General features: G+C 30.4%; 9 protein-coding genes across 12 annotated transcripts; 4 read left to right on the top strand and 5 right to left on the bottom strand.

Annotated features, from left to right (window-relative positions):
- Positions 1–17,549: 17,549 nt before the first annotated feature.
- Positions 17,550–19,300, top strand: LOC114401591. The gene is made up of 3 exons (XM_028364142.1): positions 17,550–18,613; positions 18,737–18,814; positions 18,939–19,300. Exons 1-3 carry the CDS (start codon positions 17,825–17,827, stop codon positions 18,942–18,944), a joined length of 873 nt encoding a protein of 290 aa, XP_028219943.1. The 5' UTR covers positions 17,550–17,824; the 3' UTR covers positions 18,945–19,300.
- Positions 19,301–24,150: 4,850 nt separating this feature from the next.
- On the bottom strand, positions 24,151–29,242 carry LOC114402579 (protein LIFEGUARD 4-like). 2 transcript variants are annotated; one of them, XM_028365205.1, is made up of 6 exons: positions 29,158–29,242; positions 28,321–28,350; positions 26,189–26,462; positions 25,931–26,044; positions 24,628–24,785; positions 24,151–24,503 (listed from the first exon to the last, which is right to left on the bottom strand). In XM_028365205.1, the coding sequence occupies exons 3-6, from the start codon at positions 26,439–26,441 to the stop codon at positions 24,300–24,302; spliced, it is 729 nt and encodes a 242-aa protein (XP_028221006.1). In that variant the 5' UTR covers positions 26,442–26,462; positions 28,321–28,350; positions 29,158–29,242; the 3' UTR covers positions 24,151–24,299. The 2 variants fall into 2 exon arrangements, with proteins under 2 accessions (XP_028221006.1, XP_028221005.1); XM_028365204.1 differs by lacking the exons at positions 28,321–28,350; positions 29,158–29,242 and having other exon boundaries at positions 26,189–26,788.
- LOC114402576 lies at positions 28,910–30,308 on the bottom strand. Its single transcript, XM_028365202.1, has one exon. It carries the CDS (start codon positions 29,721–29,723, stop codon positions 28,944–28,946), a length of 780 nt encoding a protein of 259 aa, XP_028221003.1. The 5' UTR covers positions 29,724–30,308; the 3' UTR covers positions 28,910–28,943.
- Positions 30,309–36,401: 6,093 nt separating this feature from the next.
- On the top strand, positions 36,402–45,923 carry LOC114403146 (glutamine--tRNA ligase). Its single transcript, XM_028365927.1, has 23 exons — positions 36,402–36,734; positions 36,862–36,912; positions 37,100–37,171; positions 37,273–37,372; positions 37,635–37,730; positions 38,019–38,080; positions 38,179–38,280; positions 38,367–38,459; positions 38,749–38,901; positions 39,012–39,067; positions 39,561–39,651; positions 39,745–39,831; positions 40,576–40,773; positions 40,864–40,962; positions 41,575–41,706; positions 41,804–41,940; positions 44,235–44,334; positions 44,413–44,508; positions 44,717–44,817; positions 44,896–45,001; positions 45,094–45,183; positions 45,276–45,405; positions 45,481–45,923. Exons 1-23 carry the CDS (start codon positions 36,597–36,599, stop codon positions 45,573–45,575), a joined length of 2,385 nt encoding a protein of 794 aa, XP_028221728.1. The 5' UTR covers positions 36,402–36,596; the 3' UTR covers positions 45,576–45,923.
- Positions 45,924–55,474: 9,551 nt separating this feature from the next.
- Positions 55,475–57,225, bottom strand: LOC114402848 (transcription factor MYB62-like). Its single transcript, XM_028365534.1, has 3 exons — positions 56,912–57,225; positions 56,687–56,816; positions 55,475–56,432 (listed from the first exon to the last, which is right to left on the bottom strand). Exons 1-3 carry the CDS (start codon positions 57,060–57,062, stop codon positions 55,790–55,792), a joined length of 924 nt encoding a protein of 307 aa, XP_028221335.1. The 5' UTR covers positions 57,063–57,225; the 3' UTR covers positions 55,475–55,789.
- Positions 57,226–64,999: 7,774 nt separating this feature from the next.
- On the top strand, positions 65,000–78,206 carry LOC114403909 (putative membrane-bound O-acyltransferase C24H6.01c). Of its 3 annotated transcripts, none has more exons than XM_028367133.1 (19): positions 65,000–65,702; positions 65,789–65,847; positions 65,946–66,127; positions 66,226–66,274; positions 66,779–66,882; positions 66,969–67,033; positions 67,436–67,506; positions 73,366–73,425; positions 73,595–73,708; positions 75,406–75,530; positions 75,628–75,679; positions 75,879–75,941; positions 76,027–76,136; positions 76,215–76,307; positions 76,409–76,490; positions 76,585–76,662; positions 77,483–77,558; positions 77,640–77,689; positions 77,792–78,206. In XM_028367133.1, the coding sequence occupies exons 1-19, from the start codon at positions 65,579–65,581 to the stop codon at positions 77,831–77,833; spliced, it is 1,599 nt and encodes a 532-aa protein (XP_028222934.1). In that variant the 5' UTR covers positions 65,000–65,578; the 3' UTR covers positions 77,834–78,206. The 3 variants fall into 3 exon arrangements, with proteins under 3 accessions (XP_028222934.1, XP_028222935.1, XP_028222936.1); XM_028367135.1 differs by having other exon boundaries at positions 65,624–65,702; positions 65,956–66,127; XM_028367134.1 differs by lacking the exon at positions 73,366–73,425.
- Positions 78,207–78,519: 313 nt separating this feature from the next.
- Positions 78,520–80,521, bottom strand: LOC114401182 (endonuclease 2). Its single transcript, XM_028363631.1, has 9 exons — positions 80,292–80,521; positions 80,007–80,181; positions 79,655–79,753; positions 79,512–79,567; positions 79,353–79,436; positions 79,177–79,269; positions 79,023–79,090; positions 78,802–78,875; positions 78,520–78,717 (listed from the first exon to the last, which is right to left on the bottom strand). The coding sequence occupies exons 1-9, from the start codon at positions 80,400–80,402 to the stop codon at positions 78,623–78,625; spliced, it is 855 nt and encodes a 284-aa protein (XP_028219432.1). The 5' UTR covers positions 80,403–80,521; the 3' UTR covers positions 78,520–78,622.
- Positions 80,522–85,186: 4,665 nt separating this feature from the next.
- Positions 85,187–86,183, top strand: LOC114402600. Its single transcript, XM_028365242.1, has one exon. It carries the CDS (start codon positions 85,302–85,304, stop codon positions 86,094–86,096), a length of 795 nt encoding a protein of 264 aa, XP_028221043.1. The 5' UTR covers positions 85,187–85,301; the 3' UTR covers positions 86,097–86,183.
- Positions 86,184–90,982: 4,799 nt separating this feature from the next.
- On the bottom strand, positions 90,983–92,035 carry LOC114402647 (VQ motif-containing protein 8, chloroplastic-like). Its single transcript, XM_028365299.1, has one exon. The coding sequence runs from the start codon at positions 91,902–91,904 to the stop codon at positions 91,329–91,331; it is 576 nt and encodes a 191-aa protein (XP_028221100.1). The 5' UTR covers positions 91,905–92,035; the 3' UTR covers positions 90,983–91,328.
- Positions 92,036–114,380: the final 22,345 nt, after the last annotated feature.

The following is a 114,380-nucleotide window of genomic DNA, read 5'->3' as shown; positions in this document are numbered from 1 at the left end:
CATTGGATTTTATTCAACTTTTATTGTTAATTATTGTAATTTCAATTGATGATTCTGTCCATTTTTAATGTTTATTTTATGTAGTTTGAGTAAGCACGTGAAAGAAAATTAATTTACCCATTTAACGTTTTTTAAATAAGAATATGGTCTACAAATTAATTGTTAAATATATTTAGAAATTTAAAAAATTTATATAAAATATAAAAAAAACCCTATAATGTTTAAATCATAAATATTTTATATACATAACTATTTAGAGAAAACTTTCAAATACTTTAAAATAGAAAAATAATTATAATTATACTATATACAATATCTTTTTTGTGGAAATATATATATATATATATATATATATAATACCTATTATTTATTACAATATACAAAATTGAGGACTTATTGGCATAATTTGATGATGTTTGGAAGGTGGATAATGATGCTCTTTTTTGGGTGGGGAACATCATTCTAAAATTATCAGATACTATTGTCTTTGTTTTATTGCCAAAGGTAGAACCCCACAAAATTTAAGGTAGATCAGATTGTGCAACGTTATTCTAGAGTTGATAATTCATAATTGATATAGGTGCCTGCTAATCGTATGTATGCTCATCTTTCTGGATTAATTATGGGTCACCCCAAAGCAGCTTTATAATTATGGCAGAGGAACAACAGATAATTGTCCAAGAATTGTTCACTACATGAACAAGAACAAAAGGTAAGCCAGGATTAAATTGGATAGTGCAAGTGTGCAACTTATATTGAACTTTCATTTCTTCGTCTTCTTTTTCTCACTATGGAATGTGAATAAACTGGATAGCTAGCTTCTCTCCTAGGGGGCTTGAGACAGGGAGATATCCTCTAACCCCACCTTTCTGTATTATGCATGGAAATGTTGACACTGTTTATTCAAGAAAAGGTTAGTGAAGGGTTATGGTGGCTTGCTAGTATCTCTAACGATGGTTCTATTCTATTTCTTACTTGTTTGTTAACGTGGATAATGTTCCTAGATGTAAATGTGCCAAGTTTGAATCAATTTGTTCAATTCATTATACAACTAATATAAGAAAATATTTAGGTTTAGCTATTGTTTCAGGTAGGATGAAAATGAATGGTTTAACTTTATTATTGAGAAGATGGACTTCTCTGCTTTCAGGTTGGAAGGGGAGAATACTTTAGCTACATTAGTTTTCTTCTATACTTTTTATTCAATGCAAAACTTATGTATTACAACTGGGACGTCATTGATACGTCTATTCGGAAGTTTACTTGGAGAAATAATGATAACACCCAATTTAGTTGGAACTTGGTCAATAATTGGGATATGTTGACTTAATCAAGAAAAAGAGGGGGCTTGACCAGTTGACCAGGACTTGTAATGTTTCCCTCCTGGCAAACATGTTTGGAATTTGTTGGTCTAAACAGGACAAATTATGGGTTCATATGTTATCTTAATTAAAGAATTCTCACATTTTCAACACAGCAGCCTCTCCCAATGCATCTTGATTCTTATGTTTGGAAATCTGTAGTTAAAGATAACAACATTTAAAGAACAGCTTCTGTATCCATGAGAGTAGAGATGATGTTGTTTCCTTTTGGTAGGACAAATGGGTTGACATGGGCCAACTTTGCACTTAGATATATACAGAACATTGACTTGAGGGTAAAGGGTGTTTTTCTTTGATGCCTCTTAGCATTTTGACAATTAATTCGCCTCAAATCAAAATGCTTGCGAATTTTTGTTGACGAGGGTGGAGATGAATGATGATGGATGAAGATACCATGGTTTGGGGTATTTCCTTTTTTTAAAAAAAAAATGGGTAGAATAGTTATACTGAGGTTAGAATCTTTAACATCATATAGATATGTGCATCCTCTAAAAGCGCGCAGGTATAATTTCCTTCATAACCTTGAGTTTACGTGTCAAAATATAAGGACTTTCTCGGGCTTTATTGGTACTGTTTTGCTTTGGTCTTATAGGCTGAGTTAAATTTCATGGGTTGTCAATGAGATGGAATACAGCAGTGATTCTCAGCTTGTTAAACAAGGAGTTGATTCATTCCACTATCTTGCTCCTTTGATTAGAATCAGGCAGCTACTTGCTTGCATAAGACTAGAATATTCTTCTTTGGAAAGTAACAATTGCACGGATTGGTTATCCAAGCACAGATCAGATGGCAGGTGTGGGATGCTTTCCCAACATCTGGTTTCTCTGTTTTCTTTATTCTTATGTAGCACCAAAAAAAAAAAAAGATATAGCGAATAAAGTAATCATATAAGAAAACTTAACACCAAACTTTAACTCAAAATAAGATCTAGATTTATAGATTTTCTCTTCATTTATATGATGCTTAATTTTTTCTTTTTCTTAACGTGAGACTTCACTTCAGACTTGTACTGCAACTAAATGAACTTAAGGTTCGCCACCATATGGATCATATTGATACTTGTTCTCTATGTCTCGAGGAATGTGAAAGTTTGGAGCATGCTCTTAGCGACTGCAAATGGACGAAGCAGGTTTGGATGGCGTTTAATATCCATAATAACTCCTTGTTCTTTCAAAAGGAAATTATTAATTGGCTTCATGTGAACATCTGTGGTAGTAAACATGCTTTTGATACTACATGGAGCATTGTCTTTGGTGTGATTCTTGATCGTGTTTGGTGGAGACGGAATGAATTCGTATTCCGAAATAAATGGACGAGTTCGGAAGGTGTTGTTGGGAGTGTTTTGGCTCTGACAGAAGATATTATTAGGAGTAAGGAATGCCATAAGATTTTATCTCATGATGATTATCATGATTACAGTGTTAATAGTGGAGGAAGGAAACCAATATGCTGATCTATTTGCTAAGATTTCAGATACCAAAGCTAAGTTCCAAGATTGTCGGATCCTGCATATTCTGAGGGAGCAAAACAAGATAGCAGATAATTGCTTTTATAGTACTATGGAGGATGATGATGATGATGTAGTTATCTCATTGTTGAGTATTAATTAATTGTAGCTTGGGTCTTTGGCAATTCAGCAATAAATAAATAAATAAATAAATATTGTGAGGAATTGCTCGCACAATGGTGAATGTGCATCCGCCGCCAGTGCAATAGAGCATAGCTAGCCAACACGAGTTATTACTAATAAGTAGTAGTCTTCTTTTAAAAACAAAAATAAAGAATAAAACAATCAAAATAAGTTGCACCAAAGATCGATCACATGACTCTGATTAGTCAATTTGTTTGTCTACACGCTGATAATAAAAGACATGCTTGTCTACTCAAGAAGGTTTCACAGATAAATTTATAAGTTCATCGTGAAAATGGAGCGAGAGTTGTATCTTTACCAAGTATATAAAATATCGCCCACTCCAAGTATGCAAGTCAGCAATAAATTTCACCACAATTAAGAGAGTTTAATTATCACAAATTATCAATGTAAAAATTATTTTTAAAGTAATAATTATAAAAATAATAAACTTACAACACATGATATGTAACTAAATGATAATATAAAATAAATTTATGTACCAGTGGTTAATATTGAAAGAAAAAAGGAAATAAAAAATAAAAAGAAGATAAAAATAAGATAAAAAGAAGTGTTTTTTTGGTCAAACTCCAGTTGCTTTTCCTGTTTATGTGATATAGCGTAAACAAAGTAATTGTGGACTTTCCCTTAACGAACGATTCTTCCTTTGTTGAGATAGAGTCGACAAATTAAGCTAAGGAACCACCATCTGATTTAATGTATGACGTGAATCCTATATATTTAATAGATGGCGTGATGCTAATTTATTATTTAATAAAAGTTTTCATAAATAAAAGATGCCAAAAAATATGTTTATTTTAAGAAATAATTTAATTAAAAAAGCAGTAGAGGTTTGATATTATTTTGCAACAAAAATACTAGTAAAATTACTTACTGAATTTTCTTATAGATTTATTTGCAGAATTACTTGTGGTTTTTTTCTAAGAAAGTTATTTGCATTTTTTTTTCATGGAAACGTTTTTTGAAACACTAATTTTCTACCAACAGTGTTGCTGCAAAAATTAATATACTCACTGTAGAAAAAATCTGCAACAAATTTTAAGTGGATTTCAAAATCCATAAGTAACTAATTGAAGATATTACTTGGAAATCAAAATACACACGCAATTAGAAAAAATCTAGTAATATTTTCATTTTTTATATCGTGATAATAGATTTTTTTGTCACTTATAATCTTAGGTTATATTAAATAAAACTAGTTGAAAAGTTATAAGTTTTCGATAAAATTAATTGTTGAAGTAATTAAAAAATATAAATGTAATAAAAAATAATATAATTATAATTTATTTAAAAAAGATAATTACGAAATTAGATCAATATATTGAGTATATAAATTTAAAAAATATAAAAAATTAGAAGATAGAAGCTAAAAGTTAATATTTTAAAAATATTACTTCAAGTAGTTTTTAAAAAAATGTTAAAAATTACTAAAAAGTTACTTAAAAAATTATTTATCAAATAATTAAACAAATTTTTCACCTAATAAAAAAAATTAAAAACTAATTCAAATAGCTTAACCTTAATGTAAGCAAAGTCAATAATAAGTATTAGTGAAGGAAGATTAAGAAAAACCTTAAAAAAGTTATTATTTAACATTCATAATGTAATGTTTGGAATTTACATTCTTTCACATCGATCCTTCATTATTCTCATTCATAGTTTGTAATTGCATCACGATATCCCCATACTCAATATGAGAGAGCTAATCCTAATCGCCTATGAATATTTTCGGTGGAAGGTGGATTGCATAGACACATTCCATTTGCACAAGTACATTAACTCTTTCCAGATATTGAGTGTCGCGCTTCAGGATTTACTCATATCTTCATGCACACAAAGAATACATGATCATAAGAACAACTTTGTATTCAAGATATGAAAGAAATTTGGTTGAGGGAAAAAATCACTACCGAATGTATAGGAGGAAATTGACTCTCTTTTTTTTAAGCTCAATATTAATAACATTAGTAAATATTTATTTGTTTCAATTTAAATATTAATAAATAAAAAATATCAAATTAATATAAAGATTAGTAAATAGTATATAGAATATGTACAATAAAATATACCAAAAAATTCGTCCGCCAGACTTTCTTGTAGAATCCATCTTGTCATACAACATGATCTTCAAAGAATATGTGTGTCAAAAAAATCATGAAACTATTTATAAGATATAAATAAATATTTTACAAATGAAGTTTTCACCGTTAAAGTCCATTCATTCATAATCTTTATTAAATATATATTTTAAAGTTCATCATTTATCATCTATATTAAATATATACTAATATTAAAGTCCATTCATTTATTATACACACTAGTTATTACAAACTTGACGATTCACTTATTATGTTATCAACTTTTTTATTGAAAGACTCACTAGTAAAATACATACTGAAAAACACGCTAACTGATAAAACTGCTCCTAGTCCATTTCGGATAAATTTCAACTTGACCATGTCAATAATCATTTGTCAACACACACTGTGTTAGCAAATTGCAATGATGTTAACAAAAGATATTTTCTTTTGCGCCTTCAATTTAATTTTGTGAATGTATTTTTTTATAAAAAAAATAATATGACAATATTTTAGATATTTAAGGAAATTATTTAATCAGTGATCAAAATGTAACTATAAATGACCAACATGAGAGTTTACTCTATTTTAAAATATATAATTGTACTAAGTGCAATTTCAACTAATTCTAATATTTCTAAGACTTTTCACACTGCATAATCATTTTTCTCAAAATTATATCTCATAATAAGATGACATAATTTTAACGAATGGGATATATTATATGTACGTAGTTGATTCACACTTTCGCACTTGCTTTGATCTCAAACTATGGGGTTAACTAATTAAATTAACCATTTAACCTTGAAAAAAAAAGGACTTAAGAGTTGAAAGTTCATGCTCGTGGAGTCGTGGGTGAACAAAAGTATAATCTAGCATGGATTTTTGTACAAGGAGAAATCGATCAAGTTTGATACATGCCTTGATCTTGATCTACAAACCATATAGACTAATTAATAATTAATAGTCTTGTTGTTTAACTATAGTAATTTATATTTTTTTACTTTGATTATATTATTTTAACCTTTTTTTTTCAAAATATATATTGACTTCAATTAGATTTTTTTTATATAACTTTTAATTTGTATTTAGTTTTGAGTTAAATTTGAAATTTGAACAGGATCTTGGACATCTTCTAGTTTAATTCCATCAATTTTAAACTCGATATGAGCTCATCAGTCAATCTTATAAAGTTGTAGGTGAAAGAGGTTTCAACTAAAGGGACATTTGAAATCGATTGAAGAATGAGTATAAAGGGACATCACCTCCTTTTTCCCTCTCAAGGTAACTAGGTAAGCAGATTGTAATGATATCCGGCAAATTTATCAAGTGGAAGTAATTTTTGTTCAGAATTACTTATTGAAGGTCGTTTTAAATTATTATTTATTTTTTAATAAGTCGTAATATGTGTTTTGATTTTTACATTGAAAGTTGTAACATTCCTTATTTCTATTTTTTATATTTTGTCTTGACCGATGTGTAACATTTTTTTTAACTTATGACTTCTAAGTGGTAGTATTTTTTTTTACCACTTTAAAGTGCTAGAGGTTTTTTTTACAACTTTAAAACAGTAAAGTTTTCTTTTTTACGTTAATTTTTTTTAAAAATTATAATTTTTTTAATTTAATTATTTAATATATATATATATATATATATATATATATGTTTTTTACTTTTTACTTTTATTTAATATTTTGTATATATATTTTTATGTTTTTAATATTTTTTAACATTGTTTTATTTAATATATTTTTTATATTTAATATTTTTATTAATGTTAAGGAATTTTATTTTTTTTAAATGGAAAAAATAATGTAAAATACTTAAATTTAAAAAGACTTAAATTTAAATAAAAATATTAATTCTTCTTGTTACTAATACTAAATTATAATTTATGAAATAATATTAATTTTATTTTATAAATTATTTTAATATTAGCAACATAAAATAATTTCATAATAAAAATAGTTGTTAAAATAAAAACAACATAATATATTAATATAAAATAAACTATACAAATGAAAGAGAAACATAAAAAGTAGAAATAATATTAGTTATCTACTTATTTGTATGTACACTTACTATGATTATATCATTCACTCCTTCACAATGAGCATGTATGAAATCAAGTTTTAATTTATACAATAAACTTAATATTATTTCATAAATTATAAGTTAATATTAGTGACAAAATATTTTAATATTTTTATTTAATTTAAAGTCTTTCTAAATTTTATTATTTTTCGTTATTTTTTTTCATTTACAAAACAAATAAAATTCTTTAACTTTAGTAAAAAATATATATATAATATTAAATATACAAAATATATTAAATAAAATAGTATTCAAAAAATATATTAAATATATCAAATAAAAAATATTCAAAATATATATAACATATTCAATAAAATCATATAAAAATATAAAATAAAACTTAAAAAGTAAAAAAAAACATTTATTTATTAAATTAAAAAAATTACAATTAAAAAAGTAATGTAAATAAAAAAAAAATTATGACTTTAAAGTTGTAAAAAAAAATTTACGATTTTAAAATCATAAAAATACCTTTATGACTTTAAAGTTGTAAATATATATACACTAGGACTCAAAAATGATAAATTAAAAAAAATAAAGTCATACAAATTTTATAATTTTAATTTTAAAAAATTATAATAAATATTATGACTTTTAATATTAATTAAAATCATAACATTGATTACGACTTATCATCTCATAATCGATGATAACTAAAAAATGACTACATGGTAATTTCAACAAAAAAAAAAAAATTACCCCAATCTGATAAATTGGCCATGATATCTCCCTTTCTTGGTAAAGTGGTCCCCGGTGGGCTGGCAATGCTCAGCAAATGAGACTATCCTTATGAATTTTACTATCTACTCCTTATTTTCATTTTCTTTTATGTTTGCTTTCCTTTCAAGAATCAAGCTAACCAAATAATTTGGTTAGATCTTCTCTAAATGAAAACCAAGTGGACATATAAATATAATATGGCTACAAAACAATGTGATAACAAGTTGTGGATTCCTTCGTTTGCTCCGATTCATATTATTATTTAGAAGGCAAAAGTTAGGCGACAATGATATTTAAACACAATCCCCAACCCCCCCTCAAAGAAAAAAGAAGAACAACTAACGTAATAAAACCGTTATCATATATATGCCATCAGTTTGCGGATGCAAGTCTCCATTCATTCTGTCTCCTTTGAAAGAGATTTTTCAAAATAGATCTTAAATATTTTTACATAATAATGCATGATATGATATATTGTCCTTATGCAATTTAATTACAAAAGGCTTTAGAATGTATGCATGAGAAACATGAATTTATATTCTATATTTTGGTATGATCTTATATAGAGGAAATCTTCAGTCTGTGATACTATCTTAATTTAAACCCGTAAAATATACATTCTCTCATTTTACTGCCTAGGTTTGTCCTACAATAATACTTACTAAATTGGTAATAAAACAATAATTTTATAATCAAGTAAAATAAAAAGAAAAATCCTTCGTTAGGATATCTTTTTTTTTTTGTGAAGATATTCTATTATTCTAGTAACTCAATTTTTAATTTTTGAGATTCTTAAATGGAATTCACTTTTACCGTTTATTCACGTCCACTTTTTATAATTTTAGTAACTTGTCTCTTCATTCTCATAACACTAAAATTTTTACTAAATAAGTCTAACAAATAACTTTACATTTTTAAATTTTATTACTATTTCATAAAAATATATATACGTGAGCCTGACAAAATTTGTAAGGACCAACACGTGTATAAACATTTTTTATTTGCTGAAAGCAAGATATTTCCAAAAACTTCGAGACTAATTTAAGGCGTAAAAATAATTAAAGCAAGCTTTATCTTTTTGAATAAAGTCATATTTTCTTTATGCATGGCAAAAAAATTAAACTTATGCTTAAAAAATTTAATTATTTATCAACTTTATTGGACCTTATTTGTTATGTAAACACTTGTTGTTTCATGATTGTTCTACCAAAAACATACTCCAATGACCATTTCTTAATAAGAATCAATGTTTAATAAGTTTTCACCATATGAACACCTTGTTTGAGATGCCATTAGACACAAATAAATAATTCGTCCCACATAGCTCATCTTTAATAATAAAAAAAGTCTAATGCCGATATTTATTGTTCAGTGAAGTGATATAATTAAGTTATTTATTTTAATGATTAATATATTTCGATAATTCAAAGAATTTATTGTAAATTAACCAAGTAAATAACCATCACTCCCGTCATGGGAAAAAAAAATAAAGTAAGCAGAGGTCTTTCCTTTAATTTTTCTTGAAGCTTACGGCGAAATTCATTGCGTCCCGAAGTCTTCAGCGAACAATTGAAAAATACAAAAACAAAACTGATTAAGCGGTGCCGCACAGAGATGAATGTGAAGAAGAGATATAAGGATTCTGACTCTGCATTCTCATCTGCTGGTAGAAAGTCTCAATGAACCTCTCTGCCTTCTCGTCAACTGAATCATACAAATCCTCTGCTTCTATGAACCCATCTTCAATTTCGAAGTTCCCACTTGGCAGAGCCTCTTCACTTCCCTCTACTTTGAAGAAAACACAAATCTCGGTGCCCTCTATTCTTAAACTGGTTTCGATGAATGAGGGGAGTGCTTGAAGCGGAGAACTGGTACTCCCCATAGTCATAATGCCTCAGCAGCTTCAACTCCTCCCGCTTCCTTAATTTCTTGAGGAATGGGAAGAGCTTCGGGATAATGGGTTTTCTCAATTTGTGGATGAGAAGAGAGACTTTGAGGAAAATGGGTGATCTTTTTCTGGGCATTTTTGGGAGGAGATTGAGAGGCATGGTACTGAAGAGGTGAAAGAGTGTTCGGTTGTGTTTTCTATTGAAGGAATGTGCAAAACTAGCCGTTGAACCTCTCATGCTCGTGGCTAACCACCCTTTCCCTCCAAAATACTACTAACTTTTTCGTTTGAGTTACTTTCACTTCACCTCTGCATATTTTTTCTATGACCTGCTGGGCTAAGGCGTATTTTGTGATTAAAATTCACGATACACTTGTGTTAATAATTATATATTAGTATTTTGGTGTGTGTGTACTACATAGGATAAATATTTGATTTTATATTATTAAAATTTATAATGAATTAATGTTTTAATCTATACATTTTATTATCATTAAAAATCATAATACGTAAATTATGTTTTTATTTACAATGAACAATTTAAATTGTGATATATAATTATTTTTAATTATTGATATATTGAAAGATAATATTTGATATATTTAAAAGAAGGTTGAATTTAATTTAGAGATCGAAATAAAAGGAAAAGTATTAAGCATACAGGTAAAGATTAGTTTGAAATGGATGAAAAGGAAAATTTTATTAGTTGCAATGGAACTTTGCGAAATGTACATTCAAATGAAAGAAAAGATAAAATATTGTTGAGAAATGAGAATAACGAATCAATAGATAACAAGAACAATGAGATTCTTACTCTTGAAGTTGAGTAATTCTAATCTATAACATAATAAGATGTTGTAATAGGATTTAACATTTGATGACAAACTAAATTTTTATCAGACATATGTGTGAAAATAAGTTATACTAATAGTATTAGCGATATTGATAGATCAATCCAAATTAAATAAAATATATTTTTATAAATTGGATCAAATTTTGAATTTGATTTGAAAACCAATATTTTATAAAATTTTATGTATGTATCAAATTATCACACAGCTATTTGAGTAAAGATATATAAAGGCAATTATCAAGTTATGTAAACAAAATTAATATTTGAAGAGTTATACAACCATTAGCTACACAATGATTTATAAATGTGACATTTAATAGATTTTTTTTTTAAAAATAAGACTAAGAAAAACAATATAATCCCGACCGTTTTAGATTTGATTGGTGGAATATATTTAAATTTCAAACTAAATAATCAAATTTACATTGAAAAAAGTAAGAGTGATTTGATGGAATGCTTTTTCTATTTAAGATCAATCTAATTTAAACCCACAAGTGAAATCAACATTAGCTTAAACCTATAAGTGAAATCAACATTAGTATTGTTATTTAATCATAAAAAATATTAATTTTTTAATTTAATAGTTATGCAATGGTAATATAAAAAAATTTATACAATCAATTCATTATAAATCATTGTTAATATAACTTTTAAGACACTTTATTGATCTCAAAATAAGTGTTGTTTTAAATTATTTTACACAAATCAATACATGTTAATAAATAGATAGAGAATACTCTTTCTATTCCAATTTCCAAAACAATGGTTTTTTAGCTCTCTCTTTTTTTTTTTTTTCAAAATAGTAGTCCTTTTAATTTTTTTCAAACTATTTTTCTCCAACAATATCCATCCGTAGACATAATTAAGAAGATAAAATAATACTTGCATTGAAAATAAACATTTGTCATAAAAATAAGTTGATGGATATATTGGTGATTAGTAGAATAATTCATGACAAAAATAATAGTTTAAAAAATTGAGGTATTTTAATCTAAATTTGTATCATTTAATTGTTTATTAAACGGTGTGCTACAATCCTTAAAAGACCAGTTTTAGGACAGAGAAAATAATAATTTTATAACATTAATCTTATTATTAATACTACATTAAAATGTTAAAGTGATACTTCTTAAAAATATTAGTAAAAAAAAGTAATTAATGTTATATTGAAATGCTAATATGATATTTAATTTTAGAATTTTTTATAAACAAAACACTTATTTTGAAAAGAATGAAATAATTATTATAAAAATTAATAAATTTATTATAAATAATAATTTGTCATCGAGTATTAGACTTATAGTGGATTAAAAAATTAAAGTTTGTTCGGAGTTTGACTATAGAGTCAAAAACCTTAACTAAGATGGTTAAAAAAATTATTGAGAGAGGTGGAGAAAAAAAAAAAGCGTAGTGGGAGGCTATTGGTCTCCATGGGTTACGTGTGACCGACACAATCGTGAATCGGTGAGTAAGGCTGAGAAGAGTGTTGTTTGTTTGCAAGACATATTCTTGATCTGAATCCTTCGTTATGTGGAGTTATTGAGTTATGACTTGTGTCATATGGCATCATCAATCATCATGCACGTGCTTTTAGTTTTTAAGGAAGGCCTAACTGTTAAATGGACTTAGCAGGAAAAGGTGAAAGGAATTTCAGTCCGTACATTAAAAAAAATGTTTAAAATGTAGGGAGGAGGAGGTTATCACGTACCACATGGGGTTTGGCAAGGGGTTGTTTTCTTTCCCTTCACACAATCCCTTTCATTTTGCCCCTTTAATTTGTTATTATTATTATATTGCATTCCGCATATCCTTTGACAGCTTCTTCAAGAAATCGCTCTCCTAACCTCTTGAAACTCGAATAAATGGCGCCTTTCGCTCAAAACATTAACCCGTTTTAATCTTATCTTATGCATATGAGTTTAATTATGTTTTTGGATTAAATAAGTTTTTAATCTCCATCAAATTTTTAATTTTGAGTTTTTGTCTTTTTAAAAAAAAATTCCATTTTAATCTCTTATTTGTTATCCTTGTGAGATTGAGTTTTTACCTTTTTTTATTGTTCATCTTTAGTGCCTCCCAAGCCCTAATAATGAGCAATAAAAAAATAGAGAAATTAAAACACAAAATCTAAAATTTAACCGGGACTAAAACCTTTTTTTTGTTACAATGATCACCTTATATTATTTCATTCAAAATACAAGAGAAAATATGATAAAAATATAGAAGACTAACATAAATTAGTGAGTGTAGAGATATAATTGTCTCAACTAAAAGCTTATTTAATCTTTATGCTTTTACTTTTTGAAATTTGGAATTTCCTAAGCGGAAAGAAAATTTATTTTAGTTCGTATAATTTCAATAAATCTAATTAACAAAGTATTGGTTATAAATTTTAGCCGCCAGAGGATATCTCAAATATTACTTCAAATAGTGCATAAAAAGATATAATTAATGAGATTTTTTTTTTTACTTTGATCAGAAAAATTACACATTATAAAATTCTAGTATTTGTTATGAATTATGTTTGCAACCCCTAAATTTAAAGTGAATTTTATTTTGTTCCTCTAAATTTAAAAAAGATTAATTTAGTCCCTCAAATTTAAAAATAATATATTTTTAGTCCATAAACACTAAATTTGAGAGATTAAAATAATTTTTTGAAAGCTATTTTTAGTCCATAATAAACAATTAATTGGAGAGACTAAAATTATATTTTAAAAAAAATTTGAGCTACTAAAACAATCTTTTTTAAATTTAAAAGACCAAAATTAAATTCATCTCAAAATTTCAAATTTTAAAGATTAAAAACATAATTAAACTTATAAACTCTTACCTATAAGCTAACAGTGAGGACTTCCAAGTTCCAACTTAAACAGGACCATTTACTTTCCAACTTTAACCGGACCAATTACTTGCGCACGACTTTGAGAGAGAGAGAAAAAATGCAAAACACATTACATTCAATATAAAAAAAAAAACAAGAAATATTGATAAGACCAATAAGGTTCCGCAACTTCAGCTCCATATAAATTCACAGGACTCAATTTTGTTTATTTAATTTCTCTTGTGTATTTTGTTTGATATCTAAAAGAAATCCATTAACTTAGTGGGTAATTTAACTAGTAGGGTTAACATAGTGATAAAAGATTGGATAATATGAGGTTATAGGTTTTTTTAATAGTAACCCTCCGATTTCTTAGAGAAAATAAATTTTGACTAATTTAAAATTTGGTTAAAAAGTAAATAAAATTTGATAAAAAATTATTTCAATCAAGAATTAAACTCAAATACTATTTGAATGATATAATCTTAACTTGAACCTATTAATTATTTGTATTTGATCACTTTATTTAAATTCATAAATTCTAATCTCACTGTAACAATTTTATTTGATATGTATTATTAAGAGAAATACTGATACAATATAGGTTTTAAAATAATAATAGTAAAAATAATGTGGCTCATCGATCATTTATAGTTTAAGTAACTACCAAATATAAAAGATATCATGTTTGTGATTTGTTAAGAGATAGATCACATTCAATAATTAACAATACAAGATAGATGATGAATTTTATTTGCTTAAAGATAAATCATGTTCCTTAATTAAAAATCATATTTTTTTTCTTTTACCATAAATAAATAAAAACATATTTCTTATTTGCTTTTTTTTTAATTGTCCCTATTGATGTTTTTATGATTATCATTTTCATGTTTGTAAAATGATCTTCGAATAAGATTTTAACGTTTGTGATGTTTCATAAAAGATTTCAAATGAAATTTTATTTGATTACTATTGTATTTTTAATCAATATTTTAATATCAATTTTTTCATAATTAAAGTGTGGGTATGATAATATGGGCATTGAGATACCTAATGGAGAGTAAGATAGGTATTAGAGTTACTACCCATGCAGGTGTGAATATCGGTTTCAAGATTTTTTAAAGTGTAAATTTAGATACAAATACTATGATATCTTATTAAATTCTATGTGAATCATTTAATATGTAATTATTCTAATTTAATGAGATGTTTCAGATTTGAGTTTTGAATATATAGTTGTATTAAATATTTAAAGATAATTTTGTTGTTTATAATGATTTTATTTAACTCAAACATAATTATTTTTTATAAAAAAAATACTTATAATTTTAACAAAAAAAATAAAAATAAAAGACCATACCTATTATTATTCCTATTTTTGGAATTTCGCCAAAGTAAATAATAGGAACTCATCTCACTTACATGTGGACGCCTAATTTGTGAGAGGCAGTATTACTCCAAGAATTGATTATTATACGAGCTAACAATCATTAAATTCATTGTTAAATATTATGACTATCGTTGTTGCGTACTTGCGATGGAAGTCTTACCATGTTGTTAGGAATTGTTATATTTTGAGGGTATTTTAGGAAATTTTAGTTCTACATTGTTTGGTTTGGAGTATTTTTTAAGTTTTTGACTAAATGGTATTTTTAGTCTCTTTATTATTTAAAATTCATGATTGGTCTCCTAATTTTTAATTTCACATATTTATTTTCTTAACTTTGTAAAACTCGCAATTTTATAAAATTGTAACACTTAACTAGTATAACCTAATACTAAGTCCCAATGTAAATGTGATCGAGGAGAGTTTAACCCATAACCTCTTCCTTTCTTTCATAACTTAAACTACTACGGCACTTAATGAGTTGTAATAAAAACTATATATATTATACAACAAAAACAAATATAATGTTATATCAAACACCGTGACAAACAATAGAAAGTAGGGTATAAAGTTAAAGTTCAATAAAAGTAAAAGAAGAGAAAATCAGTTACAATTTATTACTACAAAAATACTCATAATAAAAATAAAAAATAAAAAATAAAATAATGATCATATTAATTACTATGGCAATAAATGATTAAATATCATTCTCTTCGTTATATGAATTTAATTATAATATGCATTTAAATAATGTATATCATCATATAGTGTATTATTTTTTATTTCTATAATAGTTACCTTGAAATTATATTTATAGTGATTTTTAATTAGTTGACCATATAATTTTTTTACTAATAGTATATAAAAATTAAATCAAATTATTATCATAGGTAAAAAAATAGATTATTTTATGGTTACTTTTTCTCTACCTAAACCTTTATATAAATAAAAGTAAGAAGGTTTAGAATTATTTTATGGTATGTTTTTTTCTCTCCTATTATATTCAAAGTGATTTTTAATTAGTTAATAAAGTAAAAAAATTATACTAATAGTATATAAAAACTAAATAGAATTCTTATTAGAGAAGTAAAAAATATATATTATTTTATGGTTATTTTTTCTCTGCCTAAATTTTATATAATAAAAGTAGGAAGGTTTGAAATTGTTTTATGGTGTTTTTTTCGCTGAAAAAATATGTAAATATTTTCATCAATTATATGTTTATATTTGTTATATAAAAAATACAAATATGATATTCTTTCTCAAGATCTACAAACTTTTCCAGCAACTTTTATCAAGAAATCAATTCAAAAGCAAAAACTAGTGAAACAAATACATATACTAAAAACTAAAAAGAGCGAAGGAGTATTCTTCAAATAAAATAAAATAAAAAAGAGTGAAGAAGAAAAGGATACTGCACAAAAAATCTTTTAGACTGATTTGCTCACGAATTACTTGGGCTACATCCAGAGTCTCTGCCACGGTGAGATTTTAACACAATAATCTCACATGATATTATTTCTCAGGGTCTCAAGCCTCCACAAGATTTCGAACAACTAGTAAATAAAAATAAAGTCATGAGCAAAAACTAGCGAAACAAGAACATAAATTAATGGAAAGGAGAAAACATATTGCATAAATATTTCTTTTTGTAATGATTCCCCACAAAATCGCTTGATTACATTCTATCTCTAGTTCAACTATAGATCATGTATAAATAAAATTGATTAAATTAAATATTTAGTCCTTATACCTTATAAATTTTTTCATTTTAATCCACATTTAAAAAACTATATATTTTAATCCCTACTTAAAATAATATTTACAGATGTTCCTTACCGTTTTTCAAAATTATAAATTTGTTACTTTTTTTTTTGTTCACTCGACAGATATTCTATATTTATGATTTAATCAAGCAATTAAAAAATTGGTTAAATGTCAACCTATAATTCATTGTTATTTCAAATTTAATACAAATACCAACAAGGTCAAACTTAATTGGTAGATAGATTTATTTTATAAGCACAGTGCCAGAAATTCAAATCGACTTCGATAAATTTTACATATGAAAGAAATTTATTTGGTACCAATGGTTGAAAAATATCTTTGATGAAAAAAAAAACCAATACAAAATGCAAATACATAAAAAGCCTCCGAATACATTCAAGACATATTCTTCAAAAAAAAAATATATATAAACCAAATCCACCCATCACAGACGAACCAAACTACATTATAGCTATTTCACTCGAATCGATTGAAGATGTGGAACACTGAAAGGGTGACCCTTGTCACTCTTTGATGTATATTTAAATTAAACCCAGAGCTCTGGTAAATTGTTAATTAACCAACAACGATTATGTTCGTTCCTAATGGTATTAATCCTCATCCTTTAAAATCCTTGACCAGGAAGAACCCAAAATCAATGGTCCGGTTGACCTAGCACCACACGGCAATCAATTTTTTTAATCTTTAATATAACACAACGAAATAAAACCATTTAAAAACGAACGGTGTGGATCAAACAAGATAATTTCAAAATCGCGAAAATCAACGGCTGAGTGGCAGTTAGAAAAAATTTAAAAAAACAAAATAAAGAGGTATATAGCCCGGGGAAAAAGGGGAAAAAAGGAAAAAAAGAGGGAAGCAGGCACGTACGCACCATTGGCGCAAGTTAGCGTGGAGCCTTGAAGGCCAAGGCGAACCCGAACGTTAAAACCGCCTCGCCTCGCTTCCTTGTTTCTTTGTTCCTCATTTATAAATAATAATAATAAAAAAAAAGGAGCTTGCGTTTTTTCCCGGCGAGTATGCAACGAGGCGAAAGTCACGAAACCCAACCTAAAGCTTTGGTCTTTCTCCTTCCATCAATTTCTGAGCCAAGTTCTGCTGAATAATAATAATACAGTCGTTGCTGTTTTCTTTTTCTTTTTTTCTTTTTGGGGGTTAAATGGTGTTTACGTGTTCGGAGAAAGAAGAGAGCATGGCTATGGGACCCGAGAGATCGAAGCCTCTTCACAATTTCATGTTGCCTTGTTTGAAGTGGGGGGGTCAGCGCCACCTCCGCTGCACCAAACACCCCTCCGACTCCTCCTCCGCCGACGCCGCCGGAGATCGCCGATCTCCGGCGCCGCGCGAATTCGACTCGCCGCCCCCGCCGCTCACTAATGCTGACACCCGAACGCGCCTCACGCGGCCGCGGTTCCTCGTCGGCGACGAGGGGATCGACGCCGTCAGGGAAAAGCTCATGCTTGATCTCAAGACCGAGGCCGATAGGATGAAGGACGCGATTCTCGGCAAGGAGGTTGCAGAATACAATAATGATGTCGAGATGAACGACGCACCGCCGCCGCCGGTTACTGGAGTTAGGATGAAGGATGCGATTCTCGGCAAGGAGGTTGCAGAATATAATAATGGTGTCGAGATGAACGACGCGCCGCCGCTGCCGGTTACTGGAGTGAGGACGTGGAATCTGCGGACGCGGCGGGCTCCGGTGGCCGGAGACAAGGGAGTGAGGATTGACGAGAGGAGGGGTGGTGGCGGTGGGTCGTCGTTATCGCCGTTGAGGATGAAGTCGCCGAAATTGAGAGGGTCGCCGGAGAAGGAAGAGCGGCGGCCGGTGAAGTTTTCTCTGACGCTGGCGAAGAAGGAGATTGAGGAGGATTTTATGAGGATTGTGGGCCACCGGCCTCCCCGCCGGCCCAAGAAGAGGCCCAGAAATGTGCAGAAGCAATTGGATGTAAGCTGATTCATTATCTTATTATTATTTCCTTAAAGCCTTTCGATTTTGTTTATGTTGTTGTTTTGCCAGTGTCGGACAAAAACAAAACTCTTGAATTTGTTTTTTTTGTTGTCACTGCAGACCCTTTTCCCTGGCCAGTGGTTGTCGGAGGTTTGTGCCGATTCCTACAAGGTTCCGGATGATGCTGAGACTGGCAAGGTATGTGAATGTTACACTCTGCTTTTTTGTGAATTTTGTTCATTTGAGGTTTGAAAAAAGGATTAAGTTTTGGGTTTTGTTTTGGATTGCGTGTGAATTAACGGTTGGCTTTGGTTTTTGACAGAGGTAGCGTTGAGATTGGGGAGAGGCATTCTGTTGTTGGCTGCTTAGGATACATCCGAGGATTTGATGGATGGATGGACTTGGTGGGGTTTCCCAGGAGCAGTCGTGTGCCTTTGTTGATTTCAATGTCGCTTTTGAAATTTCAGAAGTATAGTTTCATTCTTTTGTTTATAGAATAATACTCTCAACAGTGATGATTGTTCCAAATCACATGCTTTAGTTTACTACTTTGCTTTTGTAGCCACTATGTATGTAGCTGCAAGGATGAAGTTATACTGTGGGAACTTTAAACTTTAATCTTAAATTCTAGATATGGAACTTATTCTGAGATGGTAGTTTAATGAAATCTCTTATTTGTGGTTAGTTTTGTGTACTCTCTGTTTGAATTTGGCTGTGCATTTGTGAGATCGGAATTGATTTTGAGATAGAATGTTTCTCCTTATTACCACTGCTTTCTCCTTTGTCCTGTTTATGTTTGGGAAATGGTGCTGGTTTGGCACAAATCATGGGATGGAATCACAGTTTTGTTGTCATGTATGTATGCAACTTCCTCTGTAGCAAGAGCTTTCTGGTGCAGAACTGTAACTATGAATGCAGTTCATCTGGTGCTATTCTTGTCTGCAGTACAAGGTTTATCAATGGCGGATGGCAGAAGGCCAAAATTCTGCCATATAAACACACCTTAGCGTCTAAAAATGCTATGGTGGAAGGGTCTAAAAACACAACTTAAAATGTTATGGCAGTGTTATAACGGTTATTTAACAAGATTGCTGCAGTTAGCCAGCAGCTACTGTTTATCCATTGCAGTCAAGGTGGTAACTGTTCTGAACTAGGGTTTGGCCCAACCGCAGCCTGCAGAATGCAGGCTGATCCAACGTCCAAATGGTGCTAAGGGAGCCTCTCGGCATATTTAACTCGTGATGAATATCTCTTCAAACTTTTCGGAAATCGCCCGCACATTCATAATTGCATTTATCGCCAAATGATTAACTACATAAGCCATAGATTCAACATTACAAGATACATATTTCGTTGATGCTTCACCTGTTGACTTGGTATTTTACTAAATTAAGCGTTAAAGTTCTTTCAGGTGAACCTCTTTGCTATTGCCAACATCGATGAGCTCTTAATATCTACCGATGATGATAACCTTCCTGTCTCACAATTAGAGCTTAGCACTGCAAAGAACAAGATCATTTCTTAGGGTTCAAGAAGAACACTTCCACTGCTCAAGTTCTCAATTTTCTTTTGTAACTATTAAGGTCTATTTGTTTTAAGGGCAAGTAGAATTGATTTCAATATAATTGGATGTAAGTTTTACATCACTTGGGATGTACTTTATTATTTTATCTTAGCTGGTGCCTCTTCTCTTAGCTGGGTTGAAAATTTTTTGCAAGTCAACCCTCCCTAATCGCTCTTGCATGATCCTACATATGTGTTGGAAATGACAATCTTGTCCATAAATGTGTTATCTACAAAAAGACGCGTTAGCAAGTACTTTCACTTATGAGTAAATGGAAGTGTACATGGCCCTAAAGCCTACATGGTGTGGCCCAGTGATCATTTTTCTGTTCAACATGAGTGATAACTCGACTTATAGATTTTTCAAATACTGCGGCAACTTACAGTGTGACTTGCCCTTATGCAGTAGGATCAAAGATTCAAAGAGGGATAGGTCAAGAGTGATCAATCTTTATGTGCATGTAAAAACCAAAAGTGATCCTTGATATTGTAAGAGTTTATTTCCACATATTTTGTGTTAAGGCTGAATCCGTTGAGTCTATGAAATGTAGAGTTTTTAAAATGAGTAATTTGATTCATTTCATCAAAATATGAGAATAATTTTTATTTTTTTTACATTGCTCCGTATGTTTTGTTTAAACTTTTCTAAACAAACTATATATGTTTACTAATAAGAGTTGCACTTTATTATATATATATATATATATATATATATATATATATATATTTCAAGAAACCTAAAAATGCATAAAGATGTGATAAGGTGCATTTGCAATACCATGTATCCAAAACAAACACGCTAGGAATCATCATTCTCTTATGATATTAACCACCGATGTTGTATAAAAATTAATGTCATGATTAGTTGAAATCAAATATAAGTCTTTAAAAACTTAAACTTTTAATGATATTTGTAAGATTTATAATATGTTGTTTAATATATGTTGAATTTTATGCATATGGATTCATAAATGTTGCAAATGTCATCTATCATTTTAAATATGAGAAAATAATTAAAATAATTATATACCGATAGTATAAAATAATTTTATATAAAATAGTAAAATTGATAATTTTTATAATAATTATCTTAAAAATAATATAAATAATGATTTATAATTGAATAATAATATAAAATTTTTTAGACAGTTAGTGTATATATGGTTATTTAACTTTTAAAATATACATAGCTCAAAAAACATTAACTATAATTTGGAAATATGTATTGTAACTCTGTAAGTCCCCTACTTCAACATTATGTCAGGCAAATTAAAGTTGCAATGGTCTCATAGCATCTTAAATATATGTAGTTCAAAAAAGGCAAAATGCAATTTTATGTATATAGACAAAATGTAAAAGCTTATATAAAGTAAATGAAATAAAAAGAGTTTAAGACAATGAATTAGTGACTATTTTAGTCTCCTATACTTCTCTTAATTTCATTCTCTTTCAACGAAATTAGTAAAGTAGTTGTTGACCCGAGCCTGATCGCACTAGCTCAGTCCAAAACTAGCTTAATCCAAACCTGGTTATGACATGAATTTAATTGGATAACTTTATTTTTTTTAAAAAAAAACTTATAAAACAAGAAAAGGAGTTGTATGAAACAAAAAAGGTGAAATTGTAAATAAGTATTGATTCAAATATATTATGGCGGCTTGCTTAACATTGGCCGTGGAGGGGGTGCTGACCTAATTAGGTTGTTTTTCACTTCTATTTGCTCTTTGCAGTATTGTTTTTGCTTTAAAATCCTTAGTTTTTGTTACAGTATTTATTATAAAATTTATTTATTTTTAGTTTTATCCTATTTCTAAATTTAAAATTATGATGAAAATATAAACAATTGATTTATAAATTATTAATTGTTGCTTCAAAAGATTTGATTGCAAGAAAGACTTAAATTTAGAAAATATGAGTGTGACTAAATTTTGGATTGACTATTAGTCCTTTAGTTGTTTCAAAGAACTAAAGTTTATGGAAATATCTTGAAATCTCACCGGAAAGATAAATGCCATAATTATGGTCATTATAAAAAAATAATGTGAATTTATAATTATGAAAAAATGTATTTGAAATATTTTATTAAAAGGCTCACTTTTATTGTTATGAAACTTTTTTTTAATTAAATCTCTTAGATAATCTCAATGATTAAAAATGAATATATGTAGAGAGAGATCAATATAAATTTTACTGACATATAAATTATAGATTTTTTCATGTTTACAACAGTTTTTTTTATAGAATTATATATACAGTGTAATACTTTTTAAATAATTAAGGAATGTTAATATAATAATCGTTAATGTAATATTTTTTTAAACAATTAAAAGATGTTAGTATAAGAGTAAAAATGGAAGACTAACAAAAAAAATTGACAAAAATTCAAAGAGTGTCAATATAATATACACTTAAAAAAAATAAAATTTTACTGTAGCAAAATAGAACAACAAAATATGGTAAAAAGTGAAACTTTAAAGCTTAAAAGATATAATCAACAACAAGGAAAGATATGGCTATGCGTGGTATCTATAAGAATGAAGATAAAAGGAAATTAATTTTTTTTTAAATCTAATTAAATAAAACTCAAAGAGAATCAAAACATAAATAAAGATTTACCCTACAGAAACAGAATATTGATAAAGAACAAAAGGGTGATAAATTGAAACTTTTAAAAAATAAAAAAAATACTGACTGCAGACATACATTAAAAATAAGACAAAGTGAACAAATTAAATATTGGATATTAGATAATTTAGTAAAAAAAACGCACTCAACGATAAAGAGACGAAAAAGAAAAAAAGATAAAAAAAACTTAAAGAAAGTAAAATATATAAATTCAAAAGTTAAAACACTTTAATAAAAAAAAGAGAAATTAAATCATAATTACCAATACCAAAACGGAAATACTTATCGAGAAAAAGATAAAGAAGATAAAATATTAAATGAAATAAAGAATAAAAAACAACGTACTAAATGAAATCAAGAGGATAAAGAGAATAAGAAAAAGAGGATCAAAACTTTTGTAACTTGACAGTTAACACCAATAATGAATATGGTTATTTTTAAAAGAAAGATTATCTTCCAAATTGTTGTGAAAAAGGCGGTGTTATAACTATAAGGAAATTGTCTATTTTTTTTTTCTTCATTTTATACCTATAGTAAATGGGAAACTTAATTCTTAAACTTACAAACTTCTTATTTAAATAGAATTGAAAATTATGAAAATATATTAAACAATTACATTACAATAATACAAATTTTATACAGTATAATCTTAACACCCGTGCGGACACACATTATTACATTAATATGCGAAAAATTTAAAAAGTAATTATGATTGAGTATATCTAAAAAAAAAATTATGGTCAAAGTAATTATGACATAGAATATTATCTATAAATTGTCATAACAGTCACCCACAAATAATGAGTGTAACTTCACTCCACTCCTATAAACATCAAAATCCTCAACATACATATGTTGAACACTCCTTTTTTATTGGTACCCTACTTAATTACTTATAAAATATCATATCCCATTAAAACTATTTCAACAAAAATTTATTCTACTAAAATTTAAAATAAAAGTAAAACGGAGTCACAGAATAGAAGTGATTTCAATAATTAAATTCAAACATTTGCACGCATAAAGACTGGTTTTATCTGCAATTTTAATAATGCAACTTGAGTAATAAAACAAACAAAACAACTCATCTCAACTTAGTTTTATAATACCATACTCAAATATAAATAACTTTCTGCAAATTAATTCTAACAAAACCAATTCTAGTAAAATCTAAGAACAAACAAAACTTATAATTAGCTTTTTTAATTTATTTATAAAACTTATAATTAGTTTTTTAAAAAGTGTTTTCAGCAAATATAAATATTTGTATAGAATAGTAGTTTCTGCAATCAACTTGGCTAATCGATACTTGTTAAATGACAAAAGTTAAACGTTTTATAACTGACAAGATAATTGTTAATGCATGCTGTATAATTAATAAAGACACAGCAGTAATAATAATTTTACGATTAGGCCTTTGTGCAGCCCCATATCATATAAAGATTGTGAAGATGGTATTCCTAGTTAAGACACAACCTAGCTAAAACCTTAAAACTTAAAAAAGGTCATTCAAAATTGTAAGCAGATAGATGAAGAGGTTGATGATATCGCCATAGATGGCAATAGCAGCCCAAATGTAATCATCGTAGGTGTATCTTTTGATTAGGTCATCAGTGTCATATACGATGAAACCACACATTACTATTGCACCAATGCAAGCAATCACCATACGCCCGATTGGTCCTAGAGGGTAAAACACCTGTCCCATGCATCATAATTAAACACTCACATTAATAATTAATTAGATTGATTAAATGAAAAGGGAAACTAACATACTACTATTATATTATATTAATGAAAGTTAGTGATGGAATGTTGTTTACTTGAATGAGTGCGAACAATAACATGACCATAAGGGAAGCAAAGAGGAATGGGCCTAGGAAACTGAAATCACTGCCTCTTTTAACGGCCCAAAATGTGTAGAACGTCAAGCTAGCAGTCACCACACCAGTCAGAAATGCAGCCTCTAGGACGATCGTTGCTGTTGTCCGTACACACAGTCAAACTCACACATGTTATAGTCAATCCAAACTCTAGCATGTCTAATAACATAATCTAATAAATTGATGTTCATAAATACGTAATTGTCATAATTTCATTGTACCATTCTTCAAAATATATAGTTGCATGGTGTAGCAACAAGGAGAAAGATAAATGAATTTTGTGTTTTCTCTTCTGTGCCTATGGATCGAGTTATTGGAGAATGTTCTTTTCCCTTTTCTTACATCATTTCCTTTTTATGCATGAGCATTATATATGTGATAGATATAATTTGAACTTTTAAAAATGAAAATGTAAATAATAGAGTTTAATTTTCATAATTACATTAAATTGTTAATTAATTATAAATTATTTTATATATAACAATTATTATAAAATTTAACAATTGTATCATACACATAACATTCTAGAATTGGATGATAATAGAAAAAATTATACGATTAATGTATTTTAATTAAATTCTATCTCGAAAAAATTAATTGAATTCTAAATAATAATGTTATTCTAACATCGTAATTAATTTGTATGTTTTTACATTTGAAAATTTTAATTTTTGAAATCTATTTCTTATTAAAAGTTGTGAATCATAAGAATATAGAAAATAAAGGTTATGACGAAGTAACATTGTGGAAATAAATAATTATCTTTCAGATAATAATATTCATTTATTTCGTCCCACCGCCAAAGCTATGACCAAATGTATTAAGAGTCTATTTCGATAAATTTCTTCTTAAGAAAAAAATATAATAAAACAGTATTTTTTATAAGTTAAAATTAGATTATATATAAGCTAAAAATCATATTTTGGAGAAGCTAACACAAGAGAATTTCTATAAATAAACATATGCGTAACTTATGAAGAAATTTTGTTTTTTTTTTTTAAATTATTCTTTTAGAAGTATTATAGAAAAGTTTATCAAAACATGTGATTATTATAAATACAATTACGTTTCCGAGAAAAAAAAGAACCCAAGTTATTTATGAAGATATAAAATAAATTGGATAGTTAAGACTTAAGCTAGAAGAAAAGAAAAAAAAATTACATATTTAATTTTTTCTCTTAACAAAAATTAATAATATTAATAATTAACATTTATTGATAAAAAAAGAAGAAGCTATGCATACCATCCACAAAAGAACAAGCAAATCCAACTGTAACAGACATGCAAAGGGTATAGAGACCAAGAAGAAGGAGATTCACCGGGTGTTTCTTGTAATATTTGCTCAACACAAACAAAACTGCACGTCCAAAACAATTAATTGTTATTTCCAACACCAGGTATATATATGATCAAAACTAATATATATATATTTATATTTATAGTTAGGGGGGAGAAAAAAAAAATGAAAGAAGCGTTAATTAATGGATGAGAGAGGGCTTACGTATGAAAGACAAAATGGCAGCTCCAATGAATACCCAGATGCGATATTGATTGTAGCGAGCAAAATTCCTTGCGGGTGTGAAGAAGATGAAGAGGGAAGAAAATGCAGCTGTGAAAAGCAGCTGAAGAGAAATAATGACATAAACTTTGCGTATGAATCCCCAACGGAGCTGAGGTGACTCTATCATATATGGATAGAGGGCGTCGCCACCTTCTGCATGGGGAAGCCCCGCCTCAATGTCACCTCTACCCATGGCGGCCCACGACCGAGGAACCTCACACAAATTAATTATCAAAATTAATCAATCAGAAGATGAACAAAATGGTTTTTTTTATGATATATGTTATTTCAGTTCAATGGCTAGCTTGGTTGTTTTTGTGGTTGCTGCTCTCTTTTGGTTTAAAACGCGAAGCCGGTATTGTAATGTATGCATATATAGAAATGGCTCGGTTTAATTATGTGTTGTTTAGTCGTGCATTTTTAGCTCATTACAGCCTTCTTTGTTGTCTTACCATATATACATATAGGAGTATATCAAGTGAGAGAAATGTTTTTATTTTGAGAAAATTAAATAATAGTCTTTAAATTAATTTAAGGGTTGCTATTTAATATTCTCATCTTTTATAATAAACCTTCTCTCACTTATGTGTCTCTTATATATATATATACATACTATTAAAGAATAAAGATAAAAAATTTACATGAGAAATGTAACGGCTGGCAAAATGGGCTATCGGGTCCAATAGTCTAACAGACTAAATCAGGCTTAATTAAAAAAAAGATTAAATATAATTTCTCATCCTTAAAAAAATATATATAATTTCATCAATCAGGAAATAAAAGAATTTTTATACAGCAATTTCAACTTTCAAATATACGAAGGGCCAATCTAAGAAGGATGAAGTAATAATCCCCATGGCCAATGACTCAATGGAAAAACATCAACTTAAATAACATTAATTAGTTGGGAGAGACTTCAGGCTTGAAATTTGAAAAAGGAAGAACAATTTGGCTCAATATGGGGCCTCTCTCTACATGGAGTCAGATTGTGTTGAGCAAACTATGTGCAATTGCGCATTGTGCATCGGGTTCCACAAAATTCACATCCAATTCTCACCTTAAAAGAGAAATTATTCTGTTGTGTTGTTTCAGATTATCACGTATTTCATTCATGTTTTTGGGATCTGACATGGTTTCAAACACACTATATATGAGTTTTAAGAAGTATTTTTGAACCTAATAAGTAATAACCTATAACCTACGGCTCAATGACGATCATTAATAATCGAAAACCTCCTTTGACGGAAGTGGATAATCCTCTGTTGCTCATTGTAACACATGACATTTTTTTTGTTCTCACAAGAATCTTTTATTAAAATTTTATTTGAGTATATTAGGTGACAATTACATTTGGCAGAAGAAACTAATCTCTCACAAGTGATAAATCAAGATTCAAATCTCTTGAAAGAATAAAAAATAAAAAAAACAAGATCAACCCGGTTGATATGGCAAGATAACTTTGCATGGCCAACATTTTTTTCCCTTCCTTTCCTTTGTTTTGATGTTTCCTTACATAAATCAGGCTTCAATTTAACACTATTTACCATCGAAGAATGATGTAGGTCCTGGTTGCACTTACAAAAAATAAATTGGTGCATTCTGCATAGACGATATTATTTGATTCTATTTATCTCTTTTGCTCGTGGCTTCTATCCTGTTTTTGTTTGAAGGTTATGGAGGTTTACAATTCTGTATAAAGGGACCTCCAGGGAAGTTATGTCATGGACCCCATTCCTTAGGGAATAAAAATAACATAAGTCATTTAAATAGTCTAATCTTCCATAAAGTCATTCATTGATGGCTTGTGTATTCAAAGAATGGGCCATGTTGAAAACAAAACACATAGAAATTTACATTAATACTCTGTGAAGTCACATTAATTGGTTAAGAGTTAAGACCGCGAATTCAAAGAATGGGTCATTTTAGGGTGGTTAACTGGCTATGACTAATGAACGAACGATTAGCTATGTAAACAAGGGCAAATAAATAGAGAAAAGAAAAGAACTAACAGTGTGTAGATTGGCAAGCTAAGAGATACAAGGGTATTTTAATCAATGATTTATTTTTCTTACCTATTTTTGTTTTTACTGAACTGCTTTGTCCTGCTGGCACAATAAAACAAAAAGAACAAAATTAGGGGGCCCATTGAACAGTTGGTTTAGAATATTTTTGAGCGTACAAAAAGAAAAATAGAACACTTAAAACAAGTCTTCAATCAGTGTTGAAGTGAACAAAAGCCAGTCACATGTAGTTATCAGCAGAAAATTTAAAAAGGATAGAAGGGGGAAAGAGCATGGGAGAGAGGTCACGAAAGAAGGATTCCTTGTTTATTTGTCTCCTTGCACCTAAACATAGTGATATGCATGAATTATTTTTGTCCATTTCCACTCTCTATTGTAGTTTTCACCCTCCAAAATTACAATTTACACCCCCAATACTAATTTTCTAAAATGCAGTATTTAATCATTTTTCCATTAATTTACTGTTAGGCTCACATGATACTACATGAACCAAGATCACTCACAGCTACATAACCCCATCAAGATCACGAGTGATAAATTATAGGTGAGTTTAATTTTTATACACGATAATATTTTTTTTTTTTACGCAGCTAACCAAACATATGACAATAACTTTTAAAATAATTATACTTGTTAAAAATAAACAAAAAGATAAAAAAAGACTATTAATTCCCCTATTTCTTATTTCTTTTACTCTTTCCATTACAGAACAGAGAACCAAATCCAAAAAATCTGGCAGTGGCCTTGGGAATATATGCTTGCGGTAGATTCAATACAGGACTAATCCTAACACCATTACCAGAAGATCCACCGTTTTTCTTTAAAAAAGGCTTTTGAGACGAACTATAAAAATAATATGTACTTGAACTCGAAGAGGAAGATGATGACCTTCTACTTGAAACAGAGGACTGTTTCTGCAGCCTCTGTTTGTGAGTTTCCCTCGGAAGCTCTGTTTGTTTCGGATTCGGCGCCGAACCAGTTGAGTTGCTTCGTGATAGGAACTGCAGTGAGCGAATCAAGCCATTCCCACGAGTAGTATCGAAATTCAAACTGCTGCTGCGCTTGAATTGCCAGAAATACTTGGAAGATGGCTTCTCTTCTTCGTTCTCTGCTTCATCAGAGGATGCAGACAAGAACTCCTTGAGCCTCTTCTTTTGAATCTTTTCCGTGGTTGCAAGTTGAGATTGAGAAGGTTTGTTGGAAACTCTCTTGATCTCCGTCGGGATAATTTTTCCATTGGAGAAGAGTTCATCGGCTGAAGAGAGTTGTTGAGCTAAGCCATTGGTGATGCAGAACACGAAGTCAGAGCTTGAGTCCAAGAGGCACAAGTCTGATCCACGGTGAGGATCTTCAACACGAACCGATGCATCCTCTGTGTTCTTCAGATCGTGTGAGAATGAGATTCGAGGGCTGATTCCCGTGCTGGATATCTCGGAGCACACTTCTACTGCCATGAGGTTTAGTTCGGAACAGGGGAACTCTGTTTATGGGGAACAGAGAGAGTGAAATGAGTTGTCTCGAAATGTTGGGGTAGCCGCGAAAAAGTTTCGAAATTTATGAAATGGGGTGAGGGGGTTGGTTGAAACGGTGATGGGTTTGGAGTCAAAGTGAGTGAAAGAGAGAGAGAGAGAGAGAGAGAGGTGTGGGAATTATGGGGTTGAGAAGTCAGAAATTGCAGCTTTAGCTTTTGGTCGTGTGTTTTGTTTGTGTAGGGTGTGTATGATATGAGCTAGGTGCGTTTTCCGAAACTGAAGGAACAATTATGCAAGGTGAGGGAGATTAAATTTAACATTGTGGCTGGATTGCGCTAGATCCTTTTCTTTACGATGTGTTTAGGGAAGGGTAAAGGGAAAGCAGAGGAAAGAGAGCGAAAGCAGGTGAAACTAATCACCGAAAGGGTATAAAAGGATAACTCTTTTTGAGGGTTTCCAAAGAAGCTTTAGGAATCAGCATCTGGAGGAGGGTGTCATGAGAGAGAGAGAGGATTTTACAAGAAGCACGAGATTTATTATGTGAATGATGAAAGGGATGAGTATTTTAGGGGAAAATATTACAGGCTAATAATATGCTACTATGATAAATGGTTATCGTAGTCACCGTTAACTATTGAGAATAAGTGAATAACTTGGTCACCGAGAGATGATTACTTGCAAAGTGGAATCTTTGCTTAGAAAAGAAAAAATCAATCACTTTAGAAGTTAAGAATAATGAAATGATGCATTGAAGTGGTGTAGCTCATAAAAATACAACCTCAATATATTAAAATGATATTTAAATTTCTATCCAGTTCTCCAAAAAGACTAAAAAGTTATAATGCTTTAAAAGTCGCAATTAATTTGTCAATAAGATCTATAATATATATTTACGATTGCGAGAGAATGAAAATAAATAAGTGAGAGTTATATAGAGTAGTAACAACATTTTTGTCCTTTATTTTAAATTGGATTGCTTAATTTCCTTTCTCTTATTTTTTGCTCTTAATTTCCTTTCTCTTATAAATTATATAAATGGAGAGTCCCTCATTTTTTTTTATAAGATAGAGTTGTTTGTGGAAACAATTCTCTTCACTCTCTCAGCCCGCTTCACCATTTGTTAACAGTATTGACTTTTCTAAATGAGTAATTTATTTTAGAGAATAAAATAAATAATTCCAGTCATTAAATTGAAAACTAATAATTAATTTTGTGCGTATATAAATAATAAATCATCAATATATCGTAATAGTAACTGTTGTTTTTCTCGTCAATTATTGAAATTTCATACTCTAAAAGAGTTAAATTGTTTCTAGAAGTATAATTTCTTGGCAATATTTGCTTGACAATAAGCAAAGAGGGATAAAAATGCTCTACTTGCAACTACATTACATAAGTTTCTCTCACTTCTAATTTATGTGTGTGTTTGAGTCTCATTTTTTGTTATGTAACAATGGTATAAATAACACTTTTTTAATTGCGTACAAAACATTTATTTTAACGTAACCATTTTTTGTTCCACATTAATAACTTTCATTATGCAATAACTGTTTATTTTTAAACAATTTTCTAAAGATGCTCTAAAACTGATTTAACGTCAACTAGAATAAGTTTTTCATGTGGTAAGTTTTGTTAGAAAGGGTTAAAGAAGTTATTAAATGTTTTTAATTTTAAAAAATATGATTACATGTTACTAAATTATTCTCTTCTTGTACAGCAATCCTTTTCCAATATTGAATAAACAGCCATCCTTCTCAAAAAAATTATTCTCTTCTAATGTACTTAACTTTTATCATTTCAACTAAATTTTTCTTATTTTCTAGCTTTATTTTTCCAATATGAAAAATGTAAATTTTAATTGCTAGTTAAAGTATTTGGGGATTATATTAAAAAAATTGCAGAAGAGGAAAATTGTTGTCTCCTTTTTGAAGAAGGCTTTTCCTTCCTCCGAACAAAAACTTGTACTGGTAAAACAATTTTGGGACAAGGGAACAATAATTCTTCCTTCACACACACGGATGAAAGAATTTCTCCAGCACGAACTTTTTTTATTTTCCACTTGTTTTCCAAATGAAAAAAATATAGCGATGAGAAAATCTATTGACTTTATAAGTACGAATCAATAATCACACCAATGTTAATATTCATCTTAACCGTCCTTTGCACAAGCTTCCTATGTTAATGTCCGATCTGATAAAGATAAACATTAAACTCGTTTTCTGATCTGAGCAATCATCGACAATTTCTCATCAAGGTACTAATCTTATGCAATTTTTGTTCTAATTTCCTGGATCGTATTTACTTTACTAATTTTTCCACTTTTTATAACACTTCCACCACCAATTCATGTCTCCATATTAATTGGTGCCCAAATGAACTTAACGGGTATTCAAATGCACACACCTAAGTTACAAGCATTAATGCTGTCCTGAGGGGTGGAACCATTAGGTGCTGAGTTAGCATTATGTGACACGCGATGTAGGGTCCCTTTTAGGACAACAGGCATATCAAAAAATGATCCTCGTTCATAGGAAATTATTGTTGCATGACTAGGCACTATCACAGGAGTACTAGTACCAAACCTTTAGTACTTCTTCAAGCAATGTAAACATCATGACCAATATATGGTGATAACAGAATGCTTCTTCAGGGAGAAGAAGATGAACCTTTTTCAAATTTTTCATGCACACAATTTGGCATGCATTGCCGGTGTGAACAACTATAGGATGTGGAAAGGGACTAGAGCAAAAAGACAATGATAGAGTTTATTAGAGGTGGTGTGAACGTTCTTCAAGGTTCACAAGCACACAAACCACTGAAATTAGGTTACTTTTTCATTTTTTAACATTTGTGGAGGAGGCCAACTGATTTTTGGCAGCACAGAAATGGACATCCTCCTTTTGCTTTTGCAAATCATTTTATCTAGTACTTAATTATTGAGTGCATGTTTGGATATTCGTTACAAATGGAAGTAAATAGCAAAATGAAATTTGTAAAAGCATCCTCACACTTCCTTTTGTGTTCAGTTTGCGGTGGACCGTTGAATTTGATTTCAGAAATTCGTGCACAATAAATTAGACCGGAAATCAAACATCCTTTGAGATATTACTATTTAAAATAGCCATTAGGTAAGGGATGTTAAAATGACAGGCAAGGAATAATGACAAATTATACATTCTTGATTTTCTACTTATGTGCTGTAGTTAGAGTGGTAAAATAATAAAATTGGACATGTGTAATAGGCTGCATTATTTTACTTATTTTGTATGGATGCTAAAATGGTCAATTGATTTTGAGTATCAACTACAAATGCGTATGTAAACTGTTTAGCATTTCTGCTGTTGACATATGCTGAGTAGCATATTCTGATTAGTATGGCAGCTACTAGGAAAATGTTCATTGCATAATATTCATGTGTTTATAATTCACAGGATAACCACATAACTCAGAGAACCACTAAATGCATTTATCAACTAATGTGCATTTGTTTCAGTTTAATTAGTAATATTAAATATTTGAAGAAAAAATATCACCACTATATATGACTCAAGTAGGATTGTTTGTCTCAAAGTAGAATTGTCTATTCGTGATGGTCGAAAAAATAGCTAATGAGAAAATAAAACTTAAAAAGAGAATCTATAGGGTGGGTGGTGAGATTTGGGAGCATCCCCATATGTCTGAGAGAGTATCAGAGTACTTTGACAGCGTTGGATCATTCTTCCTTCCCCTGTTGGCACGTGGGTAATGGCCATCCCGATCAGATCATGATTCCTGGTGGCTATTGGATTGGATGCATTTGGCATCTCCATGTCATGATTTTTTTATCGTTTTGATCAATCACACACTCTAAGCCATTAAAGTATTACAAGTCATTCTGGGTAAAAATAAATCAGTGACATAACTTACACTTGAATGTGTAGTTGACTGTTTGTAGCTCTGGTTGTGCACTCATCAAAGTACAAGAACCGCAGCTTTCTATTGCTAAATGCAAAATATATATATATATATATATATATATATATATATATATATATATATCTCGCATTCCATGTCCAAAAATCAATTCAATCCAAAGAGACACCAATAAACTGAATGAACTCTAAAAGTTAGTAGTTTTTTTTTAATTAAAGAATTTATCCATGAACGTGAATTTAAAAGTACTATTATTTAAAAAAACAAATTGATATAAATTAAGCATTTAGTCTATTTCAATGTCAAGTTAACGATGAACTGTCCAATCGAGCTTGGAATTTGAATGCTCCAAATCTTATTTGACTATAGTCAACAAGAAATTAAGTCGAATAATTGGAAAGATTACTAAACTACAATTAACATTGGTTCGGAAAAAAAAAAAAAACTTAAGGCTAGGAAATATAAAATTGGTTGCTGTTATAACTAAACCGACTAAGGATAAATGTTTTACTCTATCATATCATCCCCTCATTCTAGGAAGTTTTCACAATAGACGCACAGATTGGTACAGAACTTTATGTTAGAGACGACATTTCACATTTTGTTGTGACATTGGCTAGTTGATTTTGAAGTCTCTGCAGTTATGGTGAATAAGATATTGCAATGTGCCAACTGCCAACTAAAATGCAATGTGTATCATCAGGAAATTCAGGTGAAGCATGTTTTGGACCGAAATCATAGTCTGTTTGATTAGGATTCTTGTGACCTCAAAAGCAACATTTTTCTAGAAGAATAACAAAATCGTAGTTTTCTTTCCCGTCACTTGATTTATTATTATTATTATTATCAACAAATGTTATTAATTATTAGTTTTTTGTTAGCGAAAAAAATCGAATCCACCACTTTTCCATATGGCACATTTCTTGTCCATAGAACACGAGCTACCCCATGTTTCTAAAATTGCCTTTAAGAAAATGTTAAAATTAAAACACTTTTAGAAATTAAATTTCTTAATGTGTTAAAATTTTAACACTTTTGGAACTTATTTTTTGAAATATATTTGATATATAATTTAAAATTAATTTCTAAAATATTTAAATATTTTAAAAAATAAATTATGGAATTTAGTTTCAAGCAAAAGTATTTTTGAAAAAAAAACAAAAAAAACAGAAAATAGTGTATAAGTAAAAAAAATAAGTACAAAAAACAATTATTCATGCAAGTCTCACATTGGGCCGAAGGCCCGCTAAAGCCACTCGGCCTTGAAACTCACAATTTTCCTTATACCTAAAAGCCGAGAACTTAAGTTACCTAGCTCGCATCACTCATGACAAGAGGTTCTACAATATTCAACTATTAATAAAACTTATGTCATGTTAGATTTATCTAGTGGGTGTGGAGAGTTGTGACATACCTACAGTTGAGCATTTTAGAAGGGACACCATAGACATCACTACATAATTTTGTTTCTTTTCATATACCACTACTAACTTAACTATTTTTGTATGTATTCCACCTTTGCTTACTCATCCTACTAGCATTTTCATCTTCTTCACCTTCAAAATGAGATTGATTTTATGGACTTTTGAGTACATTGATTTGGCTAAATCATTGTCTATTATAAAAATAAATAACCATTCAAAATAATAATTATATTCTTAATTTTCCACATCTAACATTTTATTTCATTACCTATTAACAAGTACACCTTTATCATTTTTATTGAATAATCCAATCACAATTTATCTTTGATAATTTTTGCGTGATTCTTTTAAATATTTTCAATTTTATATGTCATTTCAAAGTTAAATTTCTATCTTAACTGTCTATATATGATTTTGTTTTTCCTTTTCTTGAATTGGTATGTACACTAAAAAGGTAAAATAAAATATAAAGAAAAAAGACGAAAGTTGTGAGTTGATCACCGATGGGGGCTTCACCAATCGCTATATTTCTAGTTGCAGGTTGGGAGGGTCCAAGGGGCATGATTTAGTTTATCAAATTTGACCTTCATACTTGGAAGCTTTCAATCTGGACAAGGTTGTAATTTGTGAAGCAATGACGAGTGAGTTTTTAATTTTTATAAAAATATTAAAATCAAAATCAATATCAAAATCAAATTACTTTATTTCTTTAAAAAATTATAAATCAAAATAATGTTTTCTGACCTGTTTTTTGTCAACATGTCAATAACTTGTAAAACATTAAATTAATTTTATTGCGGGCCCATTGCGTGAAGCCCAAGCTAATGCAGATAGAAAACACCAATTGAAGCCCAAGTTGAAAGCGGTAAACGTCAGGATTTTACTTGCTGCACCTCCAAATGTTTTGAAAATTCCAAAATTATCCTCCCTTTACTACAAAATGGTGTGCTTAATTTTCCTTGATGTCAAATCCGCACATTGCAAGCCTAGAATGCAACCTCAACGTCATGTCGTCATCTCAGTCGTCCTCTTGAAGATCGATCCCCGCCAGCACCTCAAGAAGCCCACTCTCGTCCCCACTGTCGTGCCTCCGGTGCTCCTAATCACACTTCTCTTTCGTGCTCCTCTCAATGTTCGTGTGTTGGAGGCTTGATGACTAGGGTTTTCTAGCTAAGGGAAGGGAGTGCTGACTAAAGGGTAAATTTGTCCTTTAGTTGTAAAACCTTAAATTAGATTTATTGCGGGCCCATTGCGTGAAGTCCAAGCTAAACGTCAACCACTAGGATATAGAGGACGCTCTTAAAGCCCATAGAATCTTGAAACCAAGAATCTTGACACCCTCGCTGAAACGCTAACGATAAGAATAACGCTCGCCGATTAGTTAATTTCTTACACACACTCTTACTCTTTTATCTATACCAATATACCATTTGCGTTGTCGCAGTCACAGGCTTAAGGCAAAACCCTAAATTCTCTCACACTTTCGTCGGAATACTATTTTGGCTTTTTCCGTGACAAGATGCCGGCGAAGGACGACGGCTCCGACAAGGAGAAGTGCCTCGATCTCTTTCTCAAGATCGGCTTAGACGAGCGCACGGCTAAAAACACGGTCGCCAACAACAAAGTCACTGCCAATCTCACTTCCGTCATCGACGAGGTATCCTAAGTATACGTTTCTCAATTCAACAATCCCTCAATCTTTCTATTTTCGGATTCTCTTGATGGAATGTTTACATTTCCTTCATTCCTTGATTGCATGTGCGATTCTTCCATTGGATTTTTAGGCCGGTGCTACTGATGGATGCAGCCGAACGGTCGGAAATTTTCTTTACACGGTAACATGTCTTTGCATGCACTTGAGTTTGTGTTACACTCGGAATTTTTAATGTTTTTTGTTTCATTTTGTATGCTGTAACGGTAACTGAAATACATTAAGTCTATATAATACTGAGGGTCCATTTTATTGTCGTTTAGTTCTTTCGTTGACGGTTGATATGGTTGTTGCCGTTGATTTATGGGCAGGTTGCGACGAAGTACCCTGCAAATGCCTTGCCGCATCGCCCAACATTACTACAGTACATTGTCTCGTTAAAGGTTGCCGTCTTATGTCATATGATTGGCATATAGTGATACTAAGATTTTAGATGAAGTTTTAGCATCCATTTTTTCCCCTCTTACTAAGATTATTCTCGCAGGTGAAAACAACTGCCCAGTTAGATGCAGCATTATCATTTCTTGCTACCACAGGCTCCGAGAATCTTGATTTGGACCGGTTTGAAGAAGCTTGTGGTGTTGGTATGTAGAAAGAACTCTAGTGATCTAGTCTAGTATAAAATTGGCCTTAGTCTGGTTGGTAGTTAATTCCTTATGACAGTACTTGTTTGTTTTCAAGTTCACTGGATAGATTCAGCTCCTTGTATCTGGTTGTAGTAGTAGTATTGCTTTATTTCACTTAAATTGGGTTTTAATTAATTTTTAGTTTTGGAGTTCTTTGCTGTCCTAACTAACTTTTAGGTGGGTGACAAGTGTATCTTAAATCTCCTGCATACTTGAGCAGGTGTTGAGGTTTCAGAAGAAGATATCAAACAAGCTGTTAGTGAAGTTGTTGAGGAGAACAAGGCTACAATTTTGGAGCTACGTTATCGAACAAATGGTAGGTGCAGTTTTGGCTGCTGATGGATATAATAATTCAATTCTCACCGATTTCATTTCTTTGAAATCAGAAATTTCAATGATATGATTTGACTTCCAAATTTACATACTGTACAATCATGTCTACAAATTTTGAATTGGAATGCACTAAGCACCCTTACAATTCTTTTTAGACAATTGCATTCTGTGGATGATTAGTTGATTCATTCCTTATGCAATAAATTCCCCTTCTATATTGAACTGCAAATCTATTAGTGTTTAAGAACATTGATATTTTTTATCTTGCTAGTGGGTGAGTTGCTGGGGCATGTGCGCAAGAGGCTGCCATGGGGTGATGCAAAAGTTGCCAAGGTGACTGCTATGGAATGAACCTAATTCAATGGGTAGTTGGTTTACTTATTTCAAGTTTTAATACTGTTTAGTTGCTTTGCCCTTTTTTCCTATGGCAGCAACTTGTTGATGCAAAACTATATGAACTACTTGGTGATCGGACAGCAGCAGATGATGAAAAGCCTTCTAGAAAGAAGAAGGAGAAACCTGCTAAAGTAGAGGTGAGTGTGTTTCCAGTTATCTTTTTTGCCTTTACTTTTTATGACATCACTCATATGTTCACAATTCTACTTACATGCTTACATAGGATAAGGCAGCTCCTGTTTCTACCCCTGAAAAGTCACCTGAAGAAGACGTTAATCCATTTTTAATATTCCCTAATCCAGAGGAAAATTTCAAGGTATTTACTTTCCTTGTTTTAAAATTAAATTGCATTTTCATTATATTTTGTTCATGTTGTAGACTCAATGCTTCACTCTGTTAGGATGTAAGGAGTGAGTAATTTCCATTATACTGCTTGCTGATGACGTATGAATGTTTCTTATTGAACCTTTCTGGTTGGGATATTGTTCTTGCAAGGCTTTCAACATTATGAAATTCCCCTGATGCCAATATTCCTCCTTAAGTATGGAATTTTTCTTCTCATTAAATTACATCTGCAACATGTCTTGATGATAAGTTGATTTCAGGTGCATACTGAAGTGCCTTTTAGTGATGGTAGTATTTTGAGATGTTGCAATACAAGAGATCTGCTTGACAAACACTTAAAAGCAACAGGTGGAAAAGTCTTGACCCGGTTTCCACCCGAACCTAATGGATATTTGCATATTGGCCATGCAAAAGTATGTATTATGTTTCACATTGTAATTGTTATGCTAGTTGCTTCTTTTTTTTTTTTTTCAGCAATCTTTTATTTTATTATATTTAAAATAAAAACTTAATTATTGTTCAGGCAATGTTTATTGATTTTGGGTTGGCGAAAGACAGGGATGGAGGTTGCTATCTGAGGTGTGTACTTTTTTCAATTTTTTTCCTTTATATATTGGGTTGGCGAAATCCTGTGTGATTTGATCCCCTCCTCTCTCTCTCTCTCTCTCTCTCTCTATATATATATATATATATATATTGCAATCTCCCTTTGATATTTTTTGTCTAGGATTTTCTGGTCATTTGTAACAGTTCAGTGCAATTCCGTATTGTATAAATGCGCATAGTTTTGCAATCTTTATCTTCTGTTCACTACATAGGACCTTGGAAGTCAGTAAAAAAGATTTTATTAATTGCTGAGAATGACTGAATAGTTGCATTATTTTGGAGTTTGTAACTTGTTAGGCTAGTGAATACTTCGCAATAATAACATGGTTATCAAAGATGTGTTCCTAGAAGTTTTTCACGTTTACTAAATTTCTGTTAAAATCCCTATAAGCATTCATTAGAACTTTGAAATTGGACATGCACTTTAACTTCCAAGTTCCAAGTTGATGGCTTGTGGCACTTCCAGGTATGATGATACAAATCCTGAAGCAGAAAAGAAAGAGTATATTGATCATATTGAAGAAATTGTCCAGTGGATGGGTTGGAAACCATTTAAGGTATGTTGGTTTGTTTTGTAGCACCTCTTGGCTCATGTGATTGTTCCAACTTAGCTATTTAGATGCTTAACAGTTTTGTGATAATATTTGCAGATTACTTACACAAGTGATTACTTCCAAGAATTGTACGAATTAGCAGTGGAGCTCATAAAAAAGGGTCATGCTTATGTTGATCATCAGGTTGGTATCTAAACATCTGAATAGCCTATTACTACAAATATTTTACACGTTCATTTGTGTAAAATGTTTCATTGGTTCTTTCTTTTGGGTGGATTTATAACATGTAAAAGCCTCTAATTAAATTGATTTATTTAAAGCACTCATTCTGAGCCCTTTGGTAGTTTAGTCTGAAAATCCCAGTTGCTTGGAATTATATTACCAACCCTTGTGTTATAAATTTGTGTCCTCATGCCTAAATGGGAGGACATCTCTTGTGGTATTCTCTTTCTTATTGTGATGCGTGCCTTCACCACTATCCAGCACTTTTTAATATAAATTTTAAAATTTTTTATTGTTCATGTTTTTCTTTTACATTAAAATCTTTTCTTTCCTTTAAATCTTAGCTTATTACATTCATTTTTTAATATTAAAATTCTCTTTTTCATCCCAAATATCAGTCACTTGTACTAACATATTAATTCTTTTAATTTTTTAGATAAACTTTTTTCTCCCTAAATCTAACTATTTATATTATTCACCTATTTATTTGAATTAAATATGTTTGTTGATCTCGTATTTTAAATTTTTACCATTAATTTTATACTCTTAAAAATTTACTTAAAAATATTGCATAGCATACTTACTAAGTCCAGAAGAAAACAATTAACGTGGAATGACTTATGGAGGATGAGGTAATTACATCATGCTATTGAATTTGTATTAGTTGCAACAAAAATTAACTATTTATAAATGATTTGGTTGTAGACACCTGATGAGATAAAGGAGTATAGGGAGAAGAAACTGAACAGTCCTTGGAGAGACAGACCAATTTCAGAGTCATTGAAACTCTTTGAGGATATGAAAAATGGCAGTATCGAAGAAGGAAAAGCCACTCTTAGAATGAAGCAGGACATGCAGAGTGATAACTACAATATGTATGACCTTATTGCATATAGAATTAAGGTAAGTACTCAACTGCATTTTTTTATTGCTCAAATTTCTTTGGGAGATAATAATTTATTTCTTATGACGTGAATGCTTTCTGCATCTTAGTTTACCCCACACCCTCATGCTGGAGACAAATGGTGTATCTATCCAAGTTATGATTATGCACACTGCATTGTGGATTCTCTAGAGAATATCACACATTCAGTAAGTTGTCTTTCACTCAATTTCCTCCAGGTGTTGATACAATTTTCTTGCTGGTAACCTAAGTTCTTTTTTATTACCCATTTGCTGTTTGAACCTTCAACAAGACTGTTAATCCTCGATGCTTAAGCTCTCCTAATTTTATCACTATATTAATAGTGGTGGTCCTTATGATAACGTCCCTTTTTGTAAAGATGATGATATTTGGATATTTTAAGATAATACCTAGGCAGCAAGATTCCTAATTTCTCCTTCAGCATTGGCATGCTTTAAATTTTCGGTGATATTTATAGTTACAGAGTTAGATTTTGGAAGATCATTTAGTTGGAGTTATTATGTTTTAAAATGTGTGTGGTTCTCCATATTAATTAGTAGTTCAATCTTTATGTACATCATGATTTTGATTTTTTAAATTATATCAGTCCTACAAGCGTGCAGTGCATAATGCTCTATTCACTAAGCATAATAATGGTCAATGCTTGATGGCTTCGTTCCTTACAAATAGCATTCAGATAACATTATAATTTACCTGTTGTGTTAATGTATGCTTTGACTGATGACTCTGTTTATTGGGATTATCTATATATATTGCTAATTCATGAATATCTCATGCAGCTGTGTACACTTGAATTTGAGACACGTCGTGCATCATACTATTGGTTGTTGCATGCGTTAGGCATTTACCAACCTTATGTGTGGGAGTATTCAAGGTTGAATGTCTCTAACACAGTTATGTCAAAGCGTAAGGTGAAGCAACAATTTTGCACAATGTAATAATTTGTTGAGTTCTATTATTATGCTTATGATTTGCCATTCCCTAACTACATATTATTCTTTGTTAAAGCTAAATCGTCTAGTTACAGAGAAGTGGGTTGATGGGTGGGATGATCCTCGTTTGATGACACTAGCTGGTTTGCGGCGTAGAGGCATGACCCCAACTGCAATCAATGCTTTTGTCCGAGGAATTGGAATAACTAGAAGGTATGATATCAATTTCCAACTACAGCTGTTTGTATAAATATACTATTTCTAAGTTATTGACGTGGAAAAGTACTTGAAACATCTCACTCTTTTGTTTATATTTTATACTGAAAATTGTTCTAAATTTCATTTTAGCTTTATCCTTTCCTAGTTATTACTGTCAGAAGTTGTATCTATTCGTGTTTGGTAATGCTATATTATATTTGATCATATCTATTGCAACTTAAGTCTATTTCATCCCCTGATTTTGCAAAGATATTTCTGAATGTGTTTTGACAGTTTTAACAAAACATTTGTGTGATCCATGTTGATTCCACCTAGTAGAAAAAACCGAACTGGTAATTGAACCAGTGAGAGCTCTGTTTCACGGTTTATTTTGGTTCAACTGTGGGTGAGCTTTGGTTCAACTGTGGGTGAGCTGTGATAGAACCGATAGTAATTAAATTTATGTTTTTCAATTCTATATAATATAGTATTTTAAGTAATGAAATAATACTCCCTCCAGTCCTTTGTCTAAGAAATAAATAATCAATTTATCAATATCAATGAAAGTAGTTAAGTTAGTTAATTTTAATTAATGTCATAAATTTAATTTTTATTCTAAAAATATCGAAAGAATTAAATGGTTTAAATTGTGGTTATATTTAGTGACACTACACGTAATTCCAAAGATAATTTTTCCCCCAATTAGTGATTTATATTGTTAATAGGCCAATAAAAGCATGAGTGTCTCATTAACAGACTTTACAGTAAATTAAGGGGTATAAAAGGAAATTAGCAAGTAATACATCTATAGGTCTGTTTCTTATAATGAGGAGCAAAAAAATGCATCCATTTGTTTCTTATTTAAAGGACAAGAGGGAGTATAAAATTATAAGAAATCAAGATATAAAAATTATAAATTAATATAAATGACTAAATTATATGTTTACAAGACAAATAATAATTGGAAAAATAATGTTTACCTATGTGTAATCCTTAAATGTATCTTTAATTTATCTTAAATATGTTTTAGATTAAATTAAAAAATAAGAAGATTAAAAAAAAGAAAATGGAAATTTTTGGATCTGTTTAACTGTTCTGTTCTGAGATTTTTCCTGTTATTTGAGTTAAACCAGTCACCAGGCCGGTTCCCAGTAGCACTGGTTGATCTGGATTTTCGTCAAGATATTGCATTCTAAATGCTGATATATTGGTTTTTGACAAATTTAAGACATGAGGGGAATATTGCATTGGGATGGTGGGATTCTTATTGCAAGATGCAGAAACAGAAAATAGGGAGAGAAATGGATAATTTAACAAGGCTTAAACTTGGTGAACAATAGGCCTATGTCTACAGGTGGAAATAATGAACATTTGAAGATTACTGAAAGTAGCTATTTACCCATGAAACCCTAATCTTGAGCCACTTTTACTACCTAACTATTGGTTTTACTGTGTGTATCTGTACTGCAGGTTATTTGTGTCAGGTCATGTGTCAGGAAGACAAAATTATAATACCATCTACTTTCTAAACTATATTAATGACAAATACGACCAGAAAAATGAACAAATCTTTGAAGAAATAGTTGGCTTGACAATGCCTCATTGAAATCAATTGATTCACTATCTACTTTATGTGTTCTTTGCATGAGCTTGTTCTATTATTCTTCTTTGGGGTTTTAATGTGTGCCTTACTATGAAGCACAAACACCTCTCTTGTTCGAAGTGTTGGACATGTTTCCGATACGACACTCCCCGACACTTGTTTGACACTTCTTATTAAGTGTTTAATTTAAAAATCATTTTTTATTGGCTTGAACACTTAAGTTAACACCTTTACACAACTCATACACTTGAAAAAATACAGAAGGTTGGTTTAAAAAGGTGAATATACCATCATTTTAGATATTTTGTTATATGTTACTCATATTTCATTTCATTAGAGTCTATGTTTGTGTGTGTATGCGGTGTCCCCGTGTCCTAGATTTTAGACATTGGCTGCGTTAAAGTGTCTGTGTTGTGTCTGGTGTCCGTGCTTCATAGAGGTGCCTAAGGAAAATACAGATTTGAAGCTTTAACCATTGACTGTAGCTTATGTCCTAGATTTTAGACATTGGCTGCGTCAAAGTGTCTGTGTTGTGTCTGGTGTCCGTGCTTCATAGAGGTGCCTAAGGAAAATACAGATTTGAAGCTTTAACCATTGACTGTAGCTTATGTCCAAGAACAAGAACATGCACACTGGTTTTGCATTAATACTGATATATCAGGGTGGAAGTGCATTATTATTTACAATTTTCTTCCTCTTGCTGTAGTGATGGCACTTTGATTTCTGTGGAACGCCTTGAATATCATGTTAGGGAAGAATTGAACAAAACAGCACCTCGTGCAATGGTTGTCCTACATCCACTCAAGGTATATTTGTTTGTGTTCTTTTCTGCAGTATACTGTTCTGACTTAATTAGCTAAGACTTGTTGATTTTGTCTTGTAAGGTTGTCATTACTAATCTTGAAGCCAACTCAGCAATTGAGGTTGATGCAAAGAAATGGCCTGATGCTCAAGCTGATGATGCTTCTGCTTTCTACAAGGTGAAATTGAACTTGTGAAAACTGATATCTTTAGGAAATCTTGTTGCAGAAACTAATTGTACCCAACTTTTATCCTATGATGATATTCAATATCTTGTTAAAGTAAAATGTATTGTTAAGCTTTATCATGGTATTACCACTTCATATGATGTTGGTAGGCTTATGTTTGTATGCTTCTGATTTTATGTTGTTATGCATTTGTTCTTAGATTCCATTTTCCAATGTTGTATATATTGAACATTCGGACTTCCGGATGCAAGATTCAAAAGATTATTATGGCCTTGCTCCTGGGAAATCTGTGATACTCAGGTTAGTAGAAGGTACAAATTGATATTGTGAATGAGAATTTATAGGTCCAGTATTCAAAATTTTCATTATTTTGTGCAGATATGCATTTCCTATAAAGTGCACTGAAGTTATTCTAGCTGATGATAATGAGACTATTCTTGAAATTCGAGCCGAGTATGATCCTTCAAAGAAGACCAAGCCTAAGGTTTGCCAACTTTGCCAATTCTGCTGGTTAAAAATAGTCTACAAGAGTTGGTAAGATTCGATTGGTGATCTTTGCAAAATTTTTGTTTTTAGGGGGTTCTCCATTGGGTTGCTCAACCTTCTCCTGGAGTTGATCCATTGAAGGTGGAAGTCAGATTGTTTGAGAGGCTATTCCTATCAGAGGTTGGCTATTCTTCATGTCCGGCTGGTCTTTTTACATGTATATTCTTGTTTGCTAATAATATTTCCCTGTTATGGTTAAATCACTGCAATAGAATCCCGCTGAACTTGACAACTGGCTTGGCGATTTGAACCCAAATTCCAAAGTGATAATTCCCGATGCATATGGTGTGTCTTCCATACAGAATGCAAAAGTTGGGGACAATTTCCAATTTGAAAGATTAGGTACTTTACGTTGACTACTTATTGTTTCTTCATCTTTCCTTGCTTAATATCTGATCCTTATATCTGCTATTCCAGGCTATTTTGTGGTTGACCGGGACTCGACATCAGAAAAACTTGTTTTTAATAGGACTGTCACCTTAAAGGGCAGCTATAGCAAAGGTGGAAAGTAGGGTCCCTGAATATTGATTAGAAGTAACAAGGTGGGACAGGCAGGTCTGCGGGTAATACTTGTTTAAATAGCTACTTATAATGCATAGTTTTTTCTTTGAGGGGGTGGGGGGTTATGTACAAACATATTTACTGGCCACTTAGCCATGTACATTTTCTTAAGGGATTACTCAATAGTTCCCCAATTATTTAATTATTTTGTTTGGTTGGTTTTGTAGTTTGAAGATTTTTTCTGTTTACTCCCAATGTAGTACCAAATTGCTGTTATTTTCCTACCATTTTGTGTAAAATTAGTTCTGAAGAATCTTTCCCTTTACATTTAAGTGAAAATCAAGTCTAATTTTTGTTCATGTGACAGGATAAATGTTATTTTGATTAACAGTGATGTGTATCCTAAGTTGAATTAATCTTATTATTAATATTACGTTCAAAAACTAAAAACTAAAGAAGCACTTATTTTGTGACTTTTTCTTACACGACATTTATTATGAGACACAGAGACTAGTTTTATTTGTGCCAATTCAATTTGGCACAAGGAGGCATGCAAGAATACTTTTAATTTTGTGTTTACTTGAGAAAAACTATTATGATGAAAAACATGTGTAAATGATACATCACTTTTGTGTTGAAGACCGGATGGAGATTGATACGGGTTAACCCGTGCACTACCCAATACCCATGAATGTTTGGTGGTTCTGGGTTTGTACTTTGTAGTGGTCTATATGGTTGTATAAAAATAGTATCATCTTAAAAAATGAGTAGGCAAGTGTTGAGAATGCGTTGGATCTAGTAAAATTTAGATTTCGGTCACGGTTAAATGTCAAAGGGATTTTTTGTACTAATCCTCCGGTTCTTTCGGGAGTTGGAGTTTGATTTGGAGGTAAGGAAAATTTGACTAAAAATTGTTTTCGTCAAGAATTAAATTTGGATATTAATTTAATAATTTAATTTTAATTTTAGTATATTAATCATTTGATTTAATCACTTGATCAAGAAAGGAATTTTCATTTATTTCTTTTGCATTGAACTTCTCATCCAATGTACTATTATAATATGTAAGAAAAATGCATTTTGTATGTGTGTTGGGTACTTTTACACCCCTTTGTTAATCATAAATTTGTGTATACCTTGATGTTTGCATTAAGAGATAAGTATGTGATATGATAGAAAAGAAGGATAATGAGAAATGAGAAATATTAATTAGGTGTAAAAAAGCAGCATATTCTTTTTCTATTAATAAAAAAAATCCATTTTGACTCCAGTGCAATGATGATTCCTTGATAATTATGTTATTAATGCAAAACATTCACCGGCTTTATTAAACATTGTAAAAAAAGTTGGTTGGTCATTTTTAGGAATATTTTCATTGAATCATATTTTTTTTTCGTTTATAATATTTGAATTCGATATTTTATTTAGAGTGTGTTTGGATAGAAGATTTTAACTGAGAAAAGTAATTTATCAGAGAATTTGAATTTCTGTAATTTAGAATTCATTGTTTGGGTGTTTTTTATGAAGAATTTAAAATTTTGGAATTTTAAAACAGAATTTTAAACAACTAAAAATTTGGAATTTCAATTTCCAAGGTGAGAAATTGAAATTCTCTTCTTACAGTCTTCTCCAAGAAACACCTTTGAGCTCCTAAAACATCGGTGTGAGCATAGAGGAACACGTATAACTAACATACCAATCATATTTTTTTTTTCATCCTCATAATTTTAACTTTTTTTTATCCAAACATAAAATTTTGAAAATGAAAGAATTTTAATTGAAGTATTTGAAATTCTTAGAATTTAAAATTTCTCAAAATTTTAAATTTTTCCATCCAAACACACTCTTAAGGAATTTGATACCGTTCCATCTGAATCAACGATAATCATTAATGCTACTATATACAAAATACTACTGAAACGAAAACTTAAAACATAGAAGTTCTTACAAAATTATGGAAAATCAATAAGCATAAATGCCATAATTCTTGGTAACAAAAGAAAGACGGCAATTATGTCTTAACTATTGTTTTCTTTTTTTATACCTATTTTATTTTTATGTGAAATTTCTTATTACTTTAAAATTGCTTTTCCTTTTAAAATTCATGTCTTATTTTTATTAATGTATATATAAAAAAGTTGAAATATATTGGAATAATATTAACCATACAATCGGGACAAGAGAAATGATAATATTGTTTAATTTTATTCTATTATTCCAATTTTCATTGCCACCAAAATCAATCAGAAAACCGAAAGTTATTATCCTACGCTATCCCTAGGGACATCTTGAATCGTATGCCATCACCTAGAGAATTTGTATATATATAGTTGATGTATTGCATTAAGTTTCTATTCAGAAATTCATAATATATAGCTACAGTACGATATGCATTAGTACTTCCCATGACCATGAGTTCTCATCATAAATGGTCACCAACTTAAAACCTTATCCAAATTAATTATACTTTAAATCTGCTTATTGCATATTCTTAATAAGCTACTACTAGTTAAGAGAATAACTCTTAAGCTAACTGCTATCTTTTAGTATTTCAGGTGTCTCAAAATATGTGAAATGTTACAAGTTTAGGATGATCCAAACCGTCTAATTATATTTTATGGTTGCGAGATTATATTCCGAGATCCAATATAGATTGACCACTAGAAGTTTGCAGTACTAGTATTTCTTATTTATAAAAGTATAAAATCTAAGCCACTTGCTTACACTTCCCATTCCAGAGATTACAATATTTAGCGTTTGGTAGAGTTTATGCTAAAATTATCATATGATTGCACTCAGATGTGATTTTGCAACTATATATTCTCTGTAGCTACCCTGTGATTGTTGAATCAGAATCCTTATCCCCAGTGAGCCTTGAGCATAAAGGTTGGGCTACATCAGCTCCCATACTAAAATCGGATGCAAGAATGTTATTAGCATTGCAATTTTCATTCACAAATAAAAAAGTTATTCTTATAGGAATATAAAGGATGGCTTAGTAGTGCCATTCCCTTCAATGGGGCTCATCACCGTATACCCGATATAGTGAAAATGTTCACTACTTGTCATACAATTCTCAATCTTTTACTTTTATTAAGCTCAACTATTGCTTGTTTTTAATGCAGCTTACAAAATCAGGAAGAGTTTTTGAAAAATAAAGACAATTATATCTACAAAAGTAATCAAATCGATGTGGGGTAAGTGGTTTTTGTCCTTTTGGGCTGCGATAACCAATCAAAGTAAACAAGATCAGTCTTCCTAAACAAAGGAAAGGAAAGTAAAAGGGTCTCAGTCTCATTCTCATTCTCGATCCCTATTATGGAGTTTGGTCTAGTCACGCTTACATTTGATAGCGAGAGGGTTGATTTGATTGAAAGTAAGGGAGAATGAGTATTATTTATCTATCTATATCCATCTACCAATCCAATCTCTGGCTTTCAGAGGTTCCAATTCCCATTCCCATGAATAATAATTTGCACAAAGAGAGCACATGCTTGGGTGCCACCTTTTCAATCTAAAGCCAAAAGAGTTTATTATCTGAACCAACTGGAATACGGCAGCTTATCCAGCTGACACATGTTATCGCATATGCTGCCATTCACTTCCTATAATTTACCAGTAATTTAAGACCACTAATTCGAAAATCAGAAACAAAATCTATATATAACATTTAATGTTACTAATGTAGTATAATCTTTTATTGCGACTTATAATAAAAATCATCGTTCTTAAGGTAAAAGAAAAGAAGGGTAGAGAATGATGCTGTAGACTTAATAAGTGGCTCCAAATTTTACCACGTTCGGGAAAGAATCATGCACAAGCAAGAACAGTTGTCAGCTTTATTTTAATACTGATCAATGATATGTATTTTTTTTTATGGAAGATAATTTTTTTGGAATTACATAATATATATTATAATAAACAACTAAACTAAATTACATATATTTTTTATTTATAAAAAACAGATAAAACTATCATAAATAATAAAGCTTTCATTATAGATATTTAATGCAGCTATATATATACTCAACTGTCAAACTTAAAAAATTATTGGTTAAACTTGAACAGCAATACAAGTTGATTTATTTGTGTATTCAGTGGTTTGTTGGCGGCGTTATTGTTGCATGAATAAAATGTGAGTCATTTATTTCTTTTGCCATTTGTTTTTGACCGTGCCCTTTGTTTTCGCACGAAGACTTTGAAAACTGCACAGTAAATGTAAAGCAACAGCTGTGGTTGAAAGATGTGAGGGATGTTTCTCTTCTTGATTCGTAGAACAGAAAAAATAAAATTGAACGTAGCAGACAAGAACTTTAAAAGCAGTCTTTATCTGTGGTTGAACGTAGAAACCGCTGTAGTCACGCCGCCCTCTCTCTCTGGCTCCTTTATAATCGATATCTTAGTTCAATTGCCAAAGTGTAGCTTCAATATTCATGTGTGTTGCTTTCAAATCATATCAATAATGCCCTAATTATTGTGTCACTGTCACACATCATGCGCATGCACTAAGTTTTTTTTTCTAAGACCTCAAACTCGATCAAAGAGATAGATTCATCGCTGTAATGTGACAATGACACAGCTTTAGTGCATTTAGTTTTCTTCAATTTCTTGTTTCAGTTGTTGTGAATTAATTGGTGGCACCCCAGCCGCTAATTTAGCAAAGGATAAGGATTTGGTTGAGATTACTGTTTCAAGGTCTTAGAATGAGACTCACTCTGCCTTTGGTCAGTCAAACTGAAAATTGAGCCTTAATTTAACATTTGTAAATATAAATAACACATGCACGTGCCTTTCACTACATACAGAGAAATCTCTCTCATTACTGACTGCGAACTAATTTTTCTTTTGGTGAATAAGCAACTAATTCTTTGACGAATTACTATTCAAATTTTTATTATTTTTCTTTTAATTGAGAGGTACTCTCTTTTTTTTAAAAAAAATAGTCTTATTAGATAAGGATACACTTAGTTCGTTAACTAGGTTATAAATGACCAACTTCTTCTACTAGACTTAAATCTTATTAGTTATTATTTTTTTGACAGGGAAATATATTAGTTATTATTAAAACTTTATTATGAGAAGCCTTCATGTATAATTTTTGATTGTTTAAAATAACATTCTCAGGTAAATACACATAAAAAACCAAACGAATCTTGTCTTTTTTTAAAAAAAAAATTAAAATTTATTTTTTAAAAAAGTTAAGAATTTTAAAAATAAAATAAAAATTATCGATGATTTTCATTTTTTAAGTTTATGACTTTTTATAATAATTATGAAAATTATTAAGAATATATTCTTTTGATACACTCTTTCTAATAGATCCTCTCTTACTAGTTAAAATTTATTAAAAACTATAAACTCAAAAGTTATTAAATAAAATGTAAGATTTACAAAATTTTGTGATTTTTAATAAACTTTGATAAATGAAAGATAATTTGTTTTAAAAAAAAATTCTAAAGTAAAGAGAAGAAGAAGACAACTTAATTTCTAAATATTAAGTTAAAATTAAGTTTTTATTTATTTATTTTAATGACTGGGTAGTCAAATTTTATTATTAGATATTTAATCATAATACAGGAACCACAATAAAATAAATATTTTTGCATTATGACTCTCTTTGCGAGTGTAATCAGTGTAAGATAGGGATGAGGGGACATGACATGAGCGTGTCATGGTCTCCAACTTTGTGATTTCCTTTACATATTTGTGTGTTTTATTCCTCTTAAATTTGATCTAAGTTTTAGTTTTTTATTTTAATTCTTGTAAGTTTTAATTTTTTTTAAAATGATATCTATCAATACTTTAATATTGTGACATGACATATTTAATTACATATTATGTTATTACTAAAAAAAAATACTATTTTAAAAATATTTTAATATTTTTTAAGGATTAAAATTAATATTTTCTTTGCAAGACAAAAGGCCTGATAAAATCATATTTATATAAATTAAAAATATATGTAAGTTTATATTATTTTTTTTATACATTTAGCTGATGCCTCTGAAAAAACTGAAGTTTTACATTTTCTCTTTATTCAAGTCACGGAATGTTTCTTTTTTTTTTTTCCTCTCTCGCTCTCCTAGTTTTAATAATTAGGAAGATTTTTTTCAGCTAGAATAGAATTGAATTTTTTTAATATGACTCGCAAGAATATTAACATATATATCTAAAGTACCACTCCATCAAGATTTATATAAATTAAGACAACAGTACGCAGCCTGAGGGAGTTTGAAGGAAATAAAGAAATGACCCTGCCAAAATGAATTCAAATTAAATGGATATTTGACAAAATGATTTATCTTTGAGTATTAAATGTTACATTTTCTTAAAATATTTAAAAGTGCGTCAAATTTATTATGTTATTTTTTTTATATATTTGGATTTCATAAACATTTTTCTTTAAATATTTTTATTTTAAAATTATATGTATGTTTTCTTAAATCTAAATTTTATCATAATAAATCACAAAATAAATAAAATTCAATAAAAAAATGTTAAATAAGTTGTACAATTAATAAAATAAAATATTCATAAAAGACACATGACACGTCTTCCTCAAGTTATATATTAAAAGACAACATCATATCTAAATGATTTTTTTTATTATCAAAATGTCATTAATGCTAGTGATTTTGGATTCGATCGTAAAATCATGGTGATAAAAAAATAACAGTAAATAATTTAATTTTTTAAGACAAAAATTTTGAATATAAGTTTTTATAAGTAATAAACAAGTGACAAGAAATTTATATTTTTCTTAAATAAGATTCATTTACTTCGACTTAAGTTATTTAAAAAATTAAAGTAATTTTCAAATATTAAAAGTCTTAAATAAAAATATGAATTAAAATTAAAAAGAAGGAAACAATAACTATACTACATAATATATAGGTTAATAGGTGTCCCACTTTCTCAAGAAGTAAAATTGGTAAAGACATGCAATAATTGCATGATAAATAGTTACATAAAAGTTTAGGGTTGAAATTCTGAATTGATGTAACATTCAATGAAACAGATATTTCTCGAAACAAAAAAATGGGTTTTTTTTTTTTACATAAACAATCCTTCAACATTATAGAAGGAAATTAAATGACCTTTTTAGAGTTTATTTCAGTTTTAGTTTTCGGTTAATATATTTTTATTTGTAATTATAAAATTTTCTAATTATTCTTTACTTTTTAAAGCTTACAAAGAAAATTATAAAATGACAAAATATTATTTTATTATTTTATTTTCAAATTATTGAAATAAAAAGGTAAATTGAAAACAAGATAATAATTTTATAATTTTATTCAAATTATATCAACTAAATCAAAAACAAAGCAAAGCAAACCCTTAACCCTCCCATCTTATCCAAAATGGGAAAATATTTTCAACCCGTGATGCTATCAAAGTATGCTACCAAATATTTTAAAGAGAAATGATTGTTAAAAAAAAAAAAACTCTTTACAACTTCCTCCCCTTCCCCCACTATCTATTTTTATTTTAAAAATAAATTCAGTCCCATTCGTTTCTAATTTCCAATAATAAATTGAAAGTTTAAGAAGGTAGCAAATTATACGAGGACTGATACACTAACAGTAACTTAAAATTTGTATTACCAAAGTCGTGTTTTTGAAAGGCACATTCCGATCACATACTTAGAATCCATGAAGCATTTTCTAATTTTATCTATCTAGCTTAAATCTTATAATAAACACCTCTCCCTATTTTTTCTCTAAGATATGGTTGTAACTAAAAGAAGAAATATTGCCACACACACACACACAAAAAGAAATATAGCTCCTAACAGGCTAACACAGGAATCACACTGTTTGCTACACGTGCTTAGGAAAATTTTTATTCGCCTGTAAAGTAGTTTTTGTGAAAGTCTTCTGTGCAAACTAATTAAAGATGAGCTAAGGTTGATTTTAACCAAGAAAAGCGGGTTCTTTCATTGAAGGTATTTTTGAATCTATAGAAATCACTTTTTTTCCAAAAGTTGAAATTCCTGATGACATTTGTTTAGCTCGTGCGAATGGCATACAGCCAAGAATATTTCTTAGTCAATTTCTTCATTGACAAGATTTGAGAAATGTGCCATCACTGCAAAATGTTCCCAAGGTCGAGAGTTCAAATGCAATATTTGGTAAAATTGCCTCTTCTATGCTTATGATTGCAGCAAGAAGACAAGGGAGCTGGCAGAGTGGTAGACTAGTCCAGTTTAGAGTTGTTACCGTAGGCACTTGTTTGTTATGCACCATTATCTACAATTCTTACTAATTTTTCAAGAAGAAAAATGATGAGCTTGTACAAATAACGCATAGGTATCTTGTTCAGAATAATAGTGTATGAGTATGATCAAATATATTATGTAATCAATTTTAATTCTAATAATAAAGAATTGTTTTTTTTTTATCATTTTTATACTATTTGATAAAATAATTAACCTGATAAATGTTCTTGATTAAAATTAAAGTTTTATTATTATAATATATATTATGAAAATGACAAACAAATCTCTTATAATTTTAATCTAAATTGTTCTTTGATCATAGAATTATTGTGAATAGGATATTGATAATCTGGATATATCAATATATATGTAATAGTCTTTATTGGATAAAGATTAATTGATCTCATTTATTAAATTGCATATATAGATGATCTACATGTAGATGTCATCATTGAATTGACTCAATTGAGAATTCCTAATAGTTAATATTACCTTGATATGTCAATAGAAAGTTTTGAAAAAGAAATATAATAGTTTCAATTGACCGGGTAATTAACAAGTTATTTATTATATTATATTTTAATTTCAAACACTTAATGTCTTAGGACACTAGTTAAATGAATATTGGATATATTAAATACTTGTAGAATTAATAATTAATTAAGAAGGAATTCATCAACTTTTAGTAATGAGTTTTAATTCTGTGATAATTAAGACCTTGGCTAGAACAATATTGAATGAAATAAAAAAGAGTCTCTTAAGTCATTCATCGATTAAATGTGTTAGTTTATTAGAGTATGACAATAATACTATACTCTAAGGTTAACCTTGAGCGGTAAATGATAAAAGAAAATATTACATTATTCTTCATTGGTTTTTGAAGGTAAAAAAATATTACTTCATGCTATTCGGCATTAAGGAGTGTTACTAGACGCCTACCTTGATTAATAAATTAATTATGATTATTTTAATATCGGTTTAATATTGAACCTATAGAGTCATACACAAATGAGTATTTCAATTTTTGCAAAAGAAAAATAATTTATTTGATAATTTAATTATATGAGATAATTTTTATTTTTATAAAGATAAACAAATATGAAATTATTTTAAATAAAATCTTTCCTTCTTTTTCTCTTTGAGAAAAGCCCACATTCATATCTCTTCAAAAGCATTTAACTACGAGTAAGGTGCAACAACCACACATTAGAAAAAGTTTAAACTTAGTTTTAAACGCGAAAAGTAGAAAAAAATTGTTCTATTAAAGAGTTGATAACAAATATTGATCTCGATGTTGATACACACATAAAGTCTTCACAACATTAAATAACTTTGTACTTCAATAACTCGTATCCAGTTGTGTTCATTTTTTTTTACGATAATATATTTTAAACCAAAAATAAATTCTTTTTATTTGGCTATGTGTGTCATAAACACTAATTTTTCTTATAGGGTACTCATAAGTTTTATGAATGAACCCCACTACTTATTACAAGTGGCTAGCTGCTCTTGGAGATATGAAGACAAGTAGCATTCTTTACAATCTTTAGAGATCGTTATTAATGTGATGCATATTTTGCAATTGTCACTCCATCACAAGATGTGACTTCACTATTCTTTACTTTTCATTTGGGGCTCAAACAGAAAAAATTTTCATTTACATGAAATAGATATAGATATCCAGGAACAAAAAGAGGATAAAATAAAACGCGTTATGTCCAAAATGCACTTATAGCAGCCAAGATACATTGTCTTAGTCAAATTACAACTTTTAATAAATCTGAAACAGGGGAACTTTAATATCATCTCCTGCATTTTCTATTTTAAATATTATATTTTAAGAGGTTCATATTATATGTCCTTACACTTGGTACTAATTTCTACCTTTGAGACTGTATACTCACACTAAGAATCAGTATAGCATAAGAATCTTCAAACTTTTTTTCTCTGATATAACATCCCACAATGTAAAGAACTTGAGATGCATGCCTTCACTTGTCAACACTGTCACATAGCATCCATGTTCCATAAAGTGGAATCCCCCATGCTGTCTAGCATCCATCCATTCCCTGCAGTCTGAAAATCAAACTGTGAGAAGTCATAAGTATCCATTGCTGAAAGGGGATCCATGTTTATGCCTTCCATGCCATAGTTATTGGTATCAAGATAGCAATTGTCCTGGATTGGATAGCTGCAAACATTGTTCTCAAACACATTGGGAGGACTTTTGGGGTGTTCAGAAATTTCTAGTGGCTGTGAAAATTGGAAGGAATCTGGGGATGGATTGATGGGGTTGGACATAGTACTAAAATGATTAGCATCATCCATAATAAATTTCCTTTGCGGGGGAGATGATGAAGAAGACATAGAAGGATTAATATTGAAGCTGCTTGACATTGAACTCATAGAAGCTTCTCCAGAATTCCCTAAATTCATCATGGTTGTCATGGAAGAGTGAGGGCTTGGAGAATTGCTCTGTTCCATCTTTTGGAGCAATCTTGGCATCCAAAAACACTTGACAGCATCAATGAATCTCTTGCTACCAGACTCAATGTTAAGCTGGCGTGCCTGTTTCTGTACCCTTGTTCTCCAATAGTTCTTGATCTCATTGTCTGTTCTTCCTGGCAGATGCTGAGCAATTTTTGACCACCTATCCCCAAATGGACAACAACAAAAATATGTTAATTAAAATTCATTGTTTTTTTTTTATTGGCAAATGTTAGTTATTAGTTTTTGTTATAATGTTAGTGGGAGAGATTCCAACCCACAAACTCTTCCTCCCTCTTTCTCCCTTTAACCACTAAATCAATCTTATATCTCCCAATTAAAACTCATTGTGGTTCAACAGGGCTAATTTCGAGTGCATAAATACTCATTTTGTGGACAGGATCGTTGGTTAATTACCTGTTACCCCACTTGGAATGGAGTTCGAGGATCAAGAGTTGCTCCTGTGGAGTGAGGTTCCCTCTCTTAATGTCTGGTTTCAAATAATTCAGCCATCTGAGTCTGCAACTTTTTCCAGTCCTCTTCAATCCTGAAATGTTGGAATAACATTAAAAAGGTATAAAACGGTGAGAAATGAGAATGAACTTATTCTTCTCTAACTTTAAGAGTACAAGGAATCTGTACCTGCACTTTTGGCTAACATATTCCAACGACCTTCACCATGACGAGCAATATAGTGTATAAGTAAGCTGTCTTCTTCAAGAGTCCAAGGACCTCTTCTCAGCTCACTCTCTTCTTCATTACAACTCAAATCTCTCTTTGCAATTGTGGACATGGTTGGTGTTTTTGTGGGGTTCTTCTTCAAGTTACAAAGAAAGTGTGATATGGATCAGAACAAAGATGAAGCTAACAGCAGTAGGAAGCAAATTAATTAGAAATGAGTTCGAGTGAGTGTTTCTACATGAACATTGGCCTATATATATATATATACTCCCCACGGAATTTTGTTAAATGGGTTTGGTAGAGTAAGACTAGGGAACAAGAGGCTATACGTTATAGCTCGTGGAATAACCAAAGTTGTGATGTATATATTATTATGCCCTTTTTCAAAATAGGTCCCACCTATATTATTCCTTAGTTATGCAAAACACCCTGACAAAGATACTTGCAAGTGTTAACAAAACACACCCTGACGTGTCCATTGCACCATTATCTCCCACTAAACAAACATCAAAGAATCTAAACCGTTGACAGAAGCGGGAATATATTAAGCCTATGCTATTAACTAAGGGAGTTAACTAACTCGGGAGGGGTGCAAATCAAGAATTTTCCTCTACCCTATGGAGAAGATTTTGGAGACTTGACTATGTAAATATTGATTGTGCAAAAATTAGTTGTGGAATAATTTGATTAATAAACATGGTTCAAATGCACTTTTTTGCTTTTAGAATCGATTCTAGCTTGCAGAACCCAAGAGAAATAAAACAGGCTAAAGATTCTTTCTTAAGTATCCATGTGCCCCATGTTAATGACTAAAGAAAATCTCCATATACTAATTACATTCCATATATTTTTTTTAACTTATAGAGAATCTAGTATCTTTCTGTCGTAATATATATCTGAACGTGAAACCAATGTTCTAGAAAGAAAGAAAAAAATATTTTCAAGGGAATTTTAACCTCATCTCCAATGGTATGCCTTTATTTCGGACTAGGGTAACACTTTATAAAGAAGTAGAAGCAGCAAAAATTCATGTCATATATATATATATATATATATATATATATATATATATATATATTTGGCTATCTGATTCACCACTAAATCTATACAAAGTTGCGTTACTACTCTACAGTTTACACAATGATTGTATTTTTCTTATTCTGTGGGAGTTCTCTCTCTCTCAAAATTTGTCCTTTACATCACTGTTCCAGTAAGTGGTCTTCATCACTTTTTTTTTCTTCTATAATCATAGTTGTGATCATACTTGTTTTTTTCCTGCAGAAAAAGACTCGTTAGAAAAGTAACTATACTTCTTTTCCATTAGCATAATGACTTGCCTATTACGTAATTAAGTTTGGGTCTCCTACCTATTGTCCTCCGGAGTTGAACAGCCAAAGAAATAATAAAGAGATTTATTTTTAAAAAATTTACGTTATGAATACATTAAAAATCGTCATGAATACATTAAAAATCATTATAATATATTAATAATATTCTTTAAGAGTTAATCAATTAAAAATTATTATTGGTATGACTTTTAAAAATTATAAAAATAAAAAAAATAATTCAAAATCATTATTGATATGACGGTTAATTAAGAGTTAATAAAAAAAATCAATAAATTTATTATAAATAATATTTTGTAATTAAAAAATAGTATGATAACATTTTTATAGTATTTTATTTTTAATAAAATAAATAATACATGCACTAATTATGTGAATGGTTGAACGATGTTATAAAAAAAATTTATATTATTATCTAGTCCCAGATTATAGTATGTGATAAGTGTTTCGGTGTGACATGATCACGGAGCCTTTAATTATGTGCTTCTCACGAGCTTTTTAGTTCATCTTTGAACAATCCCGAGCTCCAATGGTAGTGCTTTGCTATGTAGATTCCTAGTCGCCACAAAAGAGAAGTCATCTATAAGGATTCTAATGCTTAAGTTGGTAAGAGGTTAATATGAGATGATTTTAGAAAATTTGGCATACCCAGATATTGTGTAGTTTTGTATGCTTTTATAACTTTCGTCTTTATAATATGGGTTGAGATAGGATAATTACCTTAAAGATAAAGTCATTCTATTGAGGAGGCTAAGTAGGTACTCTGAACTGTTACATAGTTGATAAAAAAAATTATTATTGATGTCGTTGGAGATTGTTTTGGGTCTTTCCTAATCTATTGACATTTCCAGACATTAACTTGGGAGGATTAGGTGTTATATTGGATTTGGATTTCGCCACATTTAGAACCGTAAATTTTTTTCTTTTATAAGTTATTTTAAATAAAATCATTGATTTATAACAAGTTTTTTTATACTTACAATGTATAACTATCAACTATTAAGTGTGTGTTTATTTTTCAGTTACTTTCAACTCAACATGAATCCAAACTCCTACTTCGTTTTCCAATTTTTTTTCCTGGAAAATAGGAAAACAACATTCAACATGGTTCAAGTTGAAAATAACACACCCTAAACAGTTTTTATCAAGTTTTCTTAGAAAACTTGTTAATATTTATCGTTAATAGTTTGTTGACCAAATAATAAGTGTGGAAAAGCTCTGAACAAAAGAAAATTTTATTTGAACATTAAATAATTAATATTGTATAATAATTATTTTTATATATTCATAAAAAAAAAAAAAAAACAAAAGGTGCCAAAGAAAAGGACTTGAAATGAATGGATGGACCCGTGGTCTGTTTTCTAAGTAATTTTCCATATAAGTAACGTCTTTGACTGAGCAAAACTATAAGGGAAAAGAACAGAACAGTGTAGAGATACAATGTAAGAAGCATACAGACCGGTGGGGAAGAAGCACGTCAGCAACTAAATGTTGGTGAGTAGGGACAAAGCCAGCTGTTTCTCTCTTTTTTCTTCCCATAAAACCCGCAGAGGTCAAACCACTGACAGAAACAGAATCCGGCGTGGTCCTAATAACAACAATAAACACATGCACTGATGCACCAATTTCATTCAAATACACGTTTGCAAAAAAAAAAGAAGAAAAAAAAAACCTTAAGAATGTGTTTGGATGGAAAAATTTAAAATTTTAAGAATTTTAAATACTTTTATTGAAATTCTTTTATTTTCAAAATTTTGTGTTTGGATAAAAAAATTAAAATTATGAGATGAAAAAAATGAATGAAAAAAAAGAGAAAATATAGTTGATGTACCATATCGATATTTTAGGAGCTGTGTTTCTTGAAGGAGAAGACTGTGAGAAAAGAATTTCAATTTCTCACTAGAAGAAAATTGAAATTCCAGATTTTTAGTTGTTTAAAATTCTGTTTTAAAATTTCAAAATTTTAAATTCTTCATAAAAAAACATCCAAACAATGAATTTCAAATTACAGAAATTTAAATTTTTTGATAAATTACTTTCTTCAGTTAAATTTTTTTATCCAAACGCACTCTAAATAAAATAGTATATATGGTGAGGAATTTCTGGAGTAAAATTTTGAGTTCAAATTAATTAAATGAAAAATAATGTAAGAATTTTGCTTCCTTAAATGTATATAAGAGATAAGAGATGACATTTGAGTTCAAAATCATTTTATTTTAGGAAATAAAGAAGAGAAATTGGATTTTTTTTCTAAAAAAGGACAATTCAAAACACACAAGAATGGTGTTAGGTTTTTTCTCCGTTTACATTCAATCCACATATATAAATAGAGCTTAATTTATATGTACGGTTAGTGTATCACATACGCGATACGTCAGTTGTGATCCAACGAAGGTGAAAAAACTTTAGCTTGAACGACTAAAATCCTACAAGCATGTCAAAATTATGTAAGTTCTAAAATCCAATGATGTGGTGTGTTGCATAAAAACAGAGACATCATCATACTTATGCAAAAACTCACAAGCCTCCAACATATGTTGCATAAAAAAACAGTGGTGATATCCCGTAAATCACCTACTACATAATTAAATTCAGACCTAATAAAACAACAAGAGCATATTACACCAATATACCGTACAATCCTGGAGTATAATTCAGCATGATCAGTGATGATTGATGTTGTAGATGCTTCCCTATCAGCCTTTAGAATTTGCTCAGTGATAACAAATGTTCCATATACTCCACTTGTAAAAGGAAGAAGAGAAGTTATATACACCTGATGCATAAATAAAAACAGCGTAAATTTTAAAGCTGGTTTTGGATTTTGTTTTAATTTTTTTTGCCATGATATAGAAAATTATAGAATTCAAATAAAGACAACGATGATTTAGGAAAAAAAATAATTGGAGGTATATAATTACAATAGAGAGGTAGAAGTAACAATTGCCTTGACCGTATAACCTAAGGTTTAAAAAGAAAGCCTAATTTTTTAAGTGCTAACAATTAGTACCTTCAAATTTAAATTAAACTAGAATGCTATGCACATGTAGCACATATATATTGGAGAGAGAGAAAAATAATAACGAAAGAAAAAAAAAGCAGTGGGCTCGTGTTACATAAAATGTTGACACATCAATATAAAAATGGAGGTTGGGAAAATTTTATATAAGTATAGACTAAGTGTCATTTTGATATTAATTTGATTAATTAAAAAAATTAAAAAATTAATTTGATTAATTGAAAAATATTAAAAAAATTAATTTGACACTTTTATTTATATAATATAGTGATTGTATATAAAAAAATTATTCCGTTCGTTTGTAAGGGTTAGAATGTTAATGATAAATATTTGCGTGTATTTAAATTAACTGCAAAAACTAACAATTGCTATTCTGATGATATTTGGTAGCTATAAAAATTGTATTTAATTAACTGTAAAAGAATTTTACTCTAATGGTTTTTGAAGATGGCAACTATTTTTTTTTAACAAGATACACTTTATTTGAATTTATGATCAAATCTATTTTATTAAAAGAAGGAATGATGAATGTCATTGATATACACAACATCCATGCTAATTAAAATGTATGAAAAAAAGACTATGCACTTTTGATGTTATCATCCAATTAGAAACTACTGTTTTTTTTATAAAGTTATTGATAGTAACAAAATCATCTTAAAAATCATATTAACAATAAGTTATGATTAAATGATAATATAAAATTATTTTATACTATAAGTATTTCTATTCCTGTTAAACTTAAAAAATTTCTTTTAAATCAGGACATATTGTATCGATATTTACTAATTTGATAGAATGTATCAAAGTTCAAAAATTAAAATTCAAAATAATACTGATTAAATTTAAACAATAATATATATATATATATATATATATATATATATATATATATAAGGAATGAAAATATAAAGAAATGGAAGCATGAGGAATTGTACAAAAAATTAAAAAAGGAAATAAATTTTAAATTTTTTTTGTATTTTATCATAAATATCCAAATTTATAATATAAAAATAGATACTATAAAACTCAATTTTATTCAAAGCTTAAAGTCTTAAACCCAGTATCATTATATTTTAGAGTTGTTAGATATTCAAAAGAGCACAAGCTTTTGTTTTTTATGATGATAAAATGAAAAGCATGAGTATCGTTAGTTCAGAATAATATGAACAGTTAATGATTGAAGGAGAGATAATATGGTACTGGACATGAAAATGTCACTTCACACAAAGAATGGAGGAGGTGGTAAAAAGGCTTGAAAGTTCTTTCAAGGTGGAGATAGATAGATAGATGCTTTTTTATCTCTTGCCTTTTTCGTTCTAAAAGCCTAGGGATAATTAATGTGACATGTGATGGATTAACAAAATTTTGGTCATATGTTTCATTTTCCATTAATTAAGGCTAGCATGATATATGTACGACATATAATAATTAAAAGGCCTTACAAAAGAGCATGCGTGCTTGTTTGCGTGGTGGGCACAGCACAGCGTGTTGTATGACTTAATTAAGAACATAATTCTGATTGATTAAATAAGTTGGGACCGTAAGTGTTCATCACTTTTTCAAGTTTTTCTATTCCTAGCTTCTTTCCTTCTCTTTATCCATGTACCTTATACTTTGATCGGATAAGTAAAAGGTACATGTATCGGATAAGTACTTAATTATTATATAAATATTTTATGTATAAACTATTTTTATAATTGAAACTTGGAAAAGGAACTAAGATTAAATTTCTCTAAACCATAAACACTAATCCTTTTTATATAAGTTACCATAAGTCATTTTCATAAGTTATCTTGGAGTGAAAACAATTTATGAAAAATACATCATAAGCTATATTTTCATAAGTTTTTCCTACAAGTGCTTATGTCATAACATAAGTTTAAATAAGTTGTGAATAAAATTTTTCAAAACGAGACTTAAATATATTCAAGAAAAATAATTGAATATAATATGTTTTATATTAATAATTTTAACGTTGTTTTCCGAGTTTCTGATTAAAAATAGATTTTATATTGATATCTGTCACAGTAAAAGTTAGCATTTAAAATTAGTTAATTATTAATTTGCACAAAAAACGTGAAACTTTATTTTGAATAAGAGAATAATATTAAAAACACTTAAGGTTCATCCTTAAAAAACTTATTATCTAAAATTGAATTAGCATGATTAATAATTTAGTGTTTGTGCCTATCATATTATTGTACATTTCCATTAAGATATTAAAATAGTAAAATCATTAAAGAAAAAACAAATTAGGAGTTAGAAATGCATGCTAACTGGTATTCATTGATCTCCACCGTTTTTTTTAATATCACGGACATACCATGTAAAAAGAAAATAAATAAAATATTAAGTATTAACATATAGTTGAACATAGTAGATAGTATATGGTTAGCTTGCTGATGAAGGTAGAATGAAAAAAAAAGTTTCTAAATTCGAGTCTCTCTAATAATAAAAACTAATAAATTAATAAGTAACAACTAATATTTAATTATAAAAAATATAATTAAACATTTGGATTTAACATGTATGTGTGTGTTTTTATTTTTAAAAGATTTAATTAGGCCCTTGTTTTTTAAAATAGATTTAATTTTTTCCTTTTAGTTTTAGAAGTTTCAATTTCAATTAGGTCCTTTATTTTTTAAATAAGTTCAGTTTGTCCCATTTTAAATAAATTTTGGACTTTTTTTATGAGTATAAAATTAAAAGACAGAAAATAAGAAAACAAAAGCTAACAACAGCTATCTAAAATGCAAAACTCTTGAAGGATCAACATAGTTAGAGGCAACACTAAAGGAGGATATGAAATCAACAAAGTAAGATCAAATTGATAGGAGCCCATTTTGGAGAGGAAATCTGCACAAAAATTAGCTTCCCTAAATGAGTGTTGAAAGTGTAATTCCCACCGCAAGTTCTTGAAGACTTGAATTTTCTTTATAATTGAAGCATGCGGATGGAAAGAGGTGACGTTCTGATCAATAAGCTACAAAGACAACTTAGAGTTAGATTCACAAATCAGACCTCTAATACCTTTATCCTAATCTATCCTCAAACCGTGATAAAGAGCAAAAAGCTCAGTTGCCAATAATGTTGTATATCCGAAAGAGCCATACTATCTTATTTTCTATTCACCCAAGCAATCTTTAATGACGCCACCAAAATCAGACGGACCAAGATTGCCTCTTGAACTATCATCAGTGTTCAATTTATGCATTCCTTCAAAATTTAGACCCATTTTTTCTTTTAAAATGTTTGCAGCTAATAGAAGAAAAATAGAACCAGATTGAATCCATTTTAAAAAATAAGAGACGTAATTAAACCTTTTAAAATTAAAGATACCAAATTAAACTCATTTAAAAATAAGAAACATAATTAAACTTTTTAAACATAAGATGACCAAATTCAGCTTTACTAAATAAATTAAGGACCACGAAAGTAAACATTTGATATTCAAAAGTGGCTAATTTGATTGGGTCGATTTTTGACAAAATTGGGCTACACAGCCATTTTGTGTGTCAAGCATCATGGTGAAAAAAATGCCTCACCCACCGCACTCCCCCCTTGCCTTCTCTTAGGCTTTTGCTATTTACACATTAATGTTTACTAAATGCACTTTTCTTTTCCTTTTTTACATAAAATTATTTAAATAACCTTCTCTGTCTCTCATCTGTTTCACCACACTCCCCCTGTTTTACTGTGCTCTCTCCCGTGCAATTTCACCGCAGTCCCCCTTTCAATTCTCCTTCCTCTCCAATTTGTGCTTGAAATTGAGTGAAGGGTTCTCATTAATCTGTCTACGTGGTTGGTTTGTGGTTGTTGGGGTTGATTGAATGTCGCTGGATAATTTTGGTGCGTAGAAGAGAAAGTGAATGGAAATTTATGTCTTGTGCCACTATTTTTGAGATTTTAATTGGTTGGAGTGGATTGAAGCTCATCGTGAATGCTATGGTGGTGGGGTTTGTGCGACAACATGCAGTGAAGATATAGCGGAGGAGGCACATGCTCAAAGGGGTTTTGTTCGACCTAGATAGTGCGGGAGTGTATTAGAAAATATGGGAAGCGTAAATAGAAACTGCTCTTCCCTTTCTGATTCCAAATCCGTGGTTTCACTTTTCTTTTCTTCTCAGTAACAATAACAATGTTGTTCATTCCCGTCGTCGTCGAGATTTGAAGCATATATCATTGATCCATTCCTCGTCGAGCATCGATTCGCAGTCGTCCAATTCGCTGCAGTTCGTGGTGTTGAGGTGCTAATTGCAAATGGCTACATCTGTTAATGACAGTAAGCGTGGGCACTGGAAGCGAAAAGAGTTGTGGTTTCTTGTAATTTATGCAATCCTTTTCTATGTTATCATCATCAACCGTTCACTTCAACTCTCTCGTGGTATATATCTCTTTTTCACTCTCTAATTGTCTTTTCTCTTACCAATTGCTTAATTCCCGAGCATTGACTGCTTTTGATTTTCACAGATTATTACAAACACCTACGCGGTTTGCGCCCGGGTTGGCTCATAGCTCATTACCTCAATGTATGATAATTTTTTTCTGTTGCAAGTATTTCAGTAGTTGTTTGTCTTGTTGCAATGCTTGCTGATCAAATGCACATTCTTTTCTGTTTTGTGTAAAGGATGTTTCAGATGCTCAGTGGAGGAATTTTCGAGGAAATATACCTGTTCTTACTCTTGTCTTTGCAATTTTCACTCTGCTGGCCAATTTCACGAGGGCCTTCTTTAATTTAAGAGTGAAGGGAATGTCCATTGTCTGGCTTTTATTTTCTTCTGCCTACTTATCATATCTTCATGGAGCATGGTACGGGCGTGGTGCATTGTCTTTCTTTCACTATTATTATTCCTTACCTTCTTTTCTTTAGTCTAGTCTAACTTTGAGTTTGTTTGTTCCATTTGCAGCATTGTATTTATCCTGTCAATAGCTACTGGTAATTTTCTTCTTGTAAAGGTGCGTGTAATAGAACAACGAACAAGTCTTAGTTGGGAACCCGTAATATTGGTGTTTTTAATTATAGAAGGGCAGGTTGTTCTGGCCCTGAAAAGTTCCAACAAATTTCGTTTTTCATGGACAAGTATGGCCAAAAAGAAAGTGTTAAGTTTTTTAGGCCAAATAAATGCATTTATGGCTTGGAAAATATTTCTCTGTATTTTCAGTCAAAGAGTAAATCCCTCTTATAGAGAGGGGAAAATAATATGCTATAATAACAGATTACTACTTGAATGGTCATTGTAGGCTCACAACTCTTGTCCTGGATATTTATTGACAGAGATATTGACTGATAACAACTTTTGATGCTTGACCATTTTTTCATCAATGTTTAAGTCTCAATAAATATAATCCATTTGTTCCTAAACAGACAATGTTTTTGTCAATCATTATATTGTAGCATTTAATTACCTTATTTACAACTTTTCCTACAGTTATCATGTAAGACTAATCCTGTTTCAGCAGATCTTTGCACAGAAGGAGTACTTTCCTCTTGTAGTTTGGAGTTACAACATATTGTTTCTTCTCTGTAATCGGATTTATGAAGGATATTCATTCTCTATGTTTGGGTAAGAGGCATAAGATTTGTTTTACTATTATATTTTATGCTAGGAGTAATTCTATTTCCACTTAAGATTATGTATTTACATTGCAGGCAACAGTGGGCATTTTTGGACAATTACCGGGGCAGCTTTAGGTGGCACATATGTTTCAACTTTGGTATTTGTTTCATTATTTAATTGAGTTCCTATGCTATCTCTAATAAAAGTCAGAGTAGTCCATTTATATGTGATTCTTACATTGCTTTGCCTTATTCTTTTTTCCCTAATTAATGTTAGTTGTACTGTTCCTCAACCATCACCAGCATTAATATGAAATTACACTAATCATTCCTCACTTTGTTACTGTTGTCATGTTATGCTGATTTATTATTTAGAACACTTATGCGCCAGAATATTAAAATTTGGTGATATAAACATTTAAAATTCTATTTTTATTTTGTATTTTATGAATTATATATGAATGTCTTTGTATTCTCATTTTGTATACCGTTATGTAATGTGACAATAACAATAACTTAATCTATGTTTCTTTATATTTAAGCTTAGATTTTTGTGACAGTTGTTTTGCGCATGATAAGCTTTGGATTCGATTTTCACTGGAGTAATCAAGATTCTCACTTTGATAAGGAGGTATGTTTTTTGTTTCTGATAATGGTACTTGTTTGTTTTGAATATAAGATTCTACTCTACAGTTTCTCTCTCAGTTTAATATGGTTGCAAGGATGACTGTATGTTATAATGCTGTAGACAAATACTTTTGAATTTTTATTACTTAGGAGTTATTCTTGATTGTTGAGAATCTGAAAGATATTCTAAATGATATTGTAATAAATGTAGTTTGTAGGCATATAATCCCTGATTTACCGGAAACCAAATATCCTGTATTTATGTCTAATCAATGCTATAAGCCTATGTAAAAATGCATCGGCTGTGTACTTTAACACACAGTTTCAGTCTATTATCCCTTTGTATTTTCTCCTATTTTACATTGATGTTTCATCAAAGACATAAATCATTTTAGCGTCATGTAGAATGTAAATTATGTTTGATTACTTTTGGAAAATAGGTCATGATGTACCTAGAGTAGTAGCTTACATTTTATTTTTTGTCTTTTGTATACCTGTTGTACTTGTTCTATTCAGAGCTCTGTATTTTGTACTTACCTCTCTTTAGCTTACTGAGTAAGCTAAGTTTTCTAATATAATAGATCCTAAGTGTGGAGAACACACTTGTGGATTTCCATTCAATCATAAGTTACATTCAAGTTGGTATCAGAGTGGGAACGATCCCGCTCTGCCTGATTATCCCTACAAGTCACGCGCTCCGAAAGTCTGCCATGCACTGTCATGCACAACTTCCCCACAGCACCTCTCTTGGAGCATGAGATCCACGCACTGCCTTCTGCTGGTCAGAATCATGCTCCGACAGTCCAAAAAGGTTTGTCGGACCTATCTGGGCCCAGATCTGCTCTCGAATTTTCATTATCTCTCTTCAACGTTGGTGTTTCTTCAAGTTGGGAAATTTGAAGGTTCTGTTTGTGCAAATCTTTTGTCTCTGTCTCTTGTTGTGAGATGGCCTCCACAAATCCTTTTGGATCTTCCTTTTCCGTTGGTCCCACTGTCAGTTCTACTATGGGTTCCACTGTTTTGTTTTCTGGGACACCAGTCATAACCTAAAGCTGAATGGCAGAAAAAACTACTTGTCCTAGTCCTCTTCTGTGGAACTTTGGTTCCTTGGCCAAGGACATCATGAGCACTTAGAGAAGCAGGTTACTGAAATACCTGCAGAAAGACAAGAACAATGGAAACAAATTGATTTCCAGCTTTGTGCCTTGCTGTGGCAGTCAGTAGAGCCAAACATCTTAGTGACCTTAAGGTCTTTCAAAACATGTTACTCCTTTTGGAAGAAGGCCCAAAAGATTTATGCCAATGATATTCAGAGATTGTATGATGCAGTTGACAAATTGACCTCTCTTAAACAAATAGATCATGAAATGACCTTGTTTGTAGTTCAGTTTCAGTCTACAGTTGAAGAATTAAGAATGTTCCTAGATGCTGAGTCAGTGGAAGAGATGAAAAGAAAGCATGACAACTTGTATATGGTGTTGGCCTTACGGGCCATGAACCCAGATTTTGATCATATTTGTGATCAAGTTCTGACTAATCAAGAAGTTCCCTCAATGGAGAGTCTTCTTACACGCCTCCTTCGTGTTCCTAATTCGAGAAAGAATGAAAATTCACTTGAGCTTATTGAATCTTCAACAATGGTGTCCAGTCGAAGAAGAGGAGGTCGTGGAAATCGTGGATGTGGAGGACGCAGTGGTGGCAGAAATGGTCAGCTTTACTGCACACATTGTAAGATAAGGGGCCACACTCAAGACTCCTGCTATGATATAGTTGGGTGGCCTGAGAAAACAGCAAATGTCTCCACATCGAAAACACATGAGCCAAAGTTTTCTGAAGAGTATCAAAAGTACCTCCGACTGAAGTCCAATAGTCAGGCTCAATCATCCTCTGGCCCAAGTACTTCAACAGCTTGCATCTCTCATTCTGTGGATAGTCAAGATCCATGGGTAATTGATTCAGGTGCTTCCGATCATATATTTGGTAATAGTTCTCTATTCACCTCTCTGTCTCTTCCTAAAATTCTTCATCTAATCACACTAGTAAATGGCACCAAAGTCACTTCTAAAGGAGTTGACAAAGTCTCTATTTCTCTGTCCTTAAACTTGGATCCAGTCCTTTTTGTCCCTAACCGTCCTTTCAATTTAGTTTCTCTTAGTCAACTAACAAAAACATTAAATTGTTCTGTAACATTCGATGTTGATTCCTTTGTTATACAGGAATGTGGTACAAGTCGGTTGATTGACGTAGGACATGAATCCAGAGGTCTCTACTATTTTGAAACAAGTTCATCAGTGTCTTGTTTCTTTTCCACCATTCACTCTGATATTTGGGGTTCAAGCCGTGTCACATATTTTGGTTTTAGATATCTATGGATAGTCAAGATCCATGGGTAATTGATTCAGGTGCTTCCGATCATATATTTGGTAATAGTTCTCTATTCACCTCTCTGTCTCTTCCTAAAATTCCTCATCTAATCACACTAGCAAATGGCACCAAAGTTACTTCTAAAGGAGTTGGCAAAGTCTCTATTTCTCTGTCCTTAAACATGGATCCAGTCCTTTTTGTCCCTAACTGTCCTTTCAATTTAGTTTCTCTTAGTCAACTAACAAAAACATTAAATTGTTTTGTAACATTCGATGTTGATTCCTTTGTTATACAGGAATGTGGTACAAGTCGGTTGATTGGCGTAGGACATGAATCCAGAGGTCTCTACTATTTTGAAACAAGTTCATTAGTGTCTTGTTTTTTTTCCACCATTCACTCTGATATTTGCGGTCCTAGCCGTGTCACATATTTTGGTTTCAGATATTTTGTTACCTTTATTGATGAATACTCCAAATGTACTTGGGTTTATTCAATGAAAGATCGATCTGAACTTTTGCCTATATTTATGTCTTTCTTTAATGAAATCAAGACCGAATTTGGAAAAGTGATTAAGATTCTTAGGTGTGATAATGCCAAAATGTATTTCTCCTCTAATCTCTCTTCATTTTTTACCACTCAAGGCATTTGACATCAGTCCACATGCCCACACACACCACAATAAAATGGTATAGCAGAAAGAAAAAAATAGACATTTAGTTGAAACTGCACATACCTTATTGCTTGGTGCAAATGTTCCAGTTCATCATTGGGGTGATGCCATCCTTACTACATGTTTTTTAATTAATAGAATGCCATCTTCATCTCTTGAGAATAGAGTTCCTCATTCAATCCTTTTTCCAAAAGAACCCTTGTTTCATGTCTCCCCTCGTATTTGTAGTTGTACTTGTTTTGTTCATGATGTTTCACCAGGGCTGGAAAAGTTATCAGCAAAAGCCATTAAGTGTGTCTTTCTTGGTTACTTTTGTCTACAAAAAGGATACCGTTGCTATTCACCGCGCACTAAACAATACTATAAGTCGGCTGATGTCACCTTTGAAGAAACTCCCACTTTCTCTTCTTCAATGCAGGATTTCAATTCTGTCCAACAAGTCTTGCTTGTTCCATCTCTTACTCCATTAGTGTCACCAGTCCATGAAATCCCTAGCATGGACACAAGTCAAGCCACCTATCCAATCAGCCCAACTCGATCTCCTCAAAGTGTTGACCAGCATGAATCACAAAGAAAGTTGTCTAGTCCTATGTCACAAGGAGAGTCCTTTGCTTCATGTCTGTCACCTTCAACGACTCATACCACGGTTCCAATCTAGATCTACCAGAAATTTTCATCCTATTTATAATTTTTTGAGTTATCACTGGTTTTCTCCTTATTTTTCCTTTATTTCATCCATATCACCTCTCACCATTCCTAAAAATATTCATGAAGAACTTGATCACCCTGGGTGGTGACAAGCCATGGTTGTTGAGATGCAGGCTCTTGAAAGCAGTGGCACATGGGAGTTAGTTCCCTTACCTCTTGGGAAGCAGACAGTCGGTTGTAGATGGGTATATGCTATTAAGGTTAGGCCTAATGGTGAAGTTGATCGCCTTAAGGCTCGACTGGTGGCAAAAGGATACACTTAGATATATGGTTTTGATTATGGTGATACCTTTTCTCCTGTTGCCAAATTCACCACTGTCCATTTATTTCTTGCTGTGGCTGCCATTCGTCATTGGCCTCTCTATCAGTTGGACATCAAAATTGTTTTTCTACATTGTGACCTAGAATAAGAGATATACATGGAGCAACCTCCTGGATTTATTGCTTAGGGGGAATGTGGGTTAGTTTGTAAACTGCTCAGATCTCTTTATGGCCTCAAATAATCGCCAGGCATTTGGATTAAAACTTAGTGAAGCAGATCATTCATTCTTCTATGGTCACACCTCACCAAGTGTATTTATTTGATCGTCTATGTTGATGACATAATTATCAGAAAAAATGCTGCTGCTGCAATTTCTCAGCTGAAAAAACATCTATTCAGCCATTTTAAGACCATAGACCTTGGATGTCTAAAAGTCTAAAATACTTCCTTGGTATAGAGGTAGCTCAATCAAACAAAGGCATTGTTATTTCTCAAAGGAAGTACGCTTTGGATATTCTAAATGAAACTGGCATGAGTGGACATTGACAGTCCCATGAATTCAAATCAAAAGTTGATGGCTGAACAGGGTGAATCCCTCTCAGATCCTGAGAGGTAAGGAGACTAGTTGGGAAACTCATTTATCTCACAATCACCAGACCTGACATCTCTTATGCAGTTGGAGCAGTGAGTCAATTTATGCAGAATCCTTACACTAATCATTGGAATGCTGTCACTCAAATGCTTAGGTACATTAAAAAGGCTCCAAGACAAGGGTTGCTGTATGAAGATAAGGGAAACACCCATGTTACTGGGTATTGTGATGCTGATTGGGGAGGTTCTCCTATAGTCAGGCACTCTACTACTGGATATTGTGTGTTCATAGGAGGAAATCTGATTTCTTGGAAGAGCAAGAAAGAGAATGTTGTTGCTCGATCTAGTGCAGAAGCTGAGTAGAGCAATGGCCTCAACTACTTGTGAACTTATGTGGATCAAGCAACTTCTTCCAGAACTTAAGTTTTGTGAAGTTTAGCAGATGCAGCTCTATTGTGATGATTAGGCAGCGCTTCATATTGCCTCTAATCCAGTATTCCATGAAAGAACCAAGCACATAGAAGTTGCCTGCTACTTTGTTCGAGAGAAACTAATGGCTAAGGAAATTAGTACAGAAAAAAATTGGCTCTAATGATCAACTCGCAGGTATTTTGACTAAGTCATTAAGGGAGCCTAGGATTCAATTTTTGTGTTCCAAGCTTAGTGCTATGGTTTATATGCTCCAGCTTGAGGGGGAATGTTGGAAAATAGGTTATGATGTACCTAGAGTAGTAGCTTACATTTTATTGTGTCTTTTGTATTCCTGTTGTACCTGGTCTGTTCAGAGCTCTGTATTTTGTACTTATCTCTTCAGCTTACTGAGTAAGCTAAGTTTTCTAATATAATAGAACCTAAGTGTGGATAACACACTTGGGGATTTCCATTCAATCATCTCTAGTTACATTCAAGTATTACTATTTAAATAATTTTGTCTTGAATGCTCCACTTCACTAGTACAAAAGACCATACTAGTTTAATTAGGTTGTAGTTTTTTTATATTTCTACAGATTTGACAATAGTCTGGGAAAGCCTTGTTCAGTTAATTTCCTTTTAGGTAAAACCTATTATGTGTCTGTCTTCATGTTTCTTAATGGTCAATTTTGACATTTTCTGGGCTTTGCATTGCTTGAAACATTTTAGCTTGCAATATCAACGTCTAGTGCGTATTTTGTCATGGAGCTGTTGACTAATTATGTAGCTTTGTGATTTTGGGTATCAATATGATTAATGACTATTTTTCTCAATGTCTTATTCTTTGATTATTGCAGAAGCATTATCAACGTTGTCATATTTGTAAATCCGGAAAATCTTGCTATCAAGTTTTACAGGTTAGCATAGCTGCTAGTTAAACTCAAGCACAAGTTGAAATTTATCATAGTTGCCTAGTTATGTTTTATGCTGGGTTTTTTTTCCTAATGTTTGTTTTTAAGAAGTTATAATTTCTATTGGCCATGTGGACACATTTTTTCCACCTCATAATTTTAATTACATTACCAGGAGAGAAGTCTACACAATGACAAGTTTGGATATATCACATACCTTTGTTATTTGGTATATGCACCACTTTATATTGCTGGTCCAATACTGAACTTCAATGCCTTTGCCTCACAGGTTTGTGACTGCTAGTTATTTTGATTTTGACGGTTTAAGCTTCATTTTGAGTAGTTCTATTGAGGAAGTAAACCCTCATCTTGTTATTTTCAAAAATAGAAGTATATGTAAGATATGATTTGTTTGAAACGGAAAAGAAACCACCACATTTGTAATCATTGTTTAGAAATTTGATGTGATATCACCAAGTGGGGTGGATGAAATGGAGGAGTTCCTCAAGTATCTTTTGTAGCAAAAGGTCCCATTCAAGCATAAGAAAACTTTTACCGTACAACTACAATACCTCTGATGTTGTATGGAATGGAATTTTAGATAGTTAAAAGCCAGCCTGAGAATAAATTCAATACAGTGATGATTAGAAGTACTAGATTAGGGCCTTATTTGGATAAATTTTTCTATAAGCACTTATAGGAAAAGAAAATAAAAAGGAATAATGAAATAAGTCGTCCACGAAATAATATTTGAATACTTGAAAAGTTTGTGATAAAATAAGATATAGTTAGACTAGAAAAACCTGCGCTCAAAATAAAAAAAAAATATTCCTTTTTTATTTCGAGCCCGCTCTTGAGTTAACTTTGGATAAGCTACCTTTTAAAAACACTAGTCAAAGGCAACAGCTTCCAATCTCATAAGTTAAAATTAACTTTTTGGAGAAGCTAAATGATTTTAACTTATCCAAAAAAATGGTTTTAACTTATACATAAAATAATTTTAGCTTATGGGAGAAACTTATTTCATTTTTCTTTCATATTTTCTTCTCCTATAAGTCCTTATGGAGGAGCTTATCCAAACAGGTCCAAGATAGGATTAAAAATATATGCATTAGAGAGAATGTGTGGGTAGCACTTATTATAGAAAAAAAAATAGTAGTTTCTCATCTTAGGTGATTCAGGCACGTATCGAGAACAACTGTTGAAGACCTAATAAGGAGAGTTAATCAGTTGGAGGGTATCCCTGTCCCTAGAGGCTGGGGAGACGACTGATAGGGAGAGAAAATCATAATCAACAAAAAATTAAGTAGAAGGGTAATCTTATTATTAATTTCAAGTAGTAGCAGTAGGAAATAATAATCTCAGCTTATATGTTCCCAAGTGCAACGGCCATTACAAAGATTAACTTTGATTCAACAAAGGCTACAACCAATGCTTCCAGAATGATCCTCCCCTCAAGATACCCATGATCTATGACTAAAAATTGCCTCAAAGATTAACTTCTTGCTGATAGTGTCCCTTGCCAACTTATCAATCTTCTCATTCAACATGACTTTGGAACTTATATCATTAGCTTTGGGCCTCCTGTAAGACTGTTCAATAGCTCCAAGGCTCAGGTTCCCATCATCCTCCCCACTTCTACTACTTCCTTAAATGAGAAGAGCATCTTCCCAAATAGCTTCATTTTTTGACTGATTTTGCCATTGTTTCACTAAAGGTCCATTATGGATGATTCTTCTGCAGCTAAAGCTGCTGCTTGTGCAAAAAAAATAAAAAATTCTTCTAAAGCCATACTAGTTGAAAAATATTCTTTTCAACTTAGAAAGAATATGGAAAATAGGAAATTTCTGAGACACGAAATCTATCATTTCTTGTTTCCCTCTTAAGAATTCCTGAATGGTTCTTGTGTCAGTGATTTTTTCAAGTGTTTTTGAATGGTTGCTTGAGTTTCTTTTTGTTGATGATACTGGTTCTAAATTTTTGCAGATAGATGTTCCTCAAAACACTAATTCAGTTAGAAATGTGACACTCAATGGTTTCCGCTGGGTATTGAGTCTTCTCCTTATGGAATTAATGACACATCTATTCTACTATAATGCCTTTGCTAATAGGTGAGAACTTCAGTATTCAGGAAAGAACCACGTGTTATAGTTAATTTTTAATCCAATTTTATTGTTTGGTAGCTGAAATAATTTCTTAATCAATTAGTGATTTGTGGAAGCACTTATCTCCTATGGACGTGTTCATCATTGGATATGGCGTAAGAGAATACATATACATATACATATACATCAATTAAGTGGTTTTACTGAACCCATTGACGTCAACTAATCATGTAGCCAACCTCACCTTGTGGGATAAGGCTTAGTGGTTGTTGTTGTTTTTGTATCATGAAAACTAAATTTTCCCAATTATATCAGCATGCTGCCTTGTCATTCTTTTCTATTTATTTGTTTCAGGTGTTAAACTTCATGTGGCTAAAATTTTTACTGATCTGGCGCTTTTTCCGCTTCTGGTCACTGGTAGGTTACTTGCTCGTTAAGCATATAGCATAAATGTTCAAGTACATATTTGAAGAAAGTCAGTACTTTGAATCATATGTTGTAGATAAACGGAATTGAGACTCCAGAGAATATGCCAAAATGTATTAATAATTGTCACAACTTGGAAGGCTTTTGGAAAAACTGGCATGCTTCCTTCAACAAGTGGCTTGTGAGGTGCAATAAATTCTTTTTCCTGGATTTGTCTTTGTTTTCCCAGATAATAACTTAAAATTTGGATGGGTCAAAATTCAGGTATATATACATTCCTCTTGGGGGATCTAAGAAAAAGCTACTAAATGTGTGGGTTGTTTTCACATTTGTTGCAATCTGGCATGATTTAGAGTGGTATGTTTCCCTTTATTGTCCAAATTCAATCTATTCTACCTGTAAAAGTTGCAGAGTTTTTTATCAGATATTTTATGCTTGATTGTTCTTATGGACCTTAGGAAGCTTCTTTCATGGGCATGGTTGACGTGTTTATTCTTCATCCCTGAGTTGGTTTTAAAATCAGCAGCAAAAGCATTTCAGGTAATGCATATCCACAATTTCCCTTTTCTAAAGTTTTCATTGATCCTAAGTTGTTATGCTTGCTGTCTAACATGGAGGTAAATTTGATTATCAGGCTCAAAGTTCTTTTGGAGAATGCATATTTCGTGAACTCAGTGCTGTTGCTGGTGCAGTGACAATTACTTGTCTTATGGTTTGTCCTTGAATGCCCTCACAGAACATAAGAATATCACATTTTTACCTGATTAAGTAAAAGAATGTTTTAAGGGGCCAGTTCATTAAGCAACAAGTTATCCTGTTGAACCAATTGATCCAGTGCAAGGCCTTTTATACAACAAATTTGATGTTCAATTTTACACATCAATATAAGTGAACCAATTGCACTCAAGTTTACTTTTTTTACATCAGCCAAATTGAACCCAAGTCTGACAAAATCTATATCTGATTACAACTGCTACTCTTACAACAAATAAATATATATAGCCCAGTACATAGTTTAAAACTATAGCATATCTCACTGTACCAGGAGATTTTAGAGTTCTGGCTCTCTTTCCCAATCCTGACTCTAAGTCTAAATTAAAACCTCTCTGTTATTTCCCTCTCCTCTCCTATTGTTTGTATTCACTGTCCACTGTTCTAACTAACTGATAATACGTGTGAGTTCATATTGAAGTTAAGTTCAATGTGTACCACGCTTCCTTTTACTCTTCAACATTGGAAAGTGGGAAATGTCCGTTCAACGGGTTTCCAAACACAGCCAATTGTCAATAGAACTGTTATTGAATCTGTTCTAGTCGCTGATACTTGGGCCAAGTATCTAACAAAGTCATACAAAAAAGGATTCAAAGAGTGGTAAATGGTTTAGTTTACACGTTAACTTAAGTAAACCATTCTTTTTGGCCTTTTTTCTTTGCTGAGTGTTTATTATTTCTGTTTTGGTAGAAACTGTTGTATTTTTTCGTAAAACAAAAACAGTCCATATCTAATTTAAATACCATGACATTTCTTGACAGGTGGCTAATCTGGTTGGATTTGTGGTTGGACCAACTGGCATTAACTGGTTGCTTTCTTCTTTCCTTAACAATAATGGTATGCCAAGTATCCCTAGCCTTTTAACTTAATTGTAGTTTAAGTACAGTGAAAATTTCATTTGAAAATTCCATGACACAGGTTTGCCTGTCCTTGGTGGCATGCTTATGACATTTTACGTTGGAACAAAGGTTTGAAATGTTCAGCATTTATTTATATTTTCCATACTTAGAAATTTTTTTCTTTTCCTCCCATCCATTTTTGTTTATAATCTTCAACCTGGATATTTGCAGATTATGTTCCACATAGATGAGGCAAAGCAAAGGTCGCCCTGAACTGGGACAAATAATTTTTTACCATAATACTTGGTGCAAATATTCATACTCATGTTTAGTGCTAGGAGTTTCAAATCCAGTACAGAACAATGTTCTTGACTTGGAGGTGTCTGTGGGTGCCTTTTTTTTTTTTGACAGATTTCCTGATGGGTGATGCATTATTGTACATAAATTGGGAGCCATGCCTTCTAATTTTCTACACCATCTAATGTCACAGAATACACGGAAAAATGAAAAAGTAAATCTGTTGAACTTGACACCTTATAACACCGATTTTTTGGTTTATTGTTCTGATATGTTGTTTCAAGGTATGATCTTGAGATATATTCGGTTCTCGGGAGCTCCAATCTTTAGAAAAACCCTTTTACCCCTACATTGTTTTGGCCTTTTTATTTGAACATTTTGATGGATCTTTGGTGTTACTTACAAGTTGCGGTTACTATCTCCGAGTTTATAATTATAGATTTATAGTTGCGCGTGTTAGTCCTTTTAAGCTTTTATACCTTATTAAGATTCAAACGAAATATACAATAAATTATATCAACACGATATCTATTAGTTTGCGAAATGAACTGTTTTTTGTTTCCTGGGGGGAAGAGTTAAGCTAAGCACCAAGTGTATACAAAATCAAATTACCCATAACAGCATATTATATACGAAAACTATGAGATACGTAACCCACATCATTGCAAGAACTTAATTTATTCTCTTTTAACAAACCTCATTCGGCCAAATATACGACAGAGTTAGAGACATTTCGTATTTCACAGTCCAACAAATCACATTACATCAACCAAAAATACGATTGAGAGTTGCAGCCAGTCGAACTCCTCCTTGAGCTAATCGCAAGCTGACCTCTGGCAAACGTGATAGGAAGTAATCGTCTGCAGAGTATTATTTCATGATATTGTCAGAAAATCTGAAAAGTGACTGAAACTCTTTAACTTCTCAGAATCATTTTATCTTACCTTCTAGCACTGAACCTTCGGGAGCACCTTTATATGCCCATTGACAGGCTGCTTGAACTCCTTCAGACGCGTATCTGAAAAAAATCCCAAGTTTGTTAAACAATTATATTTCAACAACATATGTAGATCAACTAATGAATCAGGTTCCAATATTTCAGCAGCATATATTTCAGTGATGAAGGAATAAACTTTTGCATAAATAAAGAACTAAAGGGACATACATATCAGGGCATGCAGTCTCCTTAGAATCGCAGGTTTCCCATCCTAGTACTTGATCGGACCATGTTTTCTGTTTCAGAAAATTTGGAGTAAGCATCTCTAACTTTGAAGTAATTCCATGAATTGGGGATAATAGAAAGCTACTGCATAAAATACCGTAATATTCTCTTGAATGGCATTGGTAAACTCGTCTATGTTGGAGTCATAGAATCTTTCTTCTGCTGTCTCAATTATGTTAACATCCCAAACCTGCGTGGCATAAAATTGGTCAGCAGAGTAGATAGTGAATAGATAATAGAGTAGTAGTGAATGAAGCTGAGAATTAGACTCACATGGTGAAGATTTTGTTTCCTTGTGTACCAGTGAACATTAATTGAATTGGCTCCCCTGTCTGAGGTAAAGCCCACATGTAGAGGCTGCAGATTAACCAAGCAAAAGAGGCATTACAATAACTAAATTGCCAAGTCAGATGTAAGCTTTATCATGCATACCTGATGGACATCTCCCATAAAATGAGAAAGGAACATAAGAGCCTGTGTGAGGTTATCTAATTTCACCAAGTCAAACAAGAATTTGATTAGTCAGAAGATGAGATGACATATATGGAGGCTGTAAGCTCATAACATTGATTTACTTTGAGTGTTTTTGCCATAGTCGAGGAGCTGATCAGTGTAGTTCTTAATCGCTCCCACTACACATCTTCCCTTCACTCCATCCTGATCCTTGCAATCCCCTGAATGTTCAGACAACTACTGATCACATCATCCATTTAAAAAATCACTGGGTTTCTAATCCATAAATTTTATTTTATGAATCGCCGAAAAATTAATTTGATTGTTGAGATACTACACTATCAGCAATTGGTAATGTGTGGTATATGGGATCAAATACATATAGCAGAGTTAGATTACTTTTACACACACATACAAATAAATACCAAGATCCTAAAATTAGGAGCAGAAGATGAAAAAGGAGGAATTACTTACTGTCATACTGATAATTGCAAAGGTTGTCAGGTGTATCAGCAAAGTGCAATGGAGCAGACCAGTGCAAATAAAACCTGACACGATCAGCCCATGAGCACACATTTCCTAAGTCGTTTTGTGCATATTCTGGTAGCAGGTTTTTCACAGCATTTGCGGCTGAATCGCTGAGGCGAGACTGTTCGTGTTCATAGAAAGAGGAAAGTAAGTGATATGATATGATAATGCATACATGAATTTGGAAGCACAACACAACACTTGATAGAGAGAATGAAAGTAATTGGTGACCTGAGCAATCCTACAAATTATGGCATGCCCATCTTCTCCCCACCCTTGTGTGTTTGGAAGCACAATCATCAGTGACACTATGGCCACTAACTGGATTTTGTAATACTCCATCTTTTTCTCCTTCACCTAACTATGCAAATCCTCAACTAGCTCTGCACTTATTTATAAGTGTGTGTGAAAGAGAGGTGGTTTTGTTTTGTCATTTGCGGTGTGAATTGTGTGAATAAAGTGAACATTGTGTTCGTTACGTCAACTTTGGAGAGTGATTTTACGGTTCAAATCAAATGAAATGAAAAGCAACACGGATATTTTATTCCAATGTATGTAAAACTTGGTGTCATTTTTACTTCCTTTTTTTTTACTCATAAAATAAGAATTTATTATTATTATTTATATTTAAATAATTACATAATTTATGTTCCTTCAGAAAAAGTGCCTAAAGACCAACAAAGTTACCTTGAGATAATTTATATTGACCATATTTTTGGCGTAATCACGTGTGTGGTAAAAGCAAGCATAGAAATAATTTCAAAAATATTATTGATTTGGAGTTAAGAGTTACCTGAGTTTCCGGGCACAGTCCAAGGAAAGAATTCAATTGGATTGTATGTAAGGCTAACATGTCAAATCGGTTTATAATTGTTTTAGAATCGGGATCTAATCATACCAATTAATGTTTTTTTTATTGTATACGGGATCTTTTTTAACATATTAGCCATTGTTCAACAAAAAATCTTTTGCTAAAAGGTAACTTTATGAAGATAGAAATTCCTAAAAATTTTAATTCTTGTTTTTTAAGATATCTTTCTGAATTATTACAAAAATATATAAAATATTTCCTAATTAAAATATTCGTAATCTTTTTTACATATTGATCATCTATTATCCCATAAGTTGGTAATTGAGTTTGTAAGAGAAAATATGAGTTTAATCTCTACAAAATACACTCTTGAAAAAAAATTAAATTAAATGTGAACAAATTCAAACTGAAAATTAATCTCATATGATATCTAAAGGAAAAAAAGCTTGTGGTTGTGAGGATATTTTTGGGCCTCACCGAGTAGCAATAAGACGGTAAAAAAAAATATTGATCATCAATTCTCCCAAAAGGTTCAATCCCTTGTTCAACAAAAAAAAATATTGCCAAGGTAACATCGTGAAGATATAAACTCCTAAAACGTTTAATTCTTGTTTTTTAAGATATCTTTTAAAATTTCATAAAAAATATATATATCTTTTAAAATTATTACAGAAACATATTAAATATTTTCTATTCACCAAAAAAAATTCTAATTAAAATCATTTTTAATCTACCCTTATATATTTAATTATGATAAAGTATTTTAATACTACTAATTACTAAAAGTGTGTTTGACAGTATTTATGTTTATTTAGGTTTTATAAATCTATTTATTTATTACATATTAAAAATGTCATACCTGTTAAATGTTTTTATTGTATTCGAGATCTTTTAAGGACGCTCATCGCGAAATTTGGAAAACAAAAAAGTCGAATCGGTTTATAATTGTTTTAGAATAGGATACAGTCATACCTGTTAAATATTTTAATTCTATTAGAGATCTTTTAACTTTTTAGCCATCTAATTAACGAAAGTTCCACCCCCATTGTTCAACAAAAAATCTATTTCCAAAAGATAATTTTGTGAAGATAGAAACCTAATGTATAATCAATTTGGCTATATTACAATTTACAAGCTATTTGACCATGATTAGTTTTTGTTTGGTACAATATTTTTTTTATACATTCACATAAATTTTAATTACTTTTTTGAACTTAACGGATCATTTTTAATGAAATTTTTTTTTAATCATATTTTTTTCATTTATGAAATTTGAACGGAGACCTCTTGAAAAAATCAAAATCAATATCATTGAAACTAACAACTTGTTTGTAAACATGAGTATTTGACTATTTTGAATGAACATATATCAACCAAAATAAATTGAATACTTGAGAAGCGAAAAAAGGGTTAAAAAAAACACATATTTTGTCTTCTTTCAAAGTACTTTGTAGGTTCAAGCTTGAAGGAAATTGTTATATAGCGTTGTGTGAGAGAGATACATGGTGCCTCTGCCTCATATCATGGCCTTCCCACACTCAATGGCCCACGAGAAAGAAAAACAAGCAGTGCCCGCTAATTTTTAAATTGTTAATTTAACAACATAATTGCACCACTTAATTAGGCACATGCTCTTCTCACGAAATCAGACTTATTTTTTATTAGTACCTGACAGAGGAACGGAGCAGCACGTATTAAACACGTGCACTCCCGAACAAATACTAGAGAAAAAAGATTTTAAAAATGAAAATATATGAAAAATAGTATTAAGGACAGATATAATATTGATTGGTTTTTCTTAAAAGTTGTTTTTTTATAGGAAATGTTAATTTTTGTTAGTAAAGGAAATTGGACCTGATATTCTTTTCATTTTTTATTTTTTTAATAATCTAATCCATCTCTTATCTCAAAGCTTAAGGTTATGTTTGGTAAAATTAATTAAAAAATTAACTGAAAGTTAAAAAATCAACTTATTAAATTATAATTATTTATTAAAACTAATCATTGAAGTTGTTGAAAAGTATAAAATGAAAAAATCATAATTTATTTAAAAATGTTAACTAAGAAATTATATAAATATATTGAGGATAAAATAAAAGAAAAGATAAAAAGATAAAAGTTATCATTTAAAAAAATGTTTACTGAATAGTTAAACAAAATTTTCAATTAGTAAAAAAAAATAAAAATTAACTTAAATATCTTGTGAAACATGACCTAAATTGTATGTTTTTAAATTTTTCTTGTTGACAAAAGTTACTAAATAATTTTTATTTTTTAAATTAACTAATAATAATCAAGTCACAATTAAATTAATATAAAGAGAATGTTAATAAAATAATTTAATTACAAATATAATTATTTATAGCCTTCAAAATAGTAATAATTTTTAATTTTTGTCACAAATTCAAATTATGAGTACGTAATTACTTTAAGTACTCAGAGAAAGAATTTATCACCCACCATAATCCTTTTTACTCAACTAAAAATTGTCTCTCATAAAGATACATGTAATTAAAAAAATAACTTTCATATACTTGTATCATATCTAATATATTTATATATCCATAAGAGTACATCAATATATAGTAAATTAATATTTATGAATATATACCAATTTATATTTATTAATTTGTATTTGATAATATTAATGTATATTAATGTATTAATATATATACTAATAATATTAAAATTAATATTAATACACTAATATTAATAAATTATAACATAGTTATTGATATTAATAAATGTATACTTATTTATATTAATATATACTAATTATATTAATTAATTAGTAGTATTGTTTATTTAGTTGTAGTAAGTATATGTGAAATTTTATGTTTCTCATTTATGTTATGTACATGTTATTTGGCATGCCACGTGCCCGTCGTTATGGATTCAAGGGAATAGGACTGTTTTTCAGAATGAAGTTCCCGATGTTTCTTCTGTACGGATGTTGTCATGGTCTTGGGTTACTTATACTTCTTTGTTTAGGGGCATTCTTTTTGCTTCTTGGTGTAACAATCCTTTAATTTGCTTGGGATTACAAAAACCTTTTCGATGTAATCTCTTCATGGGCAACATTTCGTGCCCAACTTAATAATGATTTGATTTGACTTTAAAAAAAAGTTATATACAATATAATTTTCATCCACATACCCAAGCAAATGAAATAGCTTAGTGGTTCAAGTCTTGTTGGAGTACAGTTTTTTAAAATAAATGTATACTAATTTATGTTAATATATATTAATTAATATTTTAAAAATAATCTCATTAAATATTATATATATATTTGAGACTAAAATACATGCATTTTTCGATGTTTATATTTAAAATTGAAAAAAAAGTTACCAAGTCATTGGTAGCTTATTATTTGACTAACTTATGAGTCAGGTTTATCAAAATAAACTTATTTTAAAGATAGTTTCAACTACCTTATAATTTATTTCTTCTATCCTTGATTATAAGATTTTTTTATAATTTTTTTATTTTTTATAAGAATTTTTTTAATTTTTAGATTTATTAATTATTTCTCCCTAGTATTTTTATTTAATATTTCTCTCTTCAAATATTGATGAGAAGTAATTAAGTGAATAGGAAGATTAGAAAAAAAATAATTTTGAAATGATAGTATAAATAATTAATAAATTTAATATGATTAATTAAATTAATTATTTTTCTTAAGGAATATAAATTAATTGAAATGATCTTATAATTAGGGACAAAAGGAAGTATAAATTAATTTTTTTATTAATTTATTTGAAATCCATTCATATGGTTTTTTTATAAAAAAAAATTACATTTATTAATCAACTAGATTTTTACTTTAATCTCATAAAAACATAATAAAATACCAGCAAAACTAACTTTTTTAAAATTTTAGAATTTTTCAACTCCTACCTTGTGTAGTGCAATTAAAAAAAACAAAAAAAAAAAACTCCTACCTTTTAGTAAGCTTTTACTAATAAATATTCAATTACGATTTTTAATAAACTAATTTCAGCAAACACAAGCAAAACATACAATACATTACTACTACTTTTATATGGACAAAACTCGTGGGAAGACAATACTATTTTTCGTGTAAAAAGTGAAAAGGCAGTAATGAAATTTGCGTGAAAGACATGGCCACGTACGTATTACACGTTTTCTTGTTTGGTACAAGTATTACACGTTTATACAAACATTGTTGGTCAGTTAGACTTAGTAGTTGGGAGTATTAATAACGCACGAGATAAATGTGGATAAATATATAGCAGGGACCGTGGAATTCATATCTTTGAAGAAGAAACGTATTAGTATATAAAGTTAGAACATATCCACATCGACCTGTGTATGGATGATTCACATGTACATCCACATCCACCTACACAATCAAACAAACCTCTTTTATATATCACTCACTCCTCTCCTTTCCCATAATTAAAAGATTCATGATGCTTACACTCTCACTCTCTGTGCCTCTGCAGAAGCAATACCCATTTTCCATCTCTCAGCTTCCTTCCTCTGCTTACACTACTCTCTGCAAATGGGGTCTTTTCATTCTCAGCCTACTCCTCACCGCTCTCATCTTCCGCTTCCGCCAAAACGCACCTCCCTTTCCTCTTATCATCGCTCATTGTGATTATAGCCACACCGACGATGACGACGAAATCTACTCCACATCGGAGTTTGAAGATGACGATGACGAAGAAGAAGAAGAAGACGAAGAAGAAGAAGAAGAAAGAAGGGATGAGTATTTCAGAGTCAGAGGTTCTACCAACGACGAACGATGTCGAAGCATAGGTGATTTCTTATCTCTTTCAGAAATCGCCAACACCAAAAGCGTCGTTAAGTTATGGGACACCATAGGGTTTGGGCTAGGGTTTGGTTTTGAGCATTTTGACCGTTCATCTGAAGGAAGCAGCGTCGTCTCCGTTTACGACGGGGAGCTTCCTGATCCGGCGGTGGTGGTTTCCGCCGGCCAAAACGCGTCGGGGAATTTAGCGGTGAGGATTTGGGACACGCGGCTCCGGCGGCGGATACCGGCGATGATGGCGGAGTGGGGATCGAGCCTTGGGAAGACCGTTGGAGTTGAATCCAGCGAAGTACACAAGGTTTTCGTCAAAGATGACGGCCGTTACGGGTTTACGGTTGGTGACATGAGAAATGCCAGGTCGCCGTTACAATATGTAACGGATTCACACCCCGATTTGTGGTGGCCTAATTCCTTAATTGTGAAAATTTAAATACAAAAAACAATATATTTGTTTGTACAGCATTTTTATTTTTATTTTATGTAAAATAGTGGCAATGAAATTAAAATTTCTTACAAATTACTTTAATTCTTATCGTTAATTAGGAAAATTTTGACAGGTTTTTGTCGAGTCGTTTTATTAGAAGGAGAACAAGGTTGGTATGAAATGAGTAAGTCGTCTTTTTAATTAATTCTTAGAAAGTGTATAGTTTTGTAATATTACATCATAGAATTAAGTGAGAGATACATAGTAATGAATGAAGAAGAAAAGAGAGAGAAACAATGATTCGATTATCCTACTAACTAAAATTAATAATTAATATTTATTGATAAAAAAGTTTTTACATGTGTTACACTGAAAATTAATAAGTGATAGACATGCGCCCGAAGATAGGAAAGATTCACGACGTGCAGGGGTAAGATTTAGACCACCAGCACTATATTTTAACAATAACATTAGAATTACTAGAATATGTATTTGTGTTTGTGAGGGAGAACAAGGATTCCATTTGTATAAAATATATTTTTGGAGAGAGACGAAGAATCTTACCAGTTAGTAAGTTTTAAATTTAAGATCAACATAATAATCAATCCAAAGATTGAAACTTTTAAAAATATATCAGAATTATTACTAATTACATACTATATTATAATCAAATCAGATAAATAATAAATTATAAACTTTTAATAGCATGAATTTTTTTTAAAGACAATACCATGAATCTTAAATATAACCAAATCATCATGTCTTAAAAAACTATTTTTTTAACAAAATTGTGTTGTTTTTTTCTTTTCATACTCTAGTGATTAAAATAAGGTATCATTATCTATGTAATATTTTTCTCATTATTTAACTAAAAAATATATTTATATCATATATTCTAATAAATCTTTATCTAATATATTTATATCTTATATTCTAATAAATCTTTATCTGATATATTTATATCATATACAATTTATTTATTTTAGTATATTAACTTATATATGTTAATTGATTGATGAATTATTAATATCATATTAATTAATTAATGTATTGATGTATTCATTCATTTTTATTAATATCATATTAATTAATTAATGTATTGATTGATTCATTCATGTTTACAAATATCATATTATTAATATATGCATATCATATACAATATATTAATTTTAAAATTAATGCATTTCAATAAAAAAAAATATCAGATATGCTAGTCAAGCTTCGTCTAATATATTTATATTATATCCAATATATTTATGTTTCCATATTAATTTATATTCATTAATTTATTAATGAATATATTAATTAATATAAAATGTATTAATAATATATTAATTTAATCATTAATGTATATTATTAATACATATAAATATATATATATATATATATATATTGATTAATGAATATATTAATTTACTAATTTATATTTATTAATAACATATTTATTAATTTATTAAAAATGTTTAATTATTATTTAGTAATGTATATTAATATCATATTAACTAACATACATACACATATAAATTTATAAATTAGGATATTTCAATAAAATAATTATATTTTTCTAATTAATCTTCATCTAATATATCTATATCATATCCAATATATTTATGCTTAATATTATATATATATATAATTTAGTATATATTAATATACTTCTACAGAAATAAAAAAAAATATTTTGAGATATAAATATATTAGAAGAAGGTTGTTTGGAAATATATGATATGAATATCAAAATTTTATTCAAATGGAAAAAAAATCAGTCACTAAAACATGAAAATAAAAAAATATTAACGACTCTAATTGTATGAAGCAATTTTTTCAAGTAGTAACAATAAATTGTTTTTTGACTATTTATGTATAATTGTATGAAGCAAATTTATTGTTATATACAATGAAAGTGTTTTTTTTTAATGTGAGAACGAAGATGATAAATATATATTAACCATTAGATGTTATTATGAATGATTAAGATTGAGATTAAATTACACAATGCACCCCAAAAAAAATAAGATACACAAGTCATATATATTTGTGATCATGTTATTTTAAATATTGATCCATCATGTATGCTTATATGACCTGTGTTTGTATCACTACAACAAAATGGTTAAAGAAATATATAAAAAAAAATGGTTAAAGAATGTTCAAATTATGTGAAATTTAATATACTTACGCATAAAAATAAGATCGAATGTTTCAAGGTTAGGGTTCTTATGTTTTAATTTAGAATGAAATATTGCTTGTGCTCCAAAAGAAAAATATTTTATTTTATTTTTCAAAACAAAATTCCATAATATTAAAAAACAGATCTTAACTTATATATGTTTATGTTAATAATTTGGGTGTATAATAAATTACAAATTTTGTATTTTTTTTAAAAAAATATTATTAAATGATAAGAGTACAAAAGTTTGATACATAATTTTATTTTTAAACAAGTATTTTTTAAAGTATGGTTCTATACTTTTTTTATTTAATTCTTCATATCAAGATCCAACATTGATTTGAAAAAAGTCCAACATTCTCTACCATCGCGTGAGTCAGAGATTAACATAATTCTTATCATTCATAAATTTTATTGATCTTGACAAGAAACAAATAAAAAATTAAATGATATATATTAATTAAGCTATGAATTGTGTTCATACGTGACGCGGGTTTGGCCCGCCCCAAGCAACAAATTTATGTCTATAAGTTATTTTAAACTAAATTATATGTATAGCTTATTAGCTTTTATCGTTTCACAAACTACAAAAAGCAACGTTTGACGGCGACGTTCTACCATTTGATATCCAATTAAAATGATGTTGACGAGGAAACGATTTATTTGAGTTCAAAGGTTGCGTACAATATGACTTATTGACTTGAATTATAAAGTTATGCATGTTCACTTCTCGGTAGTTTCCGGGCAATGTTTATCCATCAAAACTGAAGTCAATAGACTCCATTTTCATGAAAAATAAGATTAAGAGTGGAGCTATCGACACTCCCATTTACTCGTCTTTTCTTTCTGATAAAAAAAAGTTATTATTAATTAAGAATGTATCCTAACAATTTTAAATTAACCTTATTTAAATATTTTTTTATTCAATAATGTTAAAGCTGAATGTAACTATCATAAAAAAGCATACAGATAAAAGGAAAAAAATAAAAGCATAGAATTAAATTTAAAGTGAGCCTGAAATAAAAAATAATAATAAGGACAAATCATGTAAAAATATATATTTAAATATATTTTTTGTCCATATAAAATGAGTAACTTTAAATTTTAGTTCCTAAATATTTTTCTTTTGTTTTCATTAATTCATCTAAAATTTGAAACAATTATTTTTAATCCTCAAGATACATCTTACAACAAATAAATAGCAGCTATAATTTTTTTTAATAGCATTTTATATTTTTTAATAAATTTTAAATAATGTTAGAATCCTTAAAAAAATTAGTGTTAGAATATCCATGAAAAAACATACTTCCTTGGTCTCATTATAATTATTGTGCAAGAGATAAGAATCTCATAAAATAATTACCATTTTAATTTTTTAATTCATTATGAGTTGTCCTCTTATTAATATTAAGGGGAAAAATTTCAATTCATTTTTGCCTAGCTTCTATAGAAGTTTTTTTTTGTCTAACTTTTCCACAAGCTAGGTGCATAAGTTCAATTTAGATTATAGAGAAATCCAATTCATTTCATCTTCATATTTTATTGCTAAAGTACTTGCCAAAAAAATTTATCTTAAGCAAGACCTTCACCCTGTATCTATCAATACAATATGACGTGGATATGTCATGACAAATAATTGTATCTTTTAAAATATGTGGTGTAAAATTTAAATCTCAACCCAAGTATTCGAAAAATATTTATTAGGAAATGTCAGTTTATTAGATAGATTTGAATACATTGAAAAAGATTAATTTCTATCTCCCGATCGAGGTTAACTTAGGTTAAATTGTATCCAATTTCTCTCCATTAACTGGAGCTGTTCAGTTACTGGGGATGATTTATTTCCGGCTAAACCCAACCCCAACCCCTACCCCCTAAAACAAAAATCTTGTTCCTTGTTCGAGAACAAGGAGTTGAATTGTTAAAATGAATTAATTGCTTGATGTTCTACCATACACACCAAAACCAGTAAGGTTTTCTCAGACTAGCAATTCTTCTAGTCAAACAACGAGTTGAGCATATGCAAACTTTATTCAACGTCAAAGGTTCAAAGGTTTCATCGGGATCAACCTCTAAGATCTAGCATCTATTAATCTCAAAAGCTATTGCCTTTCTTCTCCTTCAACAATTAAAGATGCTTGCTAAATGAATACTATTTACTAAAATTTTCTAAAATGAGTTATCATAATTATATAATAATAACACATTGTTGCTATTTTCCAAACCTACTCATGGTTAGCTATTACTAGAATAAATCATTTAAGTGACAGATATTATCCTATTAATTACTAGCTGTCTAGCTATATAAATTTTCATTTGTTATTACCATCTGTTTTCAACCACTCTTTTTCTCATTAATTAACTTTTTGTAACGAAAACAACGAGAGCAAATAGATATTTATTTATGGATGTGGGTGGGTGTGGTTGAGTTATGATAAATTACAACTGTTTCTGTATGTATATATTAGTAAGTCCATTAAAAAAACTTCAAGTCGTAAAGAAAGAAAATGGTATGATAACAAGGAGTTGACTTTCGCTTTTGAAGGTACTAATATTTGAATTAATGGGTTTGAAATCAGATAACTCAAGTAACATGTTGACAAAAATACCAAACCAGACAATGATCCGAGAACGTTGTAGCATTGTCTTTTCTATGCGTTGACCGGATAAATGCTAGTAATTGTATGCATAAATCCAACAAAATGAAATGGGAATTGTGAAGTAATAGTATAAACGCTTGCATATCCAATGCAAAGAAGAAACAAGATGATTACAGATCGAATTGCAGCTTTTATGTAATTAACGAAAAAGGAACATGGAAACAGAATACAACGTACAGGAGAATGAAATTACACTAACAAAATCAAACTGATGAACTTATTCTTCTTATGTCCAGAAAGAATGAATTAAATCTCCCTATAATATAATTCACACTAATCTCATCGTAGTCAGTGTCGTAGTTGATCAGCACCGTAACACTAATACAACAAAATTTACAGAGAAAAAAAAAAAGGTTAAAGAGACCCTCGAGCAAATATGAACAAAGCGTGCACCCAAATGAATTGATATCAATATTCAGGCAACTCTTTCATGAATTCCAACCCGGAAGGGGATATCAAACTTCCCAAAACCCCATATGGAGAATCAGAATATTTATACACTGATGATCGAGAAGAGCAAAAGAAATCTGAGGAATTTGGAGTAGAAAGTGGCATGTCAACAAAATCCAGATGAGAGGGACCATGTTGAATAATTGCACCACTCTCAACCAAATTCTCACCAAATCTCCTAAGAGCCGAGCTTGTTTCATTGCTATTGTAGTTTGACCCATCAGATAAAGATGATCCAAAATTCTCAGAACCCTCTTGAGGAAGTGAAGCGGTAGTGGACAAATTATCATTGGTGCTTGACCTACCCGTGAGTCTTTGAACAAGAGCCATGAAATCTTTGGCCTTGGTGTGGATAACCTTGGGAGATTCGGTGTAAATGATGATGGGATTAATCCTCTGTGGCCTTTGGAGTTTGGTTTCTTTGCGTATCATGTGAGAATCTTTGTTGATCACCAAAGAGGAAGGACGTGGACCATTGATGATCACCTTCTTTGGTTCCTCATGGAAACCATATAACTTTTCACCAGGCCTCATCTTAATAGAACTTCAACTCAATACACCAACGTGAAAGATGTGTGCACGAAATAAATGTTTGGTGAAAAATGGAAAAGTGCGAAATTGGTTTATTGGGAAGAATAGAAACGGGGGTGGATATATATACAATGAGTGGTTGAGAAAGAGAAACCTTATTAGCCAACAACTATGACCGTTGACACTTTAGGCTTTAGCTAAAGTTCATATAGATAGAATCATTTATCTAATAGCCAATGAGTTGTGCATTTTGATTTGACTGCTGCTGTTTGAATCGTAATTAAGTAGCTAAGAGTTTATTTTCCCTAATTAATAATAGTATGACTAGTGGGGTGATAAAATAAATAAATTAAACTGACCGAAGAACCGAGAGAGTGTACAGCACAAGAAAATTGTTGATTTGAACCAAAAGAAAATGTTGAAGAGGATTATTATTATTCCCGGTGGGTTGGTTGTTCATTTGTTTGTATATTGTTACACGTTACGCCTCCGCGTGGCTGTGGTGCCTCTTCAGCCGCCCGCAGGCAATGACGGAGAACTTTTCACCAATTCAATCTCGTTTTCTTCTGTCTCTAAAATTTCATCTAATATATATCCATTACGTGCGTTTTCAAATTTTATTATTCACAATCTCTTTTTCTATTTTTTTCTTTCTTTTATATATCATTTGATATCTGTTACTTTTATACTCTTATTCTATCAACTAGATTTTAAATCTGTGCATAGCACGAATTCATTTAAATTTTTTCTATTGCATTGTATGGGTTCATTTAAATTTTTTTATATTTATTATTATTCAAAAAATATATGTATATAAATAAAATGAATTTTTAAATATTTAGTAAGATAATATACTAAAATACATGAAAAGGATAAGTATATTTTTAATCGAGTAGATGTTATCTTAATAAATATTAAGTCTATTCAGATTTTTATAATTTATTTTTGAAATATATATATATATATATATATATATATATATATTATAATTAAATTATTAATTTTTGAAATATTTAATAGTATATTAAATATAATTACATTAAAATTGAGAAATTTGATTAATTACATTTTTAATTCATAAGTCTAAAAAAATGTTAAGCCTATCAAAACTTATTAAGGTTCGTTGTTTCTTTAAGTAATAACAATAATGTAATATCTATATTAAATGTATAAATGAAAAATATAAATATAATATATCAATTTATAATTATTTAAAATTTCGTGTGTTATTTTGTTATTCTAAATATTATGCTAACATGTAATACCTATAATTCAATATTTTATTTTAGTTATTACTATTATTATAATCATTATTATTAAGGTATTCATTTATAAGAATAAAAAATTGAATTTTAAGAATTTAATTGGAATCTATTTTTATTATTATAAAAATAGTATAATAATTACCATCAATAATGTAATCAGTTTTATTTTTTATTTTAAGCTAATAACACATTTTGAAACCAAAATATGGTAATTAAATTGGTTACATTAATGATTATTATTAAATTAATAACATATATTTCAAAGTGATGGAGATTCTTCTTTATTTACACAACAATTAATATTCTTGACAATGATTTTGGGTTTTTTACTAACCAATAAAACAAATTATATATTTTTTAAAATCATAATTTATTTTTAATTATTGAAAAACATTGAAGTATATAATCAACTTTAAAAAAACAATATATAATGAATTATATAATCAATATGTGTAAACAAAAGAAAAAAACTGAGTAGAAAAACAAATTGTGTTAGGTGAATTACATTAAAAAATATAACAAAGAATAAAATCAATGAATGATAAGTACAGTTATAGCAATAATATACTTCCTTTACATTCTGTTAAACAAAAAAATATATATAAAGTAAAATTTAGATTATTAATTTTTTTCAAAATGAGAAAAGATAATATAAGAGTAGTAAGAGGGAAAATATAAGAATATGTTTGAAAAAATTGAACAATAATTATCAAAATATAAAATAACGCAAGATATTAAAATGAGAAATGAAAAAAATTTGAAGAGATCATAATAGAAATAATAAAAGAAGGATAAAATTATATACATAATTAGTTATTATGTGATACTTGTTAAAGCAGTAGGTGATTCTGAGTCTCCAATCCAAGTCCCTCAGGCATTGTTATTTGTTATAAGAACTTTATGCTCACTTACACAAAAGGTATCATTGTTAATTGTAAGTCAACTAAAACATATTGAGAGAAAGAAACTGCTAGGCAAGAAGAGAAACAACGAGCAAATGAAAAATTTGTGAAAGTGTTAATTTTATTTACAAGCAGCAGACTTCCCTAGAGTAGCATGTATATAATTGTTTTGAAATAAGCATTATAAAATTAGACAAAAGAATATATTACATGATTGTAGTATAACTAAAGATTAAAATAGGATTTGAAACCTCTTCATCAATCAACACTATGTCAGTGCTAATAAAATATTTCCTCTTATGAGTATCCCACATTCTTGAAGCTTGAACCTTAATGATTTTTTCATCCAATATTGGAGAAAAGTTATTGAGCAAAATATATCTGTTAAAAGGGTTAAAGAAATATTAATTTTATAAAATATAATCTTGTGAACAATAGAAAATTGTTACTTATTCTTTCTTAGCATTTTTGGTAGTATTTATAGTGCTTTACTCAAATTAACCATCGTTTTTTTTTATCTTGATCACTGGTGGTGAGAGTTTCCATGATTTCCTTATCATTATTGAAAGTAATCATTCCTAAAAATGTTTAAGAAGGAAAAAAGCTAATAGAAAAAGTATGCACAAAGCAAGGAACAATTTTTTATTTTTATTTTTGTAAAAAACATGGTCTTGATATTTATAATGTTTATGAAGTGGCTTATAAAGAGAGAGAGAGAGAAATAGACACGTTTGTAATAACATAAAGTTTCTGTAATTTTTTTCTTGCTAACTTCTTAAGATATAACATAATGTTTTTTTAATAACAAATTATTGACAGCATTGAATAGAAAAAAAAAATGCACACGGAGGAAACATTTTTAAGCATGTAAAGGGTACTTGGTAAATTGAATTATTTAATGTTATCCTGAAACCAATTATTAGCAGCATGAGTTGAGTTTTCATGTTTGTTCCATTTTCTTTTCTTTTTTTATCTATATGGAGAGGAACAAATCAATCTCTTTCACCTTCTTTATAAATAAGAAATGTGCATTAAAAATAAAAAACCTTATGGAATTTTTTTTTCAGCAATGCTAAATAGTAAATGATTGTTGTAAGATTTTCTTTTTGAAACCGTTCTTTTAATATAATTGGTTTAAATGTTAATTAAAATTTTTAAAAAAGGTTTTTCCTTAACTTTACGACGGATTTGCATTCTTTCTTTTTAAGACATTCAATTTCAATAAAAATAAATAAATAATTTTGTCAGCTACACTTTGTGCTCTTTAAATAAAAAATTTTAACAACTGGTAATTTTGTTATTTAATTTTTTTAGGGAAACTATTTAAGTTTGTCAAAAACTAATAATGAAGGATATTATTTCATAAATTTTTAATTTAAATGTATTCAAATCTCAAATAATAAATTAAATATTAATTTTAATCATAATAATATTAAGTAGTAACATTTTATTTATTATATATTTTTTAAAATCAATATTTTAGAATAGAAATTACATAATAAATTATTATATATGTCTGTATATTATTATTATTGTTATTAGTATTATTTTAAAAATATAGGAATTTTTCCTACAAATTAAAAAAATAATGTTTCTAAAATGTTGAAGTATTTTTAATTTATTCAAATCTCGAATACTAAATTAAATATTAATTTTAATCTCAATAATATTAAGTAGTAATATTTTATTTATCATATAATTTTTTAAAAATTAACATTTTTGCATGAAAATTAAATAATAAATTATTATATAGAGAGAAAATATCAAATCAACGGTTATTGATAAATTAGAATTTGATCCAACAATTGACAAAACTTCAAACTTTCATTAACATATATTATATCAAATCAGCAATCCATGGAAAATTAGAGTTCTAACTCGATGCCCAATAAAACTTCAAGTTTTTGTTTTTTTTTTTTTACGTATAATATATCAAATCAACGATTCTTAACAAATTAAAAATTCATTCACCTGCTCAGAAAAGTTCAAACTTTCTTTATATACAGTACAATATAATGCTCTTGCTAACATACGTATGAATTTCAAATTCAAGCTAGCCAATTTTGAAAAGAAATAATATAAGGTTTAAATGTTGCAGAATATATCTCTTGGAAACCAATATTTGTTGACAACAGATACGGGATATATGTTTTGAAGTTGAGGTTTAGAAGGAAAATGGAAATAACGGCAATTTATTTTTAAATAAATATTCTTTAATTTTTTTTAAATAAAAAATGTTAGATTAGGACATATAAGCTTAATATTATAATCTTTTACTTATTTTTATAAACTTTATATAACTCTCTCAATTAAAAATAAATAAAATTATCCCTATTGCCTTCAAAACCACATTTTCAAAACCCATGTTGGACATGTATTTAGAACAAGCTTTTTTTTTATCAGCCAAAGAAAATATCATTAAAGAGGGTACAAGGGATACCTATCCCATTTACAAAAGATAATTACATAAACCCCTTGGTATTTAAAACAAGTTATTTTCCCAGCTATAATATTTTATATATTGGGTGACTAAAAAATTCTTATTCTATTAACTTATAAGTGTCGTTCCATGTGTGTTTTTCTTTTCAATGACTCTAGCTGTTGTTATTGGAGGAAATTGCTGCAAATTCTCTTATTTCGTAATTCTTGTTTGATTAAAAAAATGGTCAAGCAAAAAATCTGACGAAAATATAACGTCATTGCAAAATGAATATTAAATAGTCTATTAACAACTCATCCATGGCCGTAAGTAACTACCAAATGAAACAACAAAAAAGTAAATTGGATTAAAAAACCTCATCGTGCCTTTAGAAGGAAGAGAATAACTTTTATACCTTCAAACGCAGGTGCTTTAAAATCGATATAGGATGCATTGATTCATTAAAAAGATAGGATAGATACAACAATATTGAATAAGTAATTAAGTTATATAACAACTTTTTGTATTATATGTTATTTGGTGATCAATATTCAGTATAAGTAATTTTATGTTATACTAGATAAAATAATATAAATTTCACTATAAAATCTTAGGTGTATTAACAATACCCTTAACGGCACAATAAAGGAGAGACATCTCCATGGAGGAGGCACGCCCCTAATGCCACCGGGGCGCAGGGCTGGCAACACGAGGCCGCCACAGGGTCACGACGATGGTGGTGGCGCGGCGCAGCCTCGTCAGAGTTGGTCAAAAGGAAAAAAAAATAGCGAGAAGAAGGAAGATGACGATGAAAATATTTAAATAAATTAACAATGAAAAGAAAGAAATGATGAGCAAAAAGGAAACAGCAACAGTTCATATAACCCTCGTTGGCAGCCAAGGTGCTTACGCCGGTAACCCTTGCCAGTGGCCAAGGTATGACGATTGGAGATGAAGGTTTAGAGAAAGAGGGGCATATGGAAAAAGAAAAAATGTGTGGAATAATGAAAATTCAAAAAATAGGGGTAGTATTGTATTTTTACTTTTGTTAGACACTAGACAAAAAGTTGTACGGATTTAGTGGGCTACAAATTTTTGAGTATTTATTTAGTTTATCATTTTTTATTTTGTATTGTCCCTCGGTCATTTATTAAATCAAACGTTGGACAAATATTTTTATATTGTCTAATCTCTTATTTTTTTTAGCAAATCAAACATGCTCATAGTATATGTATTCGAAATACTTTTCAAATAAAATAAAAACACACACATTAATTTTTTTTTTTGAGCTAAAATTATACTTTTACATAATAATTATTATATTTTATATTTTACATCATAATTTTGGGGTATCATAAATTTTGAGACTTATTAATTTAGTGTTGTATTTAATGTTATAATATCTTGCTCTTTAAGAAATTAACATATTGAACTAAGTTTACATCATATCATATGTTGAGTTTGTAAAAAAAGACTAATTATGATTCTCCCAAAATGTATATTTAAAGAAGAATAATAAACTTTAAAGCCTCTCTTTGGATGGAGAGAAATTGAAGGAAAACATTCAAAAAAATTAGTGTGAATCTTACAATTTTTTAAGTATTACTTTAATTTAAATATTTTTTCTCTGTTTTTTTTATTTCACACAATCAAACTGTTAGAGTTTTGTGGTCTTAGTTCCTTTGTTTCATATTGCTTGGTTTGAAAAAACTTGTGTCTCATTAGTGTTATATATAGAGATACCTTGTAAGCTTTAAAATGTGCAAGTAATAAGAAAGTTTTCTTAGTATAGTCGTGGACAAAGGTACATACATTGTGTGTCGAACCACGTTAAAGCTTTGTGTCTTCTCTCTTTTCTCCTTATTCCTTTCTCTTATTTTTATTGCTCTATACTAACAACTGGTATCAAGAGCTTTTGGTTACTCCATGATATTTCCTTAGTTTAGAGGAATTAGTGGGAGTCTTCTCAGTTTAAAGGAGGCAGTGGGAGCAATGGCATTAGAAGAGGGGAAGGTGAAGATCGAGAAGTTCGATGGTAGAGATTTAAGCTTTTGGAAGATGCAGATAAAGGATTATCTATATCAGAAGAAGCTGTATCAACCCTTATCAGGGGATAAGCCAGACGACATGAAGCAAGAAGAATGGAACTTGCTAGATCGACAGGCTCTTGGCGTGATCAAATTGACATTAACCAAGAACGTCGCATTCAACATCGTAAACGAGAAGACTACTGCAGGCTTAATGAAGGCGTTATCAAATATGTACGAGAAGCCGTCGGCAGCCAACAAAGTATACTTGATGCGTCGGTTGTTCAACCTCAAGATGGGAGAAGGTATCTCTGTAACTGATCATATTAATGAATTTAATACTATTCTTGCCCAAGTGGAGTCGGTGTAGATTAAATTTGAGGATGAGGTGAAGGCATTGATTCTATTGTCATCACTACCTAATAGTCAGGCTGCAACTATTATTGCAATTAGTAGTTCTACAAGGGAGAACACATTAAAGCTTAGTGACATTTGTGACTTAATCTTAAGCGAAGATGTTCGCAAGAGAGATTCAGGAGAATCGTCTAGTCATGTTTCAAATTCAGCATTGAATACTGAAGGCAAAGGAAGGACTACCCAGAAGGGTCAGAATGGTTGAGGCAAATCAAAGTCAAGAGGAAAAGGTCAAACAAAATTTTGAAGTGACATTGTCTGCTGGAATTGTGACAAGAAAGGTCACTCTACCAATCAGTGCAAGGCACCAAAGAAGAACAAGACTCACAAAAATAAGAAGCGCGATGATGATGAATCTGCAAATGCAACAACTGATGAATTTGATGATGCACTAATTTGCAGTTTGGATAGTCCTGTTGATTCATGGGTTATGGACTCAGGTGCGTCATTCCACACCACTTCCTCTAAAGATTTATTGTCTAACTATATTTCTGGAAAGTTTGGGAAAGTTTACCTTGCAGATGGAAAATCTCTTGACATTGTCGAAAGAGGTGATATTGACATCAAGACCTCCAGTGGATCCCTATGGACATTGCACAATGTCATACATATTCCTGCCTTAAAGAGAAATTTAATATCTATAGGGCAATTGGATGATGAGGAGCATTACACCACTTTTGGAGATGAAGCTTGGAAGGTAACAAAAGGCAATCTCGTTGTGGCTTGTGGAAAGAAGCAAGGATCTCTTTACATGATTGCAGATGAGGATATGGTAACAATTACTAAGGCTGTCAATAATTCAACCCTGAGGCATCAAAGACTTGGACGCATGAGTGAAAAAGGAATGAAGCTTATGGCGACAAAGGGTAAGCTATCAAGCCTGAAGCATGTTGATGTTGGTGTTTGTGAACACTGTATCTTTGGAAAGCATAAAAAGGTTAGCTTCTCAAGGGTAGGGAAGACTCCTAAAGTTGAAAAGCTAGAATTGGTGCACACAGATGTTTGGGGCCCAACCCCTGTGAAATCTATTGGAAACTCACGCTATTATGTCACCTTTATCGACGACTCTACCAGAGAGGTATGGGTTTATTTTCTTAAAAATAAATCTGATGTGTTTTCTGTGTTTAAAAGGTGGAAAACAGAAGTTGAAAATCAGAGAGGTCTAAATGTTAAAAGTCTGAAATCTGATAATGGCGAGGAATATAATAGTCAGGAGTTTAAGGACTTCTGCTTAGACTATGGGATTAGAATGATTAAGACAATACCAGGAACACCTGAGTAAAACGGTGTTGCAGAAAGGATGAATAGAACCTTGAACGAAAGAGCGAGGTGTATGCGGATCCAATTTGGCTTGCCTAAAGCATTCTAGGCATAAGCAATAAACACAGCAGCATATCTCATCAATAGAGGACCATCGGTTCCTTTGAATTATCAGCTGCCCGAAGAAGTATGGTTTGGAAAGGAGGTAAAACTTTCACATTTGAGAATTTTTGGTTGTGTTTCATATATACTGACAGACTCTAATAGTAGAGATAAATTGGATCTAAAGGCAAGGAAGTGTTGTTTTATTGGTTATGGATCTGACATGTATGGCTACAGGTTTTGGGATGACCAAAACAAGAAAGTTATTAGAAGCAAGAATGTCACTTTTAATGAGAACTCATTTTATAAGGACAAATTTTCTGCAGAATCTACATGTGCAGGTAAACTGTCAGAAATTTATGAGAAAGCAACACTTGTAGAAATTTTAGAAAGTGATGTAGCCAATAAAAACCAGAGTAGAGGCGTAGAGGTTAAGTCAGAACCAGAACCATCAACTCCTCCAAGAAAATCTAGCAGAATTTCAATACCACCAGATAGGTATTCCCTTTTATTGCATTATTTGTTGTTAACTGATGCTGGTGAGCCAGAATGTTTCAGTGAGGCTACGCAGGGGAATGATTCTATTGAGTGGGAGCTAGCAATGAAAGATGAGATGACATCCCTTCAGAAGAATAAGACGTGGTCTTCAATTAAATTTCCAGAAGAAAAGAAAACATTACAGAATAAGTGGGTCTATAGGCTAAAGGAAGAATCTGACGGTAGAAGAAGATACAAGGCGAGACTTGTGGTGAAAGGGTTTCAGCAAAAACAAGGAATTGATTTCACAGAGATCTTTTCTCCAGTTGTAAAGATGACTACCATTAGAGTTATTCTGAGTATTGTAGCTGCAGAGAATCTTCACTTGGAGCAGTTAGATCTTAAAACTGCATTCTTGCATGGGGATTTAGAGGAAGACATTTATATGACCCAACCAGGAGGTTTTGAAGTACCAGGCAAAGAGAATCTTGTGTGCAAGCTTCATACAAGTTTATATTGCTTGAAACAAGCACCGAGGCAGTGGTATAAAAAGTTTAATGAGTTTATGAGCAACTCAGGATTCAATAGATGTGACATGGACCATTGCTGCTATGTTAAGAAATATACTAATAGCTAGGTTATCCTTGGCGTGTATGTTGATGACATGTTGATTGTAGGATCTAGTATGGTAGAAATTAACAGGTTGAAGCAGCAATTGGCAGAAAACTTTGAAATGAAGGATCTTGGTCCAGCTAAACAAATCCTTGGTATAAGAATTCTTAGAAACAGATCAGAAGGAATTTTGAAGCTGTCTCGGGAGAAATATATACGCAAGTTGCTTGACAGGTTTTACCTTGAAGATTCTAAGACCAAGAATACCCCCTTGGGATCTCATTTGAAGTTTTCAAAGAAGCAATCTTTGCAGACAAAAGAAGAAAAATGTTACATGTCAAGAGTACCATATGCATCAGCAGTCGGGAGTTTGATGTATGCTATGGTGTGTACCAGACCTAACATAGCACATGTAGTGGGAGTTGTCAGTAGGTTCCTATCAAATCCAGCAAAGGAACATTGGGAAGGCGTAAAGTGGATACTCAGATATCTGAAGCGTACTTCAAGGATGTGTTTGTGCTTCAAAAAAAACAATCTCACTTTATAGGGATTTTCAGATGCAGACTTGGGAGGAGATTTTGGTACCAAGAAAAGCACCACAGACTACATTTTTACTTTGGGAGGTACTGCTGTGAGCTGGAAGTCTAAACTTCAACATAGAGTTGCTCTCTTAACCACGGAAGCCGAGTACATAGCTATCTCAGAAGCAACTAAGGAGATGATTTGGCTAAATAATTTTCTCCATGAATTAGGGAAAGAACAAGATAATACTTCAATGTTCAGTGACAGTCAAAGTGCTATAAGTCTTGCTAAGAATCCAGTCTTTCATTCTAGATGCAAGCATATTCAATTAAGATACCATTTTATCAGGGAGTTGATAAATGATGAAGAGTTATCTTTGCTTAAGATCTTAGGATCAGAGAATCCAACATATATGTTGACTAAAACTGTTACAACTGACAAGCTGAGGCTTTGCATTGCCTCAGTTAGCCTTCGAGGATAATTAAAGATGAAAGCGCTACACTAGGTAAAGAGTCGATGAACTCATTGCTTACAAGGAGCTACTAGAGTTTGGAACTTATACCCCAAGTGGGAGAATTATTAGAGTTTTGGGGTCTTAGCTCCATTGTCCCACATCGTTTGATTTGAAAAAACTTATGTCTCATTAGTGTTATATATAGAGACACTTTGTAAGTTTTAAAATGTGCAAGTAACAAGAAAGTTTTCTTAGTGTAACCGTGGACGTAGGTACATACATTGTGTGTCGAACCACGTTAAAATTTTGTGTCTTATCTCTATTCTCTTTATTCCTTTCTCTTCTTCTTATTGTTCTATACTAACACAAACTACTTCTAATATGTGTGACTATTGACTAAGCATTGGACCAAACTAATTAAAATTAGTTTCATAATCGATTTAAAAGACCAAAATTTATGAAAAATTTTGAAGTCTGACCCAGAAATCAAAGACTTTAATCAGAAGGATTAAAAAAATCTTGCTTCTTAAGTTATCTTTTTAGGAGTGTTTCTCAAGTTTATGCTTACTAGATCACACCAACTATGTGAGGCAATTTTTGTCCTTCGATTAGGGGTGTGCAAAAACTAGTTCGATAAAAAAATCGAACCAAATTGATTTTGAAATGTTTTAACCGGTTTAGTTTTATTTCTAAATAATCAAACTAATTAAGAAATTGGTTTAAAACCGAACTAATTTTTAAAAACTGATTCTGAACTGAACAAATTTTTAACCCGTTTTAAAATTGTTCTAAGAGTCGAATCAATTTTGAACTGGTTTTCAAACTAATTTTTGAACTATTTTTTTAAATGAAAAAATATTTAAATAAAAATTAATTCGATTAACCGAATTATTTTTATAAAATAATACATTTATTTTTTCTTGAACTAATTTAAAAAAAAACAATTTAATTTTGATTGGATTATAATCCCTTTACACACCCTTACCGTGGACGACTCAACCATGCGCTTGAAGTTTAGAACTTCAGAACTAATAATTAATATTAGTCTCATTGTCATCAAAGTCAATTTCCTCGACTTTCTATTACTATCATATTTCCTCGACTTGTACATTATATTGTCAGCGTCAATAATGGACAAAAGCCATTGCTTGATATATTAAAAGCCCTGTTGGTCAACTCTTCTTAATTAATTAGTTCATACCAGGAGTGGAATGAATACTAGTAGTATTTTATAGTTACTTGTTTGTTTTTTTAAACCGTGTCTGTGGACATGTTTAAAAAGCATTAAAATAGAAGGTTTCTGTTAAAAGGTTATACTGTATTTTAAAATGAAAAATTTATCTAAATTTTTAATAATTAAATATTTCTAATTATTAAAATTATAATTAAAAATATCTAATATTTCTCAACATATATATGCCCATGAACACACGTTAGTACTTTAAATCTAAAAGTTTAAACTAGTGGACAAAGGAGGAAGGAAATCAATACATTTGTCCCAAAAGTTTGTGACTTATTGTATGTGTTATTCCATATATTACTATAAAATGTATGCTTGGGATTTGTTTATTTTATAAGTAACTCTAAAATATTTATTTTATTCAATAATATTTTTAAAAAAATATGAATTAGATATTTTTACGGCCAACATGTATTTAATTACATGCATTATAAAATAATGTCACATATCAAACACATTAATAATGTAAAGGTAATCATTCAAACAAGTCATTAAATATAAAGGAGAATCTATAAAACAACATTTTTAATCATTAGATTACAATTAATCATCACCTTAACTATTCATGTCAAATTTTATATAAATAAAAAAATAAAAAATTTGTTATATATATATATATATATATATATATATATATATATATATCAACATTATTGTATTGGTCAAGATATATAGATAACAGCATTAACGCTCATCATTTAGTTACTACTGACTTGAGCATTGAAATTCTTTGCAGGTACCCCACTCATGGCAAGAGATCAAAGCGGAGAGCCTTCGTCAAATGAATCATTAAAGACCAGTGTGGAGGAGATCGGACAAAACAGAATCCGATCACAACAATTATGTTAAAAAATTTGAATTACATAAATTTGAAAATAAAATTATTCAATAAAAAATTATACATATTCTTTCAAGGTCATTGAAAAATCATGTGACTTTTATTTTTTTAATTATTCATTTAAATTTAGGGCACATTAATTAGAGTAATCTATTTATGATTTATTCGAATTTGCTAGATAAACATTTGTGTAAGTGTTTAAGAGAAATTATGAAAATAGTTTAAGACATATCTGTAAATTCTTTTCATTTTATTTTAATAAACTCTTTAGGATAAATTATAAGAATAGTTTATAACTTGTTCAAATAATTAAAATCTATATCATCTTCAATTTCAAAAAACAATTTATGCATATATTTTTCATCATACATATTTATTCAATAAAAACTTAATTAAGTTATTTACCAAAAACAGATACTTAATAATCAAGATTTATTCCTGTATTTCTCAAATAAAATAACTCATCCGTTTAATCTCTCTCTGTAAAGGTATGGGCACATATATTTTTTTAAAACAAAAAACAATTGGAATTCGTTATGTTGACACCCATCCGCAGTTTATAAAATTTCAAAGAATAAACGATAATAATTAAACTTAGTGTAAATTATAGTATTAAAGTCGTATAATTATGATATGATGATAGAAAAATGTGGAAAGTAAATCAGATGGCGCGTATGGAGACTATAGATTTTATTTTGGTGGTTAAAGTCATTAAGAATGTGTTTGGTTGGATGGCCAAAATACTTTTGAATTGAAATTTCTTGTTGCATACCTTTTTTTTAAGGAATGAACATAATTTTTTGACAAAATAAAAGAAATGTTTTAGACTTTTGGTTCACGAAATATGCTTAGCCGAAAACTTGTGTTTTTGACGAACGATACATGACTTTTACTTCTTGCACCCCCTTATTTGAAAAAAATATGTGAACGGACAAATATGCCCTCACCCCCACTAACTTAACATAACTTCTTTTTTCTTTTCTCCTGCGCCGCATGCACCTCCTATTCCCCCTTCCACGCCGCCCTGCACCCCCGCACCTCCATTGGCTTCCTAGTTTTCCCTTTTCTTGTGATTGTTTGTGAGTTATCGTCAAAGATCACTTTCCACATTTTTTACAGGTAAGTTGTAACTTTTGTCCCTTTCCTTTTTTTATTTTTTTCTGTAATTTATCCAGATAGCCTGATCCAGTTTATGTTTTGTTGTATTCGGATCAAGCTATCTCTAATTGTGCCATGAATGTTCATTTTTCATTTTTTTAAAAATATTTTTTGTACCTGTTATGGATAACTCAATCCGGATTTGGATTTGGTGGTTTCTGGATCAAGCTATCCGTAATTGGACAATGGAATCCAAAAATGTAACCTGGATTGCATGATTCATAATATTTTATAATGTTACAGATCATGCAATCTGGATTACGTTTTTGGATTGCATTCCTCAATTACGGATTAATTGATCTATAGTAATGATTGTCAATCCGAAAATCTATTCTAGATTAATTAATTTGTAATTTAGTGTAATATTACGAATAAGTCAATATAGAACAAATTTTTCAGATTGACAATCATTACTACCGATGAACCTATCCGTAATTTTATTTGGCAAAATGGAATGCAAATTGGTATTGAGAAAATTGTTATTTTAAAAAAGTATTTAGTAACCGAACTACTATGAACATTTTTTATTCCCAAATATTATAAATCATTGCACTATTTTAATTTAACTTTTAAGTATAATTACATCTTTTAAAACAAATGACATCCAAATGCATAAAGTATATATTTTTACACTAGTTATTATAGAAAAAGATTTATCCTACCACTTATGATACTTTATGATTAGATGAGTAAGTTCTAATAAACAAATTGAGGTTGAAGTGGGTTTAGAAAAAACATGAATAAACTTAAAAAAAGAAAAAAAAAAGAATGAATCTTACACATGGAATCAAGTGGTTCTATGGAATCATATGATTTTATGGTTTTCTTCCTCGCTACTTCCATCACCACTAATTGATTACACTTAGTTATACAATTTAGGCAATTCATCTACTGAAAACTCTCTCACCTCATTCCCCTTGTTGTAGAAAATTATATTCGTTATGAAAGGTTAATTAATATGTAGGATATTGTAATTGTTAGGATATGTTAATTATGTTGACTTTGACTCTGATTACAAATGTTAGAATGTGTCGGACTATGTTCACAATATTTAGGATATGTTTAAAATATGTTGACCCGAATTCTCATTATTGTACGTTGGTGTTATCTTTTATACAGATAGCCACGTACAAGAAGTGGTGACCGCACCAGACCTACTCCATCTGTACGTAGACGTGAAAGACGTGCAGTTGTAGATAAAGAGCAAGAGATTTAGGAAGCTCCTGAACATGTTGCAGCTCATGATGTTGTACCTAAAGATGTTGTGTTTGGTGGTGGACCTGAGGACAAATCAATCCTTATTGAATATATTGATCATGTGGCTTGTAAGTTGTGGGATGGCTTGGTATACCAATAACAACAATTCAATATTTAATTTTTTTTAATTGATTTGTATTTCATAATGGAATACTGAAATATTTGTAAGATCGTGGAGAGTTAAAGTTAGTAGCACATGGAAGGAAGTTGAGGGATTTACCCCCTCCCCCCCCCCCCAATAAGGAGATCATGCGAGTGGTGTAGGATACAAGGTTACTTCCATTGACTGAATATAGTTATGAAATCACTGACAATGGACTTTTATCTACTTTTGCTGAGAGGTGGCATCGTGAGACCAACACCTTTTTATTTGTTGGTAGGAGAAATAACAATCACACTTAATGATGTGCCATCATTGTTGCATATTCCTATTGTCAGTGGGTTTTATAGTTACCCACACACATCTAAGGAGGTGACCATTGCATTGTTGATGGAGCTTTTGGGATTGGACTAGGAGGACGCATTTTTTTAGACTAAACAGTGTAGAGGAGGTCATGTTCACCTATCTTGGTTGCGAGGTGTTTATGCAGATAGGTGTAAGGATGAGTAGTGGGACTAGACTGTTAAAGCTTACTTGTTTCAGTTAGTGGCATGTTCAATTTTTGCTAACAAGAGTTGGACACAGGCCAATGTGTCATTCTTACAATGTTTTTGTCACCTTGATCGGTGCGGGGGATATGAATGGGGTGTGGCTGCATTTACATATTTGTATAAGCAATTGGGTGATGCAAGTTTTGCAACTACAAAGCAACTCGATGGTTATGCAACTATATTGCTTGTAATTATTACTACTATGGTAACCTTAAATATAGGAAATTACTTGGTAATCAATATCGTTACTTTTGTTATTGTTGAAATAGGCGTAGATCTACGAGCATTTTCTTACTATTGAGCAGAGGGAGATGAATGGAAAATATACAGAGGGATTACCATGAGTCAGTCGTTGGACAATTGGCAGAAGATTATTATCGTTAGCCGACTACTGTTCAACATTGATACCAGACATGGGAGATGTCCAACCAGTGATACCAAACATGGGAGATGTCCAATCAGTGATACCAGACATGGGAGATGTGTCAGAGTCAAGTACCCAACATAATTCAATTTATGCAAGTGACTATGTTATAAATGTGTATTCAACATTTTTATGGAAATGTTATATTGATACATTAGCTGTTTATGTTGTTAATTAATAGGACATCTGTGTAGGACTGTTGAACCCTTGCAAGAGATGATCTACTTAAAGATGGGTGGTTGAGGGCACCATGCAATGGGAGAAGGTTGAAGCGACACTTTTGTTGTTGTCTAAAGGTACTCATGGTAGAAATATTAGTAGAGGACAAGGTGGCAGAAGAGTTCGGGGTAGCTGGGGAGGCCGTGGACGACCTTAGAGATTTCTTTTGTAAAAACTTATTGGCATGATATTTGATTTACATACGAACTTATTGACTTTTATCTCATGTTTGGTACTATGATGATGTTTACTTTGCATTTCAGACATGATTTATGTTTGGTAATATAGGTTGGTATTTTAATGTGGACTAATCATATTTTAGGGTAAGTTATGTCAAATTTTTTTTAGAAAATTGTAACCATATTAAAATAACAAATCTCACACTTAGGGTTTCACAAACACAATTACAAAAGTATATGTTAAAAATACAAAAAATATCACAATTAATCTAATCAGTCTTTTGCAAGGTTGATAAAATTGTGTGTGACACCAATTAATTGTGAAAATTGTTGCATTCTACCAATGTAGGGAGTCAACCACTATTTTGCTACAGGATGACCATGTGTAGGCCAAATCACATCGAGATTTGGTATCAACAACAATCCTTCAAGAACACCTGCATAGAAATTTTAATAGTCAATCAAAGATTATAATAACAAAATATAATTTTTATCGGGAAGAATGTGTTATACCTGAACAAAATGGTTGTCATTGATATGACCCACATAAATCAAATAGTGAACTGATGTATCAACAGGAGGTTGAGATCTAAATGGGAATATGGTCAAATATTGTTTTGTCGATAAGCATATAAATATGACATTATACCTAGATGCAATAACATATCCTATGTTTGGTATTGGCAGCCATCTATTCATAGATGCTTGATAAAGAATGAAGTTAGTAAGCGTAATTACATAAAATTTAACACATATAAATAACAAAAAAAAATATAGACTTTACCTTAGAAAGATTGTCAACTGGTAAAGATCTCTTTATGACATTGTAACGCTCATAACTACCAAATATAATGACATACTCATCCCGCCACTGACCAAGTTCTTTAAGCAAATTGTTACGCACTATAGGCTAAACATCTTCACTCATATCTAGTAAGGTAATAGTTGCACAATATCCACAATGGCCATCGACCTTTACATCAACAATGTCCAAAATATATAGGTGAAGGTTAACATGAAATTGATCTAGCATGTGAATATTTCTTTTGTGAATCTTTGCCAACTTCACTTTTTAACCTGATGCCTTGGATGACTTCCAAGTCAATGAGTTGTCATTCATAGAATGTAATGCATCAACATGTTCAAAGTATGAAGGATCACGTTTAGTTGACCTTTCCAATTTACTTGCACTCCCTTTTTGTGATCCCTTAGTTTTTACCTTATCAAACGATGGACACATGGAAGTCATGTCAGGGTATGCTATTTCACAAAGCTTATTTTTTTAGTAACTTTCCCAGCTATGTCAATCGATGCAAAGTGTTTTAATATAACATCAAACTCTTGTCGCACAGACATATCTGCATATGACTTGTTTGAACCCATATCTGCAAAGCTTAATCTAGTCCAAAAAACATTAATTGCAACAAGTGGTATGCTACCTATGATATACCTAGCTAGTTCACATGCATAAGGGAGACTATATGTATATCTTATGATGCACCGACAACTATCATTGTCAACACCAACAAACTTAACTCGATCCAATTCATCTTCAATATGATTAAGAGCATACCTTGAAACAAATTCGTGCAATCTCTTATACAATGTTACATTATTACTGTGACCCACAAAATGATTATTTTTCTCAAATGAGGCTTTAATTCCAATATGTTGCATTATTATCAAGTTGTTTATGGCATCCCAACATTTACACAAGTCCCCCATGCTATTCTAAATCAACCTCTTTAAGCTCCAATGCGAAGACTCAATCCTGTTAATCAACAAACTCCACATTAGTTTCAATATATTACACTTTGTCAAAATAAGTTAATTACATAAAATACTTGTGGCTAGTTATGTTCCTTAAGTGCATAACTTTATCTATACATGCTATTACAAAACATTCATTGTGAGGGATCAACCATGTATTCTTCATATACTCGACAAAGTACTCCTAAGATTAACATACAATTTCAAACATCTTGACAAGTACCTCTTACTCAGACTGAGTAGAGCAATCTTTAACACTACCGCATGCATCCATGACTTGGTCTTATGCCTCTTTGGGAGCAATGCAAGTCTTGCATTTCGCTTTCACATTTTTGTCAATGTGAAATTGGCACAATAAAATACTAGCTTCAGGAAATACAAATTTCATTGCATTCATCAAGGCAAAATCTCTATCAGTGACAATTACTTTAGGCAATCCCTTAACTCTAAAAAAAAGTCTTTTGAACTTCTGAATTGCCCAAACAAAGTTATCCTCTCATTCAGCCTCCATGTATACAAAAGCTGCAAAAAATGTCATTCCAGTTAGAGTCACACCTACAATCTCAAGTAATGGTAGTTTATATCTGTTAGTTTTGTAGGTAATGTCCATCAAGAACATTATCTTAAAAGCATTAATCATCTTAACAACATCATGATGTGTCCAAAAAATATCACAGATAACTTCTGATGTATCACTCATTTTATGCCAATGAATATACATATCTCATTCAAGTAAGTTCATCAAATGTTGCATTTCCTTCCTAGAACCTCTTTGAGATAAACAATATGTATTTCTTGCATTATATACTTGTTTATTGTAGTCACATTTCTTTCATTATGCTCTTTGAATGTCAACAAGATATTTTTTTTGGCTTTACTATACTCTATCATATCACCAAGCATCATCTTTTCTTTATTATTTAGTCGGCCAACATACGAATGATCAACCACTGACTCAAATAAATCATTATTATGTGCCGCACTAATTAACTTCAATATTCACCCTTCATCATTCTTCAGTGGTCTTCCTCTCAGCCTAGAGGAACACTCACACTTTCTAGTTTCGTTGACTATAATTTGTAAGTCTTTTATGTATCACCTATACTTTTCACCCCTTTCACAGACACAACAAATGTCTTTCTTCCAAGTTGTCCTTTTGATGTATCTGACCTCAAAATAACAACAACAAAATCCATTTCAAATGCAACATCCCAAGCCCATTTCAATAGTTCATCTCGAGTAGCAAAAACCTATATACGAAACATACAACATCAATATGCCAATGTACAATATTTTCAAGCTATTACAAACAAAAAAACACAAAATAATTACCTTTATAGTTATGAATGCTTTGCTAAAATAAAATAAAAAAATTCAGTCTCTTGTTGTTAATCTTTATGAATATCTCCATCTATTCTAATGTCATTATTCATCAACCTCTATATCCACTTCATCTGACATCTTCCTCACATAATCGTCTTCCATATAAACCTTTCAAAAACAAAAAAATAAAAAAATAAGTTAATGAATAAAATTATCCAACATGTTCAAATCAATTTATAATTAATAACTAAAATTAATATAAATACCATAAACCAACCTTCCAGATAAGGCAATGAAATGAAAAAAAAAAGTTAAACTGGATTGACTAATTCAGAATTTCAAGACATCAATTCTAGATTTCCTAATCCAGAATATACTATAATTTCTAGATCAGGCTATCGGGAATTGACGTTTTGAAGTTTTAGATTAGTTGATATGGGAAACACAAAAACTCAAAATGGATCCAACAATCCAGGATTATTATTGCACACTTTTGGATTGATTGATCCGAACTAATAGACAAATACACATAATTTCTCACTTGTATAAGAACAAATTTGGGTTATTGAATTCGAAAATGTTATATTTTTGGATTATTTGATTCGGTATTTCACCATTCTGGATTCATTGATCTGGATTTGTATAACAACAATTTTGAATTGTCTAGTCCGGAATTATGTTACTTTTACGGATTTAATTATGGATTCATTGATTCGAACCTTTCCAAAAACTTCATTTTCTAAAAATAATTACAATTATAATAATCTAACACAAAAAGTATAAACAACACAATAATCAACTCACTCATGCAAGTGAACATAAGCCACGAAAATGTGATGAAGTGAACAAGACAATGTTTCAAGCATGGAGAAGTGAGAAAAAAAAACCTATGGACAAGTGAGGAAGACAAGGTTACTATGTCATTTTGAAAAATTGGGAGGTGTAGGAAGCAAAGCCCACGATACATATTTAATAATTTTGTCTGGACATTCGTTGGGTTGGGCTATGTTTCCAGTCCATCTTATTCTTAGGACATCACTGGGATGGCTCGTTAAACTAATGCTTTACGGGACTAGAAAAAAAAAAGAAAAAAAAAAGTAAATTAATGGCTTAAAAATAAAGAAAATAAATACTTTTTAAGAAAGATTGTTGTTCTATCCACTCTTCCTCTTTGCTTAGGTATTCCCCTTTTTTAATTTATTTTTCAAGTGTTCTCTTTCAAAAAAATACACTCCCCTTCCCATGTTAACAGTTTTGTAAAAAGTTGTAAAAGACAATAAAGATAAGGTCTTGTTAATCAGTATCTTTAAGATATTAGTTAATAAATTAAAAAGAAAAAATATTTATTGTGTAAAATTATAAGAGAGTATAAAAAATCGTGAACAATATAATATTCCGTCTTCCAATAAAAATATTTTTACTTTAAATTTATTAACAAAAGACTCGGGGAGAGAGTATGAATTTCATAACATAAAATTGTCACCACCGATCAATCTTCCAAGAACCATCCCCTTTGTCACCATGTGTTTGCGTCTGTGGCGGAGAAGGCTTCTTTCATCAAATAGAGACTTATGGAGAGATGAAGGGGAGTGTATTTTTTGTGGCAATTTTCGAAAAGAAATTTAAAAGGGGAGTACATTAGCAATTAAGGAGAGTGGAAATAGCAATAGCCTTTAAGAAATAACTAATAGATCCAATTAAATTTCTTATTACTATAAAATAAATATTAAATGAATCTTATGCTTTATTAGAGTAACTTTTTTCGTTATATATTTTTTACTTTTTCTCAACCACTTTTATCAAAGATAAAATATGTATGGAAGTTACTTAGTTTCCAAATAAAGAGTATGCCCGTAAAATACATTCTTTTTTGGAGTGTTTTTGATGTAGAAAAAAAGCTCTAATCCTAGCCCATGTAATGATGTAAATGTTTTTTCCTTGGGTATTGATACCTAATAGTTTCCTTAAAAGTAGTGATTATTAATCTTTATCAAAAGTTATGAGTGTTAAGTATTTTTTTTCCTAACATAAATTATTTTATATTTAATCACTTAATAAAAAACACAAATCAGTAATGGAAAAATTATTTATGATGTTTTGAATTAAATTTAAAGTTTAAAATCTCAAAGAATAGATAAAAACATAACCAAGAATTTCCTCCATAAACATAACATTTATAAGTTATGTGCTAATTCTTCTTAGGTAACAATATTTGAACACTATTTTTAACAAAGATCTATTAGACTTTTTTTATTTTCTTGTCACATCATATCTTCTATAAACCTATCATTTCTTCTTCTTCTTCTTTTTATATTGCTTCTCTCTCTAGGTTTGATGGACCTTTTAAGTGTCCCTCAAACATTATCCTTCCTTGCATATTCAACATTTTCCATAGTGAATTTATTTTTTCAGTGTGTGTAATGCAAGAGTTCGTTTTACTTATGAGATCTAATTTTATTATAAACTAGGCGTGGTCAGCCTGCTTTAGTAATCCATAAAACCCAGCAAAAAGAGAAAGTAAATAAGAGAGAAAAAAAGTGAACCTCCAATACACCACCAAGTGACATGTATCAATTGATAAATGGTGCCTGGACGTTATATATATATATATATATATATATATATATATATATATATATATATTTGAAGAGGGTAAACTATGTTTATATATATTTTTTCTTTAAAAAATCCATTTAATATTTAAATCGGAGGTGTCATTGCTAAATGTTTTGGCCTTTCCATAAACAAATAATTAAATATATTTTTTAAAACCTTTAAATATTTGGTAACGTGCTTGACAATATGAAGACAAAAAATAAAACTATTTGCCAAGGATGGACTCAATTAATTGAATCAAACTGGATCGACTGATTTTTTTTAAAGCGGTTGTTATTACTAATCATTTATTTGTAAATCATATTTATTTATACCATATTATACGCCTCTTACATTTTTTTTTTTGAAAG

This window comes from Glycine soja, chromosome 20 (genome assembly GCF_004193775.1).
Source record: "Glycine soja cultivar W05 chromosome 20, ASM419377v2, whole genome shotgun sequence".
Lineage (NCBI taxonomy): Eukaryota > Viridiplantae > Streptophyta > Magnoliopsida > Fabales > Fabaceae > Glycine > Glycine soja.
Note: the sequence above shows the minus strand (reverse complement) of the source record. Positions and strands in the feature narration are given on the sequence as shown.

Coding starts and splice junctions, on each gene's coding strand:
- LOC114402647 (XM_028365299.1), bottom strand. CDS start 91,904: ATGAGGCCTGGTGAAAAGTTATATGGTTTCCATGAGGAACCAAAGAAG.
- LOC114401182 (XM_028363631.1), bottom strand. CDS start 80,402: ATGGAGTATTACAAAATCCAGTTAGTGGCCATAGTGTCACTGATGATT. Junction 79,754..80,006: donor TTGCAATTATCAGTATGACA/GTAAGTAATTCC, acceptor CTGAACATTCAG/GGGATTGCAAGGATCAGGAT. Junction 79,568..79,654: donor CTATGGCAAAAACACTCAAA/GTAAATCAATGT, acceptor TGGTGAAATTAG/ATAACCTCACACAGGCTCTT.
- LOC114402600 (XM_028365242.1), top strand. CDS start 85,302: ATGATGCTTACACTCTCACTCTCTGTGCCTCTGCAGAAGCAATACCCA.
- LOC114403146 (XM_028365927.1), top strand. CDS start 36,597: ATGCCGGCGAAGGACGACGGCTCCGACAAGGAGAAGTGCCTCGATCTC. Junction 39,652..39,744: donor TGGGTTGGAAACCATTTAAG/GTATGTTGGTTT, acceptor TAATATTTGCAG/ATTACTTACACAAGTGATTA. Junction 41,707..41,803: donor CAGTTATGTCAAAGCGTAAG/GTGAAGCAACAA, acceptor TCTTTGTTAAAG/CTAAATCGTCTAGTTACAGA.
- LOC114403909 (XM_028367133.1), top strand. CDS start 65,579: ATGGCTACATCTGTTAATGACAGTAAGCGTGGGCACTGGAAGCGAAAA. Junction 76,308..76,408: donor ATCTGGCATGATTTAGAGTG/GTATGTTTCCCT, acceptor TATGGACCTTAG/GAAGCTTCTTTCATGGGCAT. Junction 77,559..77,639: donor TTCTTTCCTTAACAATAATG/GTATGCCAAGTA, acceptor TCCATGACACAG/GTTTGCCTGTCCTTGGTGGC.
- LOC114401591 (XM_028364142.1), top strand. CDS start 17,825: ATGGTGTTTACGTGTTCGGAGAAAGAAGAGAGCATGGCTATGGGACCC. Junction 18,614..18,736: donor ATGTGCAGAAGCAATTGGAT/GTAAGCTGATTC, acceptor TTGTCACTGCAG/ACCCTTTTCCCTGGCCAGTG.
- LOC114402576 (XM_028365202.1), bottom strand. CDS start 29,723: ATGGCAGTAGAAGTGTGCTCCGAGATATCCAGCACGGGAATCAGCCCT.
- LOC114402579 (XM_028365205.1), bottom strand. CDS start 26,441: ATGGGTAGAGGTGACATTGAGGCGGGGCTTCCCCATGCAGAAGGTGGC. Junction 26,045..26,188: donor TGCCATTTTGTCTTTCATAC/GTAAGCCCTCTC, acceptor TTGGACGTGCAG/TTTTGTTTGTGTTGAGCAAA. Junction 24,504..24,627: donor TATTGTTCGCACTCATTCAA/GTAAACAACATT, acceptor TGCATGGGACAG/GTGTTTTACCCTCTAGGACC.
- LOC114402848 (XM_028365534.1), bottom strand. CDS start 57,062: ATGTCCACAATTGCAAAGAGAGATTTGAGTTGTAATGAAGAAGAGAGT. Junction 56,817..56,911: donor TATGTTAGCCAAAAGTGCAG/GTACAGATTCCT, acceptor CCAACATTTCAG/GATTGAAGAGGACTGGAAAA. Junction 56,433..56,686: donor CATTCCAAGTGGGGTAACAG/GTAATTAACCAA, acceptor ATTTGGGGATAG/GTGGTCAAAAATTGCTCAGC.